This window comes from Falco biarmicus, chromosome 1, assembly GCF_023638135.1.
Source record: "Falco biarmicus isolate bFalBia1 chromosome 1, bFalBia1.pri, whole genome shotgun sequence".
In the NCBI taxonomy this organism is placed as follows: domain Eukaryota; kingdom Metazoa; phylum Chordata; class Aves; order Falconiformes; family Falconidae; genus Falco; species Falco biarmicus.
In genome coordinates this window covers 39,291,480-39,401,407 of record NC_079288.1, presented here as the reverse complement: position 1 = coordinate 39,401,407, position 109,928 = coordinate 39,291,480, and the positions used below count along the sequence as shown (strand labels likewise).

At 43.3% G+C, this 109,928-nt stretch overlaps 1 protein-coding gene across 1 annotated transcript; it reads left to right on the top strand.

The window, feature by feature from the left end:
• The first annotated feature begins 33,113 nt into the window (after positions 1-33,113).
• On the top strand, positions 33,114-108,911 carry HIC2 (HIC ZBTB transcriptional repressor 2). The gene is made up of 4 exons (XM_056336918.1): positions 33,114-33,523; positions 74,635-74,704; positions 99,816-99,959; positions 106,182-108,911. Exon 4 carries the CDS (start codon positions 106,218-106,220, stop codon positions 107,928-107,930), a length of 1,713 nt encoding a protein of 570 aa, XP_056192893.1. The 5' UTR covers positions 33,114-33,523; positions 74,635-74,704; positions 99,816-99,959; positions 106,182-106,217; the 3' UTR covers positions 107,931-108,911.
• The last annotated feature ends 1,017 nt before the right edge of the window (positions 108,912-109,928 follow it).

Below are 109,928 nucleotides of genomic sequence, written 5' to 3'. Positions count from 1 at the left end.
AATATATTCACACCCCAAGCGAAACCAGAATATTTCTGGCTTTTTGCCAGTATCGGCTTGGGTGTGAAATATTTGACATTTTGCATTAATTTTTTACAGTAATAAAAGCACTTTCTCAGCTAAAATCTCCTTCGCCATCCAGCAATTGCCACTGGGCTGGCAGCTAGTTTAGACGCATACGAGTAGATCTATAGGTCCCGTGACTGGAGAGAACAGTAGTCCTGGGTATTGTGCTACATGACCGCTTGTAGATGCCACCACAGTACAATCACCAGCCACAGGTAGAATCTGACAAATTAGCAAGAAGCCATACTTTGGGATATATTTTAATAAAGGTAATTACATTAATCAGTGCATGTGACCAGTGAAACAAGGCTGCTGGACTGTCTGGGTGCAAAGTGGCTGAGTTAGCACCGATACAGGCATCTTACCTCAGCATTTCCAAAATCTCTAGCTCTGCAACCTGAATGTTGCATTAACTTATCTTCCTCTTTCATGTATTGACAGTTCTTTCCTTTGGGGAAGGAGGCACAAGATTTTAATGAACTCAGGAAGAACATGTTAACCTTGTAAGAGGGATCAGTCGCAGCGTGAGTTCTGATCTCTTAACACCTGTGGTCATTTCAGTATTGCTGCTAACAGAGTAAGTATTCCTCCCTCCAGAAAACAAGGAGTCACCCCATTAAACCCCGCTCTTGTACAGTGAGGGGAACAGGCTGGCAAATCCGTGGGGACCTGCAGAGCAGCGGCTGAAGGATTTCAGACTCCTGAGCTGCCCAGCTCCTGTTGAGATGCAATGAGGGAACAGCTCGCACCAGCTCTGCAGGACCTCGCAGACATTTGCTTTCTCGTTTTGTCCTGAGAAAGTAGAGCTGTCAGTCCTGCTTCCGATGCCTCAACCAAATTGTCTTAGCTGTAATTGAATAGAAATAGGCAGGGAAGAATACATATTTCTCTTCCTGCTACAGCAGTCGCTTCTAGCATTCAATTCATCTCCGAGCAGAGATCTGTCACTTGGAACTTCACGGGACAGAGAGGATGCTGTTACTTGTGGGTCTGCATTTTTAAAAGGGAACACTTCTAGGTATGAGGTTGAGACGCTCACTTCTGGCTCATTTGAAGAAAGCCACCCTGGGCCTGATTTACAAGGGTATCAAGGCCCCTCATGACGCAGACAGGAATCCAAGACCCCTGAGTCACGTAAGCCCATAAAGCCATGATCTCAACAGGAGTTTTGTGCTTAAACCACTTAAAAATTTTGTTAATCACTTCTGGACTGCTCTCCTCTTCCCATAGGTACTTAAATGCCATTGAGAATCAGGAATGGCTTAATTCTTTGACTGCTCTCTTTCTTGAAAGGAGTAAATAACTGGGTTTTGCCTCTTCACACAGGAAAAATTGCACTATGAGACCCAGTTCTACAAGCTCTCCAAATTATGGGAGCTTCCCTTACAGTCAGTGGACACTGTGAACAGCAGGACCGCAGTCTGCAAAAGTTTTGCATTTCTAAAAAAAAAATAAATCTACAAAAACAAAAGAAGGAAAAAAAAGAGAAAAAAAGGCTAAAAAGAAAAAAAATCCCTATACCTTAAAAATGTTTAATTATATGTGACTGGATCTACATAGGCATCTGCTGGCCAGCAGACCTTCCCGCTCATTTATGATGTTAAGGGTTGGGATACATGACCTAGTGGGCAGGAAATTAGGGACATGCACAAAAGTTTCCCTCTTTCTGCCTCACATAGAAACAGGATAAAGAAAACTTGGGGGGGAAGGGGATGGAGCAAGAGAGAATGGGAGACAGAACGGTCACAGTTGTTCCAGCTCTCCATCACGCAGTTTTTACCAGCTGCCACCTCCAGCCATGGATGTTTTGCACAGGCTGAGGATGCTCTGGGAGGGCTCTGCCCTCTGTGAGTACCAACAAGCATGCGATGCACAAATGAGAACAAAAGGCACTGTGAAGCCTGTACATGGTCCATGCTGCCCGAAATGCTGAAAGCCACTTTTAGGAGACAATTTACAGAAAAATAAAAAAGTTTACAAACTGGTTTACGAGACAGTTAAATGGTTCTTGAGGGGCGGTCTTTATAATTGAATTATAAGAACAAAAGAAATCTGAGGAGCAGGCAGAGGCCTTAAGGCCCAACATGCTTGACCTCATTTGGTTTAATTGCACTGCTGGCTCTCTCACTATAACCTTCACTTGGAGAACAGTCTCTGGAAATCATTTAAACTCCTTGCTTCAGTTGCCTTTGTTAGTGATTTAGTCAATAATTTTATTACCTCTTTGGTAAGATAGCTCTCAATGCCCCAGTCTTTAATTAAAAGCCTCTTAGGTTTGAATCTTTTAGCAATATGAACATATCTATCCAAGATCTTTATCAAATCTTCTATAAATTTTATAACTTCCTCCTAGTCATCTTGAAGATGCCATTTTCCACTGTGCATGAAGCCAGCTCCCTTTGCACTGTCAATCTGTCAGGAGCCCGGCGTGGAGCTGATGGCGAGCGGAGCTCTGCAGACCTTCTCGAGCACCAGCGCAGTGCCAGCAGGAGGGTGGCCAGGGCTGCAGGCGTCACTCAGCTGGGAGATCGAAGAAGTGTCTGCAACCAGGGCCAAATGGGGCCAACGGAGGGACTGCAGCACTCCTGAATCAGGATTTGGTCCTTCTGCTGCCATCTTTAATATTACAGCTTGGGGCTAACTGAGCGCAGATTTTGCCTGCCTGTGTGCTGCTAGCAGTTATAGCGACCTCAGCACCACAGCCCCCAAGACTCTGCCCTCTCTTTGTACGTAAGGAGTGTTAAGTTTTGAGCAAGCCCTTCCTGGAAGTCTTAGCTTCAGACTGACTTTTTTTATATCTGCCCTCCTTTAAAGTTATTTATTTTTTTTTTTATATTTAGGTTATTTCTTTTTAAATCAGTGCCTGTTTTTCAGGAGGGTTTCTGATCTCCCAGGATGTCAAATTCAGTGTGATCCGAGGTAAATGCTTGCAAAGCTGGGAACAGTCGTTACCCCTCTGAACATGGCTGTGGTGCTCAGTTATCTGGGAGAAGAGCAAAGGGTTATAATGAAATGGGCACAATTAAAACACTAAAGCTCATGGTAACCTGGTTCTGTCAGGGCTCAGCCCTGCTGTGAGCGGGCTGTAGAGGACGGCCTCCTTTGGAGTGGGTTTTGGAAACATTTGGGTCTGATCCTGGCCTGTCTCGTGCTCTGAATCCTTGTGCAAAGTGGGTCCACTGTGCTCTCCAAGCAGATCAGCTCACCTCGAATTGTAAGGCTGGAGTTAGGCAAAGATGTAAGCAGTGTTAGGTGGGTCCATCCTGATGCTCTCCAGTTAGGCTGCCAAGGAAGCTCAAAGTTGCAGGACAATATACCAGGAGGTGACAATTTTGTCACCTGTTCAGAGTGCTTCCAGCCTCCTCCGAGTGCAGTGTCCACCCGGGCAGTCCTGCAGAGGGGTCACGCAGGTTGCAGCACTCAGCAGCGGGCTGCTTTGGCTCCTTACTGCCTGCAGGCAATAGGAACGCTCCCCAGCTCCCCGAGGAGGTTCTCCAGGGCTGGAGGAAGGCTCCTTGCACCTCTGTCCCCACACTGAATTTGAGGACAATCTGCTTCCTACCACCAGAAGCTCAGCCAGCTCTCCCACAAAGAAGCGCCTGAGCATTAGTGCCAGCTGCAACACTGTCCTCTAGCCCCAGGCTAAGTCACAACCCTCCTGCCTCAGTTTCCCTTTCTGCAAAATTAGGGTGATTGTGCTGGACACCTCAAGGGGGAGGGGGTTCAGAGGGATTAATGAGCTTTTTGTAAAGTGCTTTGAATATGAATACTGGTATGGATAGTAAGTACTAACTATCAATTATTAAGTGGGAGTCAGGTTTCAGGAGCTTTATAACGGAAAGGTTAAGCAAGTGTAATAGCAGAAGACATGTAATGAAGCTCAGTACTGCCCTGTAGCACTGGCTATGAAAAGCTAACATCCACAGTAAAAATTCCAGCTCTGTGGCCTATGCAGAGTATTTTGCTCTGCTGCTATAATGATGACACTTAGAATTAGACCGACATAACCTAGAGAGCTCTGGGGACTCATCATCTCTGAGATTTCACTTAATTATTGGCAAACTCTGTCATTTAGTATCCCGAGCAGGCTGCGCTATGTATAACCAACACATCTAATTTGATTTCATCTTGAATTGCTCCTATGAGTGGTCTTGAATGGAACCGCATCTCGTATCTTGGCAACGACTCTTCTTCTCTTGGAGAGAGCTGTCCTTGAATCTATAAAATGGATGTCTTACGGCGGGGGGGGGGAGTGGTGGTGGTGGTGTGTGTGCATGTGTGCACGTGTTGTGGGGATAAACCCTCCGTCAGCACACAAAGGAAGGCTTTGCTTACATGCAGGTTTGATGTGTTTAGGTTTTCAATCTTTTTTTCCAGATAAATTGTATCCATGAATCTCAGTGTAAATCTTTTTTGATCCAGGGCAGTGGATTTAAGAAGCACTCAGGCTACTTCATCCTTAATTGAAGCTTTCAAGAAGGAATTGGTTGCTGCTCTGTACGGACAAGACATTACTGCTTTCCCCTCTCCGTGTTATATAATTAGAAGGGAGAGTGGGGTGGATCAAGTGTACATTTCAAGGAGAACAAAATACTAATCACAAAAGTATAGTCAGAAACTGATTCTTTGGTGGAACTTGATGAGGTTCAGAATTTTGGCATGTGGGACATCAGGATCACTCATCTTCCCAGCAACTCAGGATTGCCCCATCCAGCCAGCTCTCCCTCCTGGCAGCTGGCTTGTGGAGAAGAAAACTCACCCCAGCGTTCATGTACAGCATCAAAATGGGAGACAATTCACAACCCAATAGAGCTTCTATTACTCCATGATGAAACAACATTTTCTGAATTATAGGAACTTCATCTGCCACTTAAGACTTGTTGTCCCCTTTTGCAATAGCAAACTTAAATCCCTGGAGTTATTCCAGGTATTGCAGTTATCTACTTGTCAATAAGATTCAGTCCTGCAAAGCTGAAAGCACAAGGACTTCTTTCTATTTTTTTCCCTGAGATGGAATATCTTATAACATTTAACTTATAAACAGCTATACAGAATACTTTCCCTCTGCAAAATAAATCAAACATACTCAGAAGTCACATTGTGGAAGAAGTATGGCTCTTTCGGCTATGAAAAGCAGAGGTACATCAGGGAAGCTCAGGATAAAAACAAAGTAACAATTCAGGTTTATTTTTATGCTCTATAACTCAGAAACTATCCAACACTTTTTCCAGTCTTCTCTTGGGTCATTCCCAGACTACAAAGTTAAAAGTTTCAGTGGGACTAAAAGGTAGATTAGAACCCTGAACATTATCAACTACTTGCTTACTTGAGAAACTGATATGCATAGAACTGTTTTTTCCCCCAGGAGGATCCAGTCTTTTTCTATTCAAAAGAAAGCTGCTGCTACTTCTTGCTTTAGAGACAGATCTTTTACCAGAATCTAGGATGGCACCAACTGCCTATGCGCAACTGATCCTGCCCATTTACCGCTTTACCTTCCTCAGCTCTCTTAAGCAGAGCGGAACCACAGTAACGCATGCACTCGTGAATATACTGTGTTTGAGTGGTCAACGTACATTCATCAGCTCTAATAAAATGCTCAGCGCTTCCTGGATGTACAGGATATGAATCAGTTAATGTGAAGAAGATGACCACATAGCATCATCATTACGAAACTGTATTAGCGCTGTGCTGCCTGTGGAGCAGCTGTGGTGGTGTGTTACTCTGCACATTTCAGCAGACTGAGCCAAAGAGAGGTAAGTGATTGCAGTCTTCTGCTCAGGCACATAGGAGTTAATTACGAAAAGGTGTGATCTTTGATTGGTATTTTCTTCTGTAATTACATCCCTCACTTCACAGGGCTTCTTTCTGACTGTCCCTCCCAATAACAGTATGCTTTTAAGTACGGAGCGGTAACGGCTACGTTATTTGCACCGCAGGTTTTGTCAGATGGAGGAACTTTGTATGACCTTCCAAGTAAGTGGAGAAAAAAATGATGCTAACATCATGATATTTTGGGTGATTAATAAGGGAAGCAATGTTTGGAATCAGGATGGTGTTGGTAGCGTTGCTGGGAGATCTCTAAGTAAACCCGCTGAAGTATGGTTCCTGCAGCCTGACAGCTACACTGCGTGTAACACTTCCAGTTCATGCATTGATTCCACTACATTCCAACAAAGCTGGATGAACTAGCAAAGAAAATGTTTACAAGCATCTATGAAAATAAGCGATATCAAGATAAAATTAATCAGAACAAAGGGACTTATGCCTATTTTAAAATATAAGTAGATCTGGCTTCAATTCTTTTGAAAACTTTTGCTCAACATGGGCCATTCTCCAATTTAAAGAATAAAATGCAATTTTTGGTTACTTTTAGATTCAAACCATTGTGCTGGCACTGTAACAGTCTTTTTTTAAAAAAATTCCAGGGCAGTCCTTTGATTAAAGAAAAAAAGATGACTGCCAGACTAGACAATCTCTCAAGCTCTCTGCCAGCCTTATGGTTCTACGGTTTGTCACTGGTCTGGAAAAGTCTCTGCTCTCATTCCTATGCATGTAGTTGCACCATCTTCATTTTACACAAAGGAACGGTGCTGTAGAGAAGCTGGAGTAGCTTGCCAAGAATCAAAAAAGGGATCAGTGATCAAGCCTGTGCAGAAATCAGACTTCTTGTTTTCTACTGTACAACCAAAAAGCACAGCCTCTGGCAGAACTGCTCAGCTGCCCGAGCTGCCCCACAGAGCTACATTCTCTACAGACCTTGGTGCTTGATACTTCCAGACAAATATAAAATCCAGAAACAATTGTTTTAATGAGTTGCTTTAACATTCCTTCACCCTCCTTTCTCCTCATCTCTTCCTTATTTCTACCTTTCCACATACCCACACATCACCCGCACACCTTCCCAGGCCCCCATTGCTGCTTGTCTCTCTAGGTGAGCGTTCCCGTCGCTTCCTTCCCAACGGCTCTTGGGGTCACAGAAGGTGCGAACACATGTGCAGAGATGGGGAGAAGAACTGGAGACAGGTTTGACTTGTGGGAAGGTGTGGGAAGGGAGAACAGACTGAGGAAGGGGAGCCAGGCTGTGCTGGCCTTGCCATAAACCAGAGCATAAACTGAAGTTTGGGAAAACCCTCATGGCAGAATTTAACACAGAATTACCAGGAAATGCCAAGAACGTTTCAGACTCCCTCCTCCCTGCCAGCAGCAGGTATAACATGCCAGTGCATAAGACACGCTCACAGACACAAGACTGCAGAGTTCCCGTCCTTATTTAAATCAAACTGGCAATGAACCCTCAGTATTTGGCTTCCAAAGAAAATGAGGATTATGCAGTCATGTTATTTGTCTGTTCCTTGTCACAGTAATGTTTGAACTGGATGGCCAGTTTCAAGGAAAACTGTTCCAAAGCTATTAAGTTCCCACATGTTTCATGAAAGTTAGTGTCTGGACAGAACATGAAAGCTTTTGCCATAAAAAGTTCCTACGCCTCATAACAAAGATCTGGAAGAGGACGTGTGGTTGCCCATCCTGCTCTGAGTTATAGACTCAAATTGTATCTACATTTTGCTTGGTGAATGATTTTTGAGTCTGAATCTGTTCTTGAAAACCTCTAGCAAGGGGATGCCTCAGCACCCCCTGGCAACTCCAGAGCTGCCACCTAAGCCCTTGCCTTCCTCCACACCCTGCTGCTGCATCGCCCTGCTACAGAAAACAATTTTAGAGAAATGTAAATTAATAAGTTTAAAAGGAAACAGAAAAAGGAAAATACTCCTTGAGTAACAATGCCAGAGATCAGCTCCATATCCTGAGAGAACTGCTTAAAAACACAACAGCTGTCTGCAGAGGCAGGCCCTTTCAAAATTTAAAAGACTATTTGTAGAAATCAGTCCCAATAGTCCCATAAGCACAGATCAAAACACGGCAGTGCTGGATGTTGCCAATTTGTGGCTGATGGTGCTTTGTGTCACTAACCCTCATTTAGGAACACGAGATGGAAAACACAGTCCTAATACCTACTTATCTCCAGTAGCCTCTGCTCCTTGTGTCATTTCATTTTTGGTATAAATCTACTCTATATGCCACATCCTTTTGTGAGAGGCAGGGACCTGGGGCTAAATGTATATAAATACCAGCGAGACGCATCCCTTAGCCTTGAATCCATGAGGAAGTATTACTCCATTTTGAAGTGCAGTGAGATAGAGCACACAGCCAAATGCCACCTCCATTAGCAGCCCTGCAAACAGCCTAATGGTGCACAGAGCACAAAGGCACTCGAGCCTGCAGTGCAGCAAGCCCTGCGCACTTGCAGTGCAGAAGAGGGAAGCCCTGCAGCAGCTCAGCGTGCTGCGACCCTGCCCCAGGCCCCCAGCCCCCGTCCAGCCCCGGGGCCTCTTTGGGAGCCATGCAGAGGGCACTCCCAAGCAAGTGCCAGGAGATGATGTCCTGGGCAGCCAGGGCTAAGCTGTGTCGGGACCTTGCTCTTGGTTTGTGGTTCAAAGCCTGTCCTGCTCGCCCTCCACTCAGGCAGGGGCATTCAGTGAGTGAGGACATCCTGATGCAAAATGAGCTTTCTGGGGATAAAGCAGACGTTCACTGGCATGTTGCTCCCACAATGTGTGCTTGGTTTGCCAGGGGAAAAAGTGATAGTTTTCCATGTCCTCCAGCTCATGGCTGTGGCTCCAGCTGCAGTATTTCCGCCAGGTTTGCTGGCAGTGCCTAAAAGCTAGGGATTGTATTTCAATATTTATTAAAAAGAAAGAATATAGGGAGGTGTAAAAAAATCTTGGTTTAATGGGAAGGGAGAAGGCAAATGAGGAATCTGCAGTCTTTGCTTCCCTCTACATTTCAGTGCAAACTGGTTGCTTGCTGGTTGATCTTCCCCTCTCTCTGCCATCCTGCCAGACCAGCTCATGTTGCCCTTCCAACCATACTGCAGCACAAAGGAGGTTTACAAATCCATCAGCACTCACAGAAAGCATTCAGCAGTGCTGCTGGCACCCTCTGCCTGGACTGCGCTGCCCCTCATCAATAGCTGGTGCACTCTGCAAGCTCCACGGACCATAGCTGCCCTAAACAATTAGCAAGTACTGAGGGGATTTAGTTCTGGCTTTCCCGTTTCAGAGTTGTCTTTTTCTCTACTTTCAACATTGCATTTACTCTGTGCTGAATGCTCTGTCCCTGGACCTTCCACCTTTCCAGGAAAGTTACTTTAGGGTTTTGCCAAACTTCCCAGGGCAGGGCAGAGGCTGGGCAGGGAGGAGATGAGGCATTGCACCTTCTTCCCAGCACCCGTGGCTCTGCACTGTGCCAGCTCACAATAAATCTTCCTGCTGCTTGCCAATGAGCCAACGGCCTCTTCACAGGCAAACGTCACAACAAAGATGTAAGAAAGACTTTGTTAAACAATTTGGGAAATTTGATGCCATTTAGAAGTCAATCCCAAAGATTTGGGCAGGGTCAGAGCTGGCAGAAGGGTGTGGGAAAGTGGGTGGGAGACACACACGTACCTGTGAACATAGACCGAGTCACACGGGGGCCTGGCCCCATACGCAGATGCTGCTGTGGGATGGGGATGCGTGTACAATCTCCATTCTGCCTTGACGATTTTACGCCTGCAAGAAGAGCTGAAAACCTTCCCTTTCCCTTGCCCACAGGAGAGAAGTGACAGGTATGAAACAAACCCTAGCTGATTTTGGGAAAGTAAAGGCACTAAAATCAGCTGTACGTACTCTCCTTTGGCTTCAGACTTCAGTTAAAATCACCTCTTTCTATCAATAGGTTTAGTACTCATTTAAGTGGCAGCAATGGTGATTGGGCTGGTAGCTCAGACTGTGGCTCAGCCTCGCTGCACAAAGGCTTAATTAACTTTTGCTGGGTGTTTAAGTTCTCAGGCTTTGAATTCTTGCAGGTGACTAAAGGAAATAAGGCTGATTTAGGGACTTTTTAAAAATTATTGCTTGGAAGAGACACAGACAGATTGCAAACAAAGGGCTGGTTCCTGCTCCTGCTGAAGGCATGAAGTTGAGGCACCAGAGTTCATTCCTGACCACTTTGGGTTTTCAGGGACAAAGAACAAAGTAAGAGCCAGCTGTAAGCCCAAAAGCGAGCACTGACTTGCTGTCAGACCCTCGTGATTACCTCTGAGGGGAGAAATGCAGCTTGTAAAAAAAATTATAAAGGGATACCTGCACCTTCTCCTTCATGAAAATGAGCAAATTCCAGAGTGTTTCTTCTTCTGCCTGCTATGCGATTTGCTTCAGCTTCATTTCACGTGCTGTCTCACACAATAGCCTCCAGGGATTCTCAGGGAAAAAAAATATAGCTGCCTTACCTTCTATGCCCAACTGCTGCCTTCCTGCAAGAAAATTATTTGCTGCTTTTCTAACAAACCAGCTTCAGTTGTCACTGTAGTTAAGGTTATGTCAACACTTCTATTATAAACTCCTCTTGTCAGGAATTTACAAGTTGGCTGTAAAAATTCCCTTTGCACTTAATTCTGGCATAGATGAAAAAGCCCCAGGAGCACATTAAAAAAAAAATAATATCAACATTTACATATTAGATTTTAACACTTTCCAAGAAATGAAAATTTCAATGTTAATGCAGACACTGTATCACCAGACAAAGGCCTAAACCAATGGCTCCATTGCGTGCGTGAATCCTCTACTGAAATAAGTCACCTTGGAGCGCCCTGCACTCCAGCGCTGCAAATACGGAAACGTCACTCTAAGTGCTACCACAAGACTAAGAACAAAAGTCCCCTGAAAAAAACTCATCTACTTATACTGCAATAATTAAAACGCAAGCCGTCCTGTTTATTGAGGGATACATCCTGTCTCTCGTACCAAGAAGCTGAGTTTAATGTATGAAGGTTTCACAGGAGTTGAGGAAAGATTATTTTTATCTGTCTAAAATATTTATCTCACCTTCATCCTCCTCTGAGCTCCTCATAATCACCAGCACATTTAGCTTTTCTGGTGCATTACTGCCGTTTATTTTCATTTCAGAAACAGAACGGTGGTAGGAGAGAGGTGAAACGATTTGCCCAAGGTCGCAGAGGACAAGCCTCTGCTCTGGGAAGGGCACTTGTGCCCACGCCTGGGACCCATCCCAGCCGATTCTCCATCCTCTCGTGGCTTGCTAAGGAGTAACAGCGATTTATCGTCCTTCATACGGCTTTAAGCGTACAGTTTCTTCTGTGTTCCCTGGGCTACTACCTGGCAGGATTTAACAGTTACTAGCTTCATCCTTGCCTTCCACTTCCACCCTTGCTTTTTACAGGTTTAAGACGGAGCCTGAAAAGGTCTGGGTTTGGCTCTGGGGAAGTCTAGAGAGCCCGTGTATGGGCTCCCCAAATCCTCTGTGCATCGGAAATGTTGCTGCTTACAGGCTGAAACAGAGACAGGACAGGATTTGTTGTGTATACAGTGATGTGTGGTTTTGCATTTTGTCCAGTCCCATATTGAAACTGAGGAGCACATGGCGCACAGCTAAACCCTGTATGTCTTGAGGGAAAAAAGGGGGAAGGCCAGGAGAAGGAAAAAGAAGATACAGAACAGGCGTAAGTGTTGTCGAGACAGTCTTTAGTTCATTTTTGAATGCTACAGGAAATCAACAACTGAAAGAAATTATAAATAATCCAGTCAGAACTAGTGCAGCTTCAATAAGACCACATTTTTAAAAGTATGATTCCAGCTCTCTAAACTCTTCCACATATTTAATGCATGCAAATATCTACACCCATGTGTATGCCTTTGCAAAGGCTCATGTTTGCAGCATTGCAAGCCACATTTTAAACAAAGACTCAGATGTCTACCTTTTGCCTTCCTTTAACTGTACTAGTACATGCAGAAGGAATGCTGCTTACTCTAGTGACAGCCAAGGAGGACAAGTACTAACCCTGTGACAATCCAGGTCCAGTTTTGAGCAAATGATAGTGTAAGTCCGCAAACAAAAGCGCTGAATTCTGTATAACAGAATCAGTCCCAAGAAGCGCAAAAGGAATTTACAAAGCAAGATTTTCTGTAATATGGTCCATTGGCTTTTGATAATAAAAACCACATTGTAAATGGCCAAGAAATTAATCTTTAAAAGGCAGCTGTAGCCCATGTGTATTAACTAGTTTTTCAAAGACATTTCCTCTGGATTTTTGTTACCTTCTTTAATACACGTTTCCAGCCAGCAGAGATGTTATGCTCTGTGGGCGAAATATAATATGCATTTTTAAAACATTTATAAATATGTATACACCCTATAGATTCACACAGCACTGTAGGAGTTGTGTCCTGGTCTGCCTTGAAATGAAGGCAGTCTTTAAAAAATAATTATAAATATACTAAGGTGTATATTCAACACAATGCATGTGGATTTAGCCACATAAATTTCATTAGCGCTAATGAGAGGTGTGCAGCTAAAGCCCTGCGTATCAAGACATCATGCATAAAGAAAAGCCTGTCTAATGATGTATTTACTTATTAAACCGGAACAGCTCTGAAGGGCATGCATGTTTAACTATTTTTATTTATTCCTTTTCAAAAGAAATGGAATGCACACAGGCACACATGCACGCGCACATGCACACATGCATCTACATTATGTAGAACATAGAATTTCTAAATGTTGATATATTAATATATTGAAAAAAACAATTAAAATGATCCTTCAGCTATTATTATTTTTTGCAACAGGCAAGATTAAAATGCCCCTTGAGTTGCAAACTAGAAACATGCAAATAATTTGACTATGTGGAATGGCACTTTTGTACTAGAATAAACAGGTGCGATAACAAAGGCACTGGTGGTATATTTTAGTAGAGTGGAGATTGCGACATGCAGTGCTCAAAGCTGGGAAATTCTCAGTTCACCTGCCTCGTTTCCTCAGCTCTCATTTTTGTCATTATAAAACTTCCTTTTCTCAACAGTGGGGCATGTAAGAGAGCACACAGTCTGTGTTAAGGGAGAGCCTTGGTTTTAGTGCATGTATGTGGGTCAGAAACTAGGCATTTTTCACCAGTCTTGTTGATTTCTGGACATGGGCGAATGCATTTTATGCAACTGTGGTTTTTCTCTTCTCCAGATTACAAGTGGGTTCCTTTGCTGAATATCTACAACATGCGTTTGCTGCCAAGTTCAGGGTCCGAAGATGTTGCTCCAATGTATCATTTGAACACTTCGATGCCATCTACTACATCATTGTGTTAGGGGCCAAGTTAGGGCCAGCAGGGTAAAGGCAATTTATAACCCACATAGTGACATCAATCTAACCTAGCAACCTCCCTAGCAACACTGCCAAAGCATCACAATGTGGCCCCTATAGCTTAGATGATATGAAGATAGTAGCATTGTTAGGGTGGGAGGTTGCCACTTTGGCCTAGCAACAAATAACAGCCTGACCTTGGGATCTATTGAAAGCTGAGAAGCCAAGCAGAACAGAGGGAGAACCACCAAATGAAAACCCACGGGTTCCTGCCTGTTTCTTTTATGTAACCTAAACAAATTCTTCAGAGAAAAATATGGCAATGCTTCCAGACATGCTGCATGCGTATATATTTAACATTGCCTTTCCACATGGTTGGGTAAGAGCTGTACAGCTTTTACATTGTGGTTTGGAAATGATAAAATCTGGGTGCAGAAAAAGGATGGCTATAGAAATCACTACGGCCAGTTCCGAGCGGTGACAAACAGGTTGCCAGTTGCTGTTAAAGTACACTGCTATTGCTATGTCAGGGCTCGCACCCCCAGGTATTCGCCCACGGTGGTCCGGGAGCTGCACACACCCCGGGCTTGGGGTTCACTCAAGGAATCCAGCTGTAGCCAGCTCATATGCAGCATTTTTTCACCGAAAATAATGAAATGGACATAAATCACATTCCCCCCTCCCTTCTCTTTCTTCTTGTTACCCATTCAAATGAGCCCCCTATACATGCCATTGTGCCAGTTCTCCACATTTTCAGCTGCTGAAGCAAGGTAACATTTCTCCCTCCCGTACACACATCGAGTGTAGGGCATCCTCTAAAGACATGCTGGAGCTACAAGGAGTTGGACGTGACCTGGTTGACGTTTCCATTTTTAATGGTGATCCTATACTCCTGGTGTCTGTAACTGAATACCACTTAACAGCATCTTGACAGTTACAGGGATTCAAAGACAAGTGAGAGAAACAAATGGGAAGTATGGAAAAAGTAAGTGATGCATTTGTTCCTGCACAGGTGGCCCCGAATCAGTGTGTGGCACTGGAAGTTGCCTGATGCCGCGATTCCAGCCATCATTCGGTTTTAAGAAAATACATAACAATATTAGCCCAGAAGTTCCTATGTGAACCATAACCCTGGTAATTTCAAAGCTATCCTGTACAGTGACCACTTCTAAGATCAACCAGTGGGGATAATTCACCTCCCCCTCCCTGTTTGCTGGCTTTAAGCTACCAGCTGGCCAGTGCAGAGAAGCTCAAATTGCAGCTGCCTTCACCCTCTTTAGCATTCAAGATAAACAGATGACTTTGGTTTGCAGCAACAAAATATTAATATATATATTCAAAAGTGTAATTTCTTTTGTTAAATGAAACATGTTTGCATATATATGTGGTTCAGCACGTCAGTGTGTGTATACACACACATTTATATATAATTACATATATTTAAAAGGGGATTTTTTAGGTTTTTAATGCCTTCCATTTTGTGCCTTGTTTCCCTCTTGTATAACACTTGGTATCACTTTCAGTTTATAACTTCTCTTGAGAGAGTAGCCACAAGCCACAAATAGTCAATTGTCTACTTGCAGCAGACTTTAACAAAGGGACTGATAGAGCTGAACTGGAAATGGTGTGTCTATACTGCAGTCGCTGCTACAGTAACCACAACTGTAATTTTGGTAACACAAAGTCAGGGGCAATTTGTTTTATAAAACCTTAGCGCCAGTTTCATCACAGAATATAGCATCTGTCCATTAGCTCCATTTCTATTTTCAGCCAAGACCATGAGAAATTCAAAGACATTGTATGAAGTGCATGAAAGTTTGCTCCTTTGCATGTTTCTTAAATTACAAGCTTTAAGTGCACTGAAAAACAGTGAGGCTTGGGAGAAGCTTGTCATGTTAGTGCCACTTCATCCATTCCATGGTTTTTCAAACTGAAACTGGCCAGCTGGATTTTTTTAATACCTTGAATTTCCCACAACAGTCCTTGTTGGAGATGTGTGTACCCGAATGGTAAAGCAGAAGGGCACAGCCGTAACCCAAGCACTACGCCTACCTCCCTACGATGCAGATCTGCTGGGATTCCCATAGACACACAAAAAATAATGACATTTTAGCTTCCCAAAGGGCTTCCCAGCCACTCTGCTGTGTCTCCTTCCACTGCCGTCCCTGCAGCAGAGTCTCCTCACAGGTTAGCTTCCAGGCTGTGAAAGCATGGGAGGAGAATGGGAACGTGGATGAATTCTTACAAACTTTCTCCACGTATTTCCTGCTAAGCTTCTTGGTAAACAGTGATAATCTTTCTCTAGCCCTAATGCTGGCCACAGCTTTCCCCTCGGGGAACTGCTCCACATCAGTAAGTGAAGCCTCTATCCCTCTTTTCAGTCTCATTTTCTTCCCCCTTTGAACCATGCTTCCTGAAGAAGGGAGCAGGGTATGGAAATTACTCCTCCACACAGGGCTGCCAGAGCAGGAATGGTCAATACTGGCTGTCCATCTTTCTCCCTTGGCACCACATTTTGCCAATCTGCAGAACACAATGTGTGAAATACACTTACAAAAAGTATCCCAGAAGAAGCTCATTTCCTCTTCCTTCCTCATCACTCAGCACCTCTAAAACTCCAGCCTGAGCTCTCACTGGTCCTGGCCACAGTGGTCAAAAGCTCCAGCTCCAGTTCCAGCTCTGACTGTCCTCTGCCCTCCCACTGGAAATCCAGCCCAGAGCAAGAGCCCAGTGTAATGAGTAACCCAGTGGAGATTCAACGGGACTCAAGGCCAGGAAAGCAACTTGATTTCTCTACTTACAAAATTCCACGTAGTTCATCATGTTCCCAGTTCTGAAACTGAGTAACTGAGGCAGATACCAGTCACAGCTACTTAGAGGAGACAAAAGACTATTTCACAAATATTTCAAGAACCAGGCAAAACTTTTAGATGATAGAGGTTGGGACTGCATTGCATAGATTTCTGTATGTGTGTAAATCTAACATTCTTAATAGCCATGTTTTTTTAAAAATTAAATCAGTGTTTAAAAATAAAACCACCTTATTAAATACTTAAAATTGCTGTCCTTTCCCCTAGAAATCATGCGTGACTAGCATTGAAGCTGGGTGCAACCAAAAGAAATGACGGATTCTGATCAGTAGACCCAATCTGAGCATCAGTGAGCTGGTGGGGCTGGGTGGGATCATCGCAAACTTGCGATGTTCGGATCTGGATTTTGTTCCACCAGTTGAAAGAATGATGGCAGATGCAGATCTGGGATCCAGTTTAGGTAAACTTCACCTGTATTCAATGTAAATGTAGGTGCCTCTTTGGTGTACATCAGGGGAAACCTCATACACAAGCACTTGGGGAAACACAGGCTCACCGAGCACGTTCGTTCTTGCACAGGAGGGAAAACGAAGTGGCCCTGCATTTGTGAGAGGAATGTAGCTATATATAAGAATCTCCAGTGCCTGCGGTTAATGCCAAGGTCAGCTCCAGCTGACACCCGCGCCTGAGGCTGTGGGGGAAGGGATCGCTGTACTCTGCAGCGAAGCCACAAGATGTCAGGAGACTGCTGCTCTGCTGCTGCTGCTGCGGCTGCTGCTGCTGCTGCGGCTGCTGCACTGGTGCGCTGGTGGGGCACCCGGCACTGTGGCCAGGAAGCAGCTTGGAAGCTCCAGCCACCATTTTTCAGGCCAGCTTGCTTCTCCCCTGTGCTACCCTGCCTCCTTCCCGTGCCACTCCGTTTCTCAATGGAAAGGTGCAAGCAAGAAAATGAAGAATTCTCTCCCTTTCGATGGCTTTTCACAAGTCCCTGTTTTACAGCTTGCAAACTCCCTTGCCATATAACTACATGCAGCTTCCTCTGTTATATCTCACTTTATACAGTTAATTGTGTTTGTATTCTCCACAGGGTTCCTGGCAGTTACAGCATACTACGAGGTCACTGATTCACCTCCATGTTTTCAAAAACCCGCCTTACAGTCCCCCCATGTAAAACTGAAAACCAGTCGTATGTGAGAAAACAGCAGTTTGCAAGAATGCTCACGATGAAAGGGTAAACAAGACCTTACGCAGAACGGTGCCCAGGCTTGCATCCAAACACAGTGTTGTATCTGTAATATAAACGGTTGTTTGCAAGATGCATTTCATTCTCGCTGCATGCACTCTGCTAGTGAATGCTCTAATCACCAGACGCTAACCAGGTGCTATGCACAAATCCTGCAGGAACCTGCGGGTGGAATAAATCCTCTTTCCACACTTAAAGTACACCCCTGTGCTAGTTTTTGCATGTCAAGCAGCCAGAGCACAGCTGTGCATGTTTCTAAAGCAGTAATGGCCATTACACGTCGTTCACTTCCAGCAGGTGGTATTTGGGGCGTGCACAATCGCTGGGAAATTGCACCTAATTGCAATTCTTTAAAATATTCTTTCAGATCCAGTCTGGTCCGTAGCCAATATCTATCTGATGGATTGATGGCACACTATTCAAGTGACTCCCATTTTGTTGCTGCCGTCAGATCAAACCCAAAATGGTGTCCTGCGGCATCCCTTTCCCTCTCACACCGACACACTGCCACTTGCTTGCCTATACTTGCAGAATGAAACTCTTTTGTGGAGAAGCAATTTTTTCCAAGTGCGAAGCTGGCGTAAGCAGAGGATATGTGTGGCCAAGATGGGCACAGTGCGCAAACTAAACTAGGAGTTTCAGGGCCCAGCTCTTTATTGTTATTTTCATACCCTTGCTTTGGCTGTAAGCTATTGCTCATCTGAACTGGTAACTCTGATCCCTCTCTGTGCGCAGGTATAAATAGAAATACAAGGCGCTTCCCTGCAGGGAAGGGTCAGTCCTTTATTTTGCCCCACTGAAAACTGCATCTCCCTACATGGAAAGTGCTGCAAAAGCTCAATTCCATCTTAAGATACTTTCTAGTATATGTTACGTCTGATTTCCCAAATGGTTACATCACTTCACACCAGTGTATATCCAGTGACTTTGGTGAGACCTGCTAACCTACATCACATGACAGCACTGCTGGGGCCACCAAAGCAGGAATCAGGGCCACTGAGTGCCTGGAAATGGCGCTGTGAAGCCAGCGTGGCTGTGCATTGCCATCTTCTCCAAAGCCCCGTGCTCTGCTCAGGAGCCTGTGCAGCAAGAGATTTACTGCTTCTTCAGCACTGCATCACCTCTGCCATACAACTACTTCTTCTTGGGTTACTTTTTCAAGGTGTTGTGAAAAGAGCATTTAGACAACACTGCAATTGTCTGCTACTGTTATTAAAACATGAAAAATAGTTTGGAGTCTCCTGGCTGCTATGATCAGCTCTAGTCCAGTAGGTAACCCATCCTCTTCACAGTCTTATCTTGCTCCTGTATCCAAGTTCGTGAGCTTCTGGATACTAAATGGATGCCATGAAGACTCTCTTTTGACGTTAAGTGGCATCTGCACACCCAGATCTTGGGTGTCATGCTAAAATCTAAGAAAATCAGAAGACACTAGAGAAAAATGAAGAGTATCAACATTGTTAGGGTGATAGTTCATTTGCCAGGGCAACATCAAGAAATGCAACACACACCAGCACATCTTGCTCCCATTCCAAGAAGAGCCATTGCCATGGATGTCAAGGTGGTATGCCGAAAGGGATGTTAGATACCTCAAATGCAAAGCACAGGTACTGGCATACAGGATATTTTTACACATTGAACATTCAAGTGACGGGAAATTTTCGTTCCACAGATTCTGAGTCGCTATGTGAAATGACACGAAAACCACCAAGTTCATGTTCACATAAAAAAAAATACAAGCACAGATGGTACCTTGTCTTTCTGGCAGTGTCAGCAGGCTGAACAAGGATTAAGCAGGTAAGAAGGGTGAAACACAGGCTCCATGTAGAGCTCCCCTGATAGAATTGATTTCAACAGAATTATGATTCTTTCCAAACAAGAAACAGTCCCGGTCCTGTCCCCTACATGCCCACCCTCTCCTCTCTGTCAGGCCTGAAGCTCATTAGTGGAGCAGCACAGGATGCACTTGTATTGTCACTCTGCATTTGGCACCTTGTAACTAGAAAATTTCTTTTTTTCAGCTCTGTCAACCTAGTGACCAGCTAGCAAGTCAGTGATGAAAATGAGTTCTTTTGGAAACACGGTGTGGGGATGAGAGAAGACAGGAAATTAATGAGTGATGAGCACTGAATGCAAGTGGGGAAGGAGATGTTCACAGGTATGATCCTACAACCCTGTAAATCAACTTTGCCATTCATCTTGCTGCAGTAACTGTGAGTTCTGGGTTGAGCACTGATGTGTAAGGATGAACACAAGTTCTGCAGGACAAGGCTGCAGATTCTTTTTCTTGTGCTATTCTATACTGCTGCAAATTAAAGGAACACCAGGGAAGCAAGAATTACAGCCCTCTGTTTTAGGGATGGTGCACACTTGCTTAATACACAGCTTGACTGTTTTGTCATAGCCGCTTCATTTGTATGATTTGCTTTGTAGCCCACGGCTCATGACAAAAAAACAGATAGCATTGGTTTCATCATTCTGACACCAGACTGGTGAGGAAGATACTAATGTATTTGCCATTTTAAAGTGAGTGTACATTAGGAAATTAGGCCACTTCAATTTTATCTTACCGGTGCACTTCCCAGAACTATACAGAGAAAAGCTGCTAGATACCACCTGACGCTCCCTTGAATTTTAAAAAGAGAATTGTAAGAAAGTAAAAATAATGCTAAGAAGAGCTGCTAGGTACAATTCTGGAGCATAATCTAATACAAATTTATTTTCTGTTATAAATGAAATATTTGATTCTGTAAATACTGACCCCTGTTTCACCAGGTGTACTGTTTATATTCTGGGATACACTTTAGCTTCTTCCAAGAAGACCTGCTTGGAGTTTGGTGAATTTACAGGTTTTTACAGAGTCAAGGAACAAAGATTAGGTCTTCATAATCCTGACAATTAACTAAATTAATGTATTTCAACTAAGAACTTCCACTGAGCCAAGTCCTCAGCACACTGCACTGCACATCTTGGGCACTGCAGCACGTTGTTGTCAGAACTGTCTTTCGCTTGCGGTGCTCTTAAAAAATGGATTCCAGCTTGAAGCAAAATTTCTGGTGACTAGTAACTACATGGTGATGGTATCTTGTTTGAACTGAAAACTGAGGGCTGACTACTTGCAGGGATGCAAGCATGTAAAAGATGACATAAATGTCAGTTAAGTTTATTTCTATGTCCAGGATAAGACAAGGGGAAGAGACAGCAGATTTGGGCAGCTGAACACAACTTCCCTATAAATATTTGCAATTATTTTCAAGAAAAGTATTCTTATCACCCAGTAATATCTTGCTGTCAAATATATGACACTAAATGTTTGAATAATTGAATTTTTGCACTGGGTAAAATGATTTAGCACTTTCTTACTTTCTGAGAAAGTTTTTTAGCAAAACCAGCAGACTCAGGCTGAGTACTGGCATGATGGATCTTTTTAGAAATAAATGTTAAAAGAACCTGTGTTCCGCAAGTCCAACCCTTTCACAGGGAAACAAGGCCAGCAATGTGTGAGGACTGCTGCATGGTGTAGTGTGGTTTTGTGTCTCATGGTGCCGGAAAAAACAAGTCGACAGCAGCACAATTTGTAAACCAATTACTGCTCCTGGAATTGATAGTCTCGCGCTGCTAACTGGGGGGCTAACGGAATCAGGTGCTTGACTGCAGCACTGGCTAAACAAGGACAGACAGCAAATTAAGTGCTGTCCTAAACAGCAAAGAAAATATTACATTTCTTGCTCTAAATTAGCAACACTGAAGTTTTGATTCAGACTTCAATGGCTTACATAAAGACCAAAGCAGTACGTTGCTCTGTGGTCAGTTTACATTAAAAAAAGTAACAATGCTAGATTGAAAAGAAAACAAAAACTCACAGAATTTGCTCTTGCACAGAAAAGACCACAAACTCTGGGAGCATTTGCCACCGTGCCATGTGACTGACCTTCCCTTGCCTGTGGATGGTGGATTATCATCAAAACTATTTGGACACGCACACATGACCTCACAAAAATGTGCACCAGCAAAAATATACTCTTTCTCAAGCCAGAATGGGAACAAAATTTTTCATGAAAGAGTCCTAAGCCTTGTGCTAGTGATTGGATTAGGTAATGACTAATTAGATGAGGTCATCACTTTCTATGTCATATATATACAGTATTTATGGAGAATTTGCTCATTCTAATTAACAGAGTAGAAACAGTTTCTTGACAAACTTCATTTTCCTAAAACTAAGAGCCTTGAATTTGGTCCACTTTTGATCTTTCTTCAGTGGCTATGTTTGCTTTACATTAAAATAACTTCTAACATTCCCATTAAGGATAATCCCTCCAGCAGCCACAGTATGACATTTCTATATTAATCTTTTAAGCATTTTAGAAAAGCAAGGTTTCATGTTTTAATAATCACAGTGTTTTTCTCTGAGGAGTTGTAAAAATTTATGGGGCCTTTCTATCCTATTTGACTTCTACATCTTTAGAGTTTGGTGCTAATGGCCCATTCAGCCCGCTTACTCTTTGACTCCTTTTTTATTTCTTTTTCATCTTCTTACAAAAGAAAAATTGCTTCCGTACCTTACACTGTTGCAGATGCTATTCAAGTGGTAAGTAATTTCAATCCAACTAGCTGAAAAAACCCCACAGTTTATTCTCATCTCAGAACCGCTTGGGGGTCTCCACTGTAGACATGTACATACAGACCCTTTAATTCTTAATTAAGAACAAAATATAGCCACTTGTTTAAAGTGGCAAATACATACATGCATTTTTAACAGGTAATCGGCCCGTCTTAAAAAAAATACTTTTCCCGCTTTAATATTTTATCCTGTTCTTGCTTTTTTAGCAGAAAAATAAAAGTAATACATTAACTATTTACGTTTATTATAATTTTAAGATGGCCATAAAAGTGGCTCTCCAGTGCCCCTGGAAGCATTTTTGTCCCATACTACTCATACCTTGTTCTATGCAGAGCCAGGAATGCCATTATAACTAATAAAAATCCAGCCACACAATCACAGTAACAAAGCAAGCAGATTCCTCGCTCTGTCACCAAGACCCCTCTCACTGCTCACCGTTTCACCTTCTGAGAGCCAACAAATCTCGGCCTTTTGGACAAAGTAGTTTCCAAAGTGGAGAGAAAACAATATGCCCACTTTAAGTCAAGATTGCCTCTGTTGATTTGTGTTGCTGAAATCCCTGCAGAAAAAAGAGGATACAGCATCTCAATTAGGCAAGTCTCAAAGCATTTGTGGTTACAGAGAACAAAACCAATATTCTCGGTTCCAATGCAAGTGGAAGACATGGGGATCAATTTCTTGTGAGAGGCTTCACTCAAAAAATAGATTGACGTGATTTGCACACCCAGCATTACTGTCAGAAACAGGGTTTTACCCCTTACAGAAGCCACCACAAGTCTCACCTGACTGCCCTGTAGAGAACCAAGGGGATCAAAAAGTTTTGCAGTGCCTTTGCATAGCAACAATAAGCTGCTTCTTGATACAGTCTACTGTGGCCCTGCAAAGAGACCGGTACAGAGAGGATAAAGAACAGAACAGTCAGCAGCACCTTTGGGGTAAGTTTGATAATGAAGATGACAGGAGTTTCGGGAACACTCACCAAGGAACCTATAGTAACTATAGAAGAGTGAGAAAATGTAGTTTCTATTGCATATTCAGGTCTGTAATCAAAGAGATAAGTGCCAAGAAGATCTGCAGCACCCAGAAATTGTCAGGGCTGTCTTGCCACAGCTTTCTCAGTGATCTTATCCCAAGACAAGTGTTTCATAACAGATTGAATGATAGCTAGAATGCACATTTAAAAACAGACAAGGAAGAAGCAACTATTCATTGCACCAGAAGACTCCATGCCCTATTAAAGAAAAGTAAGAGCATGGTGGCAACTCAAGCACCACCACCAGAGTCAGCAGTGCCTCAATGGCCCTGGCAGCCAGCAGGCAGATGGGTCTTCTGTCACTACAGCCTCTGTGATTTACTGCATGCACATAAAGCCTGAGTAACGTGAATGCCTCTTGTATGATTTACAGAGGCGTGGGTTGCTCATCTAAGCAGAGGAGTGGGATGCAGAAATGCTTGTGCTCTAACCAGTTTCTGACACGGACTCCAGTGGCCCAAGGCACGTCATGTTGTTTCTCAGCCTCTGGGCAAATTCTCAATTCTTAAAGTAAATCCTGACCCTTTTTTGATGTGCTGTTAAAGGCTCCAGGAGAATGGGGAGAGCTTGCAGGAGTGCCCGTCTGTTTCACTCCAGCCCCCTTCCTTCTGTGTATCCAGCTCTCCTCTCATTCAGTCCCCAAGAGCAAGTACTGCTGAGTTGCTTGATATGCAAGAAGGTGCAGTGATGCCTCTAGGGGAGCAAAGGCAGCACATCTGTTGTGCTGGATAGCAAGGGCAGTGCTGTTCATCTGTTTCATAACCACATACTTCTGGTCCTTCACTACTCCAGAATTTTCCTTTGGCCCTTGTCTGCCTGAGCACTTGGAAGAAAGATTTGCCCCTTCATTTCCCTAGTTGTAAAATTATGAGTGTAAAATTTATTGCTCTGTACCCTTCTCTAGTGTTTTTAAAGCCACTGGAAAATGTATGCTTCATTTTTACTGACAAGCTAAAGAAATCTTTCAGTAAATATCACTGATGATATATATTGTTTTGCTCTCTGCATCAAGTTCAATCTTTGGTGCACATTTTGGACAAGTAGACTACTACCTGGCAACATGTCACAGTTTGCAAATGTTACACCAAGGAGTGGGGCCAGCATCACAATTTGGAACATCAAATTTGTCACCAGGAGTTAAGCAAAAATTGAAAATACTTTGCTCTGATTCAGCCCAGAGTCCTGCTAGGGGCCTCCTTAGCCTGTGACTACTACTTGGGCGGTACTAGGCGGACACTGTGTGTCTTTGGTGTTCCCAGTCAATGTTATCTGCTGTTCCTGTCGCTGCACCAGCCTGTTACCCATCATTGGTTAGAGCAGGCTAAAAGCTGCTGCTGCAAATGACACTCTGGCCCAGGGGCAATGTCTTTATCTGGGTTTATAGTATGTTATTTTTTACATGCACTGTCCTTAAGCTAAGGCAGTGTGAGAACATTGCCAGAGATTCTGTGCTTCCAGAGAAAGAGAAGGAAAAAAACAACACAAGTATTAAAAAGAGGAGGGAGAAGCAGAGTGTCCACATTCCCATGCATAACCCCTAAACTGGTACTACATCTAGAAACCTGCAAGAAAGCCCCCTCAGCCCTCGGTGCTGATAGAGAAACAATGGAACTAAATCGCCCCAAACATTCATAACCAGGCTTCTGTCAGCTCCTGAAAAAAAAACACCAATCTCTTGTTCTTTGTCCTCTGAACTATAGTCACCTTGCATTACACGGTATGAAATGACTAGCCAGGCTTCCCATTGTCGCTGGCGTTAAATCACAGAAGATGAATATGAACTGACCAATGGTGTTTATAACCTTGTTTAACAATGCCAGGCACTGGGCTGGAGTCTCCTCTCCCTTTTACCCATATCATTCCAGTGGCTCCAGTATAGTTATTTCAGGTTTACACCAGCACCAGTGAAGTAAAACTCAAATGGAAAGGCACTTTTAGGATGGAAAAAACCAACACCACTTTTGAAAAACAAAAAAAATGAAAAGTATCAGAACCTAGTGCATTTCTTTGCTTTGCAGCTCAGGTGCACACAAAAGCTACTTTCCATGCAAACAGCATGGCATATGCTAGAGTAAGAGAGGCTGGCCTCTGAGCAGATCCCTTGCCAGCATAAAGCAAAACATGTTTCACACCCAAATATTTTCACTAGCACTTGAAAAATCATGGTAAATGCAGTCCATATTGGTACCTGACAAAAATGTCTCTCTGGTGGTAGAGAAACTTTTATCTTGGATCACCAGTGCTCTGCTGGCACTGGAACATATTTATTTTTTAGCGTTCAGTGACCTTTGATACCAGTAAGTACAGAGGGCTGCCAGGCTGCCCATGGGCTCTTCTATGCCAGTCTTTATCTGTTTTGTATACTGGGCAGTTCGAAAATGAACTCTGCTTGTTTGTGAAAAGGTAGGTAGGATAGGTAGGAAACCCTGTAGGGACTGTGCCCCAGGCGTGTGAGTATGTGCGTCTATGTTCTGTATGTTCTGTCTGTGTGACACTGATTCTGAGGGCACTGATACTCAGTTCATACACACCTATGTATGTGTACACATAATCAAAGGCACCGTAGTTTCTTTCTCTTATATAATATAAAAAAGGTGACATTTGCAAGGCCATTGGCTTTAAAGAGCAGTCTTCAGCTGGGCTACAGCATACCTAATATTCTGGTGTCCACTTTGTATTGAAATGAGCCTTTTTCTTGTCCTTGTATCTTTGTGTCTATCTTCTCTATGACATTAATTAAAAACACTGCTGTGACCTGACCAAACCTGGAGTACTCCCTGGGTTTGTACTTTACCCTGGGCAGTGCCAGCTTTGGGGAGTTTGCATAGCCCAGTTGCTCTACAACAGTTCCATCTTTTTCATTTAAGTTGCCAGCTGGAGAGGCACGTGTTGCCCTAAGCTAGCTGTCCCAGCAGTGACAGAGCGCGTTCACCTAGATGTAACTCACGGAGACAATTCTCATTTAGGGAGGGGGTAAAGATGTCTTCTCGTTAGACCTCCACCGACCATATCAAGCTAAAATTACCTATGCCCTTTGCTTAAGTGGCACTGCTTGAGAAGCAATCTCATTATGTGTGGTAAACACGTAAACTTAAAAGCATTCAGCTAAAACCAATCCTTCTGCTGTCCCCTAGTCACCAACTGGCAACAAAGCTCCACATCGACACCGATCTGGCAACCTGTAGAGTTTGCCCTCTATTACATTTTGCTTCTATAAGCACAGCTATTATTGGAACTGCTTACTTGACTATATTGTATGCTTTACCTCCATCTGACAATAATTCATTCTTCCAGTGTGCAACATTAATTACTTATGCATACTACACACACTGCCACTCAAAGTACATACACACAAAGAAAGCAGAAAGATTTTACGTACAGCTGAATTTGGTGGGGTTTTTCCTATTATTTTTATATAGTGTGAGAATGAGAAAAGATGTTTAGGTTAACTGTAACCTGGAAGTCAACACCAGAAATACTCAGGAATGTAGCATACTAACAGATACTGGCTGGCTCTGTGGGTTATTACAGACAATACAAAAGATCACCCAGTATCTCCATGCTACCCAATATGCAACAGAAGCAAAACCTCACTTAAGTACGTATTTATAGATGTATGTATGTGTATGCGCACATATATGTACTTACATGTAAACAAAAAAAAATAAAAACAGGACAAAAAAGAGGTGGTCAAAATATACACATGCTTTTGATGCCGAACACTTTCCTATCAGTAACATTAGAAACATAAGACTGGAAGAGATCCTGGCACCTCAGAAATTCCCAGCCACTACCAGCAACATATTGTACATCTCTTATGCCCATGGATCAGTGTTTGTCTGTAAAGTAGTTGTAGTTTTCAGCTCTCTGCTGTCGTTGGAAAGCTAGCATCTCTTATGATCACACTGGGCACAGACATAGACCAACACCTGTCCAAATACCTGTGAGGAGATCCTACACAACAACAGACATGACGGTCCAGCAGTGCCTTGTGTAATGTCAGCAGTGCCTTCCTATGGCTACTGGAAGAACCTTGTCTAGGATCTCATTTGCAATTTCTATTACTGCCTCATGTGCTGATGGTTCACAGTCATCCACTGACAAACTAGTGTGTGCATTTTTTTGTTTGTTTTTTGTTGTTGTAAGTCAGTTTTCTTCCTTCAAGAGAATTTATTTTTCTTCACTCTTCTGCATAGAGTTCTATATAGTTAATAAAAAGACAAACAGATCTACAGAACAGTTCCTCTTATCCAAAATTAAGAATCCAAAAGAGGCAGGATAGATCCCCTGTCTCGAGATACCTTCCTGTTTTTATTGGCTGAAAAACAAGCCCTGATGATCAGCTTGAAGAAGACGCTTAATCGTCAGTGGCTAATAGTGAAAGTGCACCCCAAATGTGTTTGGTTTTGATGGAATTGCATCCCATTTCCATTGCTCATTCCTTTCACTGTCTTCTGGCTCACCAGCCGTTATACTCTGATCCTGTTAATGACAGTGCCTCTTGACTGTTTCATCAGAAAATTTCTTTAGCATATTCCAGCTTAAATGACAATAGATTATTATAGTGAATATTAAACAAGTTCAGTTTTGAATCACTAGTAATCTCTATCCCAATAGTAATCTATTGGCACCCTCCTTCAGACAATGCCTTACGCATTTTACTGCTCTTATACTAATTCCCATCTCCTCCATCTTAATTAATAACTTCCCATGTGGCATCATATCAAATGCTTGACTAAAATCCATACAGATTAGATCTACTACATTTCCCCTTGCTTAGAAAATCAGTCATCTCAGCAAAGAAATAGCCCAGGATACTTGGCAAAATCAGCGTTGCGGTTGCATTCTATCCTGTTAATCTTCTCTTTTGCTCTCTCTTTTGGTCTTTTTTGAAGGAAAATTTTACTTTCCTTCAAAACTCTTCTGAAAGCCTGAAATGGTCTCAAAATCAATGAGCTCAGTGGCTACTTAGATAACTTTCTAATGATTTTCAAAATAGAAATACTGGTTTTACTATTTTTGAAATCATGCAACCTCCATCTCAAAAATCTATTTCAAATCCTTGCTACCAATCTGGTACTTGTTCCTTTGGGATTGTGGGATGGAAATTAGCTGGTCTCCCATGCTTGAAAATGTTGAGCTCTTTCAGGTTTTCTTACACCTTTATTGTGATAATTTCCATTTTCATCCCCTCACTCCAACTAATCATGCTGGTTTGCTCCCTTCTTCAACTCCATTCTTCCTCTTAAAACCTATACAGAAGCTTTCATTTAGATATTGGGTACAAAATTATTTTTAATGTTTTCCTTGTCCATGCACTTCATAGTAGCACCAGTTCTTTTCTTGCTCCCTCTTTTACATGGCTGAAGAAACATTTCCTTTTTAATTTCCTTCTGACATCTATTTCAGAGTTATTTCCAGCAATTTTCACTTTATCCTTAATACACACAGGTAGCATTTTTGTTCATCAGTTGTTTTCCTTACATTTTATTGCTCTCCCATACTCTAGTGAAATTATGCCATCGCAAGACTGTATTAACTAACAGGGTAGACATAGTTAAATACAGATGTTTTGTAGATAGGTACAGAGTGAACATATTTACAATGAAATTCACAGGCCAACTAAAATCAAAGATCTTGTTATAATGGAAGCGATGTTTTTATCTGATTAGAGTCCCCAAACCCCTTGCATCAGCCCTGCTTTTGCCAGAATGCCTAGCAAAAAGCTTCAGCTTGTAGCAATAAAAATATTGTATGTTTTTTCTCTTCCAAGGAAATTAAAACTTTCTATCACTAAGAATCTAACAGGAGCAGAAGTATACAAAATAGTACCTTGTATGACAAGCCTAATTTTTCAAACTGTCACCTTCCGGTGTTTTGGTTTTTTTAATTGGGTTTCTCACCCCATGATTTTTGAACATGAACCCTTACACTGCAAACCAGTGCAGAGCTGAGTGAATCTGTGACCAGCCACAGCATAAAACTAGCTCTGAATTGGGGACCTTTGTGGTTATTTTTGATTCTAAGGATTCAGATTGCAATTACAGTTTGTGATTTTCCTTGATTACATATGAGTTTCCTAAAAGACTGTATTTTCCTTTTCAGCTGTGGAAAAAATGTTTGTAGAATTTGTGCACTACCAAGTTTTGAATTAGTAAAAATAGGAACAGATATATGAAATTAAGTCATCATTATACAAAGGCCAAAATGTAATGTTCTTTGTGTCCATCCACCAACTGCAGTCAAAAGACAGCAGTGGGGGAACCAACTAATCCAGCTAATTATAAAGGAAGTTTAGCAAGGATAGTTTATTCATACATAGAGCATTTGCAGCTAAGAGAGAAAAGATTTTCAAAACCCATCTTAGCATAAAATTGGAGTCTCCTCCATGGACACTTCCACGGCTGTTGGAAAAGACTTCCCAGACACATATGTCTGACTGTAGAGGGATATTTCTATTGCGGGGACAGTAAAATAAGTTTTAATGTCATGAGCTATCACCAGCTGTTCTGTTACCATTCAAGCACAATTTTCCTGGGTCGCTGCAATGCCTCGGAGGATAGCTGTTTAAGCTCCAACCTGTTCTAGTCCTCATCATTTTTAGAGGCACTGTCAGGACTACCCCAGTGGAGGGGCAATGATTGTAAACCTCTACTAAGAAACTTACTTTATTTTTAGGGCTATATCCATACTTATTTTTGAGGAGCAGGCTGGTTAGCCCTCACTTTCACATTGCTTTCAGACACACACCCTACACTGGCATTCCCTGTCCTGCATGTTTCGCTTAGTTCCTTGAATTACAGTTTTTTGATTTTCACTTCAAATTTTCCACCCAGCTTTACCCATCAGTTTACTACTGTAAACAACTGTTTTGCCTGCTAGATGGCACTGGACATCCACTAGCATTGGGACTGAAGGCAGGTGGCACTGAAGAGCTGTAAGGGCACATGGCCACCCTTTGGTCGTTATTCTATTTACTTTCTGCAATGGCATTTTCTTTGCTCAGATTACTTCATTCCTCATCCACAGCACTGGCTTGCCACTATAACGATTCTACCCATGTCCTCTTCCTGGTTTATGATGAGTATAAACTTGCTGTTAGCACCACTACAAAGGACTGGAGCTGCTTCTGAACCCATTAGTTGGTTGAAAATGACTAAAACCAAACTTAAGCCCTGAAATCCCTCTGGGTTTCAGCCACTGACTTAAGTATTTTGCAAACAATAATTTATTTTTTTGGGGTACAGTTAATTGAACTTCTCTGCCTGAAGGCAGGATCTCAGAGTTATTTGTTAATAGATATTAAGGGCTGATATACAAGGATGGTGTGAAATTTGCTTGTTCTTTGGATTCTGTTCTGAATTCTTTGTATACTGTTAGGACAAAAATCTGTTCATCATAGATACCTTGCAGGCGTTGTATTCAACATATTCATCAAGACAGTGAGGAGGAAGCTGAAGCTTTCATTTCTGTCTGCAGAGCACCCAGCATAATCCACTGTTGCCATCTTGTCATCCCGGCTGTGTTCTTTTCAAAATAAATGTTAAGAACCCCAAAGCCAAACAAAATTAGAAAACAAAGTTAATCACAAGTATCTGGCTGGAAATAGGACAGGCTCATTCTTCGAAGCATCCACTAGCCCAAACTGTCCTTCAGAGCATGCTCATCACACCACTGCGTCTGTAACCAGAGTGCCCTTCTAGCCCAGTCTTTCACCTAAGAATGCTGTTCCCTGCACCTGAGTAATGCATTTGCTTTTCACGTACACAGGCACGTTTCACCCAGCGCCAAATGTGCCCACAGTGGGTGTGATTTCTTGGAACTTGAGGGTGTACCCTCTGTTTGGATGGCAAGTTCCCTGGCTGTGGTTGCTTGGAGACATTATAGGTATCGTGGTATCTGCCTTGCATGCCTGTAGATGTTTTCCAGGTAGGTGTGGTCATACTTCTACTTGGCTCATCAGATTCTCCACAGATGTCCATGGTTCTAGTGACAGCGCCAGGTCTAGCTTTCTCATTAATTCTTTTTCTACCTTATAATTATCACGTATACATGAAGCTGAATGCAGTGCTGCATCCTACCATATCATTTCTAGGTGCCAGACACCTAATTTCTATCTTTTTTTGTCTCCCCTGCACTGAAAACAAGTCTCTCTCTCCATTTCCTCAGGAACGCTTGGAACTGATCATCGCCAAACCCAGAGAAGACTCAAAAGCAAGTAAAGTTTTTGCAGACTAAATCTTGTGGTGGTATTTTAGGATGTTTCTCCCCTTCTCCCCACCTTCTTCACTCCCTTCATTCTCAAAAGTTATCCCCTGCCTAGCGAAGTTGGCAGACAGGCTGAAATGCTTGTGCCTCAAGCCGTTCCTGCGCAAAGCCTGGCGCCTTTATTTGAATGTCTGACGAAAGTGGGTTTGAACTAAGATGTTGGTCTGTGAACTGGCAGGGGCACACAGACCGTGCTGCTGGCTGTTCCTGGGTGGTAAGCTTCAGCGGAAGGAAGGAAGATTGAGGGCAGACGGTGGCATTGTTGAGGTCCTGAGATGCCACACAGAGACTCACAAAAGTGGGTCTTACCAAACCCAAATGTCTAAACTTGCCTGAAATAACTGTGATGCATTTCCCCCTTGTTTAGATAACATAGCACAAGAACTTCTGCATATTTGCCTACCAATTCCTCTGGCACAGCATGAAGCAAATGGCTACCCGCACCTCCCTGGCTCTTTGCAAGGCCACTTAGCTTTAAAATACTGCTAAGAGCAGCACCACCAATCTTAAATTAACTTTCCCTGTGGGGGAAGAGTCTTGAATTGATCCTTATCTACTTCACTGGGTCTTGTGCTGACAGTCAGGTTTGCTGTTCTCACCACTGTTAAAGTGTTCTGCTCTTTATTGGGTGTACTGTGAACAAACCACCAGTCCAGACCTTTCTGATATGGCTGTTGTGATTTGCCTTATCTTTATTTGCTTCTCAAGCCACTTTGGTAGGGCTGAAGAAACCGTCTCCTGCAAAAACTTTGAACTCTGGATGAGCAACTAGAAAATATCTGTATCATCAGGGAAGGAGAGCTTAGGCTGCAGCTGGGACCCAGCTGAAGCACATGCAAACTGGGGGGATCTGCACAGGAAGTGGCTGAGAGAGTCGCTGGTGTTGAGGCTATTAGGGAATTCTTAGAGCTGTGTTAAATGGTAGGCTCGGCTGCACTAATGAATCACCTTGCTCAGGCTACAGAGAGTTTTGCTTAGAGGTGGCTGTGAGGGCATGGAAGAAAAGAAAATGTCATCGCACACACTTGCAGCTAATCCAGTGATTCCTACATGGGATAGTGGAAGAACTCCTGTGCCCAGTCACAATAAAAATGTTCTATATGCATTGCTCCTGTTATTACAGATTAATTAGCTACTGAAGGGAGAAAGTACTACAAAGGTATAATTCAGATTTCTGCACAGCTGTACTTTGCTACAATGGTCAGTAAAATTAAGATGATATCAATTCACTTAACATTGTACAAAATAATAGCTTGAGCTTGCAGGCTGTGCACATGCTTAGTATAAGCATCTGGATAGTCCTTGCTTGCTCAGTGTGATTACTGATGTGCTTAAAGTCAAGCAGGCATGAAAGTCTTTGCAGAACCAGGGATGCAAAACACAAGTAACTTTTCCCTTCAATATACCTCCAATAGGTAAACAACTAAAAAAAAGAGCACAAAACAAAAGTTCAGATTTCTACAGGTTCTGTGGGCGCAAAGGCCATGTCTTCATCTGTGCCTTGGATGGTGCAAAACGCACTGTCAGTCCTTAACAAATGGACACGAGTGATAAAAAGCTAATATGCAAATTGCATTACATGTGAGGATGTTTCCTTGACTTCTGTATAAAGCTCATTTCAGACTCTAATACATGTACAAGCTATAATCCATATAATTTCTCTTAACACACTTGAGACCTCATCAGGGATGGGAGAAATAATCTTAACAAATGCCTTTTTCATTGCTCGCAACCTGAGAGGGAGCAGCAGTATTTGGGTCGCCGGGAGGTAGTGGTCGGGCTCCGGGCTGGCTTTCGGGGTGTGAGTGGCAGGGAAGGGGAGGCGGGCTGGGGTGGGGGAAGCCCTGGTCCCTCGGTGGGAATGACCCGGCTCCCCGTCCCTCTCCCAGCCCCGCCGCGGCAACATTTATTGCAAAAGCAGGAAATTGCTTATTACTAACTAGCTGGCAAGGGAGCGGGAGCCGATGCTGTTCCACACTGGCACAGCACTTGCTTTGCTGCTGCTTTCCCTGCCTCTCCTTGTTCCGCTCTTTCTTCTTCTTCTTCCCCCTCTTTCTCTCCTCTCTCCCTCGCTCTCTCCTCTCCTTTTTTTCATTTTGGCTTCTATTCAAATGTGGGTCAGGGGTGAGCGGCTCCCAACGTCACAAGCTTGCAAGATGGCGCTGGGAGGAAGGCTGTGAGATGAGGAACAGGCTGGTATAAACCGAGAGGACAGGAGAGGGAGAGGAGGAGGAGGAGGAGAGGGGAAGGGGAAGAAAAGCTGCTGCTCCAGATGCAATAAGAAGGTAACGCGGAGCGGGGCGCGGGTGGGGGCGCGGGGCCGCGCGTCCCGCTCGGGCGGCCGGGCGCTGCCGGGCTCCGCGGTGCAGCCCAGCCCCACTCCCCCGCTCTTTATTTGCAGCCCCGGTTATTTGCCCATCTGCAAGGGTCCACTCGGGAGAGTCGCCGGGGTGGCGGGGGTGTCCCCTTGTTTCCTGCCCTGCAGCAGCCGTGCCCGGCACCGGCGGTAGTTCCATTGGAAAAAATAGAGATCATTTGCTTTTCCCTCTTGCCCCCCTCTCTGCGTGCCCCGGGCCCCCTCCCCTCGCTCTCCCGGCGCGCTGCCCCGTTGCTTTCGGGGCCGGGGCGTGCGTACGGTGTATTCGCTACCGTGCCTGTCTGGTGATTGCAAACGTCGGTTATTTGGGTGAAGCGGCTGGAAACTTTCCCCCTCCTCCCGTGCCATTTGTGTGTGCATGTGTGCGTGTGTGTGTGTGCGCGCACGGGTGTGCGCTGCCCCTTCCCCGGCGGCGGGGGGATCGGGGCGGGGGGCCGCAGCTGCTGCCCGCCGGGGCCGGCCGGCGTGGGGGTGACCGGCGGGGCGGGTGGACAGCCCTGGAGCAGGAGCCTTCTCCCCATCCCCGCTCGCCCCCTGCAAGTGAGCTGTATTTTATTTTGGGGTTTTTTTTGTGGTTTTTATTTAATTCTCTCCAAAGGAGGGAGCGGAGCCTCGGGGTGCCGGGGGCGTGTTTGTGCTGGGGATCCGGCCGCATTGTGGAGGAGAGGGCAGGGAAGGGGCTCCCGGGACTCGCATCGCCTCCTTCCCCCCCGCAGTCCATCCGCGGGGCTGCAAGGCGACGAGCCAGGCCGGCATCCCCCAAACCCCAGCGCCGGCCCCTGCCCCAACGAGCATCCCCTGCCCTACCGGGACCGCGGTGAACTTTTGCCCCGGCTCCCCCCTTCCCCGCCGCCCCCCTCGGCCGTTCGGGATCGCGGAGGGAAAGACCCGCCGGCTCCGCTCGCTCTGCTCGTCCCTGCGGGTCTCTGGCTTTTGTTACGGCTCCGTCTCGGACGCCACGGACGGAGCGCAGATCGCGCACCCTCCCGCGGCCGGGGGCTCCAGGACCCTGCCCGCCCGGCTTTGTGCCCCCGGAGGAAACGCGCGGTTCCCCGGCCCCGCCGGCCAGGCGCAGAGCTGTCCACCCGGTTTTAAAAAAAAATTATTGTAAGTCCAGGCTGGCAATATTGTTGCCGAGGCTCGTAACATTGTAATTCAGGGAGGCTGGAGGGCCGGTCGCTGCCCGCGGCTGCCCGGTCCCGGGCGAACGGCGCCGCGGAGCCGGGCCGGGCTCCCATCGCCAGGCGCGCGGGTGCCGGTGCCAGCTCGGCGGCGCGGGCAGCCGGGCTTTTTTGTTTTTCTGCTTGCATTTAAAAGCCAAGCCGAGCCGGCGGGGGGGTGGGGGCGGGGGGAGGCTGTGTGCGCGGCCCCCTGCGCCGTGCGCGGCCCCCTGCGGCGAGCGCGACCCGCGGAGCCCCTGCGGTGCCCGCAGCGCCCTGCCCGCTCCCCGCCCGCTCCCGGCCCCTTTTGTATGGGGCGAGGGCCGGCGGGAGAAGTCAATTATTGACTTGTGCTCGCAGCGGTCCCAGGTGGAAGCGGGCACGGCAGCCCCCGGCGCGCCCCCCGCGCCCCCCGTTATCGCGGCCGCCAGCCGCGCTCCTCCCGGGCGGCCGCCGGCCACCGCGCCCGGCCCCGCCGCCGCCCGCCGCTGCTCCCCCCGCTCGGGCCGGCGCTATTTACACACGGGGATTTGGGGGCTCGAAACTTTCTGCGGTGAAATCCGCAGCCTTTGGAAACTCGGGCTGCCTCGACGCTTCGGGAGGCGGGTAACTGGGCGTTCAGCATCTGCGAGCGGGGCGGATGTGTGCCTTTACATCGAATTAATGAATTATATATGCAACCGAGTGTTTCAGCAGACGGTTACCGAAATCGCCCCGGATGTTACTTAGCTGTTAGAATAAATCTGAGAGAGCAGCCAGAAACCAGTTAAGAGCAGCATCAAAATTACATTCTGCTAATAAACTGTCCTTTGACCAAAACTGGTTTAAATTTATTGCGGAATGCTGTTTATATTTGAATGGCTCCCATGTTTTTCCACAAATTAAAGGGGAAAACAATATGCAATAGTCACTTTCATTGGAAAATGTCAGAACTATGAGCAGATGTTTGCTGTGCTTGATAAATACAGCGCATAAACAACTAGTATTTCAAGATGACTTATTACTATTTTTTTATGACTTAGAACTATTGTATGTATATACTACAGCAGCTCTGGAGAGAAAGCTGTAAATGACTCCTTAGGATTTCACAGCAAATCTACATGGGCAAAATGACATATGGAAAGAAAATTGACTTATTTCCACAACTGCAAGTGGCCTCCTTTTTGCGCCTTTTCATTAGCAATCTAATCCTAAAAGCATTAGGAGCAATTATTTGCAGTGGTGCCTGACATTCTAGGTCTAATTATTTAAATCAGTTTAACTTTTGATGGTTGACCCATTAGGTCAGATCCGTGTGCCTTTTGTTATATTTATTTAAAAAAAAAAAAAAAAAAAAAGAGGGGAGAGGGGAGAGGGGGTCTTCAAACTTGCCACCTGCTACTGACATATCATTTTAGCTCTGGAGGAGATCAGCATTAAGAATAAGCAACCTCTTACATTTGTTACTTTCCATTCAAACATGGGTAAGGAAACCCCGTGCAAGACACTTGCCTTGCTTTTTTGCGTCTAAAATCCATTGCTTAATCGCTGCAGACTTGCGTGGCTGTGAGGGTGTGAGCAGGAGGAATGGGAGAATCCGAAGGTACAGCAGATTTTTCTTATGTCATGCTTCCTAATCTATGTGAAATGCAGACGAGATGCACATACATAAAAGGGATGGTTTTTCAGTGTTTGGAGGAGAAGCTTCTTCCAAGAATCTGGGAGAGCTCTAAATCTTTAATGCATAAAGAAATAGCTCATGTTAGTATTCACATACGTTGCTGGGCGGAATGACTTATGGATGTGTAGATAGTAATAAGTATCACAAGATGCTTGAAGCACTTGGTATCACGTGATACATGGTAGTGTCAGTGCTGAATTGTTTGGCAGAAGCCAATGTGTGACAAGGGAGGGGGGAGAAAGGAGAGAAAGAGAAGGTGAGAGGCCTTATTCCAGGAGGGTACATGTTCAATTTATTTTGATTAATCATTTAAAACAGCTAGAACACAATCTAATGCTAATCAGTTTGGCTGTGTAATGGATTGAAACTCCCTAAAACAGCCACCACAGCTCAAAATTGGTGGCACAACATGAAATTTGAAGTTGTGAACAGCAGATCTTGCAATGAGAGTTCTCGTTTTCTAGCATCTTTACAGTCCACAGTAATTAAGAACTGTCAAGCGTAAACTGTATGTTTGCATTCCTTTGACCTTGTGTAGAAAACAGTACATGGCTATTCTCTGAGCTCTCGCTACCTTCTTTGCTGATAGATGTAGGGAAACTGGATGATGTTTGAAAACCGAGGTGCATTTGCCTTCATATTAGAACTTTGTGCTGATGGCAGCATTTAACCTTCTCATCCAGTCTGATGAACACACCATAGCTGGATAGGCAGAGGTATTGGTATGATGAGGTTGTCATGTTTTCTCTACAGAGAACCACACTTCCCATGCCCTAACCAAATCTGACTGAAAAAGTGTACGGATGAAACTGCAGTTTCTGACAACATCCGGGGAAGAACATTGCCACAAAGCATCATTTCAGTGCAGCAGCAAATGTGGTCTTGGAGTGGGAGAAAGCAGAATCACATTTGTGACATAGCCATTATATTGGCTGTATTGTGACAGGCAAAGCTCAATGGGAAAGGGGACCATTTCAGCATCAGCAGACATGCCTACCCTGCTGGGCTTGGAGAAAAATTAACAGAGCTCAGCTGTGGGGCTGCAACAACAGAGCGTTGACCCAACCATAAGCAGGAGAATATCTTTTAAAAAATAAAGATGACTTCTCCTTTGGTTTGGTGTGGATTGAACACCAGTGATTAAACCACTAGGGCTGCTTAAATTGGTTTTTATCTCGCTGTACTATTGGGAGCAAGGACAATGCATTGCGATAGAGGTTTCACTCTGCTGTGCAGTAGCTCATTGGCAAAGCAACTGCATCAGTTTGTTTAGGTCTTTTTTAATCAGCGGTGACAGTGTGCTTACTTCTCTCAAAAGCAGCAGAAACAATGTAAAAAACCCCCACCATTCCTGAGAATTGTATTTTCTCGTTCAGTTAGCATCTCCAGGTTCTAACAGGATGCCAGTTTGAGCTGGGTTTCTTTCCTTGAAGCGTACGCGTATTACAAGCTAGCTGTCCAAACTTGTAAGTTACTCACGCTTCTTGTTTGTAATTCCTGGAAAGAAAATTCACCCTGCAGTGCTGGCTCCCACAAACAAGGAAGAAATGAAACAGTGAGGTCAGTCCTGAATTTTAAGCTGATATAAAATGGGTTGTAACAATAGCTGTAAGGAGGAGACTACAACAGTGCAATAGCTGTACCTGCTGTAAGTGACAGGTGGGAGAAATTTTGTTCTTTTTCATATGTGTTTGGATGATGGCCCAGTGCTGGCCACAAACTGCAATCCAGGATTAATCCTCGCATAGTGTTTTCTTTCTATATATCAGATTTCTCATTTTGTTAATAAGCACAGTCTAGCATGCACTTCAAGTCAGCTGTTCTGGAGTGGAAGCAACAGGGTTTTGCATTATTGAAATGATGGCTCTCATGCTTTCCTAGAGCCCGTATTGTTTGACCAGGGCAGGGTGGAGGATGATCCTAGTAATCACAAATCCTAAACAGGGATTCTAGTTACTGATTTTACTTGATGGAAAGGGGTGGGGAATCTAGTTTATCCAGGATTACATATGTAATCACATTTTCTGATGTGCATACTGTGGATTTGAAGGGGCTAAAGAGCGATCTTTTAAACTGAAAACCTCAAGCAGGCGTTTGGGAATAGACCTACTGTGGGAAACTTCCTTCAGCATTGGACCTCTTGCTAATGTAGAAGAGACAAACTGCTGAGGTCTCCTGCAGAAAGTGTGGAAGATGTGTGCACTGCCAGCTAAGTTCAAGAGGAAGGGTCCTAGTATACAGCTGGCAATAAGAACAGTTTAGAGAAATGCAGGGAGTTTTCTGTTCACAACTTTCACCAGGGGCTGCTCCCCCAGTAAAAATGGCCCTGAAAACAGGGTGTACTTCTTGCTTCTGTTGCTAAATGTTCTGAGAGATCTATGTAGGAACTAGGAACAACTCCCTCTTGTTCTTCCAGCTTTAGATACTGGATGGAAAAACTTGCCAACATTGTCCTTGCCCAGGTTCTGGATGGGAGGTAGAAAGCATTTCGTGTCAGTACACTGGCCTGAGGCATTTGCTGTCCTTCAGGCTCTTGGGTGAAGGAAGAGGGGGTAGCTTTCAAGAATATATCCGTTTGCCCTATCTGCTCCCTTCCCCCACTAAACCAAACACTATGCAAGATAAAATTGTCTTCAAATCAGTCTTTTGCTATGACTTTTTAAAAAGAGATACATGACAGATTGACTGGGGAAGAGGCCTCATATGGTAAACAACCTTACTCTGCTCTTCATGCTGGGCTAGTCCCATTCATTCCTGGACTGGTTTAAGATGACAGGGGTGTACAGCAGATTCCTTCCCCTAAATGTGTGCTCATTTCCCGTTGTATAAAGAACCATTCAGTGCGTGGATTCAGTTTTCCAGGAGCCACATAAAGACACTGCCATGTAGGACTCCGCTTACTGCATTTCCATCTGCTGTCAAGATGCCACCAGCCAGTTTGACAGTTTGGAAATCTTTTCTCTTGTTCGATAAAGAACAGAATAGAGTAATTTGCATTGCCAATTTTAGCTGAGAATTTAAATCAGCCGACAAGAAACCTTGTTTTAAAGCTTGCTTGTTTGTCTGTGTGGTAGTTAGTCTCCAGTGGAAAGACTGGATCTCACTGGTTTATACCTATTAAAACATGTTGACGTGCAACCAAAAATTACATTGAAGTAGATTGGGTATTATTTTCTGTTAAGCAGGAGGACAGAGTTTAACACATTCAAGCTATGATTTAACATGCCATTCAGAAACAAAATTAATTTACTATGTTATTGTTTCTGATAAATGTATCAAGCAACTTCTTACATAGCATTAAATTCAATGAAATGCTAAACCCAAGTATTTTGAAGTGCTAAATAAAAATATTTGGAAAACATTTTCTTATCAAAATACTTTCTGATGACCTCCTGAGGTCCCTTCCTATGTGACTTATTTTGTGATTCTTATTCAGCTCCATTTTAAATGCAAAGCAAAGGAAGTGTTTTTGATCAAAAGGGAATTGATTATTCTCTAATTATGCTGCTCTTATGAGTTCAGAACTAGCAGATATTAGTCTCTAACACCTAGTGTTAATTTGGAGGGAAGTAAGCTTTCCTGCCCTTCTGCCCCTCCTCAAATCTCAGTTGCTTTCTGCAGTCTGAAAGAACTAGTTTTTGAACTAAAATGGAAAAAACCTATCCTCTCTGTCCCTTTGCAAGAGGCTACTGATGCGAAAGGTTAGTTAACTGCCCAGGATTGGATGAAACAATAAAGAAGTGGCTTTCTCTGTTCAGGGATTGACTTTCCTCAAAACTTCACTAGAAACACACACAATCGAAGACCGACCTTTTTTAAACAAGACCTATTTAAAAGAAGGTTTGAAATTATGCCAGTGTGCAGTAAGACTTGAATTTGTGCTGTTTTTATTTAATGTTGTTTCCCCTACCCCTGGAAGGGTAAGGTGCTTTGTTATTCCTAGTTTCTGTTTACCCTTATAAAGTATTCAGAATGATCCTCATGTGGAACTTTTTATATCAAACTTCTCGAGTCCTTGAAAAAGACTCTTTGTTCATTTTCTAGTCAGTTCAAATGCTCTTTGATAATGTGATATTAGTGACATGATTATGACCAGTCTTCAAAGAAAAATGTGGATGTCCTTCTAGGCAGAAAGAATATTTACCAAAGTTGTAAATGGCAGGGGATCCACTGAAAAATAAAATGTGCGTGCACATCTGTGAAGTGTACATAGCCAGAACTGTAGTACCAAAATGCTGAATAAAAGGAATTTTGGCATGAGAGTGAGAGTTGTCTCGTAATTCCTCAGATGTCAGCAGACTGACATTTGGCTGAGCATGTTTTAAAAGTAATGTAACTTACAACTTGAAAAGTTTTACCCAGAAAATTTGGTTATAAACACTTACTGTTAGGAATTGGTGCAATGTTTGGATATATACACACATTTAATTCTTCTGGGTGAGCTTGTGGTCTAGGGAACTCTGCGTTCAGTTTCTATCACTGATTTAAATTTTCCATGCTATGCTCATGAAGGAAGTTAAGCAACTTAAGTTTTCTTCATCTTTAAAGTATGGAGAAGACAATGTCCTTGGTTTGCCTTGTATATTTATCTTATAAATGCTCATCATGTTTAAAAGTTTGCACAATGGGACCCTGACCTTACCAAGGGACTGTAAATGCTGTCATCATACACATACTTCTAATAAAGCTTCGAAATGGTAAAGTCACCAAAGGACTAACACTTTAGTATTATGCAAAACCCACGGGGGGGGGGGGAGGAAGAATAGAGAAGATTGCCTTCCAGTCCTTCAGAAATGTTACATTTCTTAGTCTCCACTGTACTTTATCAAACAAGGCTCTCGAAATTGTAATGCAAATTGAAATATGCACGGTATAAAAATTACTCACTTTTTGCTACAGCATTGAAAATATTAATTGAAAATATTAATGAGACTATATTCCCCTGCAGTGAACACTGGGGTTTTTTTGAAGGTCTGTTTTGGACTGCTAGGCTCTTCCTGGGAATAAATAAATTCCTCTAAATAATCCCTTTCAGGATGTGCAGAGCAGCAGCTTGTATTTTTTTGTCTTTCCTCCCTGGGCTGCATGGTACAGTGCCAGCGTACCGCATGACGCAACAGTCTTGGAAATTCTTGGAAAAGCACTTCCGTTTGCTCTAGGTAAAAAATTGTGTTGGCAGCAAAACCGACTCTGCTGTTTACAAGCTGGCAGCATTCTTAAGTGAACTCCAAGAAAAGTAGTTTAATGTATGCGGTTCTGCATATCCATCCAAGATGCAGAGGTGTTTGAGACTGCTGGCCTGTTATTATGGGTGGTGCCCCTGGAGAAGGAATGCCTTGAGTATTTCCCCAAGTGTGGACCTCTTTTTAGTAGTTACGGTCAGCTGGTTTATCCCAGTTGCACTGGGTCTCCCAGTTCCTGGCTGCTACCTGTAAGCGGTGGGTTTAATTGCTGTAGTGCTACTTCTTAGCTCCTGAATGAGGGAAAAAGGGATCTGAGTGAGGAGAGAGGACTATAAGCCATTATCTTCATTCTGGCAATCTCCGTTTCGGTGGTAAAACAAGAAGTTGAGTATAAGAATTTGTTTGCCGCTGATTTGTTGTTTGATTCTGGAAAAATAGTTTAATCTGTCTGTACCCTTCTATCTCTACCTGTGTGAGGGCATGATATTTTGAAGATGAGCTGAATTCCCATTAGCATTTAATGAACAGTAAACAGCAGCAGTAGCCACTATTATCTAATATTTCACCCTGTTAATTGTGCTAGAGGATTTTAAGTGGAATGCTGTACTAATAATTCAGTATTTTGTAAGTGGAACCAAATGCTGAGAAAACTAGTACATTTGATAGTGCTGCAGTATTGGAAATCGTGCTGTTATTTAAAAGCTGCATGGAGATGTAACTAACAACAGGGGACAGTCATGGAAGGAAAAAACATTTTAAGGGTTCTGCTGGGACAGTGATCACTGGAGTATGGAATTAAAATATTTGCCTATCCAGCAAAGAGATCTTTTCCACCCAGGGATCTCAAAATGCTTTCATTATTAGTAATCTGTGATTTATAGCTGTCTCTGGCATCTGCATGTAACCTTTGTTGAGATGTTTATATGACTTTCCGAAAGCTGCACAAGGGTTCTTCCCTAACAGAACAGAAGCCATGGTCATAGCCAGACAAACCAGCTTCCACTCCCAGTAGACGCAAATGACTGATTAAGCACCCCAGTTTCTCTCCTTCACTTGTAATAAATAAACAAAATCTCCCTCTCCCTTCCAAATTTTGAGAGTTCATATGAAGTGGGACGTGGGCTACACGATGCCAGCTGTACCATTTCAAAAGACTTATCAGTAGTTTTCTACTTAATACCCAGAGCATCTAATACCACATGCCAGAGGCTTGGGATGTTCCTCATCCATGAACTGGTTGGACAAGAAAGGGGGAAAGGAGTCCAGGTGAGTCCAAGCAAGTTTCCATGTGCATTTACTCTGACATTATTCAGAATATTTGCCTATTTGTGCTTGCTTCCTCCGTGGTTACACATGAACCCATGCTACCTCTGTGTTTGTGTAAAACAGCTTGGGTTGTACCCTCACTGGAAAGCAAAAAAATCAACCCCAAACCACCCCAAAGCACCCCCTCTAAACCTGCCTGGAGCAAAAGCAAAGCTCATCCCCTTTGGAGGTGGAGGGGAAGCTGCTTCATTACAATGGCTCTGACCATCAGAAGTGGTGAGTGGGAGGGTATCTGAAAGCGTTAGCTCTGTAGATTGACTGGCTGGGGTCACGTTTTTGTAAGTGAGAAGGTAGCAGCTGTCCTTTATGGCATGCAGGATGCAGCGTTTCAGGGGAACTTGCAGATTTTTTTTCCATAAGAACTGCTCCATGCTGTGCCATGCTGCTGTCCCACCCCTCCCTCTCCTGTGCCTTGGGAGGGGGAAGGGGCCGGGTGCCCATCAGGAATGCTTGCACTGGCATGGGGAAAGCAAGGCTGCCTCTGCTAAACTTACACATTACTGGAGACTAATTAGTCACGCTTATTGCTTTAATTTTGTTTTGAGTTCCCAGTTTTTTAAATCTTCAAGGAAGAAAGGATGGCACATCTTGAGTGAAGTCAGTGTAATGCCAGGGTGTGGTATTTCCATAATTCAGTGACTGTCTTACTATTTTTTAACAAAATGCTTGAAATTAAAGAAGCGGAGAGGTAGTATGAACATGGTGGTTTTGCAATAAAATAAAAAAACGAACAGCGCAAACTGGCTGTTGGTCAGATCACAGTCTTCAGGGGAAACTGTCTCTAATAGATGTCATTGTAAGGGTAATGCTGCACTTGGCACCAAAAATTAGATTTAATGCCATAAATGGAGATAAAGCACATTGCAGCTGACAATATACTTCCAGACCATGTCCCTGGCTAAGGAGCTTGCAATGCAAGGCACAAATAGGTGCAGTACAGATAACTGACTGGGGGGGGGGGTCAGATTCTGCAAATGCTTACTCAGGCATTTTGCTTGAACTCGGTGTGACTGCTGGAGCAAGAGCTTGCACAATCTGGCCTGAGGAGTGGGGCTGGAGTCTTATAGTTGTTGGGTAAAAGAGAACTGCTTGGGGGTTTTATTTATTTTTCAAGTGCCTGGTGAGGCAGGGTTTAAGTAAAAGCCCACTTCCGACCCTGACTTGCATGCCTGTTTATTTGCTGTAATCACCTGTAACCTAGAATTGCAAAACTCCTGTGGATACACTAGTGGTGTCTTTGTAAAGTTTCCCTAGCAAAAATTCAACTGGATTTTAAAAGTACATGCTTCTTTCAAAACGCTTAGCTATTAAGTTCAGTCCTGCCAGCCTGGTGGGCTGAGAACATTTTGGAAAAGGTCAGAGGGCCACATTGAATACTGTGGGTCCAATTTCCCAGGCTGATTTGTTGCCTGAACTCTTTGAAGGCAGCGGAGCACCTGCACATCCCCTTCTGGGGATTCCCTTAAAATGTGGGGAAGCCTCCAACAGGTGTGTGAAGCTGGCATGGCCTTGGCCCAAGGTGGGGAGAGGTGTGGCTGGGACACGTCTGAACCTGCGCTTGGGCTGGAGCAGGGAATCAAAGCGGCTGTATGTGGTGGCAGTTCCAAGCTCTCATTCCCCTGAGCGTAGGGAAGGGATGCTAACCTTCACCAGGCAGATTTCAGTAAGCTGTTCCCCACTTTTCTGCAGCCTGTCAGGAAGCGGGCAGCGGGCAAGGGAGTTGCAGCTGCCTGTCCCCCCCCTCCGAGAGGCAGCGGGCTGGCTGCCAGGGCAGATGCTGACTAATTGTATCAGGAAAGAAGTGGGAGGCAATAGAGCTGATTCAGATCCCTCGTTTAAAAATCCTGAGTGAATGCCTGATTAATGTATTTTCTTCTCAGATTCATTCGCTTTGAGGTCACAGCTCAGAGGCTCAGGAGAAAACAGGCAAGACATTGCGAGTCTCACAGGATGTGTGTCACACGCTCACTGCCTAGGTGCTCTCCCTGTAAAAGGCTTTGCCAAAGTGAAGTCCCAGACTGCAGTACTGCCGTGTCGGAGAAGGCTCTGGCTGGGATACCTGCTTGGGCAGGGAGCTGAATCTTTCTTTTTCTTAAGAGGCAGTTGGTCGGCTGGCATTAAAAAGTTATTTCTTCTGACGGGTCATTGGATCTTCTTCATAACACCTTTCTGGCTTATTTTAAAAACTTAATGTTTAAGAGAGAAACAAATAATTTATTTTGCTTTCATTGAAAAGAGTGTAAGCACTTCATCTGAGTAGGAAAGAAAAGCACCATTATTCATACGAAGTCAGTCTCTGCAGTGAATGACTGAACAAAAAAAGTCTGACTGGAAGAGTACATCAATTCTACTGAGGGCAACAGGCTTTTAGTTCTGTTCATCCCCAGAAGTCTTAAGAGAAAAATATGGTTTAACCCTCCTGCTTCTTGTCAGAGGATTTAGCAGAAAGAAATCTACCTCCTTCCCAATCTAGGTTTTAGAATGTATTTGCTCCTTAAGAACAAGTCAGCACAGTAATCCTCTTTCATGTTAACCGCTATGAAATATGGTGTTAACTTTTTAGCCTTATAGTGGCAGGAAATGGGATTTAAGATTTTTTCCTTGAGTACAGAAGAGTTTAGGAGCAGGATTAAAAAAAAAATATTCCTTACCATCCTCTGTCTGAGTCTATTTCCATAGACTAATCTTTCAGTTCATCTCATTTGTCTATTACACAATTTGCTGTATGATTTTAACCATGATAGTTCTATAAATGCAAGTTGACACTTCAGATCCCTGTGCTGGCTTCAACTCTTAGTCCACAGTATCTGCTTATTTCGATTTATGCTTTGGTTGTCTAACCTGTTGGATTCTTTGCTTCCTCCAGAATCCCTAGTTGTGCACATATTTGCTTTTTCCAACAATTTCTACATATTTGCCGTATCACTGTAATCTCTTCATTCTCTGGGCTGTGCCTATTCCTATCTGTTTTCTCTGTCTCTCTCCACACAAACTTTGCACCATGTTTTGGGCTGTCCTTTGTAAATGAAACAGTAATTTCTTCATGGTAAGCTACTCCAGAACTTCAGAGAGTCACCAGATAGCCTAGGGTTACATCCATGCAAGTGGTGTAGCATCTGTTTGTGCATGAAGACTCTCTTTAAAATAAGATCCTGTGTTTCAAAACTCTCTGCAAACATCCTTCCTATTACAATATCTGGAGGCCACTTGGCACGATTTTTTTTTTTCTGATTTGTATGAAACTGGTATCCCAGTAAATAAGTATCATTGCAGATGCTTTTAGGGACAGGGAAAATGAGGAATGTTTGCTGTGACTAGCAGGAAAATCTTCTGGCTGTTCTACTGATGATGTCCTTCCACTTCCCTCAGTACACTTTTTAAAGTTCGATTAACTCTTCTGGAGCAGCAGAGTCATATGATAAAGTTCTAAGGAATATTACAAAAGAGGCAAACTTGAATGTGTTGCTGCTTTGTCTTGCTAGATACCAGTGGTCAGATTGAAGCCTCTGGTTGTACAATTCCCATTTGTTCTTGACCTCAAACCTCCAGCCTATGTCAAAGTCTTGCTTTCCAGAACTGCATGCCCTTACGTCTAGGGCAAACTTGTGACTGAGGGAAGGTTTGATATCAAATGGTCTCAAATCCTATTGAAATCAGTAGGTTGAGGGTGCTCATTGCTAAAAGCAGGCTCAACAGCTAAGATGCAATGTGCAGATCAGATCCCTCCTGCAGCTGGCTTGCAGAGCCTTGGACAGAAGCAGTAGTCTTGTTCCCTGCCATGGACAGTCTTGAGCCTTCTCATTAAACTGATCATTATTTATTATATACACACACATGCACTCTTTCTCTACTTTAAATATATGTGAATAATACCAGACATGAGTGTTCCTGTGTGGAATAACTGAACTCAGTTACGTTTGGCATTCAGTTACAACAGGAAAAAATGGGTTTTGGTAGCTAGTGCTGAATAGCAGAGGCCAACTCTTCAAGTTTTTCCATTGCAAAAATGCTATGTCTGAATTTCTTAAATAGCGTGTGTCTATAATAGGCCCAGAGACATGACAGCACACGTGGAGCACATGAAGGGGAAGACACAGGACATGAATTTTTCTGCAGGTTTTAACAAAGCCAGAATTTTCCGTGCCCTCTCTGCTCTGCCACACAGAACAAAAGCCCCAGGGAGTTTGTTTCTAAAGTCACGTGAGAGCTGCCAGCAGAAAATGAAAGCCCCAAGGGTTTCTCCAGTCATTGAAGGGGCATCCATAGCCCATAAATGTGAAAATGCAACTGAGCTGCACTTTGAAAGTGAGAGGAGAGTGGCCTGGCACAGTCACTGGGGAGTCACTGAACAGTCAAGACTGACACAATATGGAACTCATGAACCTATGCTTAAACAAGTTATTTGTTTAACCAGTATGTGACTTACTGCATGCAGGTGGCTGTCGGGCCCCACATCCTGAATGTTCCTCTGCCACCTTCCCCATGTCTGTGCATCAGTCAGCTCCCCTTTGGGGACACTTGATGTGTGTGATGACACAAAGCCTGCCGGAAAATCCCAAACCCACGCTTTGTTTCAGACCTGGGCATATGGGATGCCTGGGATGAACAAGTAACATCAGTTTTCCTCTGCTGTCTTTTCAGAGGGACTGCCCACCTCTGAGTCTGGGGGCAAGGGTCTGTGCGAGGAGCGGCGTGAGTCTGCTCCTGGTTTTGTCTCCGTCATACAGATATGCAAGCCTTGTAAGTGAGTGATGTTGCTTCCCTCCGAGGCCTCAGCCTGCAGCTCACCCTGAACGAGTGGGGCAGAAAGTGCTGCAGGAGGCAGCTGCAGGGCAGCGTGGGCACTGCAGGGGTTCTTGTCCCAGCCCTCGGCTGTCTGAATCCATGGCAGGCAGAGCTGCTGCATGGCCACCGCCACTGTCACGGACAGTTGCACCTGATGCGTAGGAGTTACTTGGCACCTTGTGGATGTAGTTTCCCATTGATTTTTTGGTGGAATTGATTTATAGAGCTATTTAATGGAATTGATTCTTTTTACAACTTTTTTCCCCTCTTAAAGACCAATTGTTTTTCTTGAATGATGGCTACAAGTTTGTGTTTATGTATTAATATGCTCATGCACCCGCAGTCCTAACTGTGTTCTTTCTACTTGCACTGCAAAAGAAAGTCTCAATCTCAAATGCCATCTTAAATTTTAATATTATATTTGATGTATGACCTGGAATAAATTTAATGTGCTAGAACTTGCAAGACGAAATCCTAGTGGTGGGTATAACCACAAAGCAGTGTTCCATTAAGCCAAGGACTGTTGAGAATGTCTGTTGTGGTTGTGTCTGGGTTACAAGTGGCTCCCTTTGGTTTAGTGTAGGTGGATATTTTTATTCTGCCTGGCTTATGAACAAGGGGATGAAAATTCAGAATTTACCTACAAGAAGTTAAGACTGCTGAGTTTTCCTTTACAAGCCCATAGGTAGGAACCACATTTTTATCCTAAACCCAGTATTTTTATTGTACTTAATGTCTTTCATTGATTGCCGCTCCAAAGTAGCTTGTATTAAGAAAATATGATATTCTGTACCTGGAGGAATACTATGAGAAAATGTGGATATCATAATTCTCTGTTATTGTTTTGCACTTTGCAGGTCAGTTCTGTCAGTATGTTTAACTTGCAAATTTGTTTTGTGGTTTTGGCCTTCTTTCTTATTTCCTTCCTTTCTGTCTCTCGTCTTTCAAGAAGCACCAAAATAAATTTGGGCAGGATCCTAGCTCTGGGTGGGACTCCTGAGCAGATATTACGCCACCCAAATTTCCAGATCAGAGAGACTTAAACATGTGTGCTGAGGGCTTAGGATCCAACTAACAACTGCCTGTCAAGGTACAATGAAATAATCTCTGAAATAGCCAGCACCCAAGTCATACAAGTTATTAGTAATCCAAAAGTACCTCCTTGAATGGCAATGTGGAACAAACATCAACCATCATAGTTGTTCTGTGTGATCCCTGTGTGAAATTTAGCTAAGCAATTTGGCAGCTGTATGTAGTACTAACTGGAGCTTCCAAGTGGTGGTCTGATGCAGCCCTAAGCATAGTACATTTGGGTAAACTAGTTATCACCAGAGAAGGGACAGAGATAGAGTCAGCACTAGTCACCATCCTATTTGAATAGAAAAGCTCTCAACTTCATGGCTGCTTATCAAAACTTCCACCCTTGGCCAGCTATAATCTGTAGCCATCTAAACACTGTTGAGAATCCAGCAGGGCCCCCTACTGTGCATTTAACTTATACTGTGAGTTTAACAGGATGGCCAAGAATAATATCATTAGTATGCTGAATGTGCAACTGCTAAAGAAGTGGGTTGTACATGTGAACAAAGCTTAGCAGGAAAACTGTAGATGGTATGTGCATGATGCAGAGCAGATAACAGCAGTTTATCCGGTTGTCTTGTATCTACAACTCTAAATCCCACATACCATTAATTTTGGAAAAGGACTCCAAATGTAAGCAAATTGCTCTGACCCAGATTTTAAACTGGTAAAGGAACTTGAATTCACATGCAAGACAATATGGGCCCTTTTGCAAAACATGGTATTTAAATGTGGCTTACTTAGAGAAGCTTCCAACAACAATCAATCTTCACCATGTGTCCCAGAAGACAGCAAAGACTTTATTCAGCATCTTAGTGATCCTAAATGGCAGTCTTTGAGAGGGAAAACTATATCATTACTTTGTAAATTAAACCTGCAGCAGTTGAATTATACTGTAGTTTTACAGAGGTGTTTTATATACCACAGCCACATTGTAAACTAGATTTTGTTTGCTTGGTATTATACCAGTGATTTGTAGCCTGTCTCTGACAGATGTGTGTGTCTCTCTCTAACCATCACATGCCCTAAGCAATTATGCAGAGTTAACAAAACCTAGAGAAGGCAACTGCTCTTATCTGTCTTGCCCCATGCCAAGTCTTTGCCTTCCAGTCTCTGCTGGGAAATAGTAGAAATTCCAGGCATTCTTTGGAAGGGAGAGGGTTAAGTTTAAAGAGAAGGGTATCTTGTCTTTCACCACTACTGGGGGTGGAAAGATTTTAACTGTGCCTGCTCCCTAGAGGTGCTTCGTTATGGGTGTGATGATATGGCCTTGGCATGTCCTTGTGGGATAGGTTGGACATTAAGGATCTGTACTGCCAAGGTTCTTCCTTGTCATATGGACAGATTCTGGCATCGTGACTCTCAGGACATCAGAGAAAGCATTTACATGAGAACATGAGATTTCATAGTTGGTGTTACGTAAATTGGTCTACAGCAAAGTCTTTATATAAAAGCACTGTTTGGCTTAGGGACTGCAGAGCCCTAAGGCTGTCACTGGGCGCTGTACAAGCATAATCTCTTCCTGGAGAATGTCACAGTCTAAATGGACAGTATAGGCAAAAGGTGAGAAAGGAAGCAAGAGACATGACAAGATGCCAAGGTGATGTGACAGATGGAGAGAACTAGGAGGAGAACCTAAATTCCTTCAGTTCCAGTTCACTTTGCTACCAGAACAGACTACTATTATTACAGCAGTCTTTTTTTGCATCCTTACTCGTCCAATTAAATTAACTTTCCTTGCCTCAAGGACTGACACAGTCCCTGTACCGTCTTCTGGTGTATTTTAGCTATTCCAGAGAACTGGAACAACAAGCATGCAAACAAGTTACTGCACACTGACTGATCATTGCTTACTCTCTGTATGTGAGGCTTTAGCTCATGGCAGTGAAAGGTAACCAGATAAAACAGCTTTGTGCCCAGGACAAAGCCAGCCACACAAGTAGAAGTTGCTTCTGGATTTGCACAGCTATATGTCAGTCTAGCTAGTTCTGGAGATGCCTACCTTCTGTTTCGGTCTCTGGGTTCCTGGTGCTGTGCACAAAGGGGTGCAAGGTTAGGCAGTGCTAATGCCACATTAGTCTGCCCCAGCTCCATTTTGGGCGTGCATGTGCATCTTACCGGGACTGTGCCTGAGCTGTAGCTGGCTCTCCCATCGGGTCATAATGGTGTAAATTGTTCTTGACTGTGTATCTTAAAAAGAGCGATATCCAAGTCCAACTGGACTAAGTCTGACTTCTGGCCACCTGCCCTCAGAACACAGAATGGACCCTATTTTTATAAGTCTCCTTGAGATGAAATGGCATTAAGAAGAAACAAACACAACTTCTTACTGCCCTGTACTCTGCCTTAGCTCCAGAGGGAGGTTTTATCAGAAAGCTCCTGTGGTTGCTCACTCTAACGTTGCTAGTGATTCAAATTCCTTGCCAGGCGCCTGCCTTACTAAGAGTTTAAGGGCTTGCATTTCTGCAGTGCTTGGACTATGAAAGCTACGAAATGGAAATAAATAAATATTCCTGCTCCAGAAGATGGTAAACAGGACCAAACAGTTACTTACTCTTTGTGTGTTGCCTCGGTAAATTTAAAGACTTCCGTGTATTAAATGATGCAATAGCAAATTCCTTACAAAAAATAAAATGCCTGTAATCAGATAATGGTTGCTCTGGTGCTAGAGGTAACATGGCATTGAATATCTCTTGGTTTGGCTTCCACAGCTCAGGGGTGAGGGGAACTGGAATGGTGTTTACTGAGCCAATAAACTTCTCACTAAACATAATTCATGGGCTCTAGCTGGCTAATAACCAGGACCTCAATGCTCTAACAGTTGGCCCCATACATTTTAAAACAAAGCTTTATTTGAAGTGAAAACTTTAAGAAAAATAAACTTTAGGATTTAGTGGCCTCTAATATTATCCCCCTCCACAGGCCATGAGAGATCTCATAACTAGACTAGTGCATTTTTAAATATTTCTATTGCAGTCTGTCTGACCAATGCTAAAAGACCGTTTGCTCCAGAGATTGCCTCAGTATCATCTTTTGTTTGTTGTTTTCAAACTTACAGGAATCCATACACTTCTTTTAGAATAGCACTGTGCAGGGATCTTTTCCCCCATTTATGTTTAAAAGGAGTTTCTGCTGGCCATTTGAGTGCTCCAGGCAGTCAGCATTTCTTCAGCTATAAGAATAAGGTGAAGAGCTGAAACAAGGCTTACTTTCTTTAAGATGGGATTTTAAAACTTATTTCCATAACCTTTCTTACAGTCCTAGTTTTTCTCCAGAGAGGAGAGATCTTCATCTGAACAGGTTTATTTAAACACTTGCTAGATTATGTAGCAGGATTTCCCTTCCTCTCCTCATGAATGAAGACCTGTGCTTCTGCAGGTTCACTCAAGGAGTGCTCCTCCTCTGAGCACTACACAACTTAAGATTTGGATTGGTTTCAGATCCCCATCATTTCCCTGTGTGTAGAAGAGTATTCTTGTGTTCCGTGTTTATTTAGTTTCTCATGAATGAAATTTAAATTCTTAAGGAATCCCTAGCAATTCTCAGAAGGGTGTCGGTGAGTGGTGGTTCTGCCCTCTGGTGCACGTGCAATTCGTCCTGGCAACAAAGTAGTTCATTTTTAAGGACTGGGAATTGGTTAATTTAGATTTCTGCTAATGGTTTTACCTTCTCTGGGAGACCTTGCCACTTTGTGCTTCAGCTTCTTCCTTGGACAGATGATGAAGAAACAACGCCTGCCTGCCTCCTGTCAGATGCTTTGAAGTCTGTAGATGAAAGATACCATATGAATGCAAAGTACTTGCCAGTTAATGTCAGCAAGTCATTTTGCTTGTACCTTGATGGAAAAAGCTTTATTGTAGGCTTACAATGAATGGATCTGCATATGCACCAGTAGTTCTTCCCTTTTACTTAAGTCTTTTGTAGAATTATATTGACTACCTCTCAGAAAGATAGAGGGAGGTTAAATAACAAGCAATAAAAGATTATGAGAGGAAATTTCTTGTCATGTAATACCTTAAAGATAATACTTAGTAATATTTTGAAAAGGAAAGAAAATAATGGCTATGCACCCAGTCACAAGGAATTCCTGCTAAACACTGTCTCATTCTCTGTCTTTCAGGGATTGTTTTCTGATGCAGAGCTAAGCCTAGTTCCATCAATGCATAGAGAAGTTCTATTATTATACACTGATTTGATAAGATAATATAATTAGTGTCTTGGTCCATTGATGCAGACCTCTACTGTCCAAAAACAACATTAGGTTATTAAATCAATTCTTGTATTTGTTACAGTAATAAGTTAAAATAGCATTATTTAGATACCGCTTGTCTAAATTTAGATAAGTCATTCAACTGTATCCGTGTTCGCTTATCCACATTCTTCTTCTGCTTTTAAAAACCAAATTCATTAGGTAGGTGTAGGCTTTGGATTTCCTGGCTTTTATTGTTCAGTGTGGTGAGGTCTTCCCTGTCAGTTATTTGTGTCTTGTCTGTGTGGCTCTGCCTCCCCTGCAGCAGATGGGCAGTAAGGAAATGAGGGCTCCAGTGGATAAAAGCAGCATCAGCACCGGCAGCTGCTTTCAAGAGGGTATCCATGAAGCAGGTCACAAGTGAGATAGTGCCTGGGCAGCTCATTTGGACAGGTATCTACTAGCAATTTCTGCTGACACGCAGACCGGGAGACCTGGAACTGAAGGCTGAATTGGCACAGAGCTGAAGTCAACAGAGAGAAGAATTTTTAGGTAGAAAGGCAGGTCTAAGTTTCCCGAGATTACAGTTGTTTTGAGGAGCCTGGGAGCCTTCTGGCTCCAGAGAAGGAAGAAAGAGACCTTGCCAGATGCCCATTTCAAGTATAAACAATATTCCAGGCCTTAGTTCACAGGCTGATAGAGGTATTTACTATTCTGCTGCAAGTGGGTTAACTTACTCAAAGGTTGCAGGAAACTGGTTTTATAGGTGAACTTTGATGTGTTTTGCTTCTTTTTTAGCTCTAGAGGCACAGATCCTACAGGACAATGACTGATTTAGCCTGATGCTGAGGGACTATTGCATCTAATGAGATCTGTTTTTTCTAAAATACTGCATTTTGTATTAACTTGGGCTGCAGACTGCAATCTGCTCTGTCCCCTGGTCTTCTAACACATTTACTTGCACGGGACCATCCTGCTTCTTGCATGCTGAGGACTTCCAGGGTGAGAGCCAAGCCCTGCTCAGCTTTGCTCCAAAATTCTGCAGTGGAACACAGGACTCTCTGAGAATGAAAAGGGCCAAGTTATGCTGCTGTGCACTTCTGGTGCTCTGCTGCCATGACTGCGCAGGGCCAGATGGAGAGAGAAAGCTATTTAATGGGGCTGTGTGTTATTGGAACTTGCCATCTAACATTCCTTGCTTTCCCCAGTGTGTTCTCCCCCTTCCAGGGTGGAATGCAGTAATTGCCATACCAGAACGAAGCCATGTTCTGTCTGTCTAGTCTGGCATCCTTTTTCCAAGACAGGCAAACACCAGATGCTTGAGGGAAAGGTACAAGAACTCCTAAAACAAACTATGGAATAACTTGCCCATAGAGGAAGTTAGTGGTTGGCTTATGCCCTGAGGTGAGAGTTTCTAGCCTTTATACAACTGTTCTGTGTAGCTGGGTATTCTCTATCATATACGACATACCTGCACTTCAGACATTCTGGCTGACTCCCTACCTCTTGCATTGGGAACCAAGGAACTCCACAGGTCAGCTGCACTACTGCGCACCATCTCTGAGTGATTCCCAGTCTCGAACTTTTGGAGGGACAGGGATAGCAAGGTGTGATGTTGCTCCATAGTGTGTCACTGATACCACTGCCTGTAGGCCAGCGATCACTCTGGGTAGCTGTCATTCACATCTTCTATTTATTTTGTTTGCTAGTTTTGATTGTCTGCTGGCTTTTCTCGATTGCCTGTTGTCAGCAGCCCCTGTCTCTTCTGCTAAAGGCATAAACTGTGTTTGCCTGTGTGCTTTTTCGGTAGTGTTCCATTTTGCATACCTCTATCCTCTGCTCTCAGTCCCTTCTCCCTCTACATATGCAGAAGTCTTACTGCGCTGTACACAGCTTCGTGCTGTGTCTCCCGTCTTCCCTGTGTGTTAGGCCTGATGAATATAGCAGGTGTTCCTGGTCTTTCAGTAGCTCTTCCTGGAGAGGATCCTGAGAGATTGTGTTCCAGGTGGTATTACCGAATGTCAGGATTTACTCTGTCCTATGAAGTGTCATCCGTCCTCTTCCCTACTCCTCCCTTCTAAACAGAAGACCAGGAGGGCTGGCTCCACTGGTGCTCAATCAAGGCCACCAGTAAGGGACCACTGAACTTCTATTGTGAGTCAAGATAAGAACTCCTGTCTAGTTCCCTCCCTCCTGCTGTTCTCCAGTGGCTAAATCTTTAATCACAAGCTGCACATATGAACAGTGTGTCCTGCTGCATAGGAACATTGCTGGTAACTGGTGTGAAATAGCCTCCAGCAACCGAAAGCAAGAGGGAGAGAGGTCTGGCTAGAAATGAGAAAGACCTCAAGCGATAGCTTCATTCTCTGGTGCTGATGCAGAAGTCAATATTATGCAGGACCTGTGTTCACCTCAGGGACGAGGAAGGGGAGAGTGCTTTTTTAATTATGTATTGCTAATTCTTTCCCAACCAGCCGGCCTGGGATTTCCCTGCATTCTGAGGCAATGCTTTCATCTGTCTCCTGTTTAACAATCTCGACTTGCTTGAGAAGTTGGTTTTCCTTCTCATGGAAGACTGCATTGGAGCCAGAGTGTTGTTTACTTAATATCTATAATAAAAATTCTTTATCCTTTTTTTCCTTCCTCTCCTACTCAAAAAGGGGTGGCATGGAAAGTAGCACGTATTCCGTGGGGGAAGATCTTCTGGGTTCAGCCTACTCAGTAACCACAGTTACCAGGCTGCTCTAACTTCCAGCAGCTGGTCAGTCTCCCCTGTGCTAGCTGGACTTCTATAGCCTATGGTTCTGATTTGCCACAAGCTCTCCCAGCAATCCTAGGTAAACTGAGGCAGAGGGGTTAACTCTCTTTTCCTAAATGACAGCTTGAAATCTACCATTACTTGCCATTTCTCCTCTGTGAAATGATTTTTGCTGAAGTCTTTTGACCAAAAAATGTTGTGTCCATGCAAGCAGCTATGCTGTGGTGTTGTATGGCCCTTGATGAAGCTGTAAGAGGTCTGTACTGCTTAGGTAAGCTGGAAACAGACCCAGCTACTTATGAACAGCACAACAATCTCACTTCTAAAACTTGCCAACTATCCCCTCTGTTAGGTGGTCAGATTAGTAGCTCATGGAAATGGTGGAGGCCGAATCTAGATCCAGGTTCAGAAGCAGACTGTTGCACAGATGTGGCTGGAATGTGGTATCTATCTTTTCTGTATGTGAAGTAATGTCACGAATATTTCCTGTGTGCTGTTGTCTTCTCCCATTTTTTGTGATATCAATGTCCTTTCTCCTTCTGGTATTTTCATTTTCAAACCACATATGCTATGGCAGATTGAAACAAAAGGCAAATGCAGAACCAGAGGTAGGTTTTTTTTAATGCAGCTTGAGATTTGTAGGTATGGATAATTAGAAAAATTGCATTTATAATTTTAGTTAGCTTATTTTTAAGTGGGGAGGGAAATGAAGTTTAGCATGGAAGTGGAGAGGCTTCCTATGCCACATTCAACTCCAGCACAGCATGTAAATTCATCCTCTGTTCAACCCACTAATCCCTACATGGGCATTCTTAGAATTAAAATGCTCTTAATTCAGTAAAATGAGATAAACCAAATTAAAGTTCTTTTTAATACTGAATAAGTGTGTCTGTACAGAGATATAATGTGGTTTAGCTAATTCACTTTAAATTCACAACTTTAGTTAATCTGAATTAAGTTTCCCAAGTCCTGCATGTAAAGACCTCTTTATTTAGAAAAAGCTGCTCTTGTGGAAAGAGCAATGGACTCAGCCCTATCCTGAGGCATTCTGGCGTGCAGCTAGCTTTTTCAGAGAGAGAGTTTCTGGGCATTAGCAAATTGTCTACCACATCCTTTTCTTCTCCTCTCAGAACGCCTCTGTGCCACCTCCTAATATTGAGGTCTCTGAGTAACTTGCTCTGGTTTTATTTTCTGTGCAGCTGAGGAAACAATATTTCAGCAACTTGCATCATTTCAGAACAGGGAAAGTTAAACTCATCCTAAAACCAGCCATGAACATACCCTTTGATTTGAAAGACCTGTCCAGTGGATGTTCACTGCCCAGGCCTGATACAGAGCAGGAAGCAGAATGTGGGATCTCTCTACGACAGCAAAGGTTTGTGCAGTTAAACCTAGCTTCTGTTGCATATAGATGGGAAAGCCAAACCATCAGCACGACTGTCTTTTAGGGTCAGAACTTGAGCTCAGAGATTTGCTCCTAGAAATACATGCTTTTCTGCTTGGAGTTGATCTTGTGGTCATATTACACTTTTCTTATGAAAGGAGAAACCGGTCACATGGGTCAAGTATAACCATTTAGGACAAACACAGCTTAATGAAACTTACTGCTTGCCAGAGTGCTGGACCATGTGCACTTTGCCTGCAAGTTTCACCCAGTTCAGTTTATTAGACTGTTTTCTAACTCTTGTCCTACTGGGAAATTGTACATAGAATTGCTGCATTGTCTCATGGGCTGCTGGTTTTGCCAAAAGATCAGCTGGAGGGGATCATCTGGCTTCCTCTAAAATTTTTCAGTTAGAATTTCCAGTATGTTGATCATGGATGTTATGAAGAATGGGTAGGAGATACTTTTCCTTTTACTCCATAGACACAGGGGAGGTGGTTTTCTATGGGTCAGTTGATGAATTCATGTTCCTTCCACCTGGCAAAGTCATGCGTGACATGCTGAAGTCTCCAGAAGCCCTGAAAGCATCATGCACTGTGCGTGTGTACTATAAATAAACTATTAAAAACATAATTTAAAAACACCTCTGGCAAAGCACATGCTTAACTGAAACTCGCCTGGTGAAGGTTGACTCAGGGGTGTAGGAAGGAGATGGGGAAAGAGCAAGTGGGAGGGAAAAAATGGAACCTGCTGTCAGACAAAGCCACTTGTTTGTAATTTTCAGGCTGTCCAAGCTCTTGGCATGTCAGCTTTGGGAGATCCCTAGTGACTTTCTGGATATTTGCCCTTGGCATGCATGTGTGTGTGTGAACTGAGGATTCAAGTATTAACAAAGCTGCATGAGCAGGTTTAGTTAACCTACTAGAAAAGGATCAGATGTCTTAGAATTATGATTCTCCAGTTCTAGGAATCCAAATAGCTCCTGCTGAAAGTCTCAAATCAATTAGACAGAATAATTTCAACAAGTCCTTTTAATGAATTTTCATGTATTCAACCTGCAATTTAGTTAGCTGCATCCTTTTAATTTAAATGGACAATACTTTTGATGAGCAGAGAAGCAGAGGCAGTTTGGGGAGAAGGAATTCTCTTAAGATAAATTCCCCTGATACTGTCTGCATAGGTATATAATCTGTACTGCTGCCGTCTCAAAGCAGGGTTGGCTTACTTGCTTGTTTTTTAAAGATGTATGAAAACAATGCATCTTTGAGCAGGAAAAATAAGTCTTCTACAACAAAGCCTCTTTAGATTGCCTGCTAAGGGGTTAAATGCATCGCCCAATTCTGAGGAAGCCTGTTCCAAGGAAGGCATTGACTGGAATAAGGTTTTGCTGCAGACACATGCTGATGTGCTTGCAGCAAAGATTGCAGGCTTATCAGTAAAGATAAACATGCAAGGGCTTCCAAAACCATGTGTCCCTGCCACTTGTTTGGGATCCTTTTTCAGAGACCAAGAGAAAATACAAGGTCTTCCTCAAGACAGATGCTACTTCGAAGAGGGCAGCCAGCAGACTTTGTAGAAACAGACCATATATTACTGTGTGGTTTGGAACAGGTACAGGAGATATTAGTTTACCTGATTCAAAATAGTACTTGAGACCTTGCAGTATCATGCGGGGTTGGCTCTTTCCACTCAATCATCAGTCTTTTGCTGAGTGTCCAAACACTGGACAATGCTGGGTTTTGTTGTCCTCAGTTACTTGCCATAGCTAATTTCTGCATGTGGCTTTCTGCTGCCAGGCAGTCTCCAGGCTTTACTACCCATTTGTTTGCCACTTCCCACAAATACTTTGTTATTTTATTTTAATCCTGGTGCTGAGAGGAGGGGAAGGGAGATAATGTTGTTTTAAAAGAATGGAATAAAAATGCACAGGATCAGCTATAGAATTTCTGGGCACAGAACAGACCTCTTGAGTTGCCTGCAAAAACAGTCACAATGGTATTATTAGGTGTAATTATGGTGTAGCCTTGTAAATAATACATTTTTCTTTATTTCCCTCTCTTTCTGCTTCTATCACCAAACACTGCAAAGCAGGAGATGCAGAAATCAAGCACCTGGCATCTTGAGGCCAAATTCCAAAAGTCTGCATTGAAAAATGCAGAAATTATTCCAGATGGGTGAGGACTGGCACTTTCTTTCTGTCCAGGAAAGTCTGTGCCATTCTGAAATCTCAGCCTGGGTCCCTCTGTTTTGCCACCAAGTCTGATTGACACCTACATGTGTGTGGCCCTTTTACACAGGGGTGGACTTAAGTTTGAAAATCCGGACATTTTTGGACTGTGACAACAGTTGGTATGGTATTTCAATCTGTATTTTAGTTTTTTTTAAATTATATATATTATATAAAAAGGGAGTGTAGCAACTTATTGCACAAATCAGAGAGGAGAACAGTTTATAAAAACAATTTAAAAGTTTCTTCTCAGTGGAGCGGGTCTTTGAATGTGGAAAGAGGGACTTGTACAACTTAAAAAAAATCTCTTAAACTTGCAATGTGATAGATAAAGCTAGTTCTGAGAATGTGAAAATATGGGCTCCATGTGCTAAAGCTATTTGAAAAGAGGTGTGAGTGAAGGGGCTGAGGTTGGTGTGAACGTCAGACTTCCTGCCTCCTGCACTTTCTGTGTCGCAGCTGTAGCACGTTCATAGTGTGGCACTTCTTTTAAAAGAAGGGACTCTGAACTAACCCAGCCTTTCAGGAAAAGACCAGCTTCAGCCAGAAATTCTGGCCCATCGCAGGGATGACAAGAGGAAGAGCTTTGTTACTAGCTTGTGTTTGATCTTAGCTGCTTTTTTTTCTGCTCTCAGTAGCATGTTAATGATACCTGTGGGAGGTGAAAAATGGGTGAATTCCTGATAGGGTGCGGACAAGTTCGCAGTTTAGTTCTTGCCCTCTTCTTCCCCTCTGGTAAAAATTTTGGGGGCTGGCCCAGATGCATAAAAAGGAACTTTTTCCTAGAATAATTTTCTGTCTTACATCTGCTGAGGACTCTGAATCAGAAAGGCAGTAAGCAGTTGACTCAGTTTGTTTTGTCTCCTCTCCCCCTTTCTTATGTTTAAAATTATGAGTATTTATGGGAAATGACTGGCTTGAAAGTCTAGGACAAGTCTGAGCTGCCCATAAGCCATTTGCCTTTGATACAGTTCAGTTTTGCCTTGTTTATTTTAAAATTTAAAGCTGAAATGCCAAGTGCACCCTGAATTCCCATTCTGTTTCAAATGCCAGTTGCCAGCTTCACATCTCTTCCATGTGATTCTCTACATATCACCCCACTCTTGGTATCAGAGAATACAGCAGGGTGGGTAAGCTGCACCCTGGGTCAGAAGAACAGGGTGATGGTGAAACAGAAGGGTGCCAAACATGGAGGCACATATGCCCCAGCTTCTGCTGCTGCCCAGGGAGAGGGGCTGCAAGTCTCCGATAAGGAATGGAAAGAGACCAAAAGGGATGGGTGGGCCCCCAAAGGCAGCGATCTGGATGCCAAAATATCTTGCTCCAGCTTTGCAAGGAGCAGCATGCAAGTGCCTCAGAGGAAGGGCTAGCTGTGGTTTGTGGTTTAGGGAGTTGACACACATAGTCTCTGGACCCTTTTTCATGGGCCTGTGAAGCAGTGTTCTGTCCCAGGAACTGGAGCCTGTCCTCCTTGGTGTAGTCCTTTCTTGCCTAGCAGGTTTGAGGCTGTGTTCAGAGCAAGCATCATGGCTGTCTGTCAGAAAGGCTCCTGGCTGAAGAGGTAGGGTTTAGCATCCTACATAGTTTATGCTATGTATGTTAGAGTTAGATTAGGATGGACATGTCTGTAATTAAACACTTGAGTTTGGGTTTCTGTTTTTAAACTACTGTTGTAAACCAGCAGTAGGTACTGTGGCAGGCAACCTGTGACAATGTTTCTGTGCCCAAGAACTACTCTATTTTTTCCTTCTTTCAGTAAGTGAACTGTGTAACTTCTTTGTGGACAGAAAGAACAGTGTGTTGACCTCCACTGCTGATCATACTTCAGTTGCACCCAGACATAACTGATAGCAGTTACTCACCTGGATTTACTTTCTGTCAATGCACGTAGCTGGTCACATGGAGGGGAAGTAAAATACTTCAATAATATATATAGCACAAGTGCCTAGATGGAATAAGAAGAAACAAAGTGTGTCAGAGGGGAAAATGCACTGCAAATCTTTCAAATTAAATAAGAAAACATTTCCATAGTTCAAATATTTCATTCTGCAGGAAAGGCTGATGCTGAACCTGATAAAAGTCATCCAGATGGTGAGAGATTGCTACCTAGTACTAAAATACCAGCATGCCTATTGACCTACAGTGTGCTCCTCATACCTGGCAAAGCACTGGTTACACTAATCTCCCAGTCTGCTTCCCTTCCAGTTGCGAGTTCTTCTACAGGGATGACCAGAGGGAATCTTAGAGATACTACAAAGAAGCCTGTTTGCTTAAGAGGGCATATGTACATCTTTTAACAATCTCGTTGTATACCTCCTTTGTGGGAGGATCCCTGACCTTATACAGAGAGGGACAAGTGCTAATTAACTTAATTCTGGGAACAGGAGGTGGTATGACCTTTTCCAAAGTGATTCTTTTGGGCTAGAGTTTACAGAGAGGTATTTGCTAGGACTGATGTCTGGCTTTGCTATGAAAACATTATTCATAGAGAGGTGTAAAATTCCCTGGTGTGGCTGAGGGAAGAAATTAACCTCCCATCCCTCTGGTTTGGGTTCATGGTTCCTTGCCTAAAAATTGTTGGCACTGTGGCCATACATTTGTTATTTAATATCAAAACACAGTTATGTTTACTGTCTCATCTTTTAGCACACAACACAGCAAGTAGATCCAAGTTATTAGATCGTTGTTTTGGCCACCACTCACTGTATGTGGGAACATCCCATATTTTACTGGCACCTCAGGAAGAAATTAATTTCTGGGGCATTTTCTTTGTCTCACTATCATGTCGTCTGTCCTGAGCATCTTCCACATTTCTCCCTCTTTTGCCAACGAAGTGGTAAGGATTCTTAATGCCACCTCTGCTGCACTCCCACCAAGAAGATCAGGGACACAATGACAACCACTCCGAGTGTGTCTATACTATTTGATTTTTGTTCTTGCTACCAGCATTAAGGGATCAGTCCCAGTTGCCCCAGTGTAAACAAAACCAGAGGCAGATACAGCACTGCCTTAGCAGCAACTGCAGAGGGCAGAGCTTATGGAGATGTGCCTGGGGTGAGCAGGACAGAGGGCAGTTGCTCTGACTGTTGAGGACGCAGCCCCCATGAAGGAGGCAGGTTGCTGAAGACCCCCTGGCTGGCCATGTGTCAGGCTCACAAAGCACCTACGAAGCCCTGCCTGCTGAGAAGTGGGCAGAAAGCTGGCCATAGGGTCTTACAGCTTGAGAGAGGTAAGGCAGCAGCCGGTGAGACTAAATTTTCCTCAGGGAAAGAAAGATCTTTGGTCCCTGCTCCCTGTTGTCTTCTAATGTTTTTTAAACTCCCCCAAAAAAGCAATGCTTCCTCATTCCCCTCCGCCACCCCCAACAACAAAAAAGCACAGGTTTGCTGTACCCTAAGAGAAACAAATGTAAGTACCTCTTTGGAAAACACTCCTGAGGCCTGCGGCCATCCCGCATTCCTGAGGCGGCTGCAGGCCTCCTCCCCGGCGTGCCTGCCCAGCGGGGCAGCGGCTCTGGGCTCTGGCAGCACATGGCCATGCTGCCCTCCTGCTGCCCCAGCACAGCCACCCAGAGCCCCCAGCACAGCCACCCAGAGCCCGACCCGGGGCTCGGACCCCCCGGAGCCTGGCTGTAGCCATGTGTTGTGCTGCTTATACTGGAGGTGGCTGCTGAGGAAAACAGAAGTGGCACCTCCACCAGGCCGCCTTTGCTGCCGTGTTCGTTCAGAAGACAGCTCCACGTCCAAAGCATTGCCAGCCTGATCTATGAACACTGCGGAGCAACCAGCTGCCATGTCCTCATCCTACTTCTTGTCACAGCATCGCCAGTAGAGCAGGAAGCTTTTGGTAATGTAACTAGGTAAGGGGCATTTATTTAGATAAAAATGAAGGTAAACCCCCTATTTCCCAGTTGGTTTGACCCCTATTTACAGAGATTTAGTAATGCCTGTATGTAGAAGGAATATCTACATGACTGAAAATGTGCCCTGCTAATATTAAAAGGTATACTGTGGAATTTTGCCTAAGGATGAAATGTAATTTTAATTGAAAGCTGCTGTAACTTGATAGGGAATATCCACCACAGTCTTGAGGATCTACTTTAAAATATAGTTAAACACAGAGCCAACTCCCACCACTGTCTCTTCAAGCTACACGTCCTCTTTGATCCATCCATGGTGCTTACAATTCCTAAGAGACACACACACTGCCAGTAGTCAGAGCTCATTAATATTTATATGATACCTTCCATGTGAAGATGTGCACTTTGCAATTATTAATTAAAACAATTTCACAAACCCCTAAAATTTAGCTCCATTTCATAGCTTACAAAACTGAGACCCAGCAAATTTGTGTGTCCTTGCATGAGACAGAACGAGATTAGGGACATGGAAGCTTGCCTGGATGGACTCTTATTATGCCATATTTCTTTATCTTTTCTTCATCAGTAACTTTTGAAAAGGCAGCACAGGTTTGCTTTGGCAATAAGATGCACTATGAGCCTGTACTACCTGGGCAATCCTGAGGAGATGAGTGAAGGGAACCTACTCTTTCATTGTGGTTCTTCACAGAGTGTTTGCTTTGTAGAAAGCCTCTTTAGAAATGAAACCTGGAAACAGCTTCTCAACCCTGCAGAGAAGACCCTGAATGAACCTTTACTTGAATGCGTTAAACCCCTCCCTAGCACCCTGTATTTCAGTTCCCATGTAAGAGTAGACAGAAGGGATGGTGGCTTATAATCCATGCCAGACATGGGCTCTTTCCTGGTGCATATGGAATGAAGGAGCTTGGCTCAGTGTGAGACTGATAACGGGAGGGAGGGCTTGCCATGCGATTAGACCAGTTCACTGTAAACACCTAAGTTGCACAAGTGGCTCAAACTTTGAACTTTTTGTTGTGGAAAAGAAATCTGAGACTGTGAAACCTGCCCTCAGTCACAAACAAGGAGATGGACATTACTCAAACCCAAGCGTGGAAACATAACTACAGTTAAATGTGATCAAAATGGAAAAAGCACTTCTTTCTTCCTCATCCCTTGCTCCCTGATGCACCGAGTGCTTTTACTAGGGGCTCCTACACTGACTTGCCTAGCTCTGTTTGTGAGCACAGGCCCCAGTCCCACACCTGAAACACCCAAATCCAAATGCTCCTGAGTGCTGTCTGGGATAAGGTTTAAGCCACAGGTGCAATTAAGCTTTTAAGTGGTAAGCCTATTTGGTTAGGGGCACACCTAGAGCCTGCAACAAGCTGAAAGAAAAACTATCAGTCTTTCACACTGACAGGCGGTTCCTGAAATACTGCTGGAAGGGTTAAGAAGAAGCTGCAACATTCGTAATTCTCCTGGTATTTATTGTAACAACTCTCTGAACGAGTTCTCTGCGGATGCATCTGGCTGCCCTAGTGAGGTGGGACTTGGTTTTAATTACAAATCTGGTAATGGGTTATCAAAATGATGGTATTGCTAAGGCCCTGGGCACACTTTCTAGTCCTCTCTTCTTTTCCCCTCACCCCCTCCCTCCCAAATCTGCTTGAGCAAACACTGGAGCAAAAGGAGAAGTATCACAAGAGTGTAGGCTGTTAGTGTGTGGTTTCTTTTCCTATTGGCAGTGGGAGCTTTGATTAGCTTTTTAAAGGAGAAATATCATAACAGGTTGTCCAGTAAAAGGCTGGTGAATGTTTTAAGATGCAAATGTTCACAGGCATTCCATAAGCGTATGAAAAATGCTGGATGTGAGACTTCAGTAATTCCTTGACATTCTGATTTCTTTGCGCTGCATCATAGCTTTGCTTTTATAATCATTAGGACAGCATCAGAGACCTTTGCTTTGCATAGTCTTGAGTTCTTGGGCAAGGATTTAAAAGTGGAGCATTAAGACGTTGTTAGTGAACATGTCCTAATTAGTCTCTACCTTGGCTGCCACATGCTCAAGGGCCATGAGCCTTACCTATGCTATGCCTCTCAAACGCCTTCAACAATATAGCATTTTATCCTAGTCTAGACAAAGTCTTAAGGGTTACTTTGTCTCGTCAACTAATCACTCCTTTTAGTGGGAAAACTGCTTTCCTACAGGATTGTTTCTTTGCCTGCTTTTTCCTTCTTGCTGTCTCTTTTCTCCTCTCCTCTGCATACCTTCCCTGCAGCAACTCCTGTTCCATCTGCTGTAATGTAAGCATTAACTATTTAATTGCTGATTAGGAAAAGCTCATCACGTGGGCTCTGAAACAATAATGGAGTGGGAATAGAGGAGTGGGAGGCAGAGGGAGATGTGTGAGTTCTCAGTTCTTTATCACAGGCTGGCCTGGGAGGGCATTACTCATTTTTGACGTCATGAGGGTGTTTAACGTCTCTTCAATCTAATGACTAGAACAGTTGAATGGGATTTGGATGCAACTGAGTACTAGTCATCTTTTGCTGCTGAACTTGCTATTTGACCTTGAGCGAGCTAGGCCTGGCCTTTCATCCCTTAAGTGGATAGAGGGCAAGTACTGTAGCTAAGTGCTTTGAGATTCTTGAATTAAGAAAAAATACTCATGCAGAAGACTAGTTGCTTCTCCTGTATAATAAAATAGCGTGGAATGTTGGAATTCTTCCTTTATGTTTCTGCACCAAGTTGCACAGGGTGAAATGAGAAGCTGGAGGAGATCTGCAGTTCTCGAACCAGGAAAAGCCCTTTTAGCTCTATATTCCCAGGCAGCCATATAGAGGCTTTTACCCAACCAGCTAATTTCCTTGTGTGACACAAATTCGGTTGGTGGCCCCTTTCCCCCTGGCATAGGCTACTCTAAGGATTCTTATGTTATTAGCGCTTTGGCTGCTCTTTGCACTTGCAGTACCTAGCTGCCAGAGTCAGATGTAGTCTGTAGTGCAATACTTGTGAAAATTGGGCAGACTCCTGGGGGACTGTGGGCAGTGGGGGGAGGGAAGGTGTGAAGGGGGACTCTGCAACCCATAAAGTCAGTCTCTGCCCTGAGGATATTTTGTGGCTAGTCACTGTCACCAGTTTCTCACTTGGTTTTGCGGGACCGTGAAAGTTGAGTTGGAGATGGAAATTGGACATTTTCCTTTCTGTCATGAAAGAAAGGACTGAAATATTTTGATAATGCCATTGTAAAAGACAAGAAAATGGTATTCTTAGCAATTAGTTTCAGTCTGAGTAAAACACTTTCCCTTGCTATCTCATTTGTATGGGGAGTTTATTGTTAGCAGATGTTTAATTTCTGTAAGCAATTAATATTTGGAAAGCTTAAAGATTATTCATATACATGTAAAAAACCCTTGTATTTTACTTCAGTTAGGGAGTAAGCACTCACACAATGTCCCCTTAAAGACTGCACAAAGACCAGAACTGGCATTCTTGATACTTTCAAGGAACCGGTGGGTCTATGTGTAGGAGAGGACAAAGGAGAGAGTAAGTGTATATATGGGCAGGGAATGGAAATAAAGGAAAAAATACCTTTGAGAAAAGGGACAAAAAATGCCAATATACTTCTTGTGCTGTCTGTCTTCATCAAAAACAACCCCCACCTCCTCTCCCTCAATCCCACCTCAAAACAAAACAAAAACCCCAACACAATTCCACTTAGAAAACATCCTTGCAGATCACGTGGCAGCTGGCAAGGGCTGCTAGCCCTTCTGCCAAAGACAGCTTAGACTCCTGAAACAAAGCAAACTGGGCTGAAATTCTAAGCATAAAAAACTAAAGCAGCTGCCTCCCTGACATCCTGGGTCGGACTCTGATTTCAGTTTCGCTTCTGCTAGATCTTAGGTAATGTCATTGCTACGGTGTAACTGAAATGAGAACTGGGTCTGCTAATCTTGACATTGGGTCACCCATTGTTAATCAGTTTGTTATCTCTGTTATATTTGTGGGAGCACACACCCCCACTCCCTTTAGACTGCAGTAATTTATTTGGCCTATTTTACGCCTGATGGTCACTTGAAACTGTACCTCTTGCCTGTCAGCAGCTGTAGTTGTTTTGCTAAGTGACTATCTAAAGTGAGACTTCCTTGTGCAAATGTGTATTTTAGACACTGTCACCAGAAATCCAGTGGTTCTCCTCTCTCCCTACCCCTCCCATCCCCTTCAGCTGTTTAGACTTCAGGACACATGGCTTAAATGAACGTGTGCTTGGAGTTTGCAAAATGGCTTGGATGACAGGAGAAATCGGATCACACAATGAGAGTTCAGAACCCAGCCACCAATTGGTACAACAGAGTCTGCAACTCCCTTATGCTCATTATTGTCTCAGTATAACATCTAGCAACGTGCGTTTCTCACGTCCCCCTCTGAAAAATGGTAACACAATTGAAATGAGCAGGCGGAGGAATGTCACCGCCTCCCTTTGAGCGGCTGGGCTGTCAGCCTTTGCTTTCTGTGGTACCCCCAAGGGCTGTGGGTATGGGGGTGGAGAAGGGCCTGCACACCTTATTGTACCTTCTTGCTTATGCTGGAGAATCTCCAGCTTATCCTGCCAGTGCAGTGACTGCATGTGGAGGAGGGGGAGAGGTTGTGTTGCAACCTCTGAGAAAATTAGTTGTCTCTGTTTTATCTTTTGCAGCTGCAGCACTTTCCCCCCCCCCCCCCCCCTTCCTCATCACCCCCCCCCCTCCCCATGTGAGTGGTATGTCTGAACCATATCCTTCAAAACCAGTTTTCTAAGCAGATTAGATGGGTAGCAGAGACAGCTATGCAATCAGGCAAAAATGTGCACTCAAGCCTTCATCTCGTGCAGTGGCCAGAGCAGTAAGTGTCTACCACCTGGATTATTTTTTTTTTCTTCATTCTCTCCTGTTATTCTGAAGTGCTGTGGTGTGCTGCTGTTGTAGACTGAAATGAAATGTTCATTCTAGTCCTTAATTATATCAAAAATAGGGAGGGGAAGGAAGCTGGGTTCCATGCTAATACTTATTAACGTGAAACATAAAGCATGCTCCCTGGCTGGCATGCTTCACCATGCAAAGTGACATTTGCTCCCTGTGAGCATGCTGAAGGGTAATCAGGGGATTACCCTCTGGTCCTCTAATACCAATCCTCCCCTGACCGGTCTGAAAAAACAGTGTCCAAGTTTACTGCTCCTCTGAATTCAGTATGCTCTCCTGGGCTGCCACTGCATGTGGATTTGGTCTCTTGCTGGCCCACATCTTTCAGTGCTCTCTATCAGCCTTGTTGCGTGCTAGGAATCTGACAATAATGGTCTTCACCTGCTTTGAGATATCATGAGAACTCTTAAGCATTGATACTGGTTTCATGTCTGTTCTCTTATAGGACAACGAGCTGAATTTAGGATTAAGCTCTCCAGACGAGTTTGGAAACCTTATGGCTTGTTCATTGTGGGTGGGAAATGGGGATAGGTTAGTGGGCTGAGTGGCAGACCTGAGGAAAAGAGTTGAGTAAGCTTTGGCTTTCCTCCAAGAGAGGAAACAGAGCAAAGTGTCCCAGGAGCCATGTGTTGCTTCTCTGGAGGAGAGGAAGGAACCCAGAGCAAGGCGATCCAGAAATGCTTTTTTACTCTGAGTATGGAGAAACATGGTGGATAAAAGGAGGGAGAGAACTTGTGATAAAACTAGAAAAGAGAAGTTGGGGATTGAGGTTTGGGGGAAGAAGAGAGAAGGACAGAAAATAAACCCTTTATTTCCCATATAAGGCATGGAGAACAAAAGAAAAGAGAAACTAACATGAAGACCTTTGTGCGTTTTATGGGGTAAAAAAGAAGCTACTAGAAGCCCAGACAAACAAAGATATATTTGAAATATTCATAGAAAACTGTGCTTTAACATATTGGCACAATGTACTTGATTATCTTCTGCTGATCCCTCAAAGGTAAAAAATTGCATTGTGAAGATGAAGAAATTGGAAACAAAAGAAAGGCTCGATCTTACTGGCATAAAGGAGGTGAAAAAGTGGGTGGAAAGCTGGTTGGATGTGTCAACCACAAAAGCAGTGAGATATGATCATTGAGAATTCAGGTTTTAAAATACAAGGAAATCGCAGAGATATTTTTCACACTGACTTGTAAACAGCATCTTTGGGTATGCAGCATTGCCAAATTTACCCCTGTCATAGGGGCAACTTACAGTAAGTTCCCACCAAAGCCATACGCCATCTGTTTGAATTACTTAGAGGGAAGGTTCGTCTCCTTATTCCCCTTCTATTAGATGTGACAGGTTAATGTCTTTGAGGGCAGATCACTGTTAGGCTAAATCTTTCTCTGGTTATGATTCCTTATAACTATAAAACAGTCACAAGGTTATAGGGTTTAAAAAGAGAGGTTTATTGCAGTTTCCAACACTGAAACTACAGGCTAAGTGTCTCTCCTTTTTCTCTTTTTTTCTAAAGTAAATCAAAACCATATATGCACATGCACTCTACCTTCTCTCAGATACACAGACCTAGGGGTAAGAACACACATTACAAGAGAAGCATTATAGACCCTACAGGAAAACTATTAGCTTTCTGTGAATACATACTGGTCCTCCCACTGAGCTCTCTCCACTTGTTTTTAAAGCTGTTTGTTGAGCATGAGTTGGCAGCTCCCCTAATGTTTGGGGCAGACCTTGGAGCCTTCAGCAGCTCCACCAGCATTTGTTTCTATCCAACTATCCTAAAAGCCGTGCCCATGCCTCAGCTAGAAGCAGCAAGGGATTGACCATTCAGACATCTGTTACAAAATCTCTAGTTCAGTACTTGTCAGACTCTAAATTAGTCATTATACTTGGTTGATGAACTTGGTCTTACAGTCCTTGGGTCACAACAGGAGCTGTGTAGGAGGCAGAGGGGTGCTAATATTGCTATGATTTGAGTTCCCTGGTGGGGAAATTTCCATAAGCGTGAGCTTTGCTCACTGTGTTGTTTTTAAGATGGTTTGTAAGAACGCTGCTGTGGTCAGTAGGAGTGAGTTTTTCTTTGAAGTGACTTTTTCAGGGAAAAATAAATTGTGTGTGTGTGTCTAGAAAAGCCTAATTCTAGACTTCTGATCACCAGTAATATTAATAAACTAGTTTTTTACTGGATATGTTATATTGACCTGTCTATACTACCTGAATGGGAATATCTCTTTGTTTTGCTTTAATTAGTCTGAAAGGCTTCACTCGGAACTGGTTCAAAACACTGCATTGGATTCCAAGTAGTCCTCGGCTGGTCAGAGAGCTGTTGTCTGATGTACTTGTCCTCTTCTGCTGGACTCCAAGAGCCCTGGCCTTCCCATATGGCATAATAGCTCTCTCGGAGATCCTGCTGTGCCATGGGACACCTCGGTGTGTGCTATGGGAACTGCCTTCCAGGCAGGGAGTCTGACCCAGAAGTGAGAGCAGGGTTATCGGGCTGCCAAACTACAGTGTCTGAGGCAATGCAACATTGTGGGAATAAAAGCAGTTCAATGGTGTACTGACTCAGAACAAAATTTCTCGGGTCAGGTCACCAAACCAAAATGAACCAACTTTGGTTTCAGTAATGTAAAAATATTCCTCTTCAAATGACACAAAATGCACTGGTGTTCACAAATAGGTGGGGTTTGGGTTGTTGTGTTTTTTTTTAAACTTGTGAACTTCCGTTCTACAAAAGGTCTCGAATTTCAGTTTTTCTCCCTGAATTGGGATGACATCGAATGTTGAATTACTGGAATTTCTTCCTTTCTGGGGAGGAGGCAGCTGATGAGTAGGAGCAACCAGTTTCAGGGTTAGGACAGCTGACTCTGGAGACCTGTAAAATGGAGCAGAGCAGTGATGGTGGGGCAGATAGGTGATGGAGGGGAGGGGAACACACAGGCAGAAGGAGGGAAGTAGGAGACAGGAATGAGAAGCAGCGATGACAGCTCAACCAGAAGAGTAAGGAGAGAGCAGAAGTTCCTTCTTGGCTTCCTGGGCTGTAGGAACTGCTACATTTTTGTGCTGTGTTATGCTGTTGGCCGTGCCTAGCTCGGCACCTTCTGCTTTGCTTAGTGACTGGCAGACATGCAAGCTGGTGCTGCACTGAGAGCTCCTGTCAGAGAGAGCTTGAAGTGCTTCATAGGGTGGGTGAGGTGGAGCTGGAGGTTCACAGCAGTGCACAACTAGGAGTGCTGCATGGTTTCACTTCTGCTCCTTCTGCAGTTGAGTCCTTCCGTGCTAATCGAATGGGGGTGAATGCAGGACCAAAAGATGAGCATTCTCCAATTCTCAGCTGGGCTCTGAGCAGGGCACTGCAGCCCTTGCAAGCTAAGAGAATATCTCTGCCACTAAGTCTTTTTCTGCAAAGCAGAATTAACAGGAATACTCTTTTTTTTCTGGTGTGACTGGGAAGGAGCACTAGGGGCTGTTCATAACATACCACAGAGTGTTTATTATGCTGATGCTTCTATTATTTAACAAGTTTCTTAACTTTTTAAAAAATATACCAAACTGATATACTCCATCCATCAGCAATGCCCTCCAGGAATGAGTAGCTAATTAGAGAGCAGGACTTGTGAAAAGACAAACCCGGGTTGTGCACAGAACAGGTTTCTCCAGTATTTATTGCCTGCGTTACTGGCCAAGCTTACTTGTAAGTAATAGTCAAATAATCGGCCTGGGTCCTTTTGTGAATGGTTTGAGTCTGTGTGGTCCTTCTTTGTTAGAGTAGCTCATGGTTTCTGAAAGCTTCTGCACCCCCTGTTCTGAACAGCAGAGCCCGGTGGCACCAGCTGCTTCTGCCTGGAACAAACATTTGCATGTGACATTTTAAAAAAAAAAAAAAAAGCCAATTTCAAAATGTATTTGCTTTTCCTTATCCCCTAATTTTTCACCCCTTCTTAAAATCTGGAAATATTTAAAAGGTGAATATATTTAGTTTTTTCTACAAGCACCTTTTAAACAAGTAAAGCTTGAAGAGGAAAGAGAAATCTTCCCTTCAGAAATAAAACAGCAGCCAGTGTTTGGAAATATTTTAACAATAGACCATATGGGAGTCCCAAACTATTAAGCTTTATTATTCAGAAGGCGGAAAATGTGGTTTGATATTCAATTGATATACAGCATAAATGAGAGCCGCAAACTCGGCTCCCTTGAGCTGGGATTCAGATGTTCTCTTGAATATAATAACTAATGCTTTGGCCTAGTTCCACAGAATGCATCCAGCCTGCTGATCACAAGCCAAGAAACTGTAGGCTTTTTCCCCCTCTGCCCCCGCTCTCTTCTCCCAAGTACTTTCCTCTCCTGCCAGCATGAGCTTTTGGCCTGAATATAAATCTCTTGATATTAGCTGCGTATAGAAAATGGGGAGGATGCTAATAGGGCACAGCAGTAGAGCTGTCTGTGTGTGCATGTGTGTTTGCTTTAATGATAAAGTTTTCCCTTCATGATGTGCTGCTGTGGGATTATATTGGTCATCTGAGGTGGGAGGTTCTTTGTTCCTGTTTTACTGTTTGTTTCCTATTGCTGTGGGAACAGGTAGGTGAACATCTTTTGGGGTTACTATGAAGTGGTGCCAGAGACCATGAGAGTATGGAATTTGTTGGAGAGAGAAACTGGAAGTGGTTTCAGTTTCTTTTTTTCTTTTCCCCCCCTCCCCATTTGACTTGCATATATTTATAACTGCCCCTTCCCCCTTCTATCATGTCTCTCAACTTTCTCCCCTATGGAGAAAAGAACCCATAAAAGTTGCTTATAAAATAATACATACGTGGACTAAGATTGCCTGTATGCAAAGGGAGACTGATAGTTACGCAGATACTGTGATCAAGTAATGGCAGGCTGGATTACCTGCCATTTTTTGACACAGGATCCCTGATTCACTCCGTGTACAGGATGGACCAGCTTTGTCAGTGTGAATGTGGGTGGTGTGGTATGAGTAAGGAGTTGCGGGGACTAGAAATGGTCTTGTGGGTCTGGCAGTTGAATACTGCCCTGAAATACTGAGTTCTGTGCTGTCTTTGTCAAGAGCGCTCCCCCAAGATGCCAGTGTTGTCCTTGGAAATGACTGAGCTATGTCCACTGGAACTTTCTGCCCTATGCCCCGCACCAGAACCCAGCTGCCTGGGCACAGACCCCAGGCATGGAAAACCATGCAGATGGTGATGTTTAACAGTCAGGCGCACCAAATCAAGTTATACTCTTAACAGTCTAGAAGCAACCTTGACATAGTACATTTTGTTTCTCTTTGCTTCCTACAACACATGCAACGTGTGATGGCTTTGTATGTGTTTTAACTTGTAAGTGTTCAAGATTTTTGTGCTGCAGGACTTGACAAGTGTCTGTAAGTAACTAGCCCCCCAGTTTTGTGACAGACATTCCCTGCTATGTTGGGTCCTATGTTTTCTAGCCTCTCAGAATCTGAAAGAACCTTTTCTATGGTTTGTGATTCCCTCTTGAAAAGGCAACGAGACTTCTGCATTAAGATATCTGGCACTTTTTCTTGGGCTCATCACATTTCTAGAAAAAAGGCTTTCATTTGACATATAAGTCCAGGAATGCCTATAATACAGAACACAGTAGAGAATATAAATTACACAGTCTGAATGTGAAGTTCAGTTTTGGCTTCTGTCTTTCCCCCATTTCTCTTTTCAGTTGTTCATGATAGCTGAAATTTTCCACGTTTTTGTCTCAACCCACACACAAATTTTTTCCTTTGGGGAAAACTGGAGCAAAATCAATTTTAGTGCAATTTTTCAAGCTTCTTTGACTTGCACCTACATCTGTTTGGTGTGGGGGAGTGGAATTTTATCATAAAACGTTTGATTTATTTAATGTATTCAATAAGCATCCAAGATGTGCCAGGTACTTTCTCAGCCCTTCTTGGATGAGAAATCTTGCAAGCTAGGAACTTAATAAACAAAGAAGCTACAGAACTCGAAATTTCCCTGCTGTTAAGGTCACTATATATCTAAGGAATAGACAAAGTTTGAACAAACCAGATCCAGAGACTTGTAAAGTACAAAATGTCACTTGCAGTACTGATGAGATCTAATGTTAAAGGAACAGCTATTTTTTTTACGTATTTCTTGATATTGTTATCTGCCCAACACTACAACAGTCAAGTGAGATGTGTCCATGTAGCAGCTCTACTTTCGTTGCAACTCTTGAGTCTATTTTTATTGGCAAAGCCGTGGCTATGATTGTATGATGCGATACTAAGGGCTCATGTAAACAGGGTCACGGATTCAGACCAAGGTAAGTTACAAATCTGAGCGGAAGAGCTATTCCCAATTAACTTCATCATCTTAACTAAGAGGTGATTTGGAATAGTTAATAAGGAATAGCTGTTCTGGAATAATCCCTTTTTAAGACAAACCCTTACTCTTTCTATAATTGTATTCTAGGAAGCTATTCTGTACTGAATCAGCATGGGATAGAGTGCCTAGAAGACGTTCAGACCAAGCACAGCTAGCGGTGAGTGGGGCAATATACACTGGGATGCCCTATTGCAACTATTGTGAGTGAGTGGAAGAATAGCAACATTGGTTGCCTGTGCATCTCTCTTGAAGGCAACTGAAAGTATTACATCAAAACCACTGTACAAATGCCTCTCTCTGAGCAGGGATAGTATGAGCTGCCTGTTACTGTCTGAGCGTTAACCTCGTGTTACAGACAATGCATGTTTCAACTCGTAACTGATTACAATTTGATTAAATGTTGGGGTGTGGAAAGGACTTGTGTGCTTTTTTCCAATGTGTATATTTACATTATTATGTAGGAGCAATCAATTTATCAAACCCATGTGATTATTCAATAGCATAAAAAGACAACTGGTCAAAGGAAAACTTTGTTTTTAAGGTGGACAGGAAATTGGTTTCAAAGAAATTTGCACAATCTTTTTTTGAGAACCTACACTAACAAACTAATCAAATACAGGAAAAGGCAATAATTTATAATGCCATGAAAACTTTCCTGCAGCATAAAATTGTGTACTTGACCTTGCCAAGGAGGATGAGCTGGAGTAGAGATGGTGCTCATGTGCTTTACTGCACTGTAGTTGTGGCATAGTAGTTGTTAATTCATAGTTCTCCTGACTTTTGGAATTCGTCCCTTCCCTTAAAAGGGAAGGTGGCAGCCTGGAGTGCAGAAGCTCCAACTGCAGCCCTTTGGATGTTAATCCACCCTGACTTTCCTAAGCCTCCTACTTAAATCATTATCTTAATGAATCACCATTGCTGCTATCTTCAGTGCTACACAGGAACATGCAAATTTTAAACAGCCTGGGGGAAAGACCTTTTTGTCTGTAAAGTGCTCTGATACTTACATTTAGATATTGCCATGACAGGTACCTTGGATGCTACTTTCTGCCTAACCCCATGGATAGATCATGGGGCACAGTGTCTCACCCGTGTATGCCTGCTAGGCGGCTCTCGGGGCATGCCAGTCTGTTGACTTTAAGAAGCAGCTTTAGCTCAAGTGGTTGAAGCCCGATCACTGTGCAGGTTTGTCATTCATCTAACTGCCTGTTGGCTATGCATTTCTTTAGTTGCAAAATGACAAGGAATCAAGGGAGTGAGAATGGGGGTCCCCCCTCAGCTCTGTAGGTGCTGTTTTGACTTTGGGCAAGTTTCTTCAGCTCTTCACTTGACTTTTTTCACAGCACAAAGAAATATGCCACACAAATGTTCATGTATCGAGCTAAATTTTCTCCCAAGTAGGTATCAAGAAATTTGATAGCAGAAACATTACTAGCTTGCTAGAAATTCTTAAGAATACTTGATTGAGGAGAAACTGAACATAGTGAAGCCACAGCAGAGTATCTCCAAGACCTTCAGCATTGTGTTGTCCCATTTCCTTGAAGAGTCAGCTTGGCCAGGCATTGAGCTCTGCCCGCTTCCAGCTCTTCCACATGATCACTTGAGAAATGTTTACTTGTAGACAGTGGGTATGGAGAGAGCGCCACGTATAGCAGTTTCAGATGGCGAATCTTTGTGGTTATTTGCAATATGCATTGAAAGATCTGGTTGCTTTATTCATTAAACCAAGAGCTGAGGAAGCTGTTTTATGCAAATGTCCTAGATAGTGAGCAGTACTCTTCTCAAATTGCAAAGTAAATTCACCCATTGTCCCCTTTCTGTGGCTCAGAAGAGCCCACTCCCTTACTATGGGTAACTTTTCCTCACCAGTAATACTTCTGTTTCTGGAACAATGGCAGGATAAATGTGGAAGATGCCAGATGAACAGAGCTCCTCTGGTCTCAACTGGGAGAGGGCCATATTGACAGGACTGAGCTTAAATGCGTTTTCTGCAATAACTCAATTATCAAGTCCTGTCCTGCTGGGATATGCCCACAAGAGGCCAGAATATCTATCTCAAGGAGGGCATCCTCATTCTTCTCAGCTAAATCTTCCCTGAAACCAGCCAAGCTAGAGCTATATCTTTTTAGACTAAGAAAAAAATTTCTTGGCTCATGCTAAAGCTAAGGACCGTTCTCAATTGGTTACTAAAGAAAGGGGATGTGAGCAAACAGTATGTGCTGACTTTTGGCAGCTCAAGGCCTGGACAGGAGTCCAGTGTGGCGCAGGAGATACAGGAGATACTAAGTGCTTCCTCACCCGTCTGTGCACATCTTCCTGGAGAGCAGCAAGTAACTAGGCCTGTGACTCAACCTTTTTTGCCTGCCTAGTGTAGCCCTGAACAGACTGCCACTTTCTTGTAATAGTGTTTAAGACTCTCTTTGTAAACTGCTTCGCAATGATAACTTTTCTGCTCATTGTAAGCAGACTGTTGTGTTTTCTGTATTCAAACTCCCAGCTGGTTCCAATCCCTCACCGGATGGCAGCATTTTATAATACAAGGGGTAACTTAACTGGGGAAGCCATCTATTGGATTTAGCACTTCAAAAACTGTCAGAGTGGGGATTTCGGATGAAATACCAGAAGTGATTTTTATATGTGTGTGTGTATAAATATGTGGAGGGTGTGTGTATATGTATTGTGTGTATATTTCAAAAGAGAAAATTGAGGTGACTAACATCCAAGGCTGAGTGCAAAACTTAAATGCAACTTTTTCTCATTCCAGTCTTGGAAGCTAATGATGATGGGTGTGGGCAGGTCTCTGGCTGACTTTCTGAATTGCCTTTATGTCAGAGCTCCAGCAAGGGATTTGGTGGAATTTCTCATCCTACTGAGTAAAAGTGATGTTCTATCCTACACTAGTTTCCTTAGGAAACAGAAGGAAAGGGTCACTTCTCCCCAGCACTTAACACACCCAGTGTTATTTTTGCAGGCAGTGTATGCAAAATGTTTGGAAAATGAAATATCCAGAAGGAAGGTTTAAATTTCAATATGCTGAACTGGATGACATTATTCGCCTGGCTTTTGCATGCTATCTTATGCTCATAGATAGTAGTAGAGTTTTGTTAATGTACAAAGATTGTTATTTCTGTAGTTTGCTCATTCAAATTCAGAGGTTTGTAACTGTGGAAGTAAAATGTCTGTGCTATTATTTTGTGAAGCTGTCTTGAGGTAGTTTTGTTAACCGCATGTTCACAGGAGTCTGTGCTCAAAATAGCTGCTCAGCTTTCTGGTCAGGTATGTTGAGATGCAGCGTCTCAGCTAATAACTTTTTGTGTTATCTTTCTCATGGTGCATTACAACTGCCTCCCACAAATTCTGAAACTGGGGTCAAACTGCTCTGATGTTTCTCCCAGCGTTTGCTAATTTGGCAGTATTTGAGCTGCCACTAAGAAGCAGAGAAACTACAGCTGAGCACTGTGACTGCCAGTGCTGTTATGAACAAGTGATGCACATAGCACTACATAGGTATATAGATTTTAATCTGCAAACATATCTATCATTAATTTTGAGGGCTTTCAGAACCATGGTAGCTCAGCTAAGGCAGGGGAGATAAGCCAAGCAATTATATGGAGCAGCTGTATTTGGTGAGGCATGTCTCTTGGGATTAGTAGGGGCCTACAAAGCAGAGTAGTGAATTGTGCATCACAGTGCCAAGTCTGACTGGTCCTTCAGGACAGTCAGTCATTATATGGGGATGCCTTGGAAATTTCTTAAGACTGGGATATGTGCTGGGGTAAGCTTAAGAAAGCTTTCTTGGTTGTATAGATTTTAATGCAGCAATGCTTCCCCCTGCGTGTTGGGGAGAACTGTGTCCTCTGTGCTTCTCTGGCTTGTGGAACTTGTCACTGGGTGCACAGGTGAAAGGAGGTAGCTGTGAGCTCCGAGCAGCTGCAAACTGCTGTGCTTTTGGGAAGACTTTGAGGGGGGGAAAACAGCAGGGATTTGAAAGCTGAAAGTTTGACTAGTTTGAACTGGGTAAAAAAGTTGAGAGATCTGTGGCAGCAGTTGCTGGGAGATGAAAAATTTCACCTGTCACCTCAGCAGACTACTTAAGAACACTGTCTGAAGCAAGCCCCCAAAAAGTTCTTGCCGAGAGACTAATTGCCAACTGGGAGGAAACGCTGCCCCTGAAGAATGGACAAACTCTCTGGATGTTTACCCAAGCTGGTAAACCAAACAGAAACCATCAGTATGCTGCTATGTAAATTCATGGTATGCCAGTATCTTACACACTATGCAGTTCTGATTATCACCTCCCAAAGGTAGTAGAGAGCTAGAGCAGGTGCAGAGAAGACCATCAAAGATGGGTCTCAAGTCAGTGGGCATGATTTCTCTCTTTGCCATAGAGATGACTTATTACAGAAAATGCAAATGTTTAATACTATCATGAATGGGGTTGGGAAGGGGAGTAGGGAGTGATTCTTCATGGTTCTGATGTTAACTAAATTGATTCAAAGCAGGCAAAGAGGAGGCACTCTGTCAAGCAACAGTTACCATGTGAAAGTCGTTGCCAAAGGGTGTTATGGATAGCAGAAGTCTAAACAGATTGAAAAATCGATGAAAGACAGATAAGTTCTTATTAAAAGTGATGGCCTGGATGCAGCCTCTGGATCAGGTGATCTTAACAACTGCACAGGGTACAAGAAGGGAAAAGACTGCCTGCACTCTATTTTACTGCTTTTCTTTCCCCACCCCTCCTCTTGATGCCTTCTGGGGCAGGGGTGGGGGGGCTTGTTCTGGCTACTCCTGAAGAACAGACCGAGCTAGACCTTTGCTCTTATAAAACAGCTCTTTTCATAGTTCAAAACTAGAAAGGAAACTAGCTACACTGCAGTGCAGGGAACTAGTTTTGCCTTGCAGCCCACGAGTAACTCACTGAAATGAAGAGAATTAGGAGCTGAATGCCTCCTAACAGCTCTAAAATGTGTGTGTTATAAAATGCCTCTGTAGCCTGTTTTCTTCATTAAAATTCTGACTTAACAAAAAACTGAGCTTGTTAATGAAGCTGTGAGTCACTACAGTGTTTCTAGTTACTTTTCTCACTTTCTGTGTTTGGTGCTCCAGTCACCCGGTTTGCCTGATAATGCACCTAATGAGCTGGCTTAGGCATTTGAACTCGGGTAGTAGTGACACCTTGGTCTGAGGATGGCTGCCCTCCGCAGAAAGGACTGGGGAGCACGATAGGGAGGGAAGAAGCAGCAAGTTGGGAAGGAGGCTGAAGAAAGGGGAAGATATTTAAATCTCTTGTATATGCACACAAGCAGTGACATAGTTGTGACTGCTGTGGCACCAGTCAGTTGGTATTTGGGAGGTGAAAAAATCAGTTTTACATATTGCTAGACGATTGTACTGTAATACAGCAGTGCCTCCTGGCAGGGAAAGCAATGTAACGTAAAGCAGTACAGCGTGGAAGAACAGTTGGAGAGCTGTCAGGAGCTGAGTAGCTTGGATTGCTTCCACATGAACCTGGGAGCAAGCAAGCTTGCTGCAGCGTGGCATTCCCCTGCCCTGAGGAGGAGTACGGTCTGCAGCATGAGTGTGAATAATGCACCTTACAAACAACGCAGCTCAGCTCTCTGAAGGAGGGATACAAGAGGCTTTTCTAGGCAAAACAGTAAGAGTGTCTTTCTTCTCTTGGGAAATTTCTTTTCCAGCTCAGAGCCCTTCTGAGTTCATATGCCAGGCAGCCCTGAGGCAAATGAGTTTGCATCTGTCAGCCGTCATTGCCTGGCACAAAGCTGCCAAAGGGGTAGCAAAAGGCTGAAGGCTGGAGCTTTCCTGTGCAGGCTGCAGGAAAGCTGCTGGGTCTGATCTGATGGGGCAAACAAGGGAGTAATGACTTTTTTTTTTTTTTTTTTTTTTGGTAACAGTTTGTATTTCCAGAGGGCTTTGCTGCATGGCATTGGCCTTTATTCCAGTTTTTAGATGTTGGACTTACTTAGCAATCTTACTTGTGGTTTTTAACCCTCCCCCCTCTCTCTGCCCCCAGCATTTTTCTTCCATTCCTCTGCCTCACTCTACATATTGCTACTATAAATTGCTTGGGATGATGGGTCCTGCTTCTTACTTGGAGCCTCTGGATGCTATTAACAAGTAATTGCTGGAAAGGCTTGTTTAAACATCAAACCCCTACATTATTTTTTAAATTGCCCTTTGAGGTGGCTGAAATGCTACTGAAAGATTACTTTAATACTGGACAAGGAGCTTTATTAGGTAAGGGGAATAGTGTTCTCACTAGTATTTCTGAGGTACCAAGTCATCTTCCTTTTAAAGAAGGGATGTGTAGTTTTACTCCCCCTGCTTGCTTCTCCCCTCACACCAGCAAAACTGATGTTTGTAGCAAGGAGCAAAGAGGTTTTATTAGCTTTATCTTTTCAACACATTCAGATTGTTTGGGGTTTTTTTTTTTCCCAAAACCTGTAAGAATTGAACAATTAATTCTGCATGTTTGCTACCTAGCCACAGCTTGAAATCCATCAATACTAGTAAATTATCCAGGGAGATTCTCTCAACATCCAATACATATATGAGGGTTGGCCAGCATGATATGGGGCCAGGACAGTGTCTAATACACTACTACTCCTGCTGTAATCACATCAGTCAGATTACTGAATGGTTGACCTGCGGTCACGGATGAGCTTGAACAGGATCCTCCACCATTTAGAAACCAGTAGCTACATGTGTGATGCACCTCTCCTGGTTAAGACTGCTGCAAGATTGGCTGAATTGCAACTGGTTTTGCTCTAAATGTAACTGTGGTGTGTTCTGTCGGTGGCAATATGAGTCACCGTTAGCCTAGTAGCAACCATTGGACAATAGTGTGAAATTTATGTTTATTTCACATACTGAAAACTGTTAGGCAGATCTCCTTGCAGGCTGAGTGTCTCCTGACTTTAAGAACAAATGGTTCATTTTGCTTTGACGTTCATGCAGCCGCAGGGATGCAGTAAATGTATTGACTTTTTACTCCTTTCTACTCTTTCATGTAAGTGTACACACATTATTACAAGAAAGATGCATGTGAGCTCATAGCTGTGCCTCATCACTTAATGAAGTGTTTGCTTTAAGGAAACGACATGGGCCTTCTGTGGAAGCTCTAGAAGCAGTAGCTAGTTTGCCCAGGCCTTAGCCCCAGCAGGCAAAAAGGAAAACTTCATTTCAGATTTCCTAAGCTTGACAGGCAGCTAGGTCTGTGCTAGAAATTAAGGTGTGAATTTTATAAATATAAGTGCTACCTTGGGAAGGAATAAACAAATAAGGAACCTACTGCAGAAATGGTTTGAGAAATGTCACAGATTGTGAAGACAAACATGAATTTGGAAGTAGCATGGGAAGGTTTCATGACCTTCTGCATTTTTCACCTAACATTGTGTCTGATCAGGTGAAGGTGTCTTGTTCCTCTGTCATCTTCCTGATAGCAAAAAAAGAAAAAAAACCCCACCCAACTTTATCTTTTTACATGTAGTGTAGCATGTGTATTAAGGTTTGGGCGGGGTGGGGGAATGTGTGTCTGGCCATATTTTGTTTAGTAATTTAGAGAAATATCCAATCACAGCATCTCAGTATGTATGCCACAGAAAAAGAAGCAAAATGCATATTGTAGGGAATTGCTGTACCTCTTGCTTTCATGGTGTGCGAGCGTTTCTTTTTCCCTGTTGTTGCTTATTCCCATTTGTGTTTTAGCAGTCTTTATGTTAGGATTTTGTGGGATATTGAGCGGAAGTCAAGTGCACTGTAGATCTAGTGGCTAAAAGCTACTGAATTGAACAATCTTTATAATACCTAAGAAAAAATACTTCCTTGAAATTACAATAGCTGCCTTAAACAATTGTCATACATCTTGGTGAGTTTAGGCCTGTCTGTACTCAGGCGCTGCTTGTCTTCTGCCAAAGGCTGAAGGAAAGACAGGGACAGACTGTACGCAGTTGAGCGTTCTAAGCATGAGGAACAAGAGTTTGTAAGAAAGTACTGGGCTTTTGGCAGATGTACCTGCTTTTGCAGGGAGACCTTCAGGCCTTTTTTGCCAATTAAAAAAAAAAAATTATTTTTGGTTTGTTTAATGCAGTAAAGGATTTCAGTTGAGAAAATAGTGAAAGCTTAAGCAACCTAGGATCCTTGCTTTCCTTTTCTAACCTGGTGAATAAGAACTAGATATAACAGGAGGTAATTATCTGGGAACTCTAGATTTTAAAGGACAAGGCAATGAAAATTCAGTTATAAAGAGAACTGAGCTTTAGCTGATTATTTAATTGTTTGTTTTAAATGTTCAGCGTGTTTGGACTGAAAAGTTTATGAAAAGATAAGAAAACAAAGTCAGAAAATGCTTGATGGATGGTTACTTTCTGAATTTTCAGGCAGTATGATTAAAATGAGAAAAAGAAAATGTCTAATAAAAGTTACAGGGTTTTTACTAAAATAAGAAAAGGAGGAAAAAAAGTCAGCTGAATAAATACCTGTAAAAAAGAATAAATCTTTCAACTAGAGATAGTGCAGCTCTCCAGTTAGCAAAAACTAATACCAAATTGAGAGCAGACTATATTTAGTTGCAAATCAGTATGGCTTAGTAGTTACCAGCCACTGATCATCCTTTATGAAAATAACTAGAGCTCAAATGTAAAACAAGATTAAAATTGGTAGCTTTAAATGACTTTGATTTAAATCCACCCTTCCTCTACTATTGGATGCTATCTGAATAAATAAATAAGTAAAAGCTCATTTAGCTGCTGGCATGGCATTGCCATGGCTTTTCCTGTATTTGCTATGATGTGATACACAGATAAAGGGAACTCCCTCTGTATGTTCATGTACCAAGTCACTAACGTAACACTTGGTCTTTTCCCTCCCCTTCCTCTGTCTCTCATCTCCATTATCCTCCCCCAAAATTTAAATGGGAAATTGAATTTTGAATTTGTCATGTTTTACATACTTCTCAAGGTGTGTGAGCTGACTCTGAAGATGAGTGCACCTGGCCTCCTATTTTCCTGTCTCCTGTATGTTTGATACAAACTACAAGTGTGTCCTAAAGAGTTTTTTCTTATTTTACTCCTGGTCACATATTTTTGTACTGCAGCTTCCAAAAATTAAAATTAATTATGACCTTAGAGGCAGACAGTCCAATAGTGAAATAGCTTGCAATTGAACTCTGAAATTCCACTGCTTAAAATTGCGTAAAACTTTCCAATAATTTGTTTATATATTATTTTAAGAAAAAAACACCTGAATTAGGAGTCTGGTTCCAAGTAAAAAAGGATAGCTATCTGGCTAATCATTGCTATGCACTAGATCACTATTTTTATTCTTAATGACAGCAGGATTTTTGCCATTTTCCCCTATAAAACTTCTTCAATTGTATAATGAATGCATTTGATTTAAGGGGACGCTCTCCAGGATTTTATGCCCCAAGACAGACATGTCACAAAATAGCTGGAGGTTAAAGAACCCCAGTTGGATTAAACACTTGCAAGTACTGACAAGAGTAGGAGTCGAGCATTTGTATGGAGACCTGTATGGAGGCTCCTGGACAGCTGTTCTCAACTACTCCTGCTTGAAATCAGCTACTTTGTTTTGTTCTTACCTAGAAATTCAGACTTTCTGAGTCTTCAAAGAAAACGTGTGCACTGCTATCTCCTTGTGGGAACACAGCTCTGTCTGACAGAGAGGTTGCTCATAAGATGGCCTGGTTTTCCCAAAGTCTGAATTTTTTTTTTGTGGAAAAATGAAATGAATAATTGCACTTCTGTACTAAATGTGGGGATTTTCCTTAAATGACTTCTTAAATAATTGCTTCTGCATCAGATGTGTCACTAAGTGTCAAGGTTTCTGGAAGTGCACATCCTGTATATTGCAGTTATAAAATACAGCTGGGCCTCCATTTGTCTGTTGGGAACACAGACCTGCTCTTGTGATTTGGTTTCATGTTGCTCCAGAAGGATGTGACAGTGTACATTCTAAGATCTCATGACAAATGTGTAAAGTTCAGTGCTCTTACCAGGCTGGCTGCTAACTGGCCAGGAAGTCACTAACACTGTGGCTGGCAAAGAGTAAAGAAAACACAAAAGATGCTAAATCTTGGTTATGGGAGAATGAACTGTCATGTAATGGCCTTATTCTGGATTCATCTGAACAGAGATGGCCAGTGAGATAAACAGATGACTGGGATGTGGAGTATGGGAGAATTTCCCTTTGCTTCCCACTTGTGCTGGACGGATGAATTGGGTTCGTTGAATCCACTGTATCACCCAGCCCTTGAGGGATTATAAAGCAGAGGCGGGCTGTAAAAAGACCTACACCACTTCAGAAGAACGTTTAGCTTGGTGCTGCCTTCATCCCTGGTGGCTGCTTGTGATGCCTGGAGCTATTTACCGTAGGGATGAGCAGACAAACCTGATGTATGCTCAAACCTGGAAATATGAATTAATTAACCAGTGGAATAACTTATGGATGTGGTAGTTCCTCATAAATTAGACTTTTCATCAAGACTGGTGCATGCATTCTCACTCGTGTACTCCCTCTCCTAAAAGCTGTTGAAAGAATTGCTTGCTGGAAAATGAAGGCACTTGTGCTATTAAGGAGGAATAAGACATGAGGATCCTACAGGGCCTTGTGGTTCTCCACCTCCGAGCTCGCGCATGCTGGTCAGCAGCTTCTCATATCCCTTGGTGCTCTGGCTCCTTGTTAAGTACTACAATGTGCTTTTCATGAGATAGGTGGCAGGGGGCAGTTCTTCATGCTGAAGAATACTTCTGTATAGTGATGCAGACTATAGCTCTGCCAAGTAGCTCCTCTCTTTATTATCTGTGTCAGTCATGAAGATATGACACAAAAAATGCCATTAATGCATTTGTTGCCCTAAAAAAAAATTCTGTTGGCTCTTTCAGCTGCTTAGGCTAGCAGCTAGTATCCTCCAAGGCTTAGTGAAGAATTAGGTTGAAATTGCCAAGGGGTGTCTCTTCCTGCACTGACTTAAGAGATGTATGAGGCTCGCTCTCCTTTGTCCTTCCTTCATCCTGCACTAGCCATATTTGCCTTGTGCCCTGTCAGCATTTTCTGCTTGGGAATGGCTGAGTGGACTTTGCTGTGTTAGCCGTGCATCTTTTTTTATTTGAGGGAGATCTTCAGAGTGCCTATTTGGCACAAATCAGTTGAGAATTTGCTGGTAATAATGCAGAGGAAGGAACAAAAAGAATATGTGGAGCCCCCTGATATGTCATCTTCCTTGTTTTTAGGGCCTTAACCCTTTGACCCTGCTGTTCACTTTCTCTTGGCAGTGCCTTGTTCCTGCTCTTGGTGGAGGTCTTTTGCTTGTCCCTGAACTGGTTCGACCCCCAGAACACAAATGCTCTGAAGCTGCAGTCGCAGGGTCGCTGTCTGTCTCTAGAAAGTAATGTGGCAAGGGGCTCTGCGTGCTATGGAGAGCAGCTCCCCCCGTGCAAGGAGTTACAGGATACCGCTGGGGGTAGCTACAGCTGGTATGCGCTGGTACTAATATAATCCCGCAGGACTGTATCCATGAGACACAAGTGTGACATGTGAGGTATTTAAGGAGACACACCTGTTCTAGGCACAGGCCTGGGTATTGCATGCCTTGGAAATGGAAGGTTTTGGTGGAGCAGGGAAGACTTTAATTTCATCCACAGCAGGGCTTTGCTTTCTTCCTTCTCCCCATTGTCACATTATTTTATAATTCCCTAATATTAAACAATCCTGCAGCCTGTTAGCACTGGACTGTTTCAAAGGCCAGGCTAGTGTTTGCATTTGAACTTTTTTTTACCTTGGTGTGTGATTCCAGAGTGATCAGCAGGAGAGAACAGCTTCTAGGTTGACTGATGGTTTGGGTGTAACTGCTCCCAAGAAAGGGCAGAGAATTTGCAGAATGTCATCTATGTGTGGGGCTGGGTTTTTCAGTCCTTTAGATAATTCAGATTTTATGTTGTGTTTACCTGTGTTTTCATTATAAGGCCTTTGTCTTGCAATTTGGAGTGGTAAATCACCTAAAAGTGATATCATCTTGCAAAATTTTGTACAAAAATATTTTGTCCCTTTGGTTTGAAGTCTGAGTGTCTTTCCTGCTCTCCTTCCAATCTGCCCCCATGCCAAAAATTGTTGTTAAATGGTTACTTTCCATACAGAAGAAAAATCAAGCAAATGCAAAATAAACCTCATGGTTGTACAGTATGAAGAAATTAACTTGCTTAGATTTGTATATTTTTTTTTTAGTTAATCTGACACTTGGCAGATGTTTGGTTTTTTGTTTTGGGTTTTTTTTGCCATTTCAAAGGGGATGTATTAAGATGAAGGAAAAAAAATTGCAGGGTCTGTCATATGACTTGATTCGATCTGTCTTGTCTTTCAATTAGAATGGAAATTTTCTCTCAAACTTCTTTATGTGCCTTTTTTTTTGATGTTAATGTGGAATCTCCTATTTGCCTTGGTCTCACTCCACATGTCCTTTCTTTCCATGGATTCCTGTTCTTCATGAGGTTTTAGTGCTTGTTGGTTTAGGACAGCTTCCAGGACTGGGGCCAAGATTTCTCCTGTACCTGATAGATCATTGTGTGAAAATAGTAGCAACTGGACAGTCTTTTCCTCCCATCTTTATTTTAAACAGAATCTTCCAATAAACATCCAGTATGGCAATTGTTGTTTGTAGAACTAATAATGGCTGGTGGAAATAAGGAAGAGAGGGTGAGAGGCATGTTTTACTCTAGGACCTGGTTAGTTTGGGCAGTTAGGCATCTTGGGGGGGAAGGTGGTTATTATTCCCTTCTATATAGCTCTGAATTCTGAGTGCGGTGGACTGGAATAACCAGACCCTGAGGGGACAACAGATTCTCCTTCGCAGAAATGAAATGGTGTTGGCAGGGAAGCAGATCCTGGGAATGGAGACTCCTCGGCTCCAGCCTCACCTGGCCATGGGGTAGGCTCACTGTGAGCAGGTCACTGACCCTTATGCAAGGGGGTATAAATCTGAATCTTGTAATCCTATCATGAAGGATGGCTGCAGTGTGGCAAGTGGTGGCTCCTCGCCTGCAGAGGTGCTGACCAAAACCCATGGTCCTCTTTAGTCCCTCTATGCTGACATTCACAGCTTGACCAGCCCCAAAGCCTCAAATTGGTTTTTTTCCTTGTGGGCAGACATATTTTTGTACATATGAACGTGAAAATACCTTTGATTATGGTATTAAGAAGCAGAATACCTCATTGTAAGGAAAACATCATCCTCATCTAGTGGTGGTGCCTCCCAGGCTAGCTTTCTATCTACATTTCTACATGACCGTACTTTGCTGCACAGACAGGGCCTAAAGTAGATGTGATCTCACTATTCTCACCAGCTGGTAATGGTGGGCTCTCACACCCCCATGTCTACTGGATTCTCCCAGAGTTAATCAATGTCCAACTAAAAACTGAAGAGATTTATTCTAGGGGATTTTTTGTGGGGGCGGTGGTTGGATTTAGTGAGATTTTTTTGTTCCTTAACTGCACCCTGCAAAATGTCCCGGCTGAGTTGTTTCCAAATACTAGCATCTCTAGGGAAGGGGTTATAAATTGCTAATTTAAAGCCTGCAACAGGATAATTAACTAACCAGTTTGATGTAAATGGCTTAATGGGGCTTTACTAGCCCCTTTGAACTTAAAGTAGCACTAAAAGTAAACTGTAAATACCTTCAAGGAAAGTACTGGCATGTTTGAATGTGGGGGTGCTTGGTTGTAAGAAGCAAGCCTGCTTGACTTGCCAGGAATCTGGTGGCCTGTGTGACAGCAACTGTGTCAAGGAGGCGAGGGGACTAACCAGGCACCCCTTGGGGGAGGCTCTGCAGCTACCCTAGTTCTTCAGGAAGCACATAAACTCTGATATATCAGGCTTTCAAACCTGCCCTGCCTGCTTTGGAAAAATTAAATCACAACCTCAGTTTAAATGCAACTGTAATGAATTTTCTTCATGATTGAAGAAAAGAAAAAAAAAAAAAAAAAAAAGGAAAAAAAACCAACAAAAAACAACCCTGAGGGGGAGGCAGCCACTAGAGTCCACCCTAATTTTCCTGGAGTTGTATTTGCATTAAGGTCTTTTGGCAAGTCCAGGCAGAAACTTACTACACTTTGTTTCAGAAGACCTCGTTACCCACTGAATCTGCTGAGACAATGTACTACTACAGCCCTGCAGCAGATTCCAGTTTCTGATGTGTTTTGGGGACTTTTGGGAGAACCTCTAAACCTTCATTCTTGCTGGGCTGCTACAAGATTCCAAGAGAGGGTTGACAACTGTTAAGCTTCTAGAAATCAAGATCATCACAAAATGGAAACATCTTGTGTAGTTAGGCATTGATTTCACTTCTGACGATGTAAACTAGGGTATCAGAGAAGGTAATTTCAGGCCCAAAGGCAGGAAGGAGTATTCCCTTCTGTCCCTCCCTCTATGGAAGAGAAACTCCTCCTGGTCCGAGTGCTGCTCTGCTCCATCTTTTCACTGCACATGCACCACGCAGGGTCAGCAATAATTTGCAGGAAATTTCTTTTCTTCACTGTTTATCTGTCTCACCACCATCTTTCGCCTCTTGCCAGCAGCCTTTCTGGGTACTAGAGGGTGTTTTGGAGTTTGAAGCACAATCCTCAATTGCTACTGTAACCTCTGACACATGGGATTTGTCTTACAGTCAGCTCTGAGTGTTTCTGGTCCTTGGCTGTACTTCCCTGCCTGCTCTGTTGCACTATCCCAAAGACTATGAGACTAACGCTGAGCCAGACCAGGGCTAATGCAGGAAAAGGGCAAGACCTAACCTTTACAGTGATGGGCTTGGATGGGGTAAAACAGATCATGATGCCTCACCATCAGTAGTGATGGATCTATTTCTCTGTGGTTTGTTTTTCTGTTTTGTTTTTGGTGGTTTGGTGGGGGTTTTTTGTTAGGGGTTGGTTTTTTTTTTTCAGCTGGGAAAATAATGGGATATGATGTACCACTGGCAAGGTTAATGCTGGCTTTAAAAAAAGAGGAACATAAAAGCACTGAAGTGTTGTAGAGGGCAGTGATGTAGGAATGCCACATCTTATTTTAAAAAAAATGTCTGGCAGAGGATTCAGGCCTGCACTCTAATTGTTTAGGTGTCTATGGGCCTATTGTATGCAAATACCAAAATGCTCCACTGTGGCCTTTGGAAGACGAGGTAGTAACATGGCACTTCTCTGCTCCTACATGCTGACTGAAGAAGTTGGCACCATAGCACTACCTGCTTGCTGTGTGTGGGTGGGAGCACAGTGCAGGATTAATTTGGAGTTGATTGTGTTGGCAGGCATCTATCAGCAGAGCTTGCCCAGCTGCCTGTGCTATGCTGTGGCTGTTAATGCTTTACTTCCATGAGCACTAACCTAGATCACATATTTTAAAAAATAAAAAATGCATGTGCTATGAGAGAGAGAAAGAGACCTTGCGAGCAGAACAACTTTGTACACATGCAGTGTAGATGGCTGGAGACTCCCTTCAAGGAATGTCAGAAGACCTTAGCATGCCAGCTTTGATATCTTGGCATCTGACTGTGAAATGCAAATACTCAGTCTCAATACATCATGCCCATATGCTGACATGTATCCAAGGGGAACTTCTATGAATGTTGTTGTTATTCACATATAATTTCAGCTGCCTCTTTGCTTCCCAGCACCACCATACCATGTGTCCAACTGAGTGCAGTGTCTTCCAGGCCTTTTATGCCAAATCTTTTGGATTTGTTTCTCTCATGGGGAGGCAAAATGGCATTAGTGTGCATGTCTTTCTCAGTGGTCTGGACAAGGGGATCAAGTGTATACTCAGTAAGTTTGCAGAGGATGCCAAGCTGGGCAGGAGTGTTGATATACTTGAGGGTAGAAGGCTCTACAGAGAGATCTGGGCAGGCTGGACCGATGGGCTGAGGCCAACTGTATGAGGTCTTACAAGGCTGAGTGCCAGGTCCAGCACTTGGGTCACAACAGCCCCATGCAAAGCTATGGGCTTGGGGAAGAGTGGCTAGAAAACCGCCTGGCGGGAAAGCACCTGGGGGTGCTGGTCAACAGCTGGCTGAACATGAGCCAGCAGTGTGCCCAGGTGGCCAAAAAGGTAAATCAATAGTATCCTGGCTTGTATCAGAAACAGTGTGGCCAGCAGGACTAGGGAAGTGATCATCCCCCTGTACTTGGCACTGGTGAGGCCGCGTCTCAAATCCTGTGGTCAGTTTTGGGCCCCTCGCTGCAAGAGGGACACAGAGGTGCTGGAGCGTGTCCAGAGATGGCCAATGGAGTTGGGGAAGTATCTGGAGCACAGGTCTTATGAGGAGCAGCTGAGGGAACTGGAGTTGTTCAGCCTGGAGAAAAGGAGGCTCAGGGGGGACCTTATCACCTTCTACAGCTGCCTGAAAGGAGGTTGTGGGCAGGTGAGGGTGGGTCTCTTCTCCCAAGTAACAAGTGATAGGACAAGAGAAAATGGCCTCAAGCTGTGCCACTGGATATTAGGAAAAATTTCTTCACTGAAAGGGCTGTCAAGCTCTGGAACAGGCTGCGCGGGGAAGTGGTTGAGTCACCATCCCTGGAGGTATTTAAAAGACATGTACATGTGGCACTTAGGGACGTGGTTTAGTGGTGGACTTGGCAGTGCTGGGCTAACAGCTGGACTGTATCTTAAATGTCTTTTCCAACCTAAATGATTCCACAATTCTATGTGCAGCAGAGGAATAAACCCTGTGTTTGGATGGGGTTGGGTTGTTTTTGAGGCTCTTATCTTTCTAATCCCCGCCCCCCCCCCCCAACAAACCGTTCTGCAGATTTTTAGTTTCTTCATTAAGTCCTTTAAATGATATGATCAATTAAAACCCAAATGAACAAAAAAGCTTTTTCACACTGCCTATGAAGATAGAAGTTAAGGTAAAGAAATGTGGATTGCAATAATCTTCCTTTCTTTCACATGAGAGATGGTCGGAGTTTGGACTCCTTTCTGAAGTCCTAGTGTACTTTATGTATCATCTAATAACCATATTTTTGTCTTTCACTATAAAAGTTTTATACAAATAATAATAAAAAAATACGCATGAAGAAAGTTACCATGACTAAGAATTTCTACTGTGCCGTTCATCCCATTGAAAGACCCAAACTTATCAGTCAGTATTTTGGGCACTTCAGTAAATGTCAGCACAGTTGTTAGTCCTGTCTGAAGCTTTGCGTATCTCTGTGACCCAGTCTCTTCTCAAAGGAAGAAATAGTATTTGCAAGACAGGAAAGCAGAATTTATTTTCTCACCAGCTTTGCTATTTTGTTATGAATAACTCTTTGAAAAAGAAAACCCACAATAATCCCCTTTCCAACACACCTTTGGTTTTGAAACCCTCCAAATCTGACACCCATATTTGATTTATTGGCTCAAGAATAACAGGGAAAATGTGAGCAGTAAACTCTGACCTAACATTCTCTACGGCTACTGCTGGAGAAAGTGCTGTTACGCATAATTTGTTCTTTCCTGACCTTTTCTTTTCTTTTTTTTTTGGTTGTTGCTGTTTAGAAATGCAAAAATATTTATCAGCACTTTTTGCTGGCTATTATAAATAATAGAAAGTTGTGTGAAAATTAGAACATAATGAAGACAAATTTTAGAGTGGTGTCTGCTGCAGGTTTTGGGTGTGTTCACTGATTGCCTCCTACTTAAGAGAGCAGCTGGAAAATCCAAGTCCTCTCCCAACATGTCAAAACCAACTTTTTCAAAGGATGCAGTAGCTGTGCCAAAGCACCTTGCCTGTTTGTAAGCAAATGCATACTATTGGGACTATCTCTGCCTGGGCCAGCATTCTTGCATGCAGCTGACTGTATTAAATCAATTTGATGAATTACTATATAATTTTTAATTTTTCTACAGGCAGGTCCCTGCTATTTCTTGCCTGCACAAGATTAAATGGGCTTTTACGTTACATACCCTGTTAAAAGACTTCAATTGTCTGGAATGAGTCTGTGTGTGCAATGACTGGTCCTGGAAGGGTCTGGGGATTTGGGATTATTGTCAGGCTTCTTACACAGAGATAGCAGAGAAACAAGGTGTGTGAAAGCCATGTTAGCATCCGTGATGGAGGATACATCATGCCTGAATAAGTGGCATAGGTGGCATCCTTCTTGTCTCTTTATAGGAGCTGACTTGTTTTGGATTTTGGGGTGGTTTTCCTGATGTTAAAACATATTCTTTAAGTGAGGTGGCTGCCAAGAAAACATCTGGAGAATAGATTAGATTAACCCTAGATGGACTGACTTGATGGGCCAGAGAAAGCTGGATGGCATCAGGATATCCCTGTGGCTGATGAGGCATATGTCTTCTTAGGTTTGTGAGCCTCAGGATACGTGTGCTTTGGAGCACCTGCACTGTGGCGTAACAATGCTACAACTTATTCAGCCTTTCTCCGTGACAGAACTGTGTGTGGCTGAATAATGTGGGCCAGGGACTGAAAGCAGCTAGGTACTAGATACAGGTGTTGGGAATGCACAATGCCAAGAGAGATGTTTTAATCCAGATATATCCTCACAAAATATACTCTTTTTACATCCTCTGGGAGTCTCTTGATGCTGTTCTATCAGTAGGCTCTGTTAGAAGTTGTAAGGATATAAGAATTTTACTTTTTCCGTCCAGTCTAAGGTGTAGTATCAATGTTTGTTGTGGCTGTTAGCAGTAGTTTGTACATGTATTACTCCTCTGGCCAGATTCAGATCCTATTTATGTAGCTATAAAACTGCTGAATTGTTTCATCTGTGTGACAGAGGTTTCAGTCTCTCTGGCTGTTTTGGTTCTGTTTGGGATTTTTTTGCTTTTTTTGTTTAAACACTTTCCTTGCTGAGAGGGGAGAGCTCTACGGGAAGTGATCCAGGAAGCTTTTAAAATAGTCTTTTAGTGTGTTTTTGGTTTATTTTAACTCTTGCTCAAGCTTTTAAATATGCGAATTGCCTCTGTGAATTCTCATCTGAGTGCCTATGAAACCTGCCAGCCAAGCCTAAATCTTGCAGGAGGTGTGGCCAGCCACATTTGTGTTCTCAGAGCTCTCTGGCACAGATACCTGGTACACCTGTGTCTTCTGCTAGTTCAGTACTGTCACAATATCATGCCTGTTTCTCTGGTACCTCCTGTTTTTCCCAAGGTTATCTTCTATAAATAGAATCTGCTCCAGCTTTTCACTCTCCCACACCTATCTTAAGGAGAATAATTACCAATGAGATGCTTTTAATAATGCTGAAAGAAGGGTGATCCATTCTTCTGTACTCTTTGAGGCTTTTTTCTGACATGAAATAAATGCACAAATTGCTTAGCAATTGACTTTGGTGACAAATGTAAAGTGAGTAGGTTTTGAAATAGTTAAGCTTAAGTATTTAAACACTTGATAAACCATGGGTTATCCAAAGAATAAAATTGGAATTGTCTGCAGAATTCCATGCAAAGGTCTCAATCTGTGTATAAAATCTAGTCATTTTCTTAACTGTTGTTAAACTGGTGGAGGTTACTGTGGTATCTAGTGTTCACCTGTCCAGAAACCAAAACTATGCTCAACCCAGGCCAGCAGAGATGCTTTGGATGATGTAGCTACCTGTTAGCAGTATGTGATACAGCAGCCAGAATACATAAATATCTAGAGCATTCATAAACCAGAAAAACTTCTCTAAAATGAAAAAAAAAACAAAAAACCCAAACCAAAAAAAACCAACTAAATGAAAGCACATAAGGGTTTGAAGTGATGATGCTGACCTTACTGCCCTTTAAAATATGCCTGCAGTAGCCCAAAGCTTAATGTCATATGAACCAAGAGAAATCAAAAAGAAGCTGTCTTTATAGGCTACATGATGAGCTGGTGAGCAACTACTCAGATCGCAGGGTTCTCTGTGTGCAGGACGTACCTACAGACAGAAATGCTGTGTAAAGGAATCTGCTGGCACACTGATACAGTTTAATTTTCCAGCATGTATTTAGTGGAAGGATAAGAATCTACTACAGCTCTTTAACATCACCCTTGTCGTGATCACCTCATGATAAAACATTAATTTCTCCAGTGTAAATAAAAGCATAGCACATTTCCCAAATAATCTCTTAAAGTAAAAACAGACTGGTGCATAAGAGTAAACAAAGTCAGAACAACTGGTCAACCAGAGCTCAGAATGAAATGGGAGCAGTGGTACTTTTTCAGGTTTTGTAGCCACCTCTTTGCTGGACTTTGACAATAATTTATTACCACTAATACTGTACTTTGTGAACTTATACAGTGCTTTATGAAATAAGACATGTTTCCTATTTTAAAGGTCTTATCATCTTGTGGGCTGATAAGGGGTGCAGATCTTCCCTTGGATGTTCATAAATAACATTAGCACTAAGAGTTTTATTAGTGCTGGGTCCTTTCAAGCCTGTGGCTCTTCCTTTTTCTTAACAACACTTCCCTTGTCAAGTGCCAAAATAAGGATTTTTGACACCTTGATCTTCCAGACTGGAACGGTGTGTGCATTCTTCTGTTCTGCTTGTAGTGAAAGAGCAAAATGCAGAGTCCCAGTGCAGTGGCTGTTGCTCTGCACGGGTTTAATCCATCGCGTTTGCTTGCCTCTCCGAGACTACAAATCTGGAGTCTGGGTGATGGCAGCAGAGAGCAAGCTTGGGGGGGGGTGTGTGTGTGTGTGTAAGTGCGCGCGTGTTTTAAATAAACAAACAATGGAACAGCAACTTCAACAAATTGTGAGTGGTGCTAATTTGTTACAGTGCTGTCTTGCCTTCTGGCAGTGTTGATTTAGGAGAAGCTGAGCAGACTAGAATGGATGTGGGGAGCCGCTGGTACTTTTGCTCTGGGGTGGGTATATGGTTCAGTATAAAATGCTTCTAGGGGTCCTATCCTGAGGAGCTTTCAGATTACAGGGTAAAGCATGTGCACAGGCTGCCAATCCTCTTTTCAAAACCAAATCTTGGGCAAAAGTACCTTCCTCTCTGCCTTGCTCTTTCTTCCCCTTCCACTTTTTTAAAAATGGAGAGATGTTTTTGAATCATCACAAGAGCCTATAATTTGTGTGTTTTGAGGACTGCCAGAAAATCCTTAACCCTGACAAGAATAGTGTATAGGGAAGGAAAGGAAGAAGAACCTGTGCTTTGGATTGTAGCAAAGTTTTCAACACTCCCTGACCTTGCTGGGCTGCCTCTGGTGCCTGAGGCTGTAATCCCCAAAGCTGAGAAACTGACAGAGAAGGCTGGCCAAATGCACAGGAGAGATCTGCGGGCCTGGACCACTGTTGGGCTATGCTGCAGGATAAGGATGTCAGGATGGAAGCCTTGCTGGGAAGAGGTGGACTTTGGAATCGTATGTAAAGTGATCTCCTTGCAGCCTGTGAGCTGAGCATAAAGGAAGTGAAGTCTCAAGTGAAGAAGACAGAGGAATAAAACAGTCAAAATGAGAAGTAGTGGTTGATGAGAGGCAGCTGAGGAAACAAAGAATTTTGAAAATGAGTAAACCCTGCTTTCTCCTTAGATTATCTTCAGCTTGGGTAGTTTTAGATGCAATGCAGACAGTTTGCAAAACTTTGAGTCTGTTAGGCCTTCTGCTTTTACAAGCAATAGTGGCTTTCTGGCATCTTCTCATTTGCCAGGCTCAGAGCTGCAGAAACTATTTTTGGTGGTTGCAAAGAACCAAATTAAGGGTTCAGGGTGATCAGTTAAGAATTTGATTTGATTTGATGAGGGACGTTTGGCAGGTAGTACAGTCTTGATACTGCCAGGACCAAACTTCTCTTAAACAGAAGTTTGCTTGAATAAGCTTCACTTCAGTGAAGTCAGAGACAAAGATTTCCCTGAGAATACAGGGCTGAGTGCATGGTCAGTTCTTGGGGGGTGGGGGTGGGGTGGGGTGGAGAAAATGGTGGATAAAGGGCAAAAGGTGCTGTATTTAAGGCATTGTTTATTTATGTTGAGAGCTGTTGCTGCTGCATCTGTAGGTACAGGTGAGATAAAGGGATGAGATTTGGTCTTGTAGAAGAAAATGAGACAGAAAAATTTGTTTCTGTGCTCACTGGTATCTGGCATGCAGTGAGAGAGATGACACTTTGGTCCAAGGCTGTTACTACCATGTCCTTCCAGCACCCTTCAGCATGGAGCTCAGTATTAACTATTGCAGCAAGCTCATGATATTAGCAGCATTCTGTATGCAGACACTCCTGTGGAGACTGCTGCTCTCTGCAGAAAAGTTTGCTGAGTCCACACAAGAAACAAAAATAAGCAGGCAGATTGGGAGGATCTTTATCAAACCTCTCTCATTTCTCCCAGTTCTCTGAGGCCTTGTTTGCTCTAACAAGTGCTGTAACCAAGGGTCTGAGTCACAGTCGCTGGCGGATTTAACGCTCCCAGCTGCTGGCCTCATCCCTGTCCTGGAGATCCCTCCCCAGATGCAGGGACATTTGAAAGGGCCATGCATTTGCTCCAGTATTGCTGTGTTTCACAACGCAGTTATCAGCTTGTACCTGTGTACTCAGAGCCCTAAAGCAGTGCTGCAACTGGGAGGGTGCTATAAGACAGTCCCAGCTGGAAAAGGATCATGATGTTCCTTTTTCTCTGATGTTCCTTCTCCACCGTGCTGCGTGCTCTCACCCCCTGAGCAATGCTCAGCATGAAGCTGCCACCCTGTGCACCCCCTGCCAACTGTGGCCTACCATACTGAAGGACAGGGCCCAAGCTTTTAGGACCAGAAGCATCTTCTCATTTGGTGTAACTCATAGGGTTGTTGATCTTGCCTAACACTCTCTAGGATTAGCTGGGAGGTAGCCACAATCCTTTAGTCATGTCCTACATTCTTGCACTGTAAAGGGACAAATCTGTACATCAAGGCGGAAAGGTAGCTGGGAAACAGGAAATTTGTGTACCAAAGGGGCCTTAACTGGTGGATGGGTAGAGGGTGTCCTTCCTCCTGTGTGGGCTGAGCTACTCTGCTGAACATGTGGTATTTTAGTGCAATAACAAGTCATTAGATTAGCATGGGATATCAAAGCTGCCTTTACTACTTGCAATGCAGATACGGTTGGAACTGAGCTTGCTCAGTTGTTGAAGGGCTGCAGAAGAGCCCAACATCAATTGCTGCTCACTGGCTTCTGAGGCTTTATTTGTTCTGTGCCACTACTGTGTTCCTGAGATCAACTGTGCTCTGCAGATATGCAGGAATTTTTAGTGCCTGGCTCTGCTCGACAAGATCTGCAATGTCCGTGCCTCTCTTCTCCTCCCACTAAAAGGTTTAGGTAGTCTTATGCTCCTTCATGTCAGCACTGAAAATAAATGTATAATATAAGAGGGCTCTGTGCTTAGGAATTGGCAGGAAGCTTCATTTCTGACTGCAGTGCGATGTTCTAACAGTAGGAAACACCTTTGTTTTAAGCAGTTCTCTGCTAATCTCTGCCCTAGAGGGGAAATAAAACTATGGAGAACTGCTTCTTGCTTCACAGTAGCAAAATTGCTGTAATCTGGGTGTAAATCTGCATTTGAGCTGCTGTCCAAGAAATACCTTTATAGAGCATTCAGCCTTCCTGAAGCCGAGTGTTGCTGAGTGTTTAGCAGAGCCCTGATGCTGGCAGATGCAGCCAGTAGTATGTTGCTCATATGCAGTCCTAGAGTGTGTGATCTCTTGGAGAGGGGGAAGCTCCAAATCCCTGGGGATCTGGCCCATTACGCTTAAAGCTGCACACTATTTAAATGTGCGTTGGCCTGTTCATGCTGGCAGTGGTCTGTTCAGGCTAGTTCAGCAAATGCTCTTGGCTCAGCATACCCAGGTCAGTAAGCAAACACTTGCTTACATTTCATTTCTTCATTGTATTGACAAGATTTAAAAATCTTCAGTCTATAGCAGTCAAAACAGGGCGATCTGAATACAAAAGACCTATTAGTTCAGTGTGAAAGGGATTTAGTTACAGAACTGTGGGGGTAAGAATGCAGGTGGGAATGATGGGAACACTGTCCTAGGCCTGAGCCCAGCAGATGACCAGGAAGAACGAACTATCTCCTTACATTCAGTGCTCTTTTCATGAAGACCTTTATATTTACTAGGCCAGTGTCCTCCTTTGTGTTCTCCCTCATCCAACTACGTTAATTATTCTAAGTCTTTTTCATTTGGCCTTTTATCTTTTAAGGTTAAAATGATAATATTTTTCTAACTTTTAAAATGTAAGATTTCTATGTCTGGCAGCACAGCTGGAGATATGCAGCCATCAATGCAGCAAAAGCTATGCACAAGTTTCTTCACTTGTGAGGGTCTTAAAACCTGGTTGAAATCCCTGTAAGGCTGTAGGTTTAGTCTGTTCTGGGGTGGGGTTTTTTGTGGTGTTTTGGGTGGGTTTTTTTTGTTTGGTTTTGTGGTGGTTTTTTTTTCCACTGAGGCAGCATCACCACTTGTAGAGAAGGTCTTATGCTTAGCATCTACCCTTGTACTATCTTCCTTGATAATCCCGCCGGATCTGATCACATGAACTCTGGAGGAAGGAGGATAGGCACTGCAGAGTGTACCCTAGGTTTGACAAGCTGAGTGCCTTTCCCTGACATTCAAAAGATATTGTTGCTTTTTCCTTCGGGCAGGGAAGGGTGGAATTACAGATCTTAAGTTCTGTGACTCTTGTACTAGCTGCAGTTCACCCTGAATCAACTTGATCTTCAATCTCCAGGAACCTAGATTAAATTATCAGTGAAGCATCATTATAAATAGGAGAGGGTATACAGTATTTTCTTTTCCCATCTTGCACCACAGGTAACAAAAGGCAAAGGGCCCAGCCTTTTTACTTGATGCCGTAACACCTCTAAGAAGAGCTGGATTTCAAAGGCTTGGGAAGGGGGACAGAGGATTAGCATTTAAGTGTTTCTTCTATTGCCTGTGCTGTGTGGGGAATGAGATCATGAAGCTCTGGCGCCAGGCTTTTCTCCTCATAGAGGCATTTCCAAATGGTGATATTTAGTTGCCTGAATTTCTGGGCCGAAGGAAGCTGGTGCAGTCATCCTGGGATCTGCTGTTCTTGGATATGTATGGACTGGTTCGAACCTCAGTGCTGTTGGAGTCCTGAATGGAGGTGGTCAGAGAGAATCATCAAGAAACTTGCAGAGGCCTTCTGCTCTGTTTCCGTCGCAGTTCAGCAGCTCCGGGGAGATGGGTGGAGGGGAGGTTGTTCTAGTAGTTACATATTTAAGGCAGGTGGCCGTTTTAAAATGTACGTTTCAATTTTGATTGCAGTTTTTTAATTGCATTTAACAGCGTCCCTGCTGGTTCTCCATTCTGCATCTGTGCAGCCACGTTCTATTGATGGCCTGTTGTGATTTCAATGGAACATCATGGGATGTACCTGGCACGTCGGGCAGCACTGGATGGAGGTGCCTTTAGCCCAATGTACCTGGCATGGTAAGCGGCAACCAAGTGGTTAATCTGCATTCTACTGCTCATAGTCTCAGCTTGTATAGCAAGGTGTTCCTGCTTTGCTGCAGCCTTGCACTACCTGGAAATCACTTTGCTCTCCTGATGTTAGTGCTTTCAGGCACCCAGGGCCCCTACCCTTTTCACCCATGAAGATTCCCCTTCCCTGGGCAGTTTGCCATGCAGTAGAGAAGGACCTAGCTATGTCAGGCCCTCCTTGTTATTCTAGAACAGGAAGGAGAAGGGATTGGGAAATCATCTCATTCTTTTTCTTCTCTCCTTTTTGGGCCAGGAGCTGGTAAGCAGTTGAGCATGTATTGCCCATGTACCTAATATCCAAACGTTGCCGCACAGAGGTACCGAACACGTGCTTGTGTCCATAAGCAAAGCTATGCTGTTTCTGCGGGAGTCCTGCAAGAGCTGCTTCAGGGAGCTGGGAGGGCAGTTCTGCCTGGCACTAATTGGAATGTAACAAACTAAACAAGGGCCACTTTAAGTTTGCTGATGTGGTAGCCTCTGCGAAATGATCCTCCATCCACCTCCTTTCCATGTCCACACCTGCAACATCAGCTGCACATCCTGCTCTGTCCTGCATGTTGCTTTCTCTCCCTTCCCCAGCTCTGCAGACCTCTCCCCAAGTAACCTGACATGTTGGTCTTACCTATTTTGAAGTGAGAGATATTCCTGTGAGAAAAACAAGGGCGATGCATCCTGTTTTCTACTTGAGCCCACCTCACAGAGCTTTTACTGCTCCACTGCCAATGATGAAAACGCATGTACTTGCCTCTTCTGAGTTCTGCTGTCTGCCTGCTCACAGGGGCTGGGGCACCACTTGGGCTAAAGCAGTTCCTGCATTCCTCCCTATGCCTCTGCTGCTCTGGAATTTGAATACCTTTAAAAGGCACGGGCTAATGACCTGCCAACTGCAGCTCCTGGGGGGAAGGTTAGTGGCCATGAAAGCCCACTTCACTGATGCTTTGGGAAAGTCCTGGAAATAGGTTCTGTTGGGATGCAAGGAGAGGAAGATCAGATGAGCCAGTGAGCAACAGGAAAGCTCTCTTCCCGGTGAGGTTGTCAAGTGCTCTAAAAAAGTTAGTTTATCTGAAACTGAGGGGTGCAGAAGTCATCTGTGTCAGTTTCACCCAGAACCAGTAGCAGCTGGACACAGCATTTTTAATGTCAGAAGTAAATTGGTGGGGAAGAGCAATGTAGGAAACTAAATAATTTTGTCTTGTTCTTCCTTACGCTCACTGCTGCAGTGTCTGCTTGGTGCAGCTCAACTGCTTGGGAAGGTGGAGAAATAAGTAAAGCAGGCCACTATCTTTTCCTAGGTGTATTAAAACATGTTAGGCTAACACTTTAACAGCATCTAATTTGATACATCACATCTAATCTGTTTGTTGGTTTTTATCTGCAGTACTGTTAGTTCACTGTTCAGGTGCTCGGTGTCTAGCCTTCTCATCCATCCACAAATCCTCTACGTGAAATGAGTGATTCCTTAGATCTGTTTTTGATTGATTCTTTGCTTCACTGGTGTTGCTTCTTAAAAGGTAAACAATATTCATATGCTGCAATCTATAACTCAGAGATGAAATCAAATAGCATCTCCTGCCAGAGGTTGCTAAGATAGCACATTTAGTAGAATTCATTCAGCAATTATGTTGATGAAGAGATTTAGTGACATTACAGAACTGATTCTTTTTAGTGAATATGTAGATTTTATACTATTTAAAAGGGGTGAAGGGATTCCTCTTCTCCTGTACTTTGGCAATCTAATTTTCTGTGATATCCAGAGTCTTTGTGGAAATTGAGAAAAAACTTCATTTTTTCTGCTTTGTAGTGAGAGTAGCACAGCTCCTGCAGCAGTCTGTGTGTTCTGCACAATCTTCACAGTGTGCCCCAGGCTGGCACAGCAGCTAACTGTTAGCCAGCTCCTTGGGCAATACTGCTTATGAAGATGCTATTGGCTTTTAGCTTGCAAAGCTTTGTTTGATGTGTGGCATCTGCTTGCAGCATCACTGTATTCTGTGATTTGTGCCCTGTATTTTTCATGTCTTTGCATGCGCTGTGTCTTGGTGTCATGGATATGGTGGAGGTAGCAGAGAGCTTCAGTCTTGCTTCATTCTCTGCTTGCACAGGAATGTTTAAGCAGGTTCACTGCTCTAAAAACTATGTCTTGAATGACTAGGAAGTAACTGAATCTGAAAAAAGACTAATGCTATTTGTCCAAGCCCTTCTGTTATTCTGTTTTAAATGCAAAGGAGTTAAATTTTGCACACCAAATTCAATGATAAAAGACTGTGACCCTATTGAGACATCTACATATTCTTGAGGTCTGGGGTTTGTTGTTGTTTGTGTTTGTTTTTTTTTTAATTAGAAATGCATCTGAGCCTTTTCTGAGCCAGGGCTCCTCTGAACTGGGAATATGTTTCTTCTCTTTTTGCAGAAAACAGAAAATGAAGGGTTCTTACAAATTATACTGAGATACAAGAAATATAAACCACTGTGATTTTTCAGAGCTTTTGGGGGCTTTTGTTGTTGTTATTGCTGCTCATGATGCTATCCAAATGTTTAGGGTTTGTTAGAGCCAGCCTCTGCAAACTAAAGGATAGCAAAGCCTTGTAAGGCAGCATCTACCATTTGTTTGGGAAGATGTGCTAACTTTTATACTGGACTTAATCTCATAGTTCGTCTTTGGTCCCATGCTTTCAGCTAGAAATGAGATCTTAGGAATGTTATAGATTAAGGAATAATGCCTGCTTCTCTTTTGCTAACAAGATTTCCAACACTCCCCTCTTCCCTCACCTCTGAAATGCATCACTGCTAAAGAAGGGTTTGTAACTGGTCAGCTCTGGATAATACCTGCAATGGATTTATTTTTGTTCAGGACTGCACAAGATAAACAAACCAGGTTGATGCTATAAAGCTTTTGTCAACAAAGGTACGTCAGTCAAAGGTGTGTTCTCTGACCCATGGTGCTGTCCTGGTAAAAGCCCTCTGTGGGCAGTTCTGGCAGAATTTTAAACATGGGGCTCTAAACCTGGCTGAAAGTTTTGCTGCCTACATTTTGTTGGGGTTGCTAAATCCATGTTAAGACTTCAGCTAACAAATTCAAATTTGATAGGCAGCGTTATAGTGCTTAAACCTGACCACTGCTTTTAAATTCTACTAAAGGTAATAACCTACACCTCATACTTAAATCCTATTGAATGTGAATACTTCTGTAAAATTTGACATATGAGATAAATAGAGGTAATTTAAATAACTTGTACTATGCTAATTTTTATGCTGCAGAACATACTGAGGTTTTAATAACAACATTATCTTCCTCATGAATGCCAGTAAAAAGCAAAACTATAATTCTACCTCTGTTTCCAGGGCTTTCCCTGCAGGCTCATTACCTGGTTTCAATATCACTTAAGGTAGAAAGAAGAAAAAAAAAAAAAGTAAAAACAAAACAAAAAAGTAAAAATCTAAAAATATTTCCTATTGATAGCTGCTGCAAACCTTGACTCTTTGCAAAGGCTTAGACAAACACATATACAGAGATTTCTAGACCTCTGCCTCAAGTGCCACATGAATGGGAAATAAGCTTGCTTTTACTTTAGTAACATACTTTTTTAGTCTGTTTAGGCAAAAAAAATATTGGCTGTGCTGTTTCCTTTCCTTTCCCATATTTGTCCTTTATGGAACACTTAAAAACATATCCAGAGATTTTGCAGGTTATGCATGGAAAAGCACCATTATGTTTGTAGTGAAAATAGTGTAGTAGTAGTCTGCTTCTTGCTATTCTTGAGCAGGATGTATTATATATATAGATGCTGTGTTATGTTGCAAGCCATGTTTTTGTCCTCTCCTATCAATATATCTCGGTGACCCAGAAGTAAGTGCTTTTACTGGCCTGGCTAGATAAAAGTGGGTATTTGGTGCCTCTGTGCTGTTGCTTCTTCCTCTTAATCAGCAATTCTGGAAGCAAGCCACTAGAACCAGACACATTGCCTGTGTGCTGCAACTCTGATGTAACTAATTACAGCAAAACTTGTTTTTAAAGTGCTCAACACTGTTCAGTGGTGGTAATCCCTGTCTCTTACCATGTTTTTGTGATGCTGAAGGGTGAGTTTCTATGACGGAAAGACTATAGATCGAGAAGAAATAACTGGCTAGCACCATGGCAAACCTGTATTCCCTCCTTCTGGTTGCCACCCTTTCTAAAGCCAGTCACCTCTGGGAACAATACTCATGTGCACAAAGGCACAGTGGTGAAACCACTGTCATCTTGGGTTCCCATCCATTGCTGAAACAATACAGAACAGAAAAATCAGAGCAGCCATTTTAGCTGTGGGTCAAGGTGACGAGCCACTGTGATCTGTGTGGATGCTTAATTAGGTGTTGGAGCACTGAATGGGGGTCACAAAATTCTACCAAATGCATAACAAAGTACCATGCTGACTAGCTAACCAAGTGAAGAAATGTGTCCTGTAGAAGAAGGGAGGCACTTGCCTGGCAGATCTGTTGGTAGAAGTATTATGTATGAGGCTAGTCAGGCAGCAAAATTGCAAGAAAAATTGCATTCATTTGCTTCTTGATAGCTTTTTTCATAAAGCAAAATCTTTTTGTTGCGCAGAAATGGATGATGTAAGTTCACTACCTTTCTGCCAAATTTAATCTATTTATCACCAATTAGTGAGAATCAGGTCTGAGGGAGGCTATTTTTAATATTGACAGTATCACTCCTTATTTCTTTTTCTTGTGTACACATACTTGACACAGAGGGAAGATAATGCAGTCTAATGCTTCATCATCAGAAATTTGATGGGACAGAACGTTGTAATGGGACTCACAAGCAATAAAAACGTTAACTGATGATGATTTTAAGAGAAAACTTAAGCTCTTCATTTCTATGACCTTATGGCCTGCTCCTTCTTCAAAAAGAGAAATCTCTCAATAATACGATGAAGTGGGAAAGGAAGTAAGGAAGTGGAAGGGCTAAAGGTGACTGTTACATGTTTGGTATGTAATTTCAAATTTGAACATTAGAAACTATTTTAAACCAACTTCAACAGATAAATGCCCATTACAAGTAATAGTTGGCACTTTCAAACAAAAAACTCAAGAAAAAAAGTTTAAAAGTTGATCTTGTATTCCTGAATGTAGCCCCAGATTTAAATTCTGGTCTTTATGTATTGCATCTACCAAACTTTCAATTGCAATTAGTTCTGATATGCCTCAAACTAGGTATTTCCTACAATCCATGCTACTGGAAAGCCAATATAAATATCTAAACTAAAATAAGTCATGAATACTGGTTTTGAAATACATGAACTACAAAGAGGTAACCACAATCTTCCTTTCTTCCTAGTACTTCAGGGTAGAGAGACAGTGACTTGAGACAGATTACCTGAGTCTATTAGTTTTAAAAAAATTCCTTCAAAACTAAAGAATTAATTTAAGAAAACAGTTTCAGATTGGTGAAGACATTTGGTGGCATTTAGCTAGCTCAACATCCTGAATTTCAGCCAGTTCAGGGTTGATTCTAGCCCTTCATGTCAATGGATTGGGACAGCGACATTGCCAAGGGGGTGGTTTGTAAAGCAGCCTTTCCTACTCTTAAGGAGATTTCCCGTTCACACCTCAGTGTGATCAATTCAATTTCAATGGATTTAGTTGCTACGTGTAATTTTCTCAACCCCAGAGCAGCTGGGTGTTATAACATTTCAACATGTAAGAGCCAAGAAACAAAACTACATGTTAAAGCAGGGAAGATGCAGCTTATGCTAATTATTTTACATGCTCAGATATGCAAATGGAAGTGAAGTAGATGCTTCTTTATTCTTCCTTTTTTTTTTTCTTGCTCTTCATCCTCCCTTTCAGACTTATGTCAGGAGAGGGAAACAGCTTTCCCCTGTGCCTAACTATTTTTTTCCTGCTGGTAACTTCTGAATAGTATTTCCAGGCAAACTATGATTGCTTTTATAAAAAGATACTTACAAATCTGATTTTTGAAAGGCTGGAATCAAATCTTAGCATGAGGAATACTTCTAGAAGACTGTATTCCAAGCAGGATCACAGCTTGCAGGGTTGAATGTACGCAGAGCTCCTTAGTCAGCGTCAAGCCTAATACAGACTGCACTGTGTACAGCCAGTCTATTAAATATAGACTTGTTCAAGTGGAAACAGCAGGTTCACACCTCTCGTCCTCCTGTTTTGCAGGTGGTAAGGTGAAGGTGAAAGGAAGAGAAGGTGGAGATGGAACTGCCAAATCATGCCAAACAACTGCTACTGCAGCTGAACCAGCAACGAGCCAAAGGTTTCCTCTGTGATGTTATCATCGTGGTAGAAAATGCCCTGTTTCGTGCCCATAAGAACATCCTGGCAGCCAGCAGCATGTATTTCAAATCCCTTGTCCTGCATGACAACCTGATTAACTTAGACACGGACATGGTGAACCCCACCGTGTTCCGGCAGATCTTGGACTTTATTTATACTGGTAAGCTCTTAACGACTGACCAGCCCGGTGAACAGAACTTTAATGCTCTCCTCACCGCAGCAAGCTACCTCCAACTGCACGACCTGGCAGCTCTCTGTAGAAAGAAGCTGAAGCGGAATGGCAAGTCCTTTGCTGGCAAGGCCGGTGGCCTTGGTGTTGGGAGATCTGCCAGGAGTCAGAGACTTTCCACTGCTTCGGTCATCCAAGCTCGCTATTCAGGGTCAAACGAGGGGTTGAAGGGCTCACATTCAAAGGAGCTATCAAAGGGAAAGCTCTCTGATGACGAGGTCTTCATCAGCAGCTCCAACCAAGAGAACTGTCACTCCTTAAGCAGGGGAGCCAGTAAGAACGGCGGTGGGGGCAGCAGTGCAAATGGGAGCACCGGCGACCAGGAGCTAGGCCTCGACCTGTCCAAAAAAAGCCCGTCGCTCCCTGTTGCAGCCTCCCACGATGACACGCAGCACAGCGAAAGCCAGCATGGCTCTCCCCAATCTGCCTCAGCCCCCGCAGCCAACAGTGCCTCATCGTTCGACGAGTCTGGAGTCGGAGCCCCCCACAGCATGGCAGACAGCAGTGACCCCATGGAGATGGATCTGAGCGAAGAGTGCCACCACTCACTGACAGAGAGCAGCCAGCGCAAGGGCCTCCGCCACTCGTCCCGCAAGAAGGAGTGGATCAAGAAAGACAATGCCTTTGACCGAAAGGAGGGGGGCAAAGACAGGGACGAGGGTGAAGGGCTGCCCAATGGTATCCTGCTGGGGCCCTTGTCCAAGTCTGTGGAGCGGAGTCTGGCCGGGGCCTATGGCGCAGACCTACCCTACCCGTGTAAGGAGGAGGTGGAAAATGGTAAGGAGAACAGCGATGACAGCGGCCAGAGTGAGAGCGAGAGCGGCGGGCACACTAGTGCCAACTATGTCTACCGGCAGGAGGGGTTTGAGCCAGTGGCCTATGGTGACAACCTGTATGTCTGTATCCCCTGTGGCAAAGGTTTCCCCAGCTCTGAGCAGCTCAATGCCCATGTGGAGACGCACACTGAGGAAGACCTTTACATCAAGGAGGAAGGCACATACGGCGGCAAGGATGAAGCCGAGGATTTATCCAACCCCAACCAGTCCTACGGCACGGAGTCCCGGCCCTTCAAGTGTTCGGTGTGTGAGAAGAGCTACAAGGATCCAGCCACGCTGCGGCAGCATGAGAAGACTCATTGGCTGACGCGGCCCTTCCCTTGCAACATCTGTGGCAAGATGTTCACGCAGCGGGGCACCATGACACGGCACATGCGCAGCCACTTGGGGCTCAAGCCCTTTGCTTGCGAGGAATGCGGGATGCGCTTTACCCGGCAGTACCGACTGACAGAGCATATGCGTGTCCACTCAGGAGAAAAACCTTACGAATGTCAACTGTGTGGTGGGAAATTCACCCAGCAGCGCAATCTGATCAGCCACCTGCGAATGCATACCTCTCCCACATAAGCCAAAGACTCCAGAATGAGCTTCGAGCCCATCCGCAGTGATTTACCTTTCTGTAGACTTGCTGCTTAAAAAAAAAAAAAGAAAAAAGAAAAAAACAAACAAAAAAGGGGGCAACTCCCCATACTCTGTTCAGTCATGGGAGGCCTAAACAAATGTAGCTTTAACATTTTAAAAAAAAAAAGTTCCTTTTTTCCCTTTTTTTTTAAAAAGAAAGGTCCACAGCCAAGCTGATGCATTTAGTCCAACTTTCCCTCCAAATCTTGGTGATCTGGCAAGAAATGCCACCTCTTTTTGTGCACATTGATGTCATTGCCATATTGATTATCTGGAGCAGGTAGGGGGACTGTGGGGAACTTTCAGCCCCTGCTGGCTCCTCCCTCCCTGCCTCTTTCTTTTGTGTTACTATCATGCTACTTGTCTCCTCTCTTGAAACCAGATTAGTAGGGGCATTTCTTGCCATTAAAAAGAAAATAAAGTACACCTTTTCAGTGGCCTGAGTAGCTGTGAAATAACATAGCATTACATTCACAAGCCAGAAGCTCTGTCTGTGGACCATGTCACAGGGTTGGCAGCCCCCTCAGATACTGTGGGAAAGCCATAGCAGTGGTGGAACCCATCACCCTCCCCTGGGCTGGCGATGGTGGGGATAGCAGTCTACCTGGTGTGCACCAGCCCGAGTACTTCACTTAAAGGAATGGCGATGCCTTCCTCACCATCCCTCCCTGTTTTGGTTTTGATCTTTATCCTTGGCACACGTAACCACAAGCCACCTTTTCCACAAAACACACAAACCTCTTCTGCCTTACCCATGACTGAACAGGGACTGGATGCCCTGGGAATTTCTTTCAGTGAGCAGGGGGTCGTCTTTACTTTTCTAGTAGTTTCGTATGAATATTCTTTGCTTAGAGGTACTTGTTTTATTAAAGGAAAAACCATTGTAACGTTTATGTGAATGTTTGAACTGGAAGGTCTGAGGTTAATTCTAGGGTGGGTGGGTGGGGAGGGGGTTTGATGTAGGCTGGACTTGCTACAAGTTCCTTAGGTACTTTTTTATTATTTTTTATTTTATTTTTTGTGTGTGTGTATGTTTTTAGCTTTCCTCCCTCACTAAAGAGTGAGTCTGTGTGGACAGACTTGTTACCTTTGCTACCTCTTGAATTCATGAGAACAATAAGATGGTTAGTGAAAGATTAGGCATTCTTTTTCTCTTATTGTAAGTAATTAAATGTATAAAAGTAGAAGCTAAATTAAAGTTAAGGGATTTTTACCACCCCGTCCTTCCATTAAAAGTCAGCTAGAGAAATGTTAAAGCAAAGCTTGGCCAAAGACAAAGCAAAAAATACACTGAGCCAGAGGCTGTGCTGGCAGCTTGGACTGGCTCATTCGCAGTCTCTTGGCTGTTTGTAGTCACTTTTAGATAAAAGAAGAAAACGTCTCTGAGCTTTTTGGGCCCTTTCCAGCTTTGTTTATTAAATCTGGATACTATGGGGAGGGGAAAATGTCCCCCTCATCTTCCGCTCCCCCAGCACATCTGGGTCAGTCTGTAAACACCTGGCAGGACAGAGGGTGAGGGCATAGCAGCCTATAATTTACTAGAATCCAGAGTGCAATAAGGTGGGGGAGAGGAGGAAAAAGAAAACCAAAGTGTTTCATATCCTCCCTTTTAGACAATTTAACACACGCACACAAAAAAAAAAAAGAAAAATGAAAAGAAAAAGAAACAAAATGTTCTTGCAACATCTGCATAAGACATCACAGCCAACAGCTGCTATTGGTTTAGGAGAGAAGACAGAGAACTTAGCCCACCAATTCTTGGCCCCCTTGACTTTGTTGGCGTGACCTTGTGGAAAGCTATGGCTTATTTCAAGCCTCCCGTGACTGTGGTGGTAAAAATTCACAGCCAGTAGAATCATCCCTTCTGAATTGAGTAAGGTTTACACTTGTGTTTTTTAATTTTTTTTTGTTTGTTTGTTTTGTTTTTTCCACTCAAACCAGTAT

Bases quoted from the DNA above. Each gene is read 5' to 3' on its own strand.
- HIC2 (XM_056336918.1), top strand. From the start codon at position 106,218: ATGGAACTGCCAAATCATGCCAAACAACTGCTACTGCAGCTGAACCAG.